This window comes from Schistocerca cancellata, chromosome 2 (genome assembly GCF_023864275.1).
Source record: "Schistocerca cancellata isolate TAMUIC-IGC-003103 chromosome 2, iqSchCanc2.1, whole genome shotgun sequence".
Lineage (NCBI taxonomy): Eukaryota > Metazoa > Arthropoda > Insecta > Orthoptera > Acrididae > Schistocerca > Schistocerca cancellata.
The window spans coordinates 209,806,191-209,928,086 of NC_064627.1; the positions used below are offsets into that span (position 1 = coordinate 209,806,191).

The 121,896-nt window shown below is 42.6% G+C and overlaps 1 protein-coding gene across 1 annotated transcript; it reads left to right on the top strand.

The window, feature by feature from the left end:
• The first annotated feature begins 42,821 nt into the window (after positions 1–42,821).
• Positions 42,822–102,279, top strand: LOC126144568 (dehydrogenase/reductase SDR family member 11-like). The gene is made up of 6 exons (XM_049915499.1): positions 42,822–42,959; positions 62,022–62,184; positions 63,755–63,884; positions 75,007–75,136; positions 93,017–93,169; positions 101,707–102,279. Exons 1-6 carry the CDS (start codon positions 42,828–42,830, stop codon positions 101,749–101,751), a joined length of 753 nt encoding a protein of 250 aa, XP_049771456.1. The 5' UTR covers positions 42,822–42,827; the 3' UTR covers positions 101,752–102,279.
• The last annotated feature ends 19,617 nt before the right edge of the window (positions 102,280–121,896 follow it).

Below are 121,896 nucleotides of genomic sequence, written 5' to 3' on the forward strand. Positions count from 1 at the left end.
GTTGACTCTCTTTCAAATTCTAAAGGTGGCAGGGGTAAAATACAGGGAGCGAAAGGCTATTTACAATTTGTACAGAAACCAGATGGCAGTTATAAGAGTCGAGGGACATGAAAGGGAAGCAGTGGTTGGGAAGGGAGTAAGACAGGGTTGTAGCCTCTCCCCTTGTTATTCAATCTATATATTGAGCAAGCAGTAAAGGAAACAAAAGAAAAATTCGGAGTAGGTATTAAAATCCATGGAGAAGAAATAAAAACTTTGAGGTTCGCCGATGACATTGTAATTCTGTCAGAGACAGCAATGGACTTGGAAAAGCAGTTGAACGGAAAGGACAGTGTCTTGAAAGGAGGATATAAGATGAACATCAATAAAAGCAAAACAAGAATAATGAAATGTAGTCGAATTAACTTGGGTGATGCTGAGGAAATTAGATTAGGAAATGAGACACTTAAAGTAGTAAAGGAGTTTTGCTATTTGGGGAGCAAAATAACTGACGATGGTCGAAGTAGGGAGGATATAAAATGTAGACTAGCAATGGGAAGGAAAGCGTTACTGAAGAAGAGAAATTTGTTAACAATGAGTATAGATTTAAGTGTCAGAAAGTTGTTTCTGAAAGTATTTGTATGGAGTGTAGCCATGTATGGAAGTGAAACATGGACGATAAATAGTTTGGAAAAGAAGAGAATAGAAGCTTTCGAAATGTGGTGCTACAGAAGAATGCTGAAGATTAGATGGGTAGATCACATAACTAATGAGGAAGTATTGAATAGGATTGGGGAGAAGAGAAGTTTGTGGCACAACTTGACCAGAAGAAGGGATCGGTTGGTAGGACATGTTCTGAGGCATCAAGGAATCACCAATTTAGTATTGGAGGGCATCGTGGAGGGTAAAAGTCGTAGAGGGAGACCAAGAGATGAATACACTAAGCAGATTCATAAGGATGTAGGTTGCAGTAGGTACTGGGAGATGAAGAAGCTTGCACAGGATAGAGTAGCATGGAGAGCTGCATCAAACCAGTCTCAGGACTGAAGACCACAACAACAACATAGTGCGACCAAATTTTGTTATTATCTTTTCATGACTTTGTATCGATTTAAGGATAATGTTTCAATCTCGATACCTTATTTTGCAGAATTGAGACAAATGACTAGGAAATTATTGTTTAAGTAGGTGACTAGTGACTGTATGTATTATACTATTCTATTGCTCCCAAATCAAATGGCTCTGAGCACTATGGGACTCAACTGCTGAGGTCATTAGTCCCCTAGAACTTAGAACTAGTTAAACCTAACTAACCTAAGGACATCACAAACATCCATGCCCGAGGCAGGATTCGAACCTGCGACCGTAGCGGTCTTGCGGTTCCAGACTGCAGCGCCTTTAACAGCACGGCCACTTCGGCCGGCTACTGCTCCCAAAAGGTAACAACACCATGGTAGCAATATTCATACTTTTTTATGTATATAAAGTATATGGGTATTTCAACATGTTAACTCATAACTAAAAGTCAAAGAAGGCAACATGAATGTTTTTTCTTATGAATGAGAATTATTTCTTGAAGGTTATGAGAGATTAAACAGTCAATCTAGAATGTCTACTTCTGGTCACCCTACAGAAAACTGCAAATTCAGCTCAAGAATTAGACGGGGTTGAAGGAAGTTACTTGTCCGAATTCTATATTTTGCGAGATCATTGCTAACGTATTCTGTGCCCAGTAATCGATGTCTGCCCTATTGAGAGTCTTTGTTGAGTCGTGAAGGGTAGCCATAGCGACGTACTTTCACGACCAGTCTCAGACAATTGGAGCTCAGTGCGGCCTCATACTGCTAAGTTTTGAACTGCGGTCAAATGAGACAAAAAGTGGATGTGAGAGAGATTTGTTTGGTGATACTTCCTGTTCGGTACTGGAGGTATGCTGTTTTTGTGTGTAGGGGTGTGCTGATATGTTCTTAGCGGAGAAAACAGATGTGCAAACTTGTCATGAGACTGCTTTCTGACTATTCTTGTTATGTTGAGGTAAAGCCTATCCCTGCACAGTTTATCACTACAGTGCAACGACTGCAGATCTATAATTAGCCGTTACGAGTGATAGGATTGTTAGGCTTTAATATTCTTTGTGCTGTGGATTCTCACTCACGACATATGTGATCCAGTAATCAGTTAACTTATAATACATAATATCCTAGACCGCTAAATTCAATCAATTATTGTTCACAGTGATGTAAGAGTCTTGATAAATTTGTGAGTTAATTTCTTGTTATTCCATAACAGTTAAGTTATACACTACTGGCCATTAAAATTGCTACACCACGAAGATGACGTGCTACAGACGCGAAATTTAGCCGACAGGATGATGCTGTGACATGCAAATGATTAGCTTTACAGAGCATTCACACAAGGTTGGCGCCGGTGGCGACACCTACAACGTGCTGACATGAGGAAAGTTTCCAACCGAGTTCTCATACACAAACAGTGCTGCCTGGTGAAACGTTGTTGTGATGCCTCGTGTAAGGAGGAGGAATGCGTACCATCACGTCTCCGACTTTGATAAGGTCGGATTGTAGCCTATCGCGAATCCGGTTTATCGTATCGCGAGATTGCTGCTCATGTTGGTCGAGACCCAATGACTGTTAGCAGCGTATTGAATCGGTGGGTTCGGGAGGGTAATACGGAACGCCGTGCTGGATCCCAACGGCCTCGTATCACTAGTAGTCGAGATGACAGGCATCTTATCCGCATGGCTGTAACGGATCGTGCAGCCATGTCACGATCCCTAAGTCAAAAGATGGGGACGTTTGTAAGACAACAACCATCTGCACGAACAGTTCGACGACGTTTGCAGCAGCATGGACTATCAGGTCGGAGACCACGGCTGCTGTTACCCTTGACGCTGTATCACAGATAGGAGCGCCTGCGATGGTGTACTCAACGACGAACCTGGGTGCACGAATGGCAAAACGTCATTTTTTTCGGATGAATCCAGGTTCTGTTTACAGCATCATGATGGTTACATCCGTGTTTGGCGACATCGCGGGTAGCACACATTGGAAGCGTGTATTCGTCATCGCCACACTGGCGTATCAGCCGGCGTGATTGTATGGGGCGCCATTGATTACACGTCTCGGTCACTTCTTGTTCGCATTGACGGCACTTTGAACAGTACACGTTACATTTCAGATGTGTTACGACCCGTGGCTATACCTTTCGTTCGATCCCTGCGAAACCCTACATTTCTGCAGGATAATGCACGGCCGCATGTTACGGGTCCTGTACGGGCCTTTTTGGATACAGAAAATGTTCAACTGCTGCCCTGGCCAGCACATTCTCCAGATCTCTCACCAATTGAAAACGTCTGGTCAATGGTGGCCGAGCAGCTGACTCGTCACAATACGCCAGTCACTACTCTTGATGAACTGTGATATCCTGTTGAAGCTGCATGGGCAGCTGTACCTGTACACGCCATCCAAGCTCTGTTTGATTCAATACCCAGGCGTATCAATTCCGTTATTACGGCCAGAGTTGGTTGTTCTGGGTACTGATTTCTCAGGATCTATGCACCCAGATTGCGTGAAAATGTAATAACATGTCAGTTCTAGTATAATATATGTGTCCAATGAATACCTGTTTATCATTTGTATTTCTTGTTGGTGTAGCAATTTTAATGGCCATTAGTGTATTTAAGAGTGAAGGGCTTCTGAATTTTGAAGAAATATGCTAGCCGAGGTCGTGTGGCTAATGAGTATGCTACTACGTCAGATAGTACGGATCCTAAGGTATCTTATAAATTGCTTGCAATATCTCCCTAACGAATGAAGTTGATTTGCATTAAGAGTGCGTTTGCTTGAATGACTTCTGGATTTCCCAATAAACTGCTTGTGCAGTTCGTGTGACGTACCTATAACATGACCGACAGTATGCATCTTAATATACCTTGTAAATTGCTCGCAATATCTCGCTAACAAATGAAGCTATCTGCAAATATTTTCTCACAACTTTAAGAGTTCCAGAACCTGAATCTGGTGGCAGGAAGGAAGAAAAATGGTATACATCAAATGATGTACGAAGAAAAAATCGCTTTCCAGGATATCGGATATCGAACTCAGCGTTTAACCGAACCCGAAGAATGCAACGTGTGATAGATGCACATAAATTATTAAAGTATACGAATCGAGCTTAACCGAACTTTTTGAAATATTTCGTAACGGAGAAACTATTTCTTTTTAACTACGCCAACCACAATTTTTAGATAAAATGAAAGCTGTGTTAGCTATAGACATGTTTGACACATGTAGGATAATAGTTTTCTTCACTGAAGGAAAGTTCATTCAGCGGTTTACGGCAATCCAAGACTATTTGGCGCTGACCGCTTTCTGTGGCGACCGAGCCGTAAGCGGCCAGACCCCTGTGCCTTCTCCCACACCAGAAAGAAAAGGCTCCCTTCTCCGGATGAGACAAAAAGGTTTTACCGCTTAGTTGGACATCGGCATTTACTCTGCACTTCAAATCTGTTAGTTATATACTGACTTCAAGGAAATTTAATTATTTGTGAACATTCTGTAGTTAATAGCGAGCCAGGGTGTGAATCGGATATTCAAAGTAGCTACGATCCACCTTGAAAATGTCTTCCGCAGTTGCAGACGAAACGCTGGGTTTTAAGGTGAAATCCATTCGACCACGACTAACATCCCGCAACATTTTATTAATTGTGAATACTTACTAAATTCTACACGAGCAGTGTCGGCTGTCTACGCTGAATTATTTCACAGACTACCGAATTAAGTACTAGGCGTGCTTTAACATCATACTGATCCACAACGTTATTAACACTCAACAATTTTTCATTTTTATTAACACTCACTGTTTTGGAGTCTCTGGTCGTGTATTTTAGGAATCTTGCCCAGGTGCATCTGACACAAAATAAAAAATTCATTATTGTTTGTTGATTGCAATGAGATATTTCTAATTATCTTCAACAAAATTTCAAACATACTACACAACACTGCTATTGCGCAAATGCAATAAATGTTTTAAATTTGTCGCAAAAGTGGTGAATAACCAAAGAAAATTTTGCGGTCTTCTACCTTAAACGTCCGAACGCCAGTTCTTAGTCCCAAAATTATGGGTACAATCATCGAGAGTTTATGCATTCTTTTCTGTTTAATACGCTTTGCTAGCTAATGTGGCAATACTGAGGAAAAGAAAAGAACTTTTAGCAAGTTTTATTGCATCAGAGCTACAGATCCTGTCACTGGTAGCCAGTGTACAATGTTATGATAAAAATGTTATTAAATTATAACATAATAGTAATAAAGAGATGTTATTTAATTATATAAATGAGAGTATACGTCTATATATAAATGTGTTGAACTGGGACTTGTGATACCTATGGAAACAGTCCTACAATACCATCATTTACTTCCCAATCACAGCGTAATTAAACTAGCTTCCCATAGATTTTCTTTTAATAAAGACTGTTTCTCTATTCTTATAAATTCTGCAAATCAGTTATAACTGTACCTTGTATCTCTTTTTCTGTCTAAGAGGTGATGGCGCATGAATTGTTCGTCGGATCCTGTGTAGAACTTCGGTAACCGTGCAGTTATGTGGACTTTGTTTGTCAGTTGCAGAATTCTTTTTCTGTTTGTTTTGGGACACAGCTCGAAATAATTTACGATAAACATTTTTCTCTTCACTAACTCATTATTTCACTTCATGGAACTACACACTTTTAACATTAACTTCAGACAGAGCGCACAATTGCACCCACACATAATACGAGTGATCGGTGCCTCCCATCTCCATACTGCCCCGCTAACTGACAACTCACGACTGGCAGTCCGTGATGTCTGCTTGGGCTCAACAACCACAACAAGTAGAGCTCAGCTTAGCGATACACCGTCTTATCCAAAGACTACTCGTGTTGGAGTTCTCATGCACAAGTTAAATATAAAGTATATAAATACTATTGCAGATTATTCATTGACAACATAAAAGTATATAATGGAAGAATTTGTTAGATAATCTGTCCTTCAGGTCTACATACTTACACTACTGGCCATTAAAATTGCTACACCACGAAAATGACGTGCTACAGACGCGAAATTTAACCGACAGGATGAGGATACTGTGATATGCAAATAATTAGCTTTTCAGAGCATTCACACAAGGTTGACGCCAGTGGCGACACATAAAACATGCTGACATGAGAAAAGTTTCCAACCGATTTCTCACACACAAACAGCAGTTGACCGGCGTTGCCTACTGAAACGTTGTTGTGATGCCTCGTGTATGGAGGAGAAAAGCTTACCATCACGTTTCCGACTTTGATAAAGGTCGGATTGTAGCCTGCCGCGATTGCGGTTTATCGTATCGCGACATTGCTGCTCGCGTTGGTCGAGATCCAATGAATGTTAGCAGAATATGGAATCGGAGGGTTCAGGAGGGTAATACGGAACGCCGTGCTGGATCCCAACGGCCTCGTATCACTAGCAGTCGAGATGTCAGGCATCTTATCCGCATGGCTGTAACGGATCGTGCAGCCATGTCTCGATCCCTAAGTCAACAGATGGGGACGTTTGCAAGACAACAACCATCTGCACGAACAGTTGTACGACGCTTGCAGCAGCATGGACTATCAGCTTGAAGACCATGGCTGCGGTTACCCTTGACGCTGCATCACAGACAGGAGCGCCTGCGATGGTGTACTCAACGACGAACCTGGGTGCACGAATGGCAAAACGTTACTTTTTTCGGATGAATCCAGGTTGTGTTTATAGCATTGTGATGGTCGCATGCGTGTTTGGCGACATCGCGGTGAACGCACATTGGAAGCGTGTTTTCGTCATCGCCATACTGGCGTATCAGCCGGCGTGATGGTATGGGGTGCCATTGGTTACACGTCTCGGTCACCTCTTGTTCGCATTGACGGCACTTTGAACAGTGGACGATACATTTCAAATGTTTTACGACCCGTGGCTATACTCTTCATTCGATCCCTGCGAAACCGTACATTTCAGCAGGATAATGTACGACCACATGTTGCAGGTCCTGTACGGGCCTTTCCGGATACAGAAAATGTTCGACTGCTGCCCTGGCCAGCACATTCTCCAGATCTCTCACCAATTGAAAACGTCTGGTCAACGGTGGCCGATCAATTGGCTCGTCACAATAGGCCAGTCACTACTCTTGATGAACTGTGGTATCATGTTGAAGCTGCATGGGCAGCTGTACCTGTACACGCCATCCAAGCTCTGTTTGACTCAATGCCCAGAAGCATCAAGGCTGTTATTACGGCCAGAGATGGTTGTTCTGGGTACTGTTTTCTCAGGATCTATGTACGCAAATTGCGTGAAAATGTAATCGCATGTCAGTTCTAGCGCAATATATTTGTCCAATGAATACCCGTTTATCATCTGCATTACTTCTTGGTGTAGCAGTTTTAATGGCCGGTAGTGTATATCTTATCATTGCGACCTAGAGTCCCGTTTCAATTTGGACAGCTGCGGAACCTGCAGGAAGACAGTCAGTGAAGTTGGGGAATATACCAACAGGGATGTGGAGCCATGCTGACTCAATTTCTGTGGCCAGCTGCACTTGGTTTCTTAGTTAAGGAGTCATGAAGCGCCCGCCAGTGTGGCCGAGCGGTTCTAGGCGCTTCAGTCTGGAACCGCGTGACAGCTACGGTCGCAGTTTCGGATCCTGCCTCGGGCATGAATGTGTGTGATGTCCTTAGGTTAGTTAGGATTAAGTAGTTCTAATTTCTAGGGGACTGATGACCTCAGTCCCATAGTGCTCTGAGCTACTTGAGCCATTTAGTCACGAAACAAATAGCCCGCTCCAGGTGGTCCCATTGATTCACGATTGAGTTTAAATCTGGGGAGTTTGATGGCCAGAGGAGCACAGTAAACTTATCCTGGTCCTCTCAGAACTACGCACATACACTGCTGGCATTGTGACATGTTGCATTGTCCTGCTGGAAGATGAAAGCGTGCCGAGGCAAAACAATCTGTTTGTGTTGATCCATTGTGCCTTCCTGAATGATTTCAGCAAGGAAATGGCAAGAAGGTTTTCCTCAGACCGTAATGCTCCTTCCTCCAGCCTGGACGATTGTTGCAGTGTGTTTGCTTTCAGATATTTCATGCTGTACATGCCAATGGTCATCTGTCAGCCCGAGCATAGAACGTGGTTCACCTGATAAGGCCACCTATCACCACTCAGCGGACATCCAGTTGTATTTGACGCCAGTCAACAGCAGTCAGCATAGGTACATAAACCCGTTACCCGATGCGGTGACCCCATACAGCAACGTTCGCTGAACAGTCGTTGTGGAGACACTGTTGGTAGCCCCTAGCTTCACCTTGGCGATCAACAGCTCCACTGTTGCACGTATGTTTGCCCATATACATCTCTGCAGTCATCATTCACCCCTGTCATTTGTGGACTGTGGTGCACCACAGTTGACAGTTGCCACAGCTGCGCTTATGGGTAGCACCAATTTGGCATGAACGGTATACTTTAATCACGGGTGCGTGCGATCAGTTTACAAAATTAGCCATGGTATACTTTAACCTCTGTAGCACGAGAACAATTTACAAAATTAGCCATTTCTAAAATGCTTCCACCCTTGGCCTGGAAACCAGAGTCTAGTGTTGGCAATTGCCGTCTGTTAGAGCTTGATGCACAAAGACGTCGAACAGGTGATGACATTAATGTGACTGGATCCTGTATAATTTCAGCGTAATTGCGCAGGGTGGGCTGGGGTACTATTGCCTCCGATATGTCTAGTATTTTTCTCATTCAGAAAGTAAATGTCGATGTCAGCTGGTTGTGAATAAGAGTAAGTAGGCTAAAAGTCTACCAACAGGGGTAGGAATCCGACAGCAGCATAGTCACTGTTAATCGAGACTGCGATTTAAAGTTCTGGGATGTTGATGGTCACATTGGTCTGGATCCCACCACACCATGTGGAAACGTACAACCACCTCGAGTACCTTCAATGAGAAAAGGAGCTTGACTTGAGCATCATAAATATCGACACAGACTGTGTAACGACGTCTAAAAGTCCAAAGACAGGGAGAATGGCAACCATTCTTGGGCTTTCTTTCATGTGGTAGCTCACAGAGAGGTCAAAACACTGGCGCATACACCAACCACAGTGGACATGGAGTTGTATCGCATCTTTTTTTTTCTAATGTGTTCCAGTTCTGCGACCAGCACGACGATGGATGCATCGATGAGTCAAGGGATCGAAGAGAATGATCGCTGCCAGCCAACATTCATCATCATCATACAGTCCCAGTATCTGGCGTGTTGGTAAAAGGGTACACAACCTTTGAATAGCTAGTGATTATGACAGCAGCCGTTCCAATCATGACGTTTTGGGGCTAGTTGGTGTGTTTTATCTTAAAGGCCTCCGTGATGTTATCTTTCACCCTATAATGTGGTGGTCTACCTAGGTACAGAGGATTTTTGGATGTTGATTTATGCAGCATTCTCTCCAGATATCTCATTCATTGATAAAATTCGATCATAGCTATAAGGCCTCTGCTTGCCAACCACTAGGATTAATGGTGGGGTAAAGGAGAACCAGCGTGGAATGACGTACAGCTATTTCGTGACTATGGAAAACATGTGACTCAGTACCACATCTACACTTACAGTCAAAGGTGTGATGATATGAAACTGGTGACTCTACTGATGATTTGTTTTTTGTATGGAGGATACAGAATGTCAACATGGATTGAGAGTCATCATGAGATGGAGAAGTAACTTCGAGTGTGCCCCAATAAACTGTGTTGGGATCCTTGTTCTTCATCTTGTATATTAACATTGCAAGCATTATTAACAGTAACAGACCTTTCTTAGATGATACAGTTATCTATAATGAAGTTATATCTCAAAGAAGTTGCATAAATATTCAGTCAGGTCTTGATAGGATTTCAAAATAGTGCAAAGATTGGCCAAGTGCATTAAATGTTGAGAAATGTAAAACTATGCACTTCACAAACAAAAAGACGTAGTGTACTATGACTATGGTGTCAATGAGTCACATCTGGAATCAGTAACCCCGCAATAATACCTAGGTGTGTCACTGCATAGGAATTGGAAATAGAATGATCACAAATGCAGGCTTTCAAAATGACTACGCACCCTCGGACTCAGAGTTGCAATATTAAAAGCTCAGGTACTCCCGGCATAGACATCTCCTTCATCGACACAAAGCACCGACCTCGTCACAGCGGAATTCCCGGCCACAAGGCTGGACCATGTGCTGGGGCTACTTCTCTCGTCCGGCTAACGTTTGGGACCACATGCTTGCTGCCGGGCCCCGGCTGTGACTAGCGTCCTGTGGGGCTGCCCAAATTCCGAACGTATAATATTTTCAGGGCGTCACAACTCTCCCGTTACCTCACACACAGACTCAATCATGCATGAAGTTGGTGGTAGATTTCGTTTTATTGATACAATACTAGGGAAAATGCACTCAGTCTACAGAGGAGACAAATGCACTCAGTCTACAGAGGAGATTGCTTACAAATCACTCATATGACACATTTTACGATATTGCTCAAGTGTGAGGGAGCCATAGCAAACAGGACTAATAGGGGATACTGAATGTATACAGAGAAGGGCAGTACGAATGGTCACTGGTTTGTTTGACCAGTGTCACAAACAGCCTAAATAAACTTAACTTCCAGGCTCTTGAAGATAGACGTAAACCATTCCGAGGAAGCATACTTATAAAGTTTAAATAGTCCGAATTAAATGATGACTCTAAGAATATACTACAGCCCTCTAGGTATCGATCAAATATGGATCGCGAGGAAAAGATTACATTAATTACAACACCCACAGAAGCATTTAAACAAGCACTCTTCCCGTGTTCCTAGGTGAATGGAATGGGAATAATAACTAGTACAATGGGATGTACCCCCTGCCACGCACTTCACAGTGATTTGCATGATATAGATGTAGACGTAAGTATATATGTCATCCAAGCTCAATTCGACTCGATGTCCAGATGGGTTAGGGTAATTACTGTTGATGCCAGGTATACCAAATCTCTGAATCAAATATCGCTCCCTATGTGACGCCAAACCACTTACAGATGTAATCAAGAATTGTTCTTAAAACACTAAGTACTCATAATAAATTCTTTATTTGCTATCCTTACCGCAGTTGCATGGAACATGGACCTTGCCATTGACAGGGTGGCTTGCGTGCTTCAGCGACGCAGTTAGCAGTACTACAGGTGCAACCACAGTAGAGTGGTAACCGCTGAGAATCCACAAAAACATGCGGTTCTTGAAAAGGGGCAGCAGCTTTCTCAGTAGTTACAGTGGCAATAGTCTGGATGAGACTGATCTGGATTTTTAACATCAAAGAAAACGGCCTTTTGTGGTCATTCTATGAATGGCTCAAAGAAAAGGGAACAACAGCCGTAATATTTCTCGAGGGCATCCACATCTGCTATATACATGGAGAGCTGCATCAAACCAGTCTTTGGACTGAAGACCACAACGACAAATGGAATTGCAATATAAATTTCTAGCCGTGTAGAATAGCAGATGATAAGGATGTACCACACTGTTTGTCTCCTGTCTCCGTGATGGATTAATTTGATATTAATTTACTTATTTATCCTCACATTGGATTCATTAGCTTAGTTACGAAGGTGAATAATCTAGAAGGATAAAATTTTGCTGTCGCGTAAATGAAGGGATTCTTATTGTGTCCATTACAGATATTACAGCAACGTAAGAACTTCGTTGGAGAGTAGAACGAATTTTTTATCAGCAGCGTGAACACTGAAGAGTATTCATTAACGAGACGACCTTCGAGGAGTAATTTGATTATCATCCAATACAGAAAGTGTGAAAGCATCGATAGAAATAAAGAGGATGTAACACCTGTACCATTAAAGTTTTTAAGATCTACTTGACGTCTGTCCCATTACCGGATGACGGTCGATTTTCATCACGCATGGCTAATATTGCTGCTATCCGTCAATAGGACGTGAACAACGTGACCTTCAGTTGTTTGTATAACAGAGATGCTACAGAATCTTCGCTCAGCTTCTGTCTGCCGACGCGCACAGTTATGGCCGCTCCTGGACGGCGTACAGACCTGGCCATGAGTCTGCAACCACTGCTGATGCTTTCCTTGGCGTTCAGAGTCTGTCTGCTACCCACTGAGGTTGTGTTTGCCGCATCTGCTCCTACGGTTACAGCCTGCCTGTGTTGTTTGTAGCTCTGTATCTCAGTTACAGCGTAGTGTGGGACACACTGGTGTTTATTACTGACTGTTGGTTTTTCTGTTGGTGCATGGCAGGAATCTGCGCCTGTATAGAGACTACTGCTATGAACGCTACTTTCGTTCTGCTGGACAGTCGCGGGAAGAGAGTCGCAGGCATTGTTGTGGATGTTCGACGTTTAGACACAATGACGAAATGCAGTTATCAGTAGGCTGATAGTAACTTCAGATATCTCTTGGTCATTAATCTTTCCGTTTTTTGATTTTTGTCGTTATCCGCTCTTATTAATACAAGTAAATTAAAGTGCTTTTTACACAGCGTCATTAGCCGGTAATTTCGAATCAGTTTTGGTCTTGCTCCATTTTATAACTCTTTGCTCCAGTCTCGTCTAAAGATTCAGATTGAACAACAATTCCTCCCAGGCGGAATTCAGCTACAGATCTCAAAAGCTTGCAAAACAAGATATACAATTTACAACACTTTTCTCCAATCTTGTCTAAAGAGGCAGATTTATCAATAATGCTTCCCAGGTGGAATTCAGCTACTGATCTCAAAAGCTTGCAAAGCTAGATATATTAACAGTTCTTGAGAGACCAGCCCTTCCTATTAATGCCCCAGATTGCCAGTCACGCTTGATGTAGAACGTTTTACGAGCGTCTGGCAACCGAATGATGGCATTGTAAGTTTTCTACGTGAAATCTGCGAATCTGGCTGCACTCGTGAATGAAACGTACTATGTGGACATAGTTATGCCTCTAGCGATGATTATTTTGCCCAGTATACGAGTTCTATTCACTGTGATTCTCGGGAAATATATGGCGACATATAAGAACAGTGACGTACCTATTTTATCATAATCCATTCCTCGCAGAAATCTCATCGCTAAGAATCTCATGTCAGTCTACATTTGTTGAAGCAAATCCCATGAAAACAGTCACTGGGGAAGTTCTACTGTGCAGTGATACTGGAGAGTAACTTTGTCACCTAACTGCTAATCCTTTTGGGTTTTATGTAAAACCATACATACATATCTATTACTTTCATACCAGTAGAAGAGTGGGTAGCCTTTGCTACACACCTGACTCATTATCTTCTTTATAGGTGTACTGACTTGTTGAGCAGCTGCCCATTCTCAGCAGAAATGTAAAGTAATGCGTTTCGCTTAGCACAAAAGAGCAGCACATCCTAATCTGTCCAGAAAGATATCAGAATGCTTCTTCAGTAAAGAGCCAGAAGTACTATTTCCAAGCTTTTGCCGGTACTTGTAGTTTGCAATTAGATAGCCTCCCCTGGAAACCTATTTCATTCTCAGCAGAAATGTAAAGTAATGCGTTTCGCTTAGCACAAAAGAGCAGCACATCCTAATCTGTCCAGAAAGATTTCAGAATGCTTCTTCAGTAAAGAGTCAGAAGTACTATTTCCAAGCTTTTGCCGGTACTTGTAGTTTGCAATTAGATAGCCTCCCCTGGAAACCTATTTCGTATTAATCTCAGTTAATAATAACGAAGCGAATACCCTTGAGTGTGACCTTTCCAATTAATAACATATGAAAGGATTAGCTGTACAAATGTAAGGCCTATAAACAGGACATCAAAATCACTCAATTTGTAAAAAAATATATGTCTCTTTTGTACCACACTAAACTAACTGCAGTTGCTAAACACAACAATTATCCTGAAACAAATCATATATAATTACACACCATAAGACAAAATCAAAAGTTGCCTATTGGGTTAGTGATTATCTCAGGTCTGCTTAACTAGATTCTGCTTATTACACTCAGAGAAACAGAAAACTGGCAGCACTTTTATTAGAGTTCTTCACTGTTCTTCATTAACAGCCTCCGATATGTCTTAAGCTAGCATGACCATTATGTGGCGTCATGTTGCTTTCTTCGGAGAGAGACAACGATGGCCGATATTATGTGTATTGTGGCGCCTGGACCAGGCTAGATAGGGCATCTACAGCTGTAACGTTCTCATATGTTTTCTGCTGATGCGCAGAATTCACCTTTACTGTACTGAGACGAAGATGAATGAGGGCACTGCATGAACAGTGAATAAGATCCTTGACGCTGTGTTCAATTTTATCTGTGGTTGACTTGCTAGTCAATAAGCCGTGCAGCGCTGGGACATTCTTACTGAAGGAATAGCAGAGAGCAGTTGAGTCTTTCGGAGAAAGAGATCTGTTATCTGTGTATCTGGGAGAAGCTATCTGGATTGATTTATTATGAAGATGGATTTACAATAATTCATTGTTTTTTTATACTGCTGGCAAGGGTTTTAAAGGTATGCTTTCAGTTCCTTTCTAGTGAGAGAACATTGTAAATGTTAGGGTCTTCTTATGTTGTGCAGCCTTTTTGTTAATAATCAGGGTTTGATTTGTCAAAAACTATTTTCCTTAAAGTAAAACCCAACTCCATCATTCATATTAAAGTTTTAAATATTCTGTCCGGTGTGCATTGCACCTTACGTCACACAAAGCAACAGACTGTTTCTGTCAAAAGAAAAAAAATTCAGAGTAGATTATATATCTTTAGGTGCTGCATCTGCTGCTTTGTATTTGCTGTCGAGACCGTCAGTACTCCAGACACAAAAACAGCATGCTGAGCAAGAGATAAGTCCCTTTAATTTCGGAGCAGATCTCTCCTCGCAGTCTTGAGGAAACAATGTGTAGTTGGGATTGTCAGCCGTCGTGCTAGCAAGCAAATTAATTTTCAGTGAACAGTGTTGATAATTGCAGACAGTTATTTTCTTCAGTGTACAGTAGTAATTAGTTTTTGTGAATGTTCCAAGTCCAACACTGACCTTGATATCACGCTACGTTCGTAATGTGATTCGGTACTTAATTTTAGTTTACTAGTTTTCGTTGAGCGCACATTTAGTTTCTATCGATATTTAATTAGTTTCATTTTCGTTATTCCAAATTCTGCATTTCATAAAGTTTAAGGTTTCATTCACGACGCTGTCCTCAAGCACAACATAGGGTCAACCAACAGTCACTTTTGCTCAGCAATTGAACGTGGTATCTAAAGAACACGTTACATGAGGAGAAAGTTTCTGAAAATAATGTATTCAGTTTTCTCAGTTACAGACAATCCTTTTGTAGAAAGCTTACACTGAGAATGACTAATTTACGGTCATCGTTTCCAAGCACAACAAGTCAAAACGCACTTTTCTCACGCGGCATTAATGCAAAGCCATTAATGAAAGTAATCAAATAGCCGTAATATTTCTCCTCTTAAGAAAAACATTTGACTCAGTACCGCGAGTAAGCTTAGAGCCGAAAATACAGTCGTACAGGGTATCAAACTAAATTTATCACTGGGTTGAGAATTTTGTGGGAGGGACGACGCAGTATGTTGTCTTAGATGGAGAGTCGTCTACAGATGTAGAGGTTAATTTAGGTGCGACCCAAGAACGTTTGTGGGGATCCTCGCCGTCCGTGTTGTTTATCAACAGCCGTGCAGACAATATTAGCAGCAACCTCAGACTTTTCAAAGATGATGCAGTGGCCTATAATGAAGTACAATCTGAAGAATGCTGCATAGATTTTCAGTCAGTTCTTACTTGATATGATTTCATATGTGTGCAAATTTTTACAACTTGTTTTAAATGTTCATATATCTAAAACTGTTCTCTTCGAAATAGTCTGCAAATCATGGTCTTGCGGAAGCGTTCTCGCTTATGAGGTCCCTGGTTCGATTCCCGGCGGGGTCAGGGATTTTTCCTGCCTCGAGATGACTGGGTGGTGTTGTGTAGTCTTCATCATCATCATTCACCCCCATGACGTTCGGAGGAAGGCAGTGCAAACCACCTCCGCTAGGACCTTGCCTAGTACAGTAGTGCCGGTCTCCCGCATCGTCCTCTACGCTCCTCGTAGTATGGGACCTCATCATCATCATTTTCAAAATACGAAATAACGTAGCAGTCTCAGGATACAATATCAGGGAATCACGACTGCAGTCGACCAACTCAGTCAACTACTTGAGCATAACAATTTCTAGGGAACATGTAATGCTATAATCACAAAGGTTCGCTCACCAGTAAAATAGATGGGACACTTCGATTCGGTGGTAGAATACTAGGAAATGCAGTCATTCTACGAAAGAGAGTGCTTAAGAATCATTATTGCGAACTGTCACGAGCATTTTACAAGAGGCACATACACCAAATAGAAATAATAGGGTGTATTAACAATATACAAATGAGTAGCGATTCAACTACATTTTGCTCCTCTGGGTATCTTGAGGAGAAGACTGATTAAATACGCCGCTCAAAGGCATTCCAACAGCCACTCTTCTTGCGCTCCATACGTATCTGGAACTGGAAGAAACCGTGATAACTGGTCCAAACGGAAGTACCGTCTGCAACGCAATTCACGGTAGTTTGGCGAGTACGGACGTGGATGAAGATGTAGATACACGGTCGAGTATCATTATCTGACCTCCGCCTATGTTCAAAGTCGATGAGCAATAACCACCAAGAGACGACAGGTGGCAGCACAAGCAGTGGGCGGTATTTAAAGTGTGTCGGGGGAAATGCGCTATACAGTGCAGCCGTTGTCGTAATGCGGAAATGGAGCGATTCTCTTCTGTTCTGGTTTATCCACAGTCCATGTTTCACTAAGATCCAGTGCTATGCTGCAAATGTACATTCTCACAAATTTCCTCCTCAGTTTAAGGCTTATGTTTGGTACTAATCGCCTTCTCTTGGTCAGGAATGATCTTTTTCCCTCAGTTTAAGGATTATGTTTGATACTAGTCGACTTCTCTAGGCCAGGAATGATCTTTTTACCAAGTGCGAGTCTGAATTTTATTTGCTTCCTACTCCGTCCGTCGTGGGTTATTTTGCTGCCTAGGTAGTAGAATTCCTTAACTTCATCTACTTCATGAACACCAATCCAGATGCTAAGTTTCTCGCTGTCCTTATTTCTGCTACCTCTCATTACTTTCGTCTTTCTACGGTTCACTCCCAATCAAAATGCTGTTTTCAGTAGACTGTCCGTTCCATTCAGTAGATCATGTAATTATTCTTCACTTTCACTGAGGACAGCAATGTCATCAGCGAAAGGTATCAGTGATGTCCTTTCACCTTGAATTTTAATTCCTTTTCTCAACCCTTCGGTTTTCTATCGTTGCTTCTTCGATGTGCAGATTGAACAGTAGGGGCGAAAGACTACACCTTTTTAATCCGAGCACTTCGTTCTTGGCAGTCTGCTCTTATTAATCCCTCTTGGCTCTTGTACATATTGTGTATTACCCACCTCTCCCAATTTTTCTCAGACTTTCGAACACCTTGCGCCATTTTACATTGTAGAATGCTTTTCCCCAGGTCTACAAACCCTAAGAAATTACAAATGAAATGAACACCCCTGGATGCATACACAGGTTGATATAAGTCAACGGGGACAGTTAGAAATGTGTGTCCCGACTTGGACTCTAACCCGGGATCTCCAGCTTACATGGCAGATGCTCTTTTCATCTGAGCCACCGTGGACACAGAGGATAGTGCGACTGCAGGGATTTATCTCTGGCACGCCTCCCGTGAGACCTACATTCGCAACTTATTGTCCCTCACTATATTCATAGTGCCCCTGCCCATTATACTCATTACTCGCGGCTTTACTGCCGATTCCCGTAAGAGTTCGGGCACTGTTTGTGCATCTGCCCAGAAGAAGATGGTCAAATGGCCGATGAAACGTAACTATATATATATGTATATATATTCTGACATGTCCGAAAGAAAAGATACCATCTTCTTATATAAATCCTATGAACTTGTCTCGATTTTTCTCTAGTCGTTCTTCCATTATCAACTACGTCAGAATTGCCTGTGCGGTACCTTTACCTTTCTTAATGCCAAAATGATGGTCATCTAACTCATTCTCAATTTTCTTTTCCATTCTTCCGTATATTGCTCTTGTTAGCAACTTGGATGCATGGGCGGTTAATCTGACTGTGCGATAATTCTAGCCCTTATCAGCTCTTGCAGTCTTCGGAATTGTGTGGATGATATTTTTACGAAAGTCAGACAGTATACCGCCGCACACATACATTCTACACACAAACAAAAATAGTCGTTTTGTTGCCTCTTCCCCAATGATTGTGATGGTATGCTATCTATCACTTCCTCCTTGTTTGATCTTAAGTCTTCCACAGTTCTTTTAAATTCTGATTCTAGCACTTGATTCTCTATAGGTTTTACATCAACTCACGTCTCTTCTTCTACCACAGTAGACCAATCTTACCCCTCACAGAGGCCTTCAACGTACTGTTTGCACCCATCCGCACTCTCCTCTGCATTCAACTGTGAGGTTCCCATTGCACTTTTAATGTTAGCATCTATTTTCTTAATTTCACCGAGGGTTGCTTTGACTTTTCTATATGCTGAGTAAGTTCTTTCGACAGTCATTACTTTTCAGAATTCTCAGATTTTTTACCCATCTATTTTGCCTTAGTTTCCCTGCACTTCCTATTTATTTTATTCTTCAGCGACTTGTACTTCTGTATTCCTGAATTTCTCTGAATATTTTTGTAGTTCCTACTTTCATTGATCAACTGAAGTATTTCTGCTGTTACCCATGGTTTCTTTGTAGTTCTACGTACGTAGGTTGGGCCGGCCGCTGGTGGCCGAGCGGTTCTAGGCGCTTCAGTCTGGAACCGCGTGACCGCTACGGTCGCAGGTTCGAATCCTGCCTCGGGCGTGGATGTGTGTGATGTCCTTAGGTTAGTTAGGTTTAAGTAGTTCTAAGTTCTAGGGGACTGATGACCTCAGAAGTTAAATCCTAGTGCTCAGAGCCATTTGAGCCATTTTGTACGTATGTTTTTCTTTCCAATTTCTGTGGTTGCCTTTTCAGAGACGTCCATTCCTCTCCAACTCTACTGCCAACTGAGCTATTGCTAAAAGCAGTATCTATACCTTTAGAGAACTTCAAGTGTATTTCGTTATTCTTCAGTATCCACTTCTTTACGTTTTAATTCTTCCTGACTAATCTCTTAAACTACATCCTACACTTAATCACTGCTACGTTGTGATCTGAGTCTGTATCTGCTCCTGTTTACGCCTTACTATCCAGTATCTGATTTCGGAATCTCTGTTTGACTATGATGTAATCTAACTCAAATTTTCACGTATCCCCCTGCCTTTTCTATCTTTTGCTCTTATGATTCTTGAACTGTGTATTCACTGTTACTTCTTGAAATTTGTCGATGAACTCTCTCATTCCTAGTACCAATCTCACGTAACCCTTTGGTCTACTCCTTCTCCTACAACCGTATTCCAGTCCACCATGACTACAAGATTCTCATCTCCCTTTGTGTACTGCATTATACGTTCAGGATCCTCATATACTTTCTCCGTCTCTTGTTGTCCAGCTTGCGACGTCTGGATACATACTTAAATTATCGTTTTCGGTGCCAGTTTTCTCTCAGTTCTGATGAAAACATCCCTAGCACCGAACTGTTCACAGTATCTTGTCTTTGCCCTACCTTCCTATTCATAAGGACTCCTACTCCCGCTGTACCACTTCCTGTTGCTGTTGACATTATCCCGACCAGATATCGTCTTCTTTCCATTTCGCTTCACTGATCCCCACTATACCTGGACGGAGCTTTTGGATCTCCCTTTTCTGTTTTTGTAGCTTCCCTATCACACAGAAACTTCCGACATTCCACATCCTGACTCTGAGGACATTCTCCTTTCATTGGTTATTCAGTCTTTTTCTCAAGGTCACCATCCCCTTGGCAGTCCCCTTCCACAAATCTTAGTAACTGATCGCGCTTTTAGGACTAACATCTCGTTCTGATTATTTAAGAAACGAGTAAAAGGGCTCTCTCCTCGCTCACTGCTTTCATTGCCGCTGGTGCTTTGTTTCTGTGTCCGCCACGGGCGGTCGGCCAGAGGTATGGCAGCTGCACCACCGGGCCATTGTCTAAATCGCGAGCTCCCTCTGCTCGCTAGACGGCGATCTGCTGATGACGATATTGGCAACACTGCCGTGACATGAGAGATATGCATCAAATGGCACATGTGCTTTCTGTAGCCGACAACAGGAGGTCAGTTGAAGTAGTGCAGCCATGTGTATGTTTGAGTCAGTTGCGACGAGTATTGTCTGAAAGAGTGGGGTTCAGTTCAGGCGCCCTAACAGTAAGATTAGACTGATGTTCTACTTTCTCAGAGAGCACAACAATGTTTTTAGGGACTGCGTGGTGATTCAGTATGGGCATTTGGCATGGTGGCTAGATGGGTGTAGGCACTTTGAGATACCAGAGATGTTATTCAAAATAGGCTCTATTTTGTAAGGAGCCCCACAGACAGTATGACAATTATTGAGCTCCTTGCTTCCCTGTTAGAAGTGGATCGCCAGTGGACTGGGCGTAAGTTACCAACAGAGTTTGGCATGTGCCACAAACAGTGAGCCACGTTTTGCACCACATTCTTGGGTTCCGCAAAACTGCAGCACATTGGTACCACATTCAATGACCGAGGTACAACAGTGGTAAGGTCATGCACTCGTAGGGAATTGATTAATCACTGCCACCTGGAGGGTGAAGACTGATGAGAGGCTCGTCACTGTGGACAAAATCTGCGCTTGGTCAAACATAACATGATAACAGCGGCAATCTAATGAAGGGAAATATTTTAGCTCTCCTCGTTCACAGAACGTGCGCCATGAACCAGCTGGCACCAAGGTGATGGTTATTGTGTATTATGATACTCATTGGTTAATCCTGCTTCATGTTGTTCACAGGGGCAGACGGTCACTGCAGCCTACTACTGCAGTTTCTCGTGACATGACCTTCGGACTGCACGAAGGAGAAAACAGTAGAAACTTCTGGGTCTGCCTCTCGTCATCTTCCATGACAATGCACAATGCCGCACAGTGGACCCGTGCTGGAGCACCTGCGTCCATGATGGTGGAAGTTACTGGACTATCCAATAGAAGACATGGAAGACTTTTCTATGCCATACGACGATCCTTGCTAGGCATCGAACAAAAGGTTGTGCTGACGACATACGAAACCTGTCACCTGTGAAGGGGAACGTGACCCAGATGTGGGGCGATTATACTGAGGACATCCAACAGAAAGTGTTAAGAAAATCTAGAATGAATTATAACAGTGATGCCACTACTTTTTATCCAACCCATGTATACAGAGCGAGGCAGCCCAGTCAAGTAACGAAAAGTTCCATACAGAATGATGTGTGATTATTGCTGTGTTATAAGGCCAAATGTGGGTGGTTTTCTGACATATGCTACGTTTGTAGATGCCAAATTACGACGCCGACACAACGTGGGTGAAACGTAATCAGATAGCACAAGATAACACCACGAACTACTGTCCTGCAGTCAGTAAAAAAAGTCCCAAAACGTACAAACTACTATACCATCTGCATCCGCATCTAGATCTGCATCTCTGCTCTGCAAGTTATTGTGAGGTGTATGACACAGGTTACGTCCCCTTATACCTCTTATCAGGGCTTCTTCCCTTTCAACTGAAAAATGCGATGTGCAAAGAGTGATGACTTAAACACTTGTTTGAACAGTAAATAGTATAATCTCCTCTTTTTGATACTTATGGGTACGTGGCATAGACAGTTACTATATATTCCTAGATTCCTCACTCACAGCTGCTTCTTGAGACTCTATAATCAGATTTTCAATGCATACTTTGTGTCTTTTTTAGGTACATGCTAGTTTACGTTTTTCAGCATTTCGTTTCTGGTAAACCCTGAGCCGACCAACCTCGTGACTACTTGTGCTGTGATCTTTATATCCAAGATTCCTTGATAGTTCTATTTTATACGGGTCCAAAACGCTTGATAAATTTTCTAGGACGGTCAGTTTGAGTGTTTCGTAAGCAACTACCTTTCAAGAGTGCATTTTGTCATTAATCAACCAATGAACCGAAATGTGTCATCTGCGTTATCTATGACTATACCTACGTGATTATTTCTTTGATATCCCTACAAACTCCCCAGGGAGTAGCGTGATTCGTGTTCTTACTCACTGATATTGTAGCTAAAGCTATTGCATTTTTTCGTTTTGTGAAGAGTCATTTTTACATTGTTGAACATTTAAAGCAAGTTATCATTCTTTTCACTAATTTGAAATCCTGTCTGAGCAGTGGGGTGATCCATATCCAGTTGGGTCAAGATGATCTTTGATCGGTGAATGGCAGGTTGTTTGCGCGGCGGTCCTCGCAAGAGTGGAGACTCGCGAGACCAAGTTGAAGATCAGGAGCGTGCGTGCAGGAAGTGCAGTGAAGGAAGTGGGCTGCTGCGGCGAGTGGTGGGATGGCTGCCTGTGTATTGCAGTTGGTTCGGTGATGGAGAGCTAGTATAGGGAAAGACAGAGAGAGAGGCAGAGAGAGAGCGAAGTAGTTTCTGGATCAGTGAGAAGTGCAGGGGTTGCTGGCTGCTTGAAAGCAATTGACTCCAGAGCCCTAAAGAAGACAGAAAGGGAACTGCGAGGGTTCGCTTCAGAAAGTAAGCGGGCGTTTGACTTCGGGCGTGGCGTCTTGGGATTAAACGTTGCAGTTCTTTGGACGGGTACTTGGACGTGTACTGAATCCCACTCTACTCTCTCTCAAGGCTGAGAAAACTTGGAAATCAGCCGCAGATGTGATGGACACAGTGCGGATTTATCTAATTTCGTGACCGCTTACCTTCTGACAGCTGTGAAGTAGGGAACTTAGTCAGCAAAAGTAGAGCTCTTACTCACCTCCACACAGATTTTCAAAGTACATTCTGAATTATCTAACTTTACGCTTTATGCTGGGACTTTGTATTTTGAGCGTAATCTAAACCTCACACCAATGTCAGTTAAGGCAACATACAAAGATGTAGATGTGTATTTCTTAAAAACACGTTTGTCTTTGGAAGTTGTTATCAGCAGACTAGGGCCCATGAAGGGAACCAGTACATAGAAAATTTTTCAACACTTGTGTGGCGGAATCTGTTGTGACGTTAAGGTGTCGTCGAATGATAATTAGAAAATTCGAGGATTTCTCTTTTATTAAAGTTGGTGCGGCTAGAATTATGATCACAGTCAATTGTACGTCTTGAACAATTGGTCCATTAAGGCAACCTTGATTGGTACTTATTAACTCTGGGACTCGTTCGCCTTATTCATTAACAGTAAAATTTGCTGTTCGTTTCGGATTAAAAATTTAAACCATGCACGAGTCATTTTAGTTCATCTGTTCATTTTATACTTTAGTGCTTAAGCAGTTTTTATGTTCTGCGTATTATGTGATTTTGCTAGTCAGTAGGTGGTATGTGGAGGCCGTGATCGAGCAAGGGTGTGCCTAATTGGCGGTTGTGTTGGACCACAATGTAACTGATGTTTAATTAATGGGATTATTTAGAATGTTGTCCTTTGGAAGGTGTTTGTATATGATTGTATTATGGAACTTATGTTTTGAAATTTTTAGGAATTTTTAAGAACTGTATTCCATTTAAATCACTCAAAATTTTTAAAAAAAATAGAAGTTTAATTTTTTTCACGTGAAGAAAAGATAAAAGGCAAACCAGGTTTTACTAAATTATTGTTTGAGGAAGTTTCTCGGGAAATGTCAGATAGTATTCCGAGTCAGGTCAGTAAATATGTTTGGCCATTTCCAGAGCTGAATGAATATTCTGCAAGGTTTATCATGCTATATTCTAAACATAAATCCATCATTCGTGGAAAGTCTGAGTTCACTATTAATATTGTGTGCCAAGTAACTATTATATAACATAAAAAGCAAAGGACCCAGTAGTCTTAAATGGGCACCCTCAATGTACCGTGTACACCTGTCTAGGACTCTCCATCCCAGTTAACACGCTGCAGTTAATATTGTCTGGAAGTTGATTAATATATAATATAAACAGGAAGAGACCCAACACCCTTTCCTGGTCACTCCAGATGCCACATCTACATCTGTCTGTCACTCCTCGTTCAAGGGAAAATCCTGCGTCTCCCTGTCAAGAAAGCCTCAATACAAATTTCGTTCGATATCGCCTCATTACCATGATCTCATTAATAAACATGGATGTGGTATGGAACAAAATGCTTTCTGGAAGTCAAGAAATACTTCCTTATTGCCTTGGTCCACTGCTTTCAGGATGTCATGTGAGATAGGTGCCGCTTGTTTTTGCATGATCGATGTTTTCTCAATGGTATGGATGAATTCTTTTATTTGATGATACGCATTCTGGCGGGCAACAGTTCATACCCTCGTCCGACGATCCACATTTACTTTTCATATGATCCCCGTAAATAGCCTCAGGCAAATGTTGGAATGGTTCCTTTAAAGGGCATGGCCGGTTCTTTGCACATCCTCCCTAAATTCGAAGCTTATGCTCTGTCTGTCGATGGGATATTAAACGCTAATCTCCCTTCTTTCTATTTATGATACCTCATTGCATTTGAGCTCAAAATAATCCCAACATCCTACAACAGACTTACGTCAAAGATATTGCACGGTAGTTTTTCAGATAACTTTTGCTGCTCTTCTCCAACTAACCAACACAACTTTTTTCTTGGACAGACCTGGGATGATAGCAGAGGTAAACACTGCTGCAAATTCTGTACAGAATGCAACAGGAATTCCGTCAGGTGCCGAAAGCTTTGTTCAGTTTTAACGATATCAGTCATTTCTCAACACCAGTAACAATAACATCTCTACCACTCATCTTCGCAGTGTTGTGAGAACTAGACTGGGACAGTACACTTGGATTTTCATTTGCACTTGGATATTTAAAGACAGATTGCAGCATACCTGTATTTTCTTTGTTACCCTCAATTTTAATTCCGGTGTCATCCATGAGTCTCAGGACGCTTTCCTTGGCACTACTTACAGGCTTTACAGATGATCAGAATTTATATAAATCTTATGTGAGGTTTTTCGATAAAATTTGGCTAAAGTACAGCTTGAAGGCTTCATGTATAGCCCTCTGGAAGCCAAATCCTTTTCTTTTAGCATTTCCTTATCTGTGCCACTACGCTCTGTTTTACACCAACTGTGCGATTCTCGCTGTTTTTTCACAAGTGTTTTTACAGAGACTGTACCATGGACAGACCCTCAGGTCACAAACTGTTCAGCTAGCTGCCTATGTAACCAGTACTTAAGCCACAGATCTCCTACCTGCTCCTGCCCAAAGCTGAAAGTTTCAAATTCCCCATTGAGATATGACAGTTCTGCTGTTCTATCTAATATAATGAAAGTATGTTCTTTACATGTTGGATGGTTAAAAATAAGGAAGAGTTGGGAGAATTTTAAAGTCATTTAGTTCTGTACTTCAGCACCAATAAAATTCGAGGCAAACTGTCCACTGCAGGAGTCACTGACCTACTGTACCAGTCTGTCAGTTTAAATGGTCTTTCTACACACAGGCAAAGATGTCCGTTTAATTAGAATTAAAGAGATAGAGAAATTAGCTCGCTCCAGTAGATAACACGTTAATATGGAATAATAAGTTGGCATCAGACGAAGTAACTACTATGCTTGAATAGAAAACAAAGAAAATAATTCAAATATCAAAAGCATTCAGGGGGACGCCACAAAGCAAGAGAATAGCTGTTATTAACTAACCATGAGAATTAGAGAGATTCGTTGGAAGGGACAACATACTTCGCAGCTCTTAACCAATTTATCAAAAGGATATAGAGGGGTTCAACATACACTACTGGCCATTAAAATTGCTACACCACGTGCTACAGACGCGAAATTTAACCGACAGGAAGAAGATGCTGTCATACATAAATGATTAGCTTTTCAGAGCATTCACACAAGGTTGGCGCCGGTGGCGACACCTACAACGTGCTCACATGAGGAAAGTTTCCAACCGATTTCTCATACACAAACAGCAGTTGACCGGCATGGCCGGGTGAAATATTGTTGTGATGCCTCGTGTAAGGAGGAGAAATGCGCACCATCACGTTTCGCGACTTTGATAAAGGTCGGATTGTAGCCTATCGCGACATTGCTGCTCGCGTTGGTCGAAATCCAATGACTGTTAGCAGAATATGGAATCAGTAGGTTCAGGAGGGTAAGACGGAACGCCGTGCTGGATCCCAACGGCATCGTATCACTAGCAGTCGGGATGACAGGCATCTTATCAGCATGGCTGTACCGGACTGTGCAGCCATGTCTCGATCCCTAAGTCAACAGATGGGGACGTTTGCAAGACAACGACCATCTGCACGAACAGTTCGACGACGTTTGCAGCAGCATGGACTATCAGCTCGGAGACCATGGCTGTGGTTACCCTTGACGCTGCATAACAGACATGAGCGCCTGCGATGGTTTACTCAACGACGATCCTGGGTGCACGAATGGCAAAACGTCATTTTTTCGGATGAATCCAGGTTCTGTTTACAGCATCATGAAGGTCGCATCCGTGTTTGGCGACATCGCGGTGAACGCACATTGGAAGCGAGTATTCGTCATCGCCATACTGGCGTATCACCCAGCGTGATGGTATGGGGTGCCATTGGTTACACGTCTCGGTCACCTCTTGTTCGCATTGACGGCACTATGAACTGTGGACGTTACATTTCAGATGTATTATGACCCTTGGCTGTACCCTTCATTCGATCCCTGCGAAACCCTACATTTCGGCAGGATAATGCACGACCGCATGTTGCAGTTCCTGTACGGGCCTTTCTGGATACAGAAAATGTTCTGTTGCTGCCCTGGCCAGCACATTCTCCAGATCTCTCACCAATTGAAAACGTCTGGTCAATGGTGGCCGAGCAACTGACTCGTCACAATACGCCAGTCACTACCCTTGATGAACTGTGGTATCGTGTTGAAGCTGCATGGGCAGCTGTACCTGTATACTCCATCAAAGCTCCGTTTGACTCAATGCCCAGGCGTATCAAGGCCGTTATTACTGCCAGAGGTGGGTACTGGCTCTGAAAACTATGGGACTTAACATCTGAGGTCATCAGTCCCCTAGAACTTAGAACTACGTAAACCTAAGGACATCACACACATTCATGCCCGAGGCAGGATTCGAACCTGTGACCGTAGCGGTCGCGCTGTTCCAGGCTGAAGCGCCTAGAACCATTCGGCCACATCGGCCGGCTCTGGGTACTGATTTATCAGGATCTATGCACCGAAATTGCGTGAAAATGTAATCACATATCACTTCTAGTATAATATATTTGTCCATTGAATAACCTTTTATCATCTGCATTTGTTCTTGGTGAAGCAATTTTAATGGCCAGTATTGTATACACTCCTGGAAAATGAAATAAGAACACCGTGAATTCATTGTCCCAGGAAGGGGAAACTTTATTGACACATTCCTGGGGTCAGATACATCACATGATCACACTGACAGAACCACAGGCACATAGACACAGGCAACAGAGCATGCACAAAGTCAGCACTAGTACAGTGTATATCCACCTTTCGCAGCAATGCAGGCTGCTATTCTCCCATGGAGACGATCGTAGAGATGCTGGATGTAGTCCTGTGGAACGGCTTGCCATGCCATTTCCACCTGGCGCCTCAGTTGGACCAGCGTTCGTGCTGGACGTGCAGACCGCGTGAGACGACGCTTCATCCAGTCCCAAACATGCTCAATGGGGGACAGATCCGGAGATCTTGCTGGCCAGGGTAGTTGACTTACACCTTCTAGAGCACGTTGGGTGGCACGGGATACATGCGGACGTGAATTGTCCTGTTGGAACAGCAATTTCCCTTGCCGGTCTAGGAATGGTAGAACGATGGGTTCGATGACGGTTTGGATGTACCGTGCACTATTCAGTGTCCCCTCGACGATCACCAGTGGTGTACGGCCAGTGTAGGAGATCGCTCCCCACACCATGATGCCGGGTGTTGGCCCTGTGTGCCTCGGTCGTATGCAGTCCTGAAATTGGCGCTCACCTGCACGGCGCCAAACACGCATACGACCATCATTGGCACCAAGGCAGAAGCGACTCTCATCGCTGAAGACGACACGTCTCCATTCGTCCCTCCATTCACGCCTGTCGCGACACCACTGGAGGCGGGCTGCACGATGTTGGGGCGTGAGCGGAAGACGGCCTAACGGTGTGCGGGACCGTAGCCCAGCTTCATGGAGACGGTTGCGGTCCCCTACGGCACTGCGTAGGATCCTACGGTCTTGGCGTGCATCCGTGCGTCGCTGCGGTCCGGTCCCAGGTCGACGGGCACTTGCACCTTCCGCCGACCACTGGCGACAACATCGATGTACTGTGGAGACCTCACGCCGCACGTGTTGAGCAATTCGGCGGTACGTCCACCCGGCCTCCCGCATGCCCACTATACGCCCTCGCTCAAAGTCCGTCAACTGCACATACGGTTCACGTCCACGCTGTCGCGGCATGCTACCAGTGTTAAAGACTGCGATGGAGCTCCGTATGCCACGGCAAACTGGCTGACACTGACGGCGGCGGTGCACAAATGCTGCGCAGCTAGCGCCATTCGACGGCCAACACCGCGGTTCCTGGTGTGTCCGCTGTGCCGTGCGTGTGATCATTGTACAGCCCTCTCGCAGTGTCGGAGCAAGTATGGTGGGTCTGACACACCGGTGTCAATGTGTTCTTTTTTCCATTTCCGGGAGTGTATATGGATAAACCATGCCTAAAACGGTGTAAGAAATCCGTTGGCATTCAAAACAGCTTTTCTCATTCAGGAGTGCGTAAATATAGGTCGTGTATAATTTTAAAGTGGATTTTGTGCCATTCTTCCCTAAAATAATGACTAGTTCAAGTAACAATGATGGAAGTGAATAGTAATCACGCAACATTCTCTCCAAAATTAGGCGGAAATGGCTCAACAATATTGGGATCTGGTGCCTCCGGTGCCTAGTGGAGATGTGGCAGTTCATACTAGTGCTATGAAAACCAATCCGGGACGTTGCGAGATGTACGACCAGGGGTGCTGTCTTTTAGAATACGACGTCAGCACTGGGAAACAAACACTGCACCATGGGATGGACAGGATCAGCCATAATGCTCAAATAGTCCTTGACAGTAATGCTATCTTTCAGGTTAACCATTAAGTTGATGAAAAGCTACGATATGGCTGCACAAATCATCACAGAACGCCCGCCATGTTTCACCCTTGGGACGTAAACTTTGCCAGAAGCTAGAACTAGTGTGAAACAATCCTCATCTGACCAACTTACTGTCCTCGATTGCTTCGTAGCCTAGGTATTATTGCTGTTACGGTCATTCGCATCACTGATGGCTGGTTCTGGAATTCTAACTCGCCTTTCAATACCCTCATTGCGGAGCTCCCTTCACGTTGTTTACGTTCTGACAGGGTTTGCGAGTACGACAATGAGTTTTGCGGCAACTTTTTCAGTTTTCGACCTCTTATGTTTCCTCAGAATCCTCTTCAATTACTGCCCGTCGTGATCATTCAAAATACAATTTCGTTCATGTTGTGACTTAACAGACGACGTTTATCCATTATCCCATTACAAATCTACGATACGGTACCGCTTGAATCCTTGAACGTTTCGACTACGTCGGTCACAGAAACACCAACAATTTGCCCCCTTTCGAATTGAGCTGATGTTTACTCAGGTGAATAAGCAAGCTTTGACTCATGTACACTAAGATACGTGCTAAGTGACGTTAGCATTGACAAAAGGTTTGTCACGATCGGCATTGTGTCCGTCTCCACCAACTATTATACAAATACAAATTCATGTTCTTTTTATTTAACAAAAAAAAATATCATGTACTCTTCATTTAAGACAGTTCATCACTATACCTTGACTTGAATACACCCATTATGTGTATCAGTGTAACCACGTTATGTAGCATGACGGTCGATATGCACTAACGTATAATGGAATGTTGGACTGAAAAGGTATAGAACTGTGCTGCGAACTATTTCTATGTTAATGAAAGTGATGAATTGTTCTACGCAAACACATCTTCAGAAAGAGAAGCATGACTGATATTTCAACTGAAGCATACTACATCGAAATATGTCATATCTTCGAAAAATAATAGCTACGTGGACTGAAAATTTGTGTGCAATGTTATGCTGTTTGTGAAGGATAACATAAGAAATATTGAATTTAATTGATGAAAGGAGAAAATATGAAAAATACAGTAAATGAAGCACGCAAAAAGGAACACAAACGTCTCAAAAATGAGATCGACAGGGAGTGGTTCAAAAATGGCTCTGAGCACTATGGGACTCAACATCTGAGGTCATCAGTCCCCTAGAACTTAGAACCACTGAAACCTAACTAACCTAAGGACATCACACACATCCATGCCCGAGGCCGGATTCGAACCTGCGACCGTAGCGGTCACGCGGTTCCAAACTGAAGCGCCTAGAACCGCATGGCGATCGACAGGAAGTGCAAAATGGCTAAGCGGGGATGGTTAGAGGACAAATGTAAGGATGTAGAGGCTCATCTCAGTAGGGGTAAGATATATACTGCCTACAGGAAAATTAGAGAGACCTTTCGAGAAAAGAGAACCACTTGTACGAATATCAAGAGCTCAGATGGAAACCCAGTTCTGAGCAAATAAAGGAAAGGAGAAAGGTGGAAGGCGTATATACAGGGTCTATATCAGGGAGGTGTACTTGAGGACAAGATTATGGAAATTGAAGAGGATGTAGATGAAGATGATATGAAAGATATGATACTGCGTGAGGAGTTTCACAGAGTACTGAAAGACCTGAGTCGGAACAAGGCTCCGGGAGTAGACAACATTCCATTAGAACTACTGACAGCCAAGGGAGAGCCAGTCCTGACAAAACTCTACAATTTGGTGAGCAAGATGTATGAGACAGGCGAAGTACCCCCAGACTTTAAGAAGAATATAATAATTCCACTCTCAAAGAAAGCAATAATATTTCCAATCCCAAAGAAAGCAGGTATTGACAGGTGTGAAAATTACCGAACTATCAGTTTAATAAGTCACGGCCGCAAAATACTAACGCGATTTCTTTACAGACGAATGGAAAAATTGGTAGAAGCCGACCTCGGGGAACATCAGTTTAGATTCCGTAGAAATACTGGAACACGTGAGGCAATACTGACCCTACGACTTATCTTAGAAGATAGATTAAGGAAAGGCTAATTTACGTTTCTAGCATTTGTAGACTTAGAGAAAGCTTTTGACAATGTTGACTGGAATACTCTCTTTCAAAATTTTGAACGTGACAGGGATAAAATATTGGGAGCGAAAGCCTATTTACAATTTGTACAGAAACCAGACGGCAGTTACAAGAGTCGAGGGACATGGTTGGGAAGGGAGTGGGACAGGGTTGTAGCCTCTCCCTGATGCTATTCAATCTGTATATTGAGCAAGCAGTAAAGGAAACAAAAGAAAAATTTGGAGCTGGAATTAAAATCCATGGAGAAGAAATAAAAACTTTGATGTTCACCGATGACACTGTAATTCTGTCACAGACAGCAAAGGACTTGGATGAGCAGTTGAACGGAATGGACGGTGTCCTGAAAGGAGGATATAAGATGAACATCAACAAAAGCAAAATGAGGATAATGGAATGTAGTCGAATTAAATCAGGTGATGCAGAGAGAATTAGATTAGTAAATGAGACACTTAAAGTAGTAAAGGAGTTTTGCTATTTGGGGAACAAAATAACTGATGATGGTCGAAGTAGAGAGCATATAAAATGTAGACTGGCAATAGCAAGGAAAGCGTTTCTGAAGAAGAGAAATTTGTTAACTTCGAGTACAGATTTAAGCGTCAGGAAGTCGTTTCTGAAAGTATTTGTATGGAGTGTAGGAATGTATGGAAGTGAAACATGGACGATAAATAGTTTGGACAAGAAGAGAATACAAGCTTTCGAAATATGGTGCTACAGAAGAATGCTGAAGATTAGGTGGGTAGATCACGTAACTAATGAGGAGGTATTGAATGGGATTGGGGAGAGGAGGATTTAGTGGCACAACTTGACTAGAAGAAGGGATCGGTTGGTTGGACATGTTTTGAGTCATCAGTGGATCACCAATTTAGTATTGGAGGGCAGCATGGAGAGTAAAAATCGTAGAGGGAGAGCTAGAGATGAATTCACTAAGCAGATTCAGAAGGATGTAGGTTGCAGTAGGTACTGGGAGATGAAGAAGCTTGCACAGGATAGAGTAGCATGGAGAGCTACATCAAACCAGTCTCAGCACTGAAGACCACAACAACAAAACTTATTGCAATGTTCTTTCAATTTATTATTTTATGCTAAAACTTAACCCTGAATGGCGCAATTTTCATATTCTTTATATTCATGACTGCAGGCGATCCCCTCACATTTATGTCACCACCTGCCAAAAGTCTGAACATTCACCTTTCGTAGCGCGGACGTAGAGGTAGAGAGTCAATGAAGCTCAGCAAATTACCGGCAAGGTTGTGGAATCACGCTGACTGCGGTCCTGCGGCTAGCTGTGCTATGTTCCTCGATTGAGAATCCAATGCGTGAACAGCCTGTTCGAGATGGTCCCATGGGTTGCGATTGGGCTTAAATACGGAGAGTTTATTGACTTGGGGGGGGGGGGGAGGGGAGTACGGTAAACTCATCCTGGTGCTCTTCGAACCTCACGTGTACGCTGCGAGCTGTGCGAAACATTCCATTTTCCTGCTGTAGACGCAGTCGCTTCGAGGAAAAAGGTAACTGCATGTAGAAGTGGGCATGGCCCAAAGGATAGATGCGTACCTATGTTGGTCCATTCTGCGTTCGAAAATAGTGTCACCCAGGGAATGCCACAAAAATATTCCCAGACCATAACGCTGGCTCCTCCAAGCTCAACACTTTCGACACTAGTTCCAGGGCAGGACGCGCCAACGACCATCTGTGCGATGAAGCACAAAATGTGATTCATCTGAAAAGGCTACCTGCCGGCACTCGGTGGACGTTCAGTTGCGTTTTCAAATGGTTCAAATGGCTCTGAGCACTATGGGACCTAACTTCTGAGGTCATCAGTCCCCTAGAACTTAGAACTACTTAAACCTAACTAACCTAAGGACATCACACACATCCATGCATGAAGCAGGATTCTAACCTGCGACCGTAGCGGTCGCGCGGTTCCAGACTCTAGCGCCTAGAACCGCTTGGCCACCCAGGCCGGCGTGGCGGTTTCGTCGTCGTGCAAATTCCAGCCCCCGTCCCCGATGAACAGCAGTCAGCTTGTCTGCATGAACCACGAGCCTGCTGCGGAGGCCCATACGCAGCAACAAAAAACACGTTGGTAAGTTTCTTGCAAATTTGAACATTAAAAACGGTGTGCATGTGATTTGAAATTTGAAAAAATAAAGCGTAAGAATTATGAGACATCCCCTTAGAAAAATTTATACACGTGACTGTGCTTAAACTGACACACAATGTTTTTAGCGCAACGCAATCTGACTTTCAAAAATCCCTAAAAAAGAATGGCCCTGACTAACATTAACCTATACGTTTCACAAATCTCTTACCTCACAAAAATCTTGGTCACTCGAACTACTACAATACAGCGAGCGCCACTACTGCCAGCTAAATAAAAGATTCAAACTACGGAAGGCACTAACTACTGATAGGCATAGTTAGCAAATGAAAGATTTTGAAAGAGAACAAACAATGTATTTACCTTAATAGTGTTGAAAAATCATAATATACATAGCAGTTCATGACATCCAGTCTTACAAATTTCAAAACTCCGCCATTCCTCTCCCCACATCCACCACTGCTGGCACCTTAATAGTGTTCAAAAGTCGTAATATATATATATCAGTTCATGACATCCAGTCTTACAAATTTACTGTCTCTTATGGACACACGTCCAGATCATCCGCTCTCAAAACTCCGCCATCTCTCTCCCCACATCCACCACTGCTGGCGGCTCACCTCCAACTGCGCAACGCTACGCGCTGTTAACAGCCAACTGCCCAATAATACAATAGCCAACAACAATGCAAACCAGCCACAGACTGCACACAGCACAGCCAGTGATTTTCATACAGAGAGATACGTAACGTTGCCAAAAGGAAACATAAACAGCCTACTTACAGAACCAGTACCGGTAAGATAACAAGCACTGTAACAACTACTACGACTTCTGACATCAAATGTAACTGGGTTTTCTCTTTTGATGCTGTCAATTGTCAGGATGAGCATTCTCAAGCATTCTGCCAGGGTGAAAATATTAAATAAATAAACTTTTCTCTCTTACAAAATGTGGGCAGGGTGGGTTCTTCCTTGGCTCGGGTATGAGGTCGAATGAAACATCATTTTATACATAAGATAACTTTTATTGAAAGTTTCGTACAACTGTTATCTTACTGGACGTTCTGGTTCGGAGAGCGGCAGCCGTGTCGTTTGCGTAGGCTTCTGCTGCGGCAGCGGCGGCGGCGGCGGCGGCGGCGTCTGATTACGCGTAGCGGTGTGTATCTCGTGTCGCCGTCTCGCCCAGCTGACCGGAGACGCGCAGCGCGAGGTGGCCTGTTTAATTATTGCGAGCGGCGTCGTGCATCGGATGGTGATACCTTGAATGTGGCGTCCCAGTGTTTCTCTTCTCTAAGCGGCCGCGTGTGTTGTGCGTCGTCCAGCAGAGCGGTGCGGCGGGGGAAGGCCAGTGTCCCGGACTCGAACCACGGACTCCCGCTTGCCAGTCTTCGGCTGTCAGGTCTTTATCCCAGCTCACAGGTGACTGCTGAAGTGAGGCCGTCTCCTTCCCGTCCTCACGAGTCACCCGGGTATGTAAAATCAGACTTCAACATACCTTTTAACTTCTTCTTCTGGCACTGAGGCTGCTGCTTGCTATTCTATTACAGCGGCGGACTTGGTGCGTCTGTGCATGATGTAGTCTCTTCTTGCATGACGGTCTTCAGCACCGAAACTAACTTAAAACAACTGCTACGCTTCTTCACTTCTTCGTCTTCTTCGTCGCTCGTCTCCGTCTTCGTCTCCGTCTTCGCCTTCGTCTTCCTCTCGTCTTCATCTACATCTCTCGGGCCCACTGCGTCTCGCGTATTTATTCACTTCAGTTTACTGGAGGTGAACGACTTCACGGCCATTGCCTCTTCTGTCACGTTGAAAAGATTCTCGAAGATTCTTCTTAACGTCGGTCATTGGCTCTTGGAATGTAGGCGAGGGCCTTTGCTCACATACGACAACTGAGAAACACGTGAGCCGGTCATTGCCTCTTCTGTCACGTTGAAAAGCTTCTCGAAGAATCTTCTTAACGTCGGTCATTGGCTCTTGGGATGTAGGTGAGGGCCTTTTGCTCACATGCGACCACTGAGAAACACGTGAGCCGGTCGGGCGATGCTCTGACGGCTGAATCGACAGCGCCCGCTTATGTGGAACTTGCTGACTTCACGGTCATTGTCTCTGCTGTTCCGCTGTTCGGCTCGCTGAATGCCAGTATGTAACTCTCTAACTAAACCAAGTTTTCCATTTATATTCTAATTTCTAGTTCACTTTGATTTCACTAATTTATTTACTTAAGTACCACTCAACAGCACTGTTTTCGGTGTTCTACCTTCAAGAATCATAAAAGAAGGTTGTATACCTGGAAGAATCCTGGAGATACTAGTAGGTATCAGATAGATTATATAATGGTAAGACAGAGATTTAGGAACCAGGTTTTAAATTGTAAGACATTTCCTGGGGCAGATGTGGATTCTGACCACAATCTATTGGTTATGAACTGCAGATTGAAACTGAAGAAACTGCAAAAAGGTGGGAATTTAAGGAGATGGGACCTGGATAAACTGAAAGAACCAGAGGTTGTACAGAGTTTCAGGGAGAGCATAAGGGAACAATTGACAGGAATGGGGGAAAGAAATACAGTAGAAAAAGAATGGGTAGCTCTGAGGGATGAAGTAGTGAAGGCAGCAGAGGATCAAGTAGGTAAAAAGACGAGGGCTAATAGAAATCCTTGGGTAACAGAAGAAATATTGAATTTAATTGATGAAAGGAGAAAATACAAAAATGCAGTAAATGAAGCAGGCAAAAAGGAATACAGACGTCTCAAAAATGATATCGACAGGAAGTGCAAAATGGCTAAGCAGGGATGGCTAGAGGACAAATGTAAGGATGTAGAGGCTTGTCTCACTAGGGGTAAGATAGATACTGCCTACAGGAAAATTAAAGAGACATTTGGAGAGAAGAGAACCACTTGTATGAATATCAAGAGCTCAGATGGCAACCCAGTTCTAAGCAAAGAAGGGAAGGCAGAAAGGTGGAAGGAGTATATAGAGGGTTTATACAAGGGCGATGTACTTGAGGACAATATTATGGAAATGGAAGAGGATGTAGATGAAGACGAAATGGGAGATAAAATACTGCGTGAAGAGTTTGACAGAGCACTGAAAGACCTGAGTCGAAACAAGGCCCCGGGAGTAGACAACATTCCATTTGAACTACTGATGGCCTCGGGAGAGCCAGTCATGACAAAACTCTACCATCTGGTGAGCACGATGTATGAGACAGGCGAAATACCCTCAGACTTCAAGAAGAATATAATAATTCCAATCCCAAAGAAAGCAGGTGTTGACAGATGTGAAAATTACCGAACTATCAGTTTAATAAGTCACAGCTGCAAAATACTAACACGAATTCTTTACAGACGAATGGAAAAACTGGTAGAAGCCGACCTCGGGGAAGATCAGTTTGGATTCCGTAGAAATGTTGGAACACGTGAGGCAATACTGACCTTACGACTTATCTTAGAAGAAAGATTAAGAAAAGGCAAACCTACGTTTCTAGCATTTGTAGACTTAGAGAAAGCTTTTGACAATGTTAACTGGAATACTCTCTTTCAAATTCTGAAGGTGGCAGGGGTAAAATACAGGGAGCGAAAGGCTATTTACAGTTTGTACAGAAACCAGATGGCAGTTATAAGAGTCGAGGGGCATGAAAGGGAAGCAGTGGTTGGGAAAGGAGTAAGACAGGGTTGTAGCCTCTCCCCGATGTTATTCAATCTGTATATTGAGCAAGCAGTAAAGGAAACAAAAGAAAAATTCGGAGTAGGTATTAAAATTCATGGAGAAGAAGTAAAAACTTTGAGGTTTGCCGATGACATTGTAATTCTGTCAGAGACAGCAAAGGACTTGGAAGAGCAGTTGAACGGAATGGACAGTGTCTTGAAAGGAGGATATAAGATGAACATCAACAAAAGCAAAACGAGGATAATGGAATGTAGTCAAATTAAGTCGGGTGATGCTGAGGGAATTAGATTAGGAAATGAGACACTTAAAGTAGTAATGGAGTTTTGCTATTTAGGGAGTAAAATAACCGATGATGGTCGAAGTAGAGAGGATATAAAATGTAGACTGGCAATGGCAAGGAAAGTGTTTCTCAAGAAGAGGAATTTGTTAACATCGAGTATAGATTTAAGTGTCAGGAAGTCATTTCTGAAAGTATTTGTATGGAGTGTAGCCATGTATGGAAGTGAAACATGGACGATAACTAGTTTGGACAAGAAGAGAATAGAAGCTTTCGAAATGTGGTGCTACAGAAGAATGCTGAAGATAAGGTGGGTAGATCACGTAACTAATGAGGAGGTATTAAATAGGATTGGGGAGAAGAGAAGTTTGTGGCACAACTTGACTAGAAGAAGGGATCGGTTGGTAGGACATGTTTTGAGGCATCAAGGGATCACAAATTTAGCATTGGAGGGCAGTGTGGAGGGTAAAAATCGTAGAGGGAGACCAAGAGATGAATACACTAAGCAGATTCAGAAGGATGTAGGTTGCAGTAGATACTGGGAGATGAAGAAGCTTGCACAGGATAGAGTAGCATGGAGAGCTGCATCAAACCAGTCTCAGGACTGAAGACCACAACAACAACAACCTTCATCAGCTATCATCGCCAATACGGTCAAAGACCATATAAATGCATTACGAAAACAGTCTTCTGATATCATGCGCTTCTCTTCTTTGCTGTCTCAAATGTAGAAACAAAGACGAAATTATACTCATGACAGTAAATCCACTATGTATTTCATACCAGAAAATCGTTTGAAAGTAGCTCCCTGACAAGATGTTCGCATCATGAGCATTGTAATATTTATTATTTAAAACAACTGTCACAAGTACGCGACAGAAATTACGAACAAAAAACAACGTTGCCTAAACCTACGTTATAATGTCCACGTGTGGAAAAACGGGAAACGACAAGAAAGAAGAAGAAAAGTACACAGAGATTAATATTTAAACCATCTGCTTCTAGTGTCCCGTGAGGAACGGTTAAGATTCAGGGATATTGTGAATTATCTATGTTTATGAGGTTTGTGCGGTGCACAACCAAAAAGTGAATACGTGAGATGAAGTGCTTGGTCGCATCATAGACGCTGTTGCTATCATCACAGAATGTACAGAGGCACTCGGACAACCAACACAAGATATCCTCCCAAGAGTGCTCATATGCAATGTAGCTGACCGTGGGATATAAAAAAATTTACTGTCAACTTCACAATATCCTAATGTAAATCTCTTAAAAATACGTATTTTTCAATTCATACTCTGAAAAAATCATGTTGTAATGTTTAATACTGTGGTATATGTGTGCATTTGTAGACCCGACAATGTATTGAATAATACAGAAGCTGCATAACACTCTACATGAAATTTTTATATCTCGGAATAGCGCTTATCTCCATATGAAGTTTTTGGACTCAAATGATACTTCCTCCCGTATCCCTGAAAAGTGACCATTACTCCTGGGGTATCCTGTATACAGGGTGGTCCATTGATCGTGACCGCGCCAAATATCTCACGAAATAAGCGTCAAATGAAAAAACTACAAAGAACGAAACTTGTCTACCTTGAAGGGGGAAACTAGATGACGCTAGATTGCGCTGCCATACGTCAAACGGATATCAACTGCGTTTTTTAAAATAGGAACCCCCATTTTTATTACATATTCGTGTAGTACGTAAAGAAATATGAATGTTTTAGGTGGACCACTTTTTTCGCTTTGTGATAGATGGCGCTGTAATAGTCGCAAACATATGGCTCACAATTTTAGACGAACAGTTGGTAACAGATACGTTTTTTAAATTAAAATACAGAATGTAGGTACATATGAAAATTTTATTTCGGTTGTTCCAATGTGATACATGTACCTTTGTGAACTTATCATTTCTGAAAACGCATACCGTTACAGCGTGATTACCTGTAAATACCACATTAATGCAATAAACGCTCAAAATGATGTCCGTCAACCTCATTGCATTTTGCAATACGTGTAACGACATTCCTCTGAACAGCCAACAGCAAGTAGTTCGCCTTCCGTAATTTTCGTACATGTATTGACAATGCGCTGACGCAAGTTGTCAGGCGCTGTCGGTGGATCACGATAGCAAATATCCTTCAAGTTTCCCCACAGAAAGAAATCCGGGGACGGCAGATCCGGTGCTTCCGGTATAGTGCCTCGACGACCAATCCACATGTCATGAAATATGCTATTCAGTACTGCTTCAACCGCACGCGAGCTATGTGCCGGACATCCATCACGTTGGAAGTACATCGCCATTCTGTCATGCAGTGAAGCACCTTGTAGTATCATCGGTAGAACATTACGTAGGAAATTAGCATACATTGCACCATTTAGATTGCCATCGATAATGCCGCACCATATATTAACGGGCCAAGGTCGCTGACATTCCACTTGTCGCAGCCATCGTGGATTTTCCGTTGCCCAATAGTGCATATTATGCCGGTTTACGTTACCGCTGTTGGTGAATGACGCTTCGTCGCTAAATAGAACGCGTCCAAAAAATCTGTCATCGGCCCGTAATTTCTCTTGTTCCCAGTGGCAGAACTGTACACGTCGTTCAAAGTCGTCGCCATGCAATTCTTGGAGCATAGAAATATGGTACGGCTGCAATCGATGTTGATGTAGAATTCTCAACACCAACGTTTTTGAGATTCCCGATTCTAGAGAAAATTTTCCTCTACTGATGTGCGGATTACCCGCGACAGCAGCTAAAACACCTACTCGGGCATCATCATTTGTTGCAGGACGTGGTTGATTTTTCTCATGTGGCTGAACACTTCCTGTTTCCTTAAATAACGTAATTATCCGCGAACGGTCCGGACACTTGGATTATGTCGTCCAGCATACCGAGCAGCATACATAGCACACGCCCGTTGGGCATTTGGATCACAATAGCCATACATCAACACGATATCGACCTTTCCACAATTGGTAAACGGTCCGTTCTAACACGGGTAATGTATCACGAAGCAAATATCGTCCGCACTGGCGGAATGTTACGTGATACCACGTACTTATACGTTTGAGACGATTAGAGTGCCATCTATCTCAAAGCGAAGAAAGTGGTCCAACATAACCATTCTTATTTCTTTACGTATTACACGATTATGTAATAAGAAATGTGGGTTCTTGTTTAAAAAAACGTAGTTGATATCTGTTTAACCTGTGGCAGCGCCATCTAGCGGGCCAAGTATAGAGCCATCTGGTTTCCCCCTTCAAGCTAGACGAGTGTCGTTCTTTGTAATTTTATCGTTTGATGCTTAATTCGTGAGATATTTGGCCCGGTCACTATCATTGGACCACCCTGTATAAAGGGACTGCAGTTTAATTTGTTTCGTGTTTTTACATTTGGTACTTGGTTTTGTGGTCCAATGCCTAAACTTGTTTCAAATGAAACCATAATACGAGGGACGTTCAATATGTAAACGCAACACATTTTTTCTGAAAGCAGGTTGTATTCATGCAGGATTCTAGTAGATCATAACATTCCCCTCTCTTTTGGCTACAAAACTCTATTTTTTATCATAATCTCCGTAAAATGGAAGGGCCTTACGGGTCGTTACTAGAAGAGCCTATACGCCGACATCGTACCACATACTGGTCGACGGCGGAGTCAACATCTTTATGCATCTATAACCTCCCTCCTCATCCCCCCCCCCCACTCCCAATCATCAACTTACAGCTTCCTTGTAACTGCATTATTCATTGGACCAAAAAGATGCAAGTCGAAAAGTGCGAGATCTGAGCTATAGGACGGAGGAGGAAGAGCAGTCCCATGAAGTTTTGTGAGTTTCTCTTGGGTGTGCAGACTTGCGTGAGGCCTTGTGTCCTCCTGGAGAACGAGAATTTAGTTTGCATTTTTTGGTAACGAACGCGCTGAAATCGTTCCTTCTACTTCCTGAAGGTGTGTGCGGGGAGCCGGCACGCCGGAGATCGGGAAGGTTTCCTCCTTCTTGTTGTGATGATGACACACGCCTCGCCCAACAACTCAACGTCCATTTTTTCACTGTCAGGTCTCCATAGATATTTTGCAAGCGTCTATGAGTATCTGCGATGCTCTGGTTTTCCGCCAAAAGAAACTCAGTGACTAGTCTCTGCTTGGAAGATACCTCCGTTACAGACGACGTTCGAATGATACGTATAACGCCGCCACATATCGGAACTTCATGAAACTTTATAAGCTGAAGCGGGAATATTCCAAGTTGTCCCACAACAAATTTCTCATTATTTCAATCAATACGGAGCGAGGGAAAAAATGTGTAGCGTTACTTATTGAACGTCCTGCGTAGAACGATGCCTTTGTAAGTTGGCTGTTTAGGTTTTTATGTTGGTAACGCCACGTAGCGCTCTGTACGAAAATCACTGGCTGTGCTGTGTGCAGTCTGTGGCTGGTTTTCATTGTTGTTTGCTATTGTAGTGTTGGGCAATTGGCTGTTAACAGCACGTAGCGTTGCGCAGTTGGAAGTGAGCCGCCAGCAGTGGTGGATGTGGGGAGAGAGATGGCGGAGTTTTCAGAGCGGATGATCTGGACGTGTGTCCATAAGAGACAGTAAATTTGTAAGACTGGATGTCATGAACTGATATATATATATATATATATATATATATATATATATATATATATATATATATATTACGACTTTTGAACACCATTAAGGTAAATACATTGTTTGTTCTCTATCAAAATCTTTCATTTGCTGACTATGCCTATCAGTAGTTACTGCCTTCAGTAGTTAGAATCTTTTATTTAGCTGGCAGTAGTGGCGCTCGCTGTATTGCAGTAGTTCGAGTAATGAAGATTTTTGTGAGGTAAGTGATTCATGAAGGGTATAGGTTATTGTTAGTCAGGGCCATTCTTTTGTAGGGATTATTGAAAGTCAGATTGCGTTGCGCTAAAAATATTGTGTGTCAGTTTAAGCACAATCATTTATAATTTTTCTAATGGGACGTTTCACCTTGACTTCGGATGGAGTTTACTCCGTCGACGTTTTGTAGCTTTACGACAGTAGTTAATACGAAAAGCTTCTCAAATTCTTTGGAATAAATGATGACACGTATTTATTTATTTACATACAGTTTCTGTCAAGTTTAAGGTCCTTATGAATAAAACAAAAACTTCTCCTCTACTTGGTCCAGCTTCTAGAAGCTCCTCCTTAAAGATGAGACCTATCAGAGCACTAATGTGTCTCTCCGTATCGTTTCACTGAAGACGCCCATCGGATAATAGGTCCTGTTTACGCGCCGACGGAGAGACATGTGGGCTGCGACTGGGCGATAACGAGCTGCCCAGGCGGCCCTACGCGGGCAGCCTGCCCTCTGCAGGCAAACATCCGCCGCGCTAGTGGCCGCGCCGCGCCACTTGTTGTCGGGATGGAGCGGTACGCAGGTCGGGTCGCCCTGGTGACCGGAGCCAGCTCTGGGATCGGTGCCGCCATCGCACAGGCGCTGCTGAGGCGCGGGCTCAAGGTCGTCGGCCTCGCCAGGAGGGTCGACATGGTCAAGGTAATTAATTAACCAGCAGCCTCGTCACATTATCTGAGAACCGTACAGTCACAATAACTGTGGCGTTGCTTCTGTTTGTAGTGTAGTTTACCTGACTGTAACAGAAGTACCACGGTTGTCAGAGCCACAGAGAAATGCTATATTAAGAGTAAGGTATTATTCTTCCATTTTTGAACCTATCAGTTTTTTATGATACAATGATAACCGGGTTCGGCCTTCAAAGACCATCTTCAGGTGCTACACCAGAAAACAGAAAAGCTTAAAATTATGACCTGAAACAAGTGCAATTCCTTTCACTAGATCTACCTGTGAATTTAATAAAGTACTATTACAAATATGAATGATATATATGGGCAGCATTTCATAAACAAATGTTCATCACCGTCTCTGCAAATGGAATGTCGCTTTTTTCTTCCAGAATGTATTAACACTTTTTGCTGCTAAGAACTGACCCCAACTGTAAGACTAAACACATATAAAAGTATTGTCTGAACTTGTCCATATACGCACAGAGATTCAAAACACGCGGTCTCACGTCGGCAAGCAAAGAAACGAGCAAATTCCTTAGTGTTGCATGTGGCGTACACAGCCACTCTTTGATGCTCTACCGTAGTATTCGAGACAAAACGTTAGGATGTGTGAACAGACTGTAGTGCTGACTGTAGTGTAACTCGAGGTCTAGTTTTGATTGGTATGAGGTAGCTGGATTCTGAGTTCAACAATCCGTCTCGAACCAAAGCTGTTTTGTAATGTGAAGTTCTACAACCAGACACATATTCCGCACGTCACCATACGGTGCACGGCAGATAGTATTTTGTACTATTATCCGTCTTTTCCTTTCATATTCCACTCGCAGATAGAACGAGGCAAGAACGATTGCCTATACACCTCAAAAAGAGCCCTACTTTCTCTTACCTTAACTTGGTGGCCCCTAGGTGTAATAGACATTCGCAGCAGTAGAATCGTTCTCAGTTGTGTTTAACGAAAGGAACAACGTGTTCCCTCCAGGGATTCCCATTTACATTCACGAAGTATCTCTGTTTCACTTGCCTATTGTTCGACTCTATAGTAAGAAACGCGGCAGACGTCTCTGAATTGTTTCCTTGTCTTTCTTTAATCCGACTTGTTGGAGCAGTACTCGAAAATGGGCAGCACCAGTGTTCTGTACGTGGTCTCCTTCATAGATCAGCTACATTTTCACTAGAACTATCCCAATAAATTCATGTCAGCCAATCACCTCCCCTATTGTCTACATTACATACTCATTTCATTTCATTTACATGAAGATATTTAATCGAAGTGACTGTGTCAAGTAGCACAGCACTGAAACTCTATTCGAACATCACATAATTGCTTTTTCTACTCTCCTGCATCAACTGACGTTTCTCTAAATGTAGAACAAGCTGTCATTCATCACATCAGATTTAAACTATCTCCTGTTCATCCTGTATTCTGCAACACACTCAACGAGAACACTTTACCGTACACTGCATTGTTGTCAGCGAATAGTCCCCCTATCCGTCACATGGTTTATTCATATAAAGAGAATAAGATTGGTCCTATCACTCGTCCCGGGAAACCTACTGGGTTCTATTACTTAAAAAGTCTTATAGCCACTTACATATCTGAGATCCTATTCGGTATTACCGGACCGTCATTAGGTCTACAGTTGTACACTGTGCGGAGTCCACACTGGAAATCTAGGAAAACAGAATCTGACTGTGGCCTTTCATCCATGGTTCGCAGGATATCGTGCGAGAAACAATCTGACTTTCGCACGAGCCATTGTTTTTAAATCTGTGCTGTTCTGCGGACAGAAGCTTTTGTCCAAAGGAAGTTTGTTACTTCGAACTCAGTATATGGTTAACATTTCTGCAGTGAACCAATGTTAACATTACTGATCCGTAACACCGCGAATCCGTTAATTTACCCTTCATATACGCAGGAGTCACCTACCATTTTTTCAAGTCACTTGGGACCTCACTGTGGGCGATAGATTATGCAAATTAAGTAAGGAGCCAGTGCCGAAGAGAGCTCCCTATAAAATAGAACTGAAATTTCATTCGGACATGACAACTTATTTGGTGATGAGTGGCTGGATCGAAGCCTTCGACTCAGTTACTGATTATACGTAAGACCCGAATTTTCTCCAGGTATCGTCCTCTGCCAACGGATGGCGGTCGAAATTCTATTCTTCTCGTGCCTTTTTGTACACGGACGAATTTCTACTAATTTTTGCCTGACAACTGTTGCGTTTCCTTTTTAGAACCTAGCAAAAGAAAATCTCTGCTTTCTCAGCATTTTCAGAATTTGATTATTAAACCTCCGGGGTCTTTTCGGTCCTTAATCCACTTACTCGGCGGATAGCGCTGACAGACTGATCTGTAGCGTTCCCCGAGGCCGTCGTTAGTATTTTAAGGTGACAGAGGGAGGCAACGTTCAAAAACTTTGACGTGTGACGCTACGCGTTGCGTAATTGGTCTCCTCGACGTTTTTATTTGTAAGACTCAACTGTAGTTGACGTTCGTGTGGTTTGTTAATAATGTGTCCTTTCGTTCTAGCGGATGAGGCTTCGATTGTGTTGCTACATCGACGATGCCATTCACATGGAATAGTTTGGAGTCTCACGACATAGCCAATGAACGTCGGAAAGTCGTCGCTAATGCGAAAAACATTTAAAGAACAAAATATGAGAAACGGAATCATCACATTAATAAACAGCCCGTTGCATTAACTAATCCTTGTTGCTTCTTGGTAGAGCAACATAACACATGAGAAACACAGTATTGCGTATATTGTACAGCAGAGTAGGGAAATAGTGACCCCCCTTGCCACTTGCGGACGGCTAAGAATTTTTGTGTGGCCCACCAAGCCAGTCAGAAAAGTCCGCCTTGAACCGAGACTTATTTCCTGGACGTGACACAGGGTTTCCAGTAGGATGGCCTCATCAGACCGCATGCTCTACGCAGTGTAGATACTGACTTCAGAAACAAAGTTGCCAATCGGCTTATTGGAGCAACCATAAAGGCATTTTCCATTTACTTATTGGTGTGCCGTCAAATCACACGTGAAAGATATGTTTAATGCTAGGACATTAATTGGCTTTTAAAATCTTTGTCTGCTGAAAAGTATCGACGTGTGAAGAAATTTACTGGTAAGATATTCTCTTTAATTGGGTCTATAAAAGTATGTGAGCAAAGTTTCAGTGTCTTGAAGAACAATAGTAAACGTAGGTCCCTAGATGCTCTTTGACAGACATTAACTTGAAGGCTATGATGAGGATCTCAACAGCAATTTCACTGATGATTTTTTTAAAAAAAAGTAGAAAACGGTAAACTTGCTTGCAGCTTTAAATGATGTCAAATCAGCACAATAAATAAACTGACTGAGACTGCGACTAATATATATATATATATATATATATATATATATATATATATATATACAGGGCTATTACAAATGATTGAAGCCATTTCATAAATTCACTGTTCTCCATTCATTGACATATGGTCACGACAAACTACAGATACGTAGAAAAACTCATAAAGTTTTGTTCGGCTGAAGCCGCACTTCAAGTTTCTGCCGCCAGAGCGCTCGAGATCGCAGTGAGACAAAATGGCGACAGGAGCCGAGAAAGCGTGTTTCGTGCTTGAAATGCACTCACGTCAGTCAGTCATAACAGTGCAACGACACTTCAGGACGAAGTTCAACAAAGATCCACCAACTGCTAACTCCATTTTGTGCAATCTCACGGTTTAAAGTTTATGGCCCCTTTTTCTTCTGCGAAAAAAGCGTTACAGGACACGTGTATCTGGACATGCTGGAAAATTGGCTCATGCCACAACTGGAGACCGACAGCGCCGACTTCATCTTTCAACAGGATGGTCGTGGTGGAGATCATGATCAGCAATTCATGTCATGGCCTCCACGCTCTCCCGACTTAACCCCATGCGATTTCTTTCTGTGGGGTTATGTGAAAGATTCAGTGTTTAAACCTCCTCTACCAAGAAACGTGCCAGAACTGCGAGCTCGCATCAACGATGCTTTCGAACTCATTGATGGGGACATGCTGCGCCGAGTGTGGGAGGAACTTGATTATCGGCTTGATGTCTGCCGAATCACTAAAGGGGCACATATCGAACATTTGTGAATGCCTAAAAAAACTTTTTCAGTTTTTGTAAGTGTGTGCAAGGCATTGTGAGAATATCTCAAATAATAAAGTTATTGTAGAGCTGTGAAATCGCTTCAATCATTTGTAATAACCCTGTATATATATATATATATATATATATATATATATATATATATTCCTGGAAATGGAAAAAAGAACACATTGACACCGGTGTGTCAGATCCACCATACTTGCTCCGGTCACTGCGAGAGGGCTGTACAAGCAATGATCACACGCACGGCACAGCGGACACACCAGGAACCGCGGTGTTGGCCGTCGAATGGCGCTGGCTGCGCAGCATTTGAGCACCGCCGCCGTCAGTGTCAGCCAGTTTGCCGTGGCATACGGAGCTCCATCGCAGTCTTTAACACTGGTAGCATGCCGCGACAGCGTGGACGTGAACCGTATGTGCAGGTGACGGACTTTGAGCGAGGGCGTATAGTGGGCATGCGGGAGGCCGGGTGGACGTACCGCCGAATTGCTCAACACGTGGGGCGTGAGGTCTCCACAGTACATCGATGTTGTCGCCAGTGGTCGGCGGAAGGTGCACGTGCCCGTCGACCTGGGACCGGACCACAGCGACGCACGGATGCACGCCAAGACCGTAGGATCCTACGCAGTGGCGTAGGGGACCGCAGCGCCACTTCCCAGCAAATTAGGGACACTGTTGCTCCTGGGGTATCGGCGAGGACCATTCGCAACCGTCTCCATGAAGCTGGGCTACGGTCCCGCACACCGTTAGGCCGTCTTCCGCTCACGCCCCAACATCGTGCAGCCCGCCTCCAGTGGTGTCGCGACAGGCGTGAATGGAGGGACGAATGGAGACGTGTCGTCTTCAGCGATGAGAGTCGCTTCTGCCTTGGTGCCAATGATGATCGTATGCGTGTTTGGCGCCGTGCAGGTGAGCGCCACAATCAGGACTGCATACGACCGAGGCACACAGGGCCAACACCCGGCATCATGGTGTGGGGAGCGATCTCCTACACTGGCCGTACACCACTGGTGATCGTCGAGGGGACACTGAATAGTGCACGGTACATCCAAACCGTCATCGAACCCATCGTTCTACCATTCCTAGACCGGCAAGGGAACTTGCTGTTCCAACAGGACAATGCACGTCCGCATGTATCCCGTGCCACCCAACGTGCTCTAGAAGGTGTAAGTCAACTACCCTGGCCTGCAAGATCTCCGGATCTGTCCCCCATTGAGCATGTTTGGGACTGGATGAAGCGTCGTCTCACGCGGTCTGCACGTCCAGCACGAACGCTGGTCCAACTGAGGCGCCAGGTGGAAATAGCATGGCAAGCCGTTCCACAGGACTACATCCAGCATCTCTACGATCGTCTCCATGGGAGAATAGCAGCCTGCATTGCTACGAAAGGTGGATATACACTGTACTAGTGCCGACATTGTGCATGCTCTGTTGCCTGTGTCTATGTGCCTGTGGTTCTGTCAGTGTGATCATGTGATGTATCTGACCCCAGGAATGTGTCAATAAAGTTTCCCCTTCCTGGGACAATGAATTCACGGTGTTCTTATTTCAATTTCCAGGAGTATATATATATATATATATATATATATATATATATATATATATATATACGCACTGAAGAGCCAAAGAAACTGATATACCCGCCTAATATCATGTGGCGTCCCCGTGAACACGTAGAAGTGCCGCAACACGACGTAGCGCGTGCTCGACTGATGTCTGGAGTAATGCTGGAGAGAAATGACACCATGAATCCTACGGAACTGTCCACAAATCAGTAGGAGTACAAGGGGGCGGAGATCTCTTTTGAACATCACTTTGCACGGTATCTCAGACATGCACAATAATGTTCATGTCTGGCAAGTTTGGTGACCATCAGAAGTGTTAAAACTCAGAGGACTGTTCCTGGAGCCACTCTGTAGCAATTCTGGATGTGTCTCATTGTCGTGCTGGAATTGCCCAAGTCGGTCGGAATTCACAATGGACATGAATGGATGAGGGTGATCAGAGCGGATGCTTACGTACGTGTGACTGTCAGAGTGGTATCTAGACATATCAAGAATCCCACATCACTCTAACTGCACATTGCTACAACATGAAAGAGCCTCCACCAGGTTGAACAGTCCCCTGCTGACATCCAGTGTCCAGAGATTCATGGGGTTGTCGCCATACATAGATACGTCCATTCGCTTGATACAATTTCAAACGAGACTCATCCGACCAGGCAACATGTTTCCACTCATCAACAGTCCATTGTCAATTCTGACGGGTCCAGGCAAGGCATAAAGCTTTGTGTCGTTCAGTCATAAAAGGTGCACGAGTGGGCCTTTGCGTTCAAAAGCTCATGCTAATGATGTTTCGTTGTATGGTTTGCTCGCTAAACTTTTTGATGGTCCATCATTGAAATCAGCAGCAATTTCCGGTAGAATTGCACTTCTGTAACGCTGAACGATTCTCTTCAGTCGTCGTTGGTTCCATTGTTGCAGGTTCATTTTCCGGCTGCAGCGATGTCGGTGATTTGATGTAGGTGTTGCCGACTGCAGCGTCGTATTCTGCCTATTTACATGTCTCTGTATTTGAGTACGCAATCCTACATCAGTTTCTTTTCGCTTCAAAAGATATATATATATATATATATATATATATATATATATATATATATATATATATACATAAGGTGAGTCACCTAACGTTACCGCTGGATATATTTCGTAAACCACATCAAATACTGACGAACCGATTCCACAGACCGAACGTGAGGAGAGGGGCTAGTGTAATTATTTAACACAAACCATACAAAAATGCACGGAAGTATGTTTTTAACACAAACCTACGTTATTTTAAATGGAACCCCGTTAGTTTTGTCAGCACATCTGAACATATAAACAAATACGTAATCAGTGCCGTTTGTTACATTGTGAAATGTTAATTACATCCGCAGATATTGAAGCCTAAAGTTGACGCTTGAGTACCACTCCTCCACTGTTCGATCGTGTGTATCGGAGAGCACTGCAAAATACATCGCGTTTCTACAGAATGATCTGCCAACGTTGCTCGAAAATGTCCCACTGGAAACGCGTCGACGTATCTGGTATCAGCATGATGGTGCACCTGCACATTCCGCAATTAACACTAGGCTGACCCTTGGCAGGATGTTCGATGGGCGTTTCATAGGACGTGGAGGACGCATAAATTGACCAGCCCGTTCTCCTGATCTTACACCTCTGGACTTCTTTCTGTGGGGTACGTTAAAGGAGAATGTGTACCGTGATGTGCCTACAAACCCAGAGGATATGAAACAACGTATTGTGGCAGCCTGCGGCGACATTACACCAGATGTACTGCGGCGTGTACGACATTCATTACGCCAGAGACTGCAATTGTGTGCAGCAAATGTGGCCACCACATTGAACATCTATTGGCGTGCCATGTCGGGACACACTCTATCCCACTCCGTAATTGAAAACGGAAACCACGTGTGTACGTGTACCTCACCCCTCATGGTAATGTACATGTGCGTCAGTGAAAAAGGCCAATAAAAAGGTGTTAGCATGTGGACGTAATGTGCTGTTCCAGTCTCTTCTGTATCTAAGGTCCATCATCGTTCCCTTTGGATCCCTACGTATTTCGGTGCTCTCCGATACACACGATCGAACAGCGGAGGAGTGGTACTCAAGCGTCAACTTTAGGTTACAATATCTCCGGATGTAATTAACATTTTACAATGCAACAAACGGCTCTGATTACGTATTTGTTTATATGTTCAGATGTGCTAACAAAACTAACGGGCTTCCATTTAGAAAAACGTAGGTTTGTGTTAAAAAACATACTTCCGTGCATTTTTTTATGGTTTGTATTAACCAAATACACTAGCCCCTCTCCTCACGTTCGGTCGGTGGAATCGGTTCGTCAGTATTTGATGTGGTTTACGATATATATCTAGCGGTAACGTTAGGTGACTCACCCTGTATATGGTAAAATTCTGAAATTAAATGTTAACTAATGAATGCAATCACTTCAGGAGGCGCTAGTCTTCGCTAACCTCCGCTTCCTAAGCAGAAACAATTGCCCACCCCCATTTTACAGGATTGATTAATTTATTTAAGTGGCTTTCGGGTAGAAGTCCATCATCAGACTTTAAATAATTATCATCGTCAAAGAAATTACAATATTTGTAAATAACATAGGAAAAGATTTTACTCCTATAGGCCGGCCGAAATATTGTGTCCTGTGCATACTCATACCAGGCTGTTCACCCGAGATTTATTTCGTCATAAAATGCGCCTGGAAAAATTGAAGAATCACATTACTATCAGAGTGTTTGGGATTCCCACCGGGTCGGATTAATGGAAGACATCGAAGTAATTCACAGTAAACAAACAGTCGTTTTTCCCTCGTTACATATGCGAGTGGAACTGGAAAGGGAACGTCTGTCAGTGGTATAGAGCATCTTCCACTATGTACCGTATGGTCGCTTATGGAGTGCATGTGTAGATATAATAGAAGCATGTGGGTTCAGCATATAGCTGGGTGTTCCCAGTCAGCTTACACGCCCCGACACGTTCTTCGGATTCCAGCATGTGGCGTATCGGTTTTAGTCATCTAGCCTGATGATTTGGCTCCAAAGCTACAAAACCGATCGTTAAATAAATTACTCTGAAGAGCAACCAAACAGCTATAATTAAAATGAGTAAAAATACAACTGACCCCTAGACGGCAGTACTGCAACTGCTTACTGCAGTCTGTGTGCGATGGAGAAGCTTGAAATGCTCACATTTTTCTGATGAATTGTGGATGTAGTTATCAGAGCACGTGAACTCTAACAGCAGCGACCTCAGAAGTTCTGGAAAATGCTGATCAGGTATATCAAGGCCCTCTGCATGACGTGAAAACAAGACTGTGCTGTGCAGTTACCGCAACTTGAATTACTGGATCGATCATTTCCCCCAGACCAAAAATTATTACACGTAGGGTCTGCCGGCCGTGGTAACCAAGCGGTTAAAGGCGCTACAGTCTGGAACCGCGCTGCCGCTACGGTCGCAGATTCGAATCCTGCCTCGGGCATGGCTGTGTGTGATGTCCTTAGGTTAGTTAGGTTTAAGTAGTTCTACGTTCTAGGGGACTGATGACCTTAGAAGTTAAGTCCCATTGTGCTCAGAGCCATTTGTACCTCGTAGGGTCTATGTCAACTTTATACAGCAACTTTCCTCTAGAGCTAACATCTAACAAAAAGACCTGCCGTTATTTCGTGTAAGACAATGCGCTGCCAATAAGTCTGCGACAGTGTTAAGAGATATTTGTACCTTAGCGAGAGTGTAACAACATTCAGTTTGCAGTAGTTTTCTGAATTTAGGTTTACTATTTAAGCAAGACAGGTCATCGTCCTCTTTTTATTACCCACATAGAGATTTAATAGTGGGTCTGAACATTAGTGACAACTCGTCTACGCTTCTTGAATTATGAGTAAATGTTCTGTTGAGTCTTTTACGTAGGACAGTCTATCGGTTCCATCATTCGTGAACGATTCTCTTGCGTTCTTTACAAATATTTTCTTCTTGGTGACCAGCATTGGTAACCATGGTCACCAGTCACTTACTGTCGATGGTCTCAAGATCATATTGAGTTCTTGATGTCGGCACCCCTAAAGCTTCTCTGTCACATAATGGCTGTCGAACTAATTTCTCGAAGCAGTTATCTGATGATGGATTTAATATTACTTTACAAGATTGTCTCTTCTTACTGTCGATAGCGTAAGCGAACATGTCCTAGTTTGTAGTAGCCGAATGAAAGTAGTCCCTTTCTGCTGACGTACGGTTGAACTACATCCGTGTAATTCAATTTAGGCTATGTTGAATGACTGTACGACAGGCGAGTATAATTCTGGCATCTTTTGCAAGCATGCAGTTATCAAACTAACCCGACCATCGTTAGTTACTTTCGTTTGTATGTACTCGTACTGGCGTTTAATTTGCACTTCGCGTGACCTAACAGTTTTGCTTGGCCAATCCCAAATTTGCGATATACATTCCCCTTACTGGTGAACTGTGTTTTTAGTATTATGTGAGAGTTACTTGAAACTCGCGCTACGGCAGTTAACAACAAACAGCTGAAGCGTCTCACGTCCCGAACTTTATATTACATCTGTTTCAATAACTGAGTTTTCAGATTGCGAATTTTTGTCGGGAGAATTTGGGGAATTTAGCTTAACACTCACAAATGTACTCTGCTACCCCTGTAGCCGCTTCTGGCCTATAGTGAACACTTGGGCAGCTTTACTCGTCTTCACAGGTGATGCAGACTTGAGGTGCGCCCTGCGCCGTACAGGCGAGGCCTCTGCTCTACACAGCCCACTTGGCTGCAGTCCATAGGAAATGTTGGAAATCGGCTACTGTGGCTATGCACGAGTTACTCATACAGTATTCCAGTGCACGTTCGTGGAATATACACTGAAGGACAAAAACTGCGACACCAACATATAATTAATGTACAGTGATGAAATTGTAGGAATATATTTCTCTGGGTAACATCTTTAAGTGCAATATCACAAGTGAGTATAAGCTTGCGATTAGCCATTACAAATGTGAAATGCTGGTACATTACTAACTGGTTTGACCACCAGAATGCTGAATAGAAGCATGCAAATGTGCATGCATTGTGTTGTACGTGTACCGGACATTACCTTGTGGGATGGAATTCCAAGCCTGTTGCATTGGTCTGTCAATAAAGGGGCGGTTAATGCTCTTTGTGGACGACGCTGGAGTTGTCCGTTTGAAACGTCCCCTTAGAGAATTGTATACGAGACTGTGCTTAAACTGACACACAATATTTTTAGCGCAACGCAATCTGACTTTCAAAAATCCCTACAAAAGAATGGCCCTGACTAACATTAACCTATACCTTTCACAAATCACTTACCTCACAAAAATCTTGGTTACTCGAACTACTGCAATACAGCGAGCGCCACTACTGCCAGCTAAATAAAAGATTCAAACTACTGAAGGTACTAACTACTGATAGGCATAGTTAGCAAATGAAAGATTTTAATGGAGAACAAACAATGTATTTACCTTAATATCATCACAAGTCATAATATATGTAATTTCAAAACTCCGCCATCTCTCTCCTCACATCCACCACTGCTGGCGGCTCACCTCTAACTGCGCAATGCTACGCGCTGTTCACATCCAGCTGCCGCTGCCCAACACTATAATGGCAGACAACAATGCAAACTAGCCACAGACTGCACACAGCACAGCCAGTGATTGTCATACAGAGCGCTACGTAACGTTGCCAATAAGAAAACAAAACTTGACGTCTAATATGTGCTACACTGGAGACAAATCTGGTGATCGAGCATTCTAAGGCAACATGTCGAGACAGTTGGTAGTAATTGACGGAACGTCATTGAGTAAAACAGAAGTGATTTCTAGCGTTCCCCGAGGTAGTGTTATAGGCCCTTTGCTGTTCCTTATCTATATAAACGATTTGGGAGACAATCTGAGCAGCCGTCTTAGGTTGTTTGCAGATGACGCTGTCGTTTATCGACTAATAAAGTCATCAGAAGATCAAAACAAACTGCAAAACGATTTAGAAAAAATATCTGAATGGTAAGAGAAGTGGCAGTTGACCCTAAATAACGAAAAGTGTGAGGTCATCCACATGAGTGCTAAAAGGAACTCGTTAAACTTGTTACACGATAAATCAGTCTAATCTAAAAGCCATAAATTCATCTAAATACGTAGATATTACAATTATGAACAACTTAAATTGGAAGGAACACACACATAAGACTGCGTTTTATTGGCAGGACACTTAGAAAATGTAACAGACCTACTAAGGAGACTGCCTACACTACGCTTGTCCGTCCTCTTTTAGAATACTGCTGCGCCTTGTGGGATCCTTACTAGATAGGACTGACGGAGTACATCGAAAAAGTTCAAAGAAAGGCAGCACGTTTTGTATTATCACGAAATATGGGAGAGAGTGTCACAGAAATGATACAGGATTTGGGCTGGACATCATTCAGAGAAAGGCGTTTTTCGTTGCGACGGAATCTTCTCACGAAATTCCAGCCACTAACTTTCTCCTCCGAATGCGAAAATATTTTGTTGACGCCGACCTACATAGGGAGGAAAGATCACCACGATAAAATAACGAAAATCAGAGCTTGCACGGAAAGATATAGGTGTTGATTCTTTCCCCGCGCTATACGAGATTGGAATAATGGAGTTGATTCTTTCCCCGCGCTATACGAGATTGGAATAATAGAGAACTGTAAAGGTGGTTCGATGAACCCTCTGCCAGGCACTTAAATGTGATTTGCAGACTATCCATGTAGATGTGGGTGTAGACACTTTGTAGAGCACGTTCCGTTACAAGAACAGAAGAACAGTGCAACAGGTCGAATCAGCAGATGTACAAATTTGCAGTCAGGATGTGTGGGGTAACCAAGAGTGTGCTCCTGCTGTCATGCGAAATCGCACTCCAGACTAAAACTCCAGGTGTAGTTCCAGCGTCCAGCGTCCAGCTTCCTTCTGACCAACACACGGCCATCAGTGGCATCGAGTCAGAACCAGTTTTCATCAGAAAACACAACGGACCTTCACCCTGACATCCAATGAGCTTTTGTTTGACACCACTGAAGTTGCAAATGACAGTGGTTTGGGACCAATGAAGTGCACGCTACATTACGAGTGGCTCGGAGCTGTCCTTGTAGTAACCGATTGGTAACAGCTCGTTGTGTCACTGCGGTGTCAACGGCTGGTCATATAGCTGCCGCAGATGCAGTACGATGCGTCAGAGCCATAAGCCGAAGGTCTTCTCTCCTGTTAGTGCAACTTGGCTGTCTGGAGCCCGGTCTTCTCGCAACTGTACATTCACGTGACCACAGCAGCCAGCAATTATGTGCAGTGGCTGCGTTCGTGATAAGTCTTTCTGCATTATCGAGGAAGGAACACCCAACTTTCCGTGACCCTCAGTGAAGTGTTGGCAATGGTGTCTTTGTTGTCTTAAAGGCGTTCTTGACTAATATGAAATCAGCATGTTCAGTCTGAATTGTAAGTAACGCTTGCGACTATAACAGCGTGTATTTGAAGCAAACCTGATTTGCATCCTCAGAGTGACGCTAGTAGCGTCTGTCTTACGCGATTGGAGCGAAACTTTAATAGACATCATCTTTCAGATGTAGAAACACGCTTACCAACTGTCGTTTATGTCGCACAACGCCTTCTTCGTGCTACGATGTTTTTTCATCTGTGAACTTTGTCCATTGTCAATATTCTCCGAACTGTGGAAATGTGGTATCAAGTAATTCGCGTTCACTATTCAGTACAAGATAATGAAATTACAAAGCGGCAATATCGTCGAGTCACTTGGGGGCTCAACATAAAATAAATGATACAGTTCACAGCAAAAAGTTATTTACAGGTGGCTCGAACACACCAGGCATCGTTGCAGAAGCTATAAGACAGATATCAGTAAATTCGATTTTGTCGACATGGCCGCTTCTGTTCGCTGTCCATATAAAACAGCGTGCTAATGGCTAAACTACTTTCTGACAGGTCACACAGTACGAAACAAGTCGACGGACTCTTCTTGTGTACCGATCCCATGAGCACACAGTTGCCTGCTGCAATAGCTGCTTCGAGGAAAACTGCAAACAATCTAGCACTGGGTTGGGGTTGAGTTGTTAGGGGAAGGAGACCAGACAGCGAGGTCATCCGTCTCATCGGATTAGGGAAGGACGGGGAAGGAAGTCGGTCGTGCCCTTTGGAAGGAACCACCCCGGCGTTTTCCTGGAGCGATTTAGGGAAATCACGGAAAACCTAAATCAGGATGGCCAGACGCGGGATTGAACCGTCGTCCTCTCGAATGCGAGTCCAGTGTCTAACCACTGCGCCACCTCGCTCGGTACTATCTAGCGCTGAACGTCCTAAGATATCTTGCTACATCGTAAGAACTCCATAAATCGATGTTACTGGCGACAGTAAAGTAAGAGGCAATGGTCGCATCAGTTTGCCAAACAGGAGCAACATCTGACACATACTTCAGTATCCCTTCTTCAACATGACAACTACCAACTGCTTGAGCCGAGACAGTGGCAGAGTTGTCAACGTTATGTTGCGACATTAACTCCAGGGAAATTGGGAACTGAGAAAACTAACAGTTTCCAGTCTCAAGCAGAAGATTTTCACCATTAATGGGTGGAGAGCACTCATTTCCATTGCAATAAAATGCCACAATGGATATACACTGTCGTTTGTGAAAAGTGCAACACCGAGAAGGAATTACCCGAAAAGCGCCACGCTTCGTGGATGTGGCGACGGGTGTGCAAGCAATACTCGATACGCTTTGCAGCGAGACGGGGTACACGAGGCCGAGCAGAGCCCTCTCGTGTCGGTCCGACAGGATCGGTGTTGCGCCAAGTGTAGTCGGTGCAGAGCTGTCACACAAAGTGGAAACAATACAGTGAGTGCCAATATGCCTCGTCGACGATAAAAGTGAGCCACATCGGCATGTGAGCGAGTTTGAACGGGGCAGAGTGGTCGGTCTCCGGGAAACGGGGTTGTCATGCCGTGACAGTTCGGCTCACACAGGACATGATATTACAACAAAGATGCGTGTGTAGAAGCAGTGGGTAGAGGAAGGTCGTACGCAGTGACTAGCGGGAACTGGACCACGGAACATGACCACAGCACGAGATGGCCGTCAATTTGTCCGCATGACCATTACGGATCGTACAGCGTCATCCACATTGTTGGTTCGTCACTGGAGCAATGCAACAGGTGTGAACTTGTGTGCATCGATGGTTCATCGCCGTCTGCTGCAGGCTGGACTGGTTGCACGCATACCATTACGTCGGCTTCTATTGTGCAGGAAGCACAAGCTCCTCCGACTGCACTGGGCACATGAACACCGTCACCGAGTTTCTGAGTGGCAACATGTAATCTTTTCTGATGAGTCCCGCTTCAACGTGTCCTACAGTGACGGCCGCATACGTGACCGGCAGTACCGTGGTGAGCCCAACCTGGAGGGCTACGTTATGGAGCGGCACAGCGGACAAACACCATTTGTGATGATTTGGGGTGCCATTGATTACAACAACCGTTTTCGCCTCGTACGTGTTGTGGACACTTTGAACAGCAACAAGTACCTAACGGGGGTTGTGGAGCCTGATGTACTCCCTCTGACTCAGGCAGCTGCACAAGCCACATTTTAACAGGACAATGCCCGGTCATATATTGCGAGGAAGGTACAGGTCTTCTTCGAAGAGCGACAGGTATCATTGCTTCCATGACCTGCACGTTCGCCAGACATGTCGCCCATGGAACGTGTCTGGGATATGGTTGGTCGGCACCTGGTGTATTACGGTCCTCCAGTAACTTGTGTCACGGATTTGTGGGCTCGGATACAAACTGCATGGAGGGAAATCCCTCAGGAACGTATTCAGATCCTTATTGATTCAATGCCACTGCGTACAGCAGCTCTAATTGCAGTGCATGGTGGCCACACGACATACTGAATAGTAGGGCTCAAAGGACATGTACAGATTTGAAAAGGTAATCATTTGTTACTTGCCATGTACCTAATCTGTGGTATTAATTTAATTGAATTCATACGTTTCCTTCTTGGTGTTGCAATTTCCACATACGGTAGAGTAGTTAATACCCTACGCAAATTGCGGTTATTGGTCAGATGAAAAGGTGGTGTTACAGGCTGACGCAAATAAATCACAACACCGAGAACAAGTTTCGTGACACGATAGTTGGTAGGCGTGTGTCGACATATGAAAGATGATGTCGACTCAAATTTCGCTTAAGAGTGGCACTAACAGCACTACGACGATGCAAACAGGTTTTCTTCAGATACACGCTTAACAGTCGTAATCGTTAGTTAACTTTGCGGTTCGACGTGTTGAGTTGATGTTAGTCAAGAATGCCTTTAAAGCGACAAAGACGCCGTTATCAATATCAAACTGAGTTTGAACGAGGTCGTGTAATAGGGCTATGTGATGCTGGATGTTACTTCTGCAATACTGCAGAAAGACTAGCAGGAACATAGCCACTGTAAATGATGGCTGGCAGCGGTGGTCCTAGAAGTGTACTGTCGCAAGAAGATGGGCCTCCGGACGGCCACGTGGCACAACCGAGAGGGTAGACCAGCTTTTTCAGCGTATGGCTCCTGCACGTCGTCCCTCATGCAACAGTTGGCACCACAATCACACAGTGAAGTTACAAATCTGTTACATCAAGGACAGCTCCGAACCAGACACCCTGTAGCATGATTTGCACTGACTCCAAACTACCACCGCTTGGGACTTTAGTGGTGTCAAGCAAGAGCTCGTTGTAGGGCTGGGTGCAGATCTGTTGTGTTTTCTGATGAAAGCTGGTGCTGCTTCGGGGTGTCGGTTAGAAGGAGGCCAGTTTAGGGCCAGCAACCATCCTGTCTGCATGCTGGACACAAAGACTTACAACTGGAGTTGTGCTGTAAGGTGCGACTTCGCATATTAGAGCAGGAGCCCTCTCGTGGTTATCCCACGCACCCTGATTACAAATTTGTACGTCAGTCTGGTGAATCTACCCGTTGCTCCCATTCATGAATAGCATTACAAGGCATGTTTTCCAACAGGATAACGCTCGTCCACATATTTTTGTAATCCTGTATGTTCTACAAAGTGTCGTCATGTTACCTTCGCCTGTTCGATCAGTAGATCTTCCTGCAATTAAGTACATACGGACATCATCGGCTGACAATTCCAGCGTCATGCACAAACGGCATTAACCGTCCCTCCAATGACCGACCAAGTGTAACAGCCATGGAACTAAAGCCTGCAAGGTGTCCTACAGCACCTGCACGATACAATACATGCACTTTTGAATGCTTACATTCAACAGTCTAGCGGTTACACGGTTTATTAATGTTCCAGAATTTCACATTTAGAATGGCTTATCTCGAGCTTACATTAACCTGTGATCCCACGGTGTTACTCAGTTAAATATTATTGATTGGCGACTCCATAGACTGCTGTGTGCACAACGACCACATGATAAATAAAACTACAAGGAAGTTCAGCATTGGCTGTAATTTTGTTGATTTATTAACAGCAAAATCGATTTTCGATCACATAATGATCATCTTCAGTGCTGGAAGTTTAACATTTCACATAGCGATCAGTGAATAAGAAACAAAAGACCACAAGTACACCTGAGTATAAACCAGCTGTTGGTAAGAACATACCTTTAGCGTACAAATTAAAACTCGTAGGCACTTGTGTCTAGTTATTAGCAGTAACAGAAGCTATGAAACAATCACAGTAAACAGCGGCTTCACCAGGAGAGTATGCCAGCCCAGAGTGGTACAACTCAGTACATGCAAAGCAGGTTGATATAGCCTTAAAAGACAGCTGTAGGATTGTTACAGGCTGCCTAAAGCCAACCCTCATAGACAAAGTTCAATGACTCGTTGGGATTGCTCCACGTGACATCAGAAGAGAGGTCGCCGCTAACATCGAGAGGCATAAATCACATACAGTGACCTCACACCCACATCAGCCTGCCAAGCCAAGACTGAAGTCTGGGAAGAGATTCCTAACAACTTCACAGCCCTTAGAAGGATCAGCTGCGGCTACCCGACTCACCAATTGGAGAGAAAGATGCCAACACCTGTCAAACTGCCGCCGGGACATGTGGAGAAGTGGGTCATCTGGCAGTCCTTGAACAGACTACGGACCGAAGTCGCAAGATAGAGGGACAATCTCCTTAAATGGAACTTCCAACTGCCAACTGCCAACACAACACTGTGCGAATTGAACTGCAGACAACCCGGCATCTCTTAAAATATAACTCATGCTCAACCAGCGGTAGCACGAAGGACTTGGCGTCTGCAGCACCCAATGCTATCAAAGTTACCCAATTCTGGGCGAATACTGTATAGTTTTCTTTGTATGTATTCTATATGTGTTCATTTTAGTGTACCTGTGACACGAATAAAGAAAGATAGCTTCTATTACCATGTCTAGTTACACCAGTGCCCACGAGCTTTAATTTCTACGCTAAAGTTATGTTCTTACCAACAGCTGGTTTATACTCAGGTGTATTTGTGGTCTTTTCCTATTCACTGATCGCTATGTGAAATGTTGAACTTCCAGCACTGAAGATGATCATTATGTGATCAAAAATCGATTTTGCTGTTAATAGATCATCAAAATTACGGCCAAATCTGACCTTCCTTCTAATTTTATTTTCAGTTAAATATGTTACCTAGACTAACGTATTTCGGAAGTTTCAGTGCTCTACTTCTACCATTTTTTTGGTGCTGCGATTTTTTTCCGTGACTGTAGTTTCTGGTGCACTAGGTAAGGTATAACAGCTAGCAGAACACTAAGTGATGTTCTCAAAATTGTTGACTTCTCATTTTGATTAGCTCTAAGTTGTTTGAAGAATTCTGAAAATGTAAATTTTTGAATCTTACCTGATTGGTACTTTAACCCGATTAGTTAGTGGTAAAAGCTTAACAGTGAATGGCTACGTTCAGTTTCTTTATATACGTGATAAAATTAAATGATTCATGTACTTCGCCATTCTCGGGAAAGATACAGATGAAAACTTCCTGGCAGATTAAAACTGTGTGCCCGACCGAGACTCGAACTCGGGCACACAGTTTTAATCTGCCAGGAAGTTTCATATCAGCGCACACTCCGCTGCAGAGTGAAAATTTCATTCAAGATACAGATGTATTTTCACCCTTAGAGGCAACGGCTTCTTTGTTCCTGTACTGATGACACTCACTTGTGTAGACTGGAAGTTAGTTAAATGACAATCGTGATCTTTCTCCTGATGGCAAAGTAGATCTTCCTCCTGCTATCCTGTGCAGATTCTACTAACCTGTCATTTATTTCTTGCAGGCTCTAGAACTGAAGGATGCTCCGGGTACGCTGTATCCATTACAGGGTGACGTTAGCAGCGAGGAGAGTATTCTATGCGCCTTCAAATGGATCAAAGAGAATTTAGGAGGAGTCGATGTCCTTATCAACAACGCCGGCGTTTGCAGAGAGAGTCTTCCGTCAAGTAAGTGAGCCACAGTTCGCTTCCATTCAAGCAAGAACCACGACACGTCATGTTACGACAAAGAACATGGAAAGAGGTTTGAGGTTTATGTGGACAGGTAGTAAAGCACGGACAGATATTGTGCTGAAAAGACTTCTTATAAGCTTTCTGTTTCTCTCTTGCCACGGCTGAATGTCTTATTCATCTCGTGTAATACAAACTGCATGTAGCATAAGAAGCAAAGCTCCCACAAAATATTGACACACTTTTTGATAAAGAATTGTTCAGTTCACAGACTGTAAAATGCTCAGTTAATGTCGAAAGAGGAAAAGAGGCAGCAGGTGCAACAGTTAAAGGGATCGTAAGGTGCCTTGAAAAAATTGCGAAAGCAAGCAACTAGTCTAACATGTTCACAGGTGGCAGATGAGGCAGTGCGATGACGAAATAACACAGACAGTACATAGTGATAAGCCAGATCGTGAGGCCAGTTGCACATCACATAACCAAAGCAAATCAATAGCCTTGGGTGTGCACAGGCTGGCAATTGAGGCAGTGCCATTTTGATACAGAAACACGCTGCTGAGACAAGCGATAGGACACGTAGCTATTGTTCAGAGCTCGCGGAATTTGAACGAAAAGTAAGCACGAGGAATTCCGCAGTTGGCACACAGACACACACAAGCGACGTAATAATTGGACATGGGACGGTGGTAAAGATCGAACCAAAGCCGGAGACAGGGCAGTCCCATAAGCTGTCATCTATGCTATAACAACTGACAATGAATGTATCTGGCAGCCCGCTTGAATATGCGGGATCAACGGCCTGCTCGGCTAACTTCAAAGCTTATTATTTTGGAGACAGCGCAAAGCATTGTATCCGTTTCATAACACCCTTGAAAGCTTTTCAGACTGTTTCTGACTACTCTGTATCCCGTATTCATGATGCAGAATGAAATAAAAGTCCAGGTACTAGTGACTTAGCTCCTGCCGAATACTAATTAAGTGCAAACGGCAGCCAGCTCAAAAAAATTCATTGTGACTACTTCTGGAACGAAAAGGTTGTAGTTCTTGATTTTTTGTAACGCCGCTGTTAATAAATAGCTAGAATTATATTTACCTTTAACAATCATAAAGACATCAAAGAAGGAGGAGATTACATAAGAACACGAAACGATCCAATTTCACAGTGGTAATGCCCAACTGCAAGAATCTTTGGCAGCGAATCTGCCACCTTCTTGGAAAGGATCAAGATCCCTTACCCATCGCACAGTCCACATGTGACCTCCTTCATCTTTTACACGTTATAACCCATGAAAGACAGTTCCCAGCGTCCGCGATTTGATAACATTTTGAGTTGAAGAAGTAGATACAACAATTTTTCCGAATTCTTTCAACGAGGATTACGGAATAAGCTTCAACAATGATGCTCAGTCACTACAATTTAAATTATGACTGTGCTGAGTAGCTTCATTATGTACAGGGCCTTTGATGCATAAGCATTTCGAAAGATGAGTCAGTTAACACGGTTTTAATACAGTCCTCGTCCTTCGGTTTGTTGCTGACTGATCGTGGTGGCATACTCTGTTCCCAGCTGGACAGACAGCCGAGTGGAAGCGCATACTGGACGTCAACGTGCTGGGGCTGTCCATCTGCACCAGGGAGGCCGTCCAGAGCATGCTGGACAGGGGTGTTGACGACGGCTTCATCATCCACATATGCAGGTGCGCTTCAAAGCGTTTATAGCGATACTTTTCTTGAGACTGTATATAGGTGTTCTTCAGAATACAGCCATTCAGCACGTGACAGTCAGTGAAGATGTTGTATTAGGCTTCTGGGAATCCGATAAACATCGACATCCGTTACTTCATTAGAATGATTGTGTCTGGTGACCTGAAGACTACCCCACGCTTGAATTCTGCATTCAAACCTGCGGAAGCTCTGACATGGAGACTTTACGGAGAAAGTAATAAGGTTCTTGATCCTTCTTGGATTACAGTATTCTTCTTCATCGTGTACCGAATATATGTTTCAATGTACAACAATGAGTTTGGTTCGGAATTCTTCTGCGCCGTGCCCACTAAATACACTGATGGCCAAAAGAGACACTCTTTTCAATTTATTCTATGTTCTTTATTTATCGAAGAAGGTAAGGGTCGTACTAGATACACAGGCAATTCTCAGGGACTGGTGGAGCTTTTTGTAAGTTATGGTTTTCGTGGCTGGTCCATTGAATTAGGATTCCTCCAGCGAATTACATACCAAAATTTATCTCTTCCGCAACTAGCATCATGTGATAATTTCACCATAGATCGCTTGGGACACACAGTCATACACTGATCAGCCAAAACATTATGACAATTGTCCACCGTGACGTTCTATGCCGCCAGGTTGCTTTACGGGCGCATGACACGGTAACAAATGTATTGGGGATCAACATAGCGAAGATATGGGCTGCAGATGGGGAAATCCATTGAGATAAGCGACTTTGGAAAAGGGCAGATTATTATTACGCAGAGTTTGTAAACGAGTATCTCGAGAACGGTGAAGCGGCTGAAATGTTCACACGCTGTTGTCGTCAGCATCTACAGAAAGAGGCGGAAGGACAGTGAGTCTACCACTAGGCACTAAATGGTTGGGCGCCGACGATTCTTCACAGAACTTAGGGTTCGGAGGCTTGTCTGCTCTGTAAAATAGAATAGATGGTGACCTGTAGCATCTCTGCGGAAAGAGCACGATTCGGGTGCACGCACATGTTCACCGTATATTGTCGAACATGGAGCTCCGCAGCAAACCACCCATTCATGTTCACATGTTGACGCTACGTCATCGTCAGTTACGATTGCAGTGGGCACGGAACTATAGTGGTTTGAGCGTGGATCAATGGAAACGTATAGCATTGGTGGCCGGGAGACCCCTCACGGGGCGGTACGGCCGCCGCTCCTCAAGTTCCTTAACGCCACTACGGTGACTTGCGAGTGAATGAGGATGAAATGATGATCAAAGACACATAACAGCCAGTCATCTCGAGGCAGAGAAAATCCCTGACCCCGCCGGGAATAGAACCCGGGACCCCGTGCGCGGGAAGCGAGAACGCTACCGCAAACCACGAGCCGCGGACGGTTCTTCAGATGAATCTCATTTTTGCTACACTAGCTCGCTGTTCATCTGCCCAAACGCCACCTTCGATGTGAACGGCGGATCGAAACGTGCAGCGCGACACGGACGCAGGCTGGTGGGAACAACATTGTGCTATGGGAAACATTCTCCTGCGCTGCGCGCTGACAGCAGCAAACCACTTGCATCCCTTCATGCTTGATGTCTTCCCCAGTCAACTTCTATCAGTAAAATAACCCGTGTCTGGGGGCCGGATCCGTGTTGGTTTGAGGAGCACTGTACTCAGTTCACGTTAATGTCTCGGCGACCAAATTCGCCTGATGTAAATCATGTGGAGCCCATCTGGGTCACTATTGGGCGCTATCACCGCGTACGCAAATCACCGACGCGTTATTTACTCGAATTACAGGTCCTGTGCGTAAACAAGCTACTAAGCAGGAGGTCATAACGTTTTGACTCATCAGTGTATATACCAAGGGACGAAGGCGTAATGGTGGATGGCTGTATGGCGAAGTCGAAATGCTAGTCCGACTAATTATTCTTGAGTGCTTCTTCAGTGGCTGCGATCAACAAGTTGGCATTATAGAAGACACTGAATGTCTTCAGGCAAGCGCTGTTACGATATAACAGGTATTCGTATCGGTGGCTGCTTCATTTAGATCACTTGATCCCAATGACGATGTTACATATAATAATAAGTTGAAACATTCTTGTTTTGCTTTATGTTCCTTCATGATGTCACGTTATGTAGTTTCGTCATCCGTTAAGCGCAGTGACCTCCTTTCACGTCATTAAGAGAAATGACTCATTACTTCCTGATTTTCTAAACTGACCAGATTTCTCTGATTTCTGAATGATTTATTTATTTCTGAAATATGTCTTGTTACTGCGGCATGTAAACAAATACATTCTGTGTTTACACACTGCATGCCAGAACTGATGCAAAGTAAGCATAGGGCATTTGTTGTGAAATAAATCTCCAGGATTGTTGAAGTCTATCTTTAAGACAATGATGTTCTCGGTGTGAACCAACGTTTTATTTTGATGATATCTTTTCAAAATCAATAACGAACCTTATTTTGTATAGTGGTGGTAATATTTTTAGGATTCTCAAGGAATAATCTTCATAGATTACTTGGAAAAAGGTAGAAACGTAACCGGACCCTGTTATGCTTCAGTATTGGATCGTTTGAAACTTCTGATGGCTGCAAAAAGACCTAGGTTCGCACACAATAGTGCAAACGGAAGTGTTAGTTCTGCAAGTTTCGCAGGAGAGCTTCTGTGATTTGGAAGGTAGGAGACGAGGTACTGCCCGATGTAAAGCTGTAAGACGGAGCGTGAATCATGCTAGCGTTGCTCAGTTGGTAGAGAACTTGCCCGCGAAAGGTCAAGGACTCGAGTTCGAGCCTCGGTTCGGCACACAGTTTCAATCTGCCAGGAAGTTTCACAACAGCGCACACTCGGTTGCTGAATGGAAATCTCATTCTGGACGCAAAAAGTGCTGTTTCAGCAGAATAATGTGCCATCCCACACATCAGCGGTAACTATGGCAACAGAGAGTGAATTTATATCTGAATTAGTTCATCATTCACCTTATTCACCAGGCTTAATCCCCAAGTTACTTCTTCTTGTTCCCTAACTTGAAACTTTGGCTCACTGGAGGAAATTCTCATCAAATGGAGGAGTGATAGTTGCATTTAATGAGTGTTTCGCAGAGTTTGACAGAACTTATTTCTGTGATGGGATGAAAAGGCTGGAAGATCGCTGGAGCAAGCGTGTATCCTCCACAGTACAAAATGTCGACAAGTAAGTTGAGTTGTTTAAGAAGCACACTTTTTCCTTTTTTTTACGAGAGTTATTAAAACATCCTCATATTACAAAACAGTTTAAAATCTATTGTGGCACAAATCCTAATTTGACTCTAACATAATGTGCACTGGGTTAAAATTACACTTGAAAATTTGCAATTAATTTTTCTTTGTTGAATTTACATCTGTCATTTTCACTTAATGATTAACACCAGCTGTAATCATTATCGGTAATTTGCCGCTGTTATTGTCGTTGTTGGAGGTGGTGGCGGCGGCGGGGGTTGCGGCGCCGGTGGTAGGAGTGTGTGTATGCGTGTGTGTGTGTGTGTGTGTGTGTGTGTGTGTGTGTGTGTGTGTGTGTGTCGTGTGAACCGTAGCTTTATTTGTATTTAATGGAAAGTGTAACAACTGCGCAGTTTATAAAAGATCCGCTGCGATAATATTTTGTTATTACTGGGCGTTTTCGTTACTCGAATTCCATTCAACGTTTCATGTTTGGAAAACTTCTAGAAGTTCTTGTACTTGTGCGTGTATTACGGAAGACTGTTTTATTTAACCAAAAGTTAGCTTTCGGTTAGTTTTACTAACGAACATGAAAACTGACCCTTGGTTCGACAGTCTACATAAGACAATTTACAGCAAGAAAAAAAATTTGGTGCATTATATCCTGTTTTCCCCAATGAAGGAATAGTTACAACGGAATCACTTCCGCTTCCTTTTAAAATACAGCGTCTGTGAAAGTAACTTTGTGTCACCACATACAATTCTCATACATCTACAGAAGCAGGAAAGTCCGTATTGCCCGAGACGGCGTTGTGGATAAAGATGCCGGAGGTGTGGATTTCAGACCGCCGACCACCGATCTCCATGAAAATATCCTGTGGTTTGTTGGTTTACTTTAAGTACCAAGCCAGAATGATTCCTTCAAACTCACCGCTGATTTCATAACACAGTCCTTGTTAAATTGAACTAGTGTTCTCTCCCTTGTAACAGCGATGTCTATGGGACATTAAAACTTCTTTCTTTTAGAAAGGTGTCATCTGACGCATGACAGATGGTTTCATGTCCATTACATAGAGAAAACTCTCATCCCAGACACCTTCACAGCCGGCCGGAGTGGCCGTGCGGTTCTAGGCTCTACAGTCTGGAGCGGAATGACCGCTACGTTCGCAGGTTCGAATCCTGCCTCGGGCATGGATGTGTGTGATGTCCTTAGGTTAGTTCGGTTTAATTAGTTCTAAGTTCTAGGCGACTGATGACCTCAGAAGTTAAGTCGCATAGTGCTCAGAGCCATTTGAACCATTTTGAACACCTTCATTGTTCTGTTTAGGAATATTTACCTTAAAAATCAAGGAATTCAATTTTCTTGTGTTCACTCGAACTATAGAAACGAAGGTGCAAAATTATTGTAACCTACAGATCTTCATTACCTTCTCTCTGTATAGCGCCAAGCACTTTGTCATATCTGTATACTAACATGATGTTCACCAAAACCATCGCCCAGTAGTGCTAAAAACTATGATTTCCTCACTGTTATGACTAACAATATGCTGAAGAGCTGAAACTAACTTTCGTAAGATTCAGCAACAAAATACTCCACTGAGGAACTCAATCTACAGCACATCTGGTGTGACATTTCCTGCGTGAGAATCTACAGGATGAAGCGAAATTCGCGCACTCGGGCTTCGCAGTGCGACTCCTTACATGCCAGCTATAGAAAAACGTCTCTTGCAAAATTTTGTCCGGTGAGTACAACCAGCAGAAAAAGGACGTTAAAGAGTATCAATCTGGCAACACTGTAACCACATGAATAGTAATTACCTCTGTCAGCACATTTTACTTCTGCTGTACAGTTGGTGCGGTGGATATAGTTTTGGGTTAGCATGCAGGAAGTCAATGGTTCGATACTGGTTTGAGGCATACTTTTTTAATTTGGTAAATTTAGTGCAGGTGGTACGGTACCTGGCATCTTAATCGTTAACGACTGCAGCGGGTCCTTTACAATCGTAGAAATGGAAGATTGGTCAGCTTTCAAAGCAGCCCTTGCCACTTCGTGGGGGTGAATTTATTTGCTAGATTCGAAAACCTGTTTTCTTTGTATCCTTCTCCAATGGTACCATAAATTAGTATCAAGTATTATTCTTGCCTCGTTCAGGTCCATTACGTTTGGTTAGGGCCATACGTTACCAGTAGAACTAGCAACGTGCTTTGTGAATACTGTGAATGGTTCCAACAAGAACAGGAAGCCAACGACGGCTTCGTGAACACCGTAATATGGCCGGATGAAGCAGCATTCACTCTTGAGGGTGTCTTCAATATGCACAATGCCTACCATTGGTGTGAAGTTAACCTGTACGTCACCTGCGACCGTGGGTATCAAGTTCAATTTGTTATCAGCGACTGGGCTCTGAGCACTGTGGGACAATTTCTGAGGTCATCAGTCCCCTAGAACTTAGAACTACTTAAACCTAAGTAACCTAAGGACATCACACACATCCATGCCCGAGGCAGGATTCGAACCTGCGACCGTAGCGGTCGCGCGGTTCCAGACTGGAGCGCATAGAACCGCTCGGCCACTCCGGCCGGCCTATCAGCGACTGGGCCGGAATTTTGGGCGACAGGTGTTTAGGTCCATACACATTGCCTGACCAGCTGACTGCACGGAGGTATCATGCATTCCTCAAACGATATGCCCGATGCTCTGGAAGATGTTTCACTACACGTTTGGCAGAGGATATGGTTCTAACATGATCATACACCTCCACATTCTGGAATTAATGTGAGACAGTATTTGGACAGAACAGACACAGCGTTCACCTGACCTAAATCGCCTGGTTTTCTTCCTGTGGGGTCACCTGAAGGAGCACATGTACGTTACTCCCCCGACGAATATGGAAGAATTGGTAGTGCGTGTTGATGCTGCTCTTTTTACTGTGGATGCAGATTTTCTGCGAAGGATCCAGAGCTGCATGACACGGCGGGTTGCGCAGCGTTTGGACGTTCAGGGAGGTCGCTTTGAGCATCTATTGTTCCGAGGACAAAGTATTCTGTTGTGAAGGTCATGCGGTCATTAATTTGGACATTATTATTGTCACTGGTTGCTAATGTGCGACATCTGAGCGCTCATATTACATGTAGTGTAAATGATAAGCATATGTTGTGTTATTGTATTGTGCTATCATCTTTAGCATTTTGTAGTTATTCTGTCTTATGACAGGTCAGTTGTTTGAACTGTCAATTTCTTATTTGTCTAACCACGTATTTGTTACGTTCAAGGTTACAAAATGTTGTAAATTTAGGATACGTGTGGCCTAAGAAACGGTGTATGTTACAGTATGAAATGCCAGAATGAAATTAGGAAATTAAAAAAAATCCGCCCAAACTCAGGTTCGAATCCTCGATCTCCTGCATGCTAACCCAAAACTCTCTCCATTGCACCAACTGTAAGACACGATTAATATATGCTGTTAGAGGTTGTTACCATACGGAAGAATTCTACGACATGTTGAGTATCACACTGAAGTTTTTGTGTTTCAGGAATAGAAAGTAATGATTATTACAGACCTGTACTCATATAGGTGCTGTCATTTCGTTTCCAACACTACCCCCTCTAACTGCGCTCGTTTATTTGTGATGACCGTCAATGTCGTGATCGCAGCGGTCTGTTCACACATAAAAGGTGAATTAAATGGTTCAAATGGTTCAAATGGCTCTGAGCACTATGGGACTCAACATATTAGGTCATAAGTCCCTTAGAACTTAGAACTACTTAAACCTAACTAACCTAAGGACGTCACACACACCCATGCCCGAGGCAGGATTCGAACCTGCGACCGTAGCAGTCCCGCGGTTCCGGACTGCAGCGCCAGAACCGCTAGACCACCGCGCGGTGAATTAAATTAGCCCTGCCATTGACAATCTGCAACCGCGGGTGACGTGTAGGTTACCTCCCAAGATTGTGACAATACTCCACTGTTTAACTTAATCAAGGTCTGTATTTGAAATCTAATTCTAATCTACTGGATGCTGATGACATGTTTGCCGGCCGGAGTGGCCGAGCGGTTCTAGGCGCTACAGTTAGGAATCGCGCGACCGCTACTGTCGCAGATTCGAATCCTGCCTCGAGCATGGATGTGTGTGATGTCCTTAGGTTAGTTAGGTTAAAGTAGTTCTTAGTTCTAAGGGACTGATGACCACAGCAGTTTAGTCCCATAGTGCTCAGAGCCATTTGAACCATTTCTGACAAGTCTTCTATAAAAACAACTCTCAAACAAACAATGCAAAGTGAACGCGTATAGACATAAAACGGTAACTACTACTCATTAATCTAAATTTGATATTGGCAAAACGCGTATGATGTGACTCGAAATCACGCCATCGTTTATAAGACGCAAAGAGTTATGTGGTTGATATTAATTAACATCGAATTTAAGAAAGCCTCTACCCTTGCTGGTACTAGCAGCAAGGGCTCTGCGATGAAACAAATGGTACTTAACATATTTGCTATTAAAGAAGAGCAGCTCCGCAGCGGTGATATGGGCGCTGCTACCAGTGGTGGTTCAGACGAAGTGCTTTGCGCAGCTAAAGATTCTGACTACAAGGGGGCGTCAAATGGCGTCTGCATATTCCTTAGGTAGAAGTCACATCCGTACAGTGCCTGACACGAGTCAAGATCCGTGCTTGCTCATAGGCCAGGAGCAGAGCCTTAAGTGTGCGATAGTAAGGAGTACTTCGTACTGCCTCCATCTCCACAAAGAAGCACAGGGTCGAATCTCTGCTCACAGACTGACGAGTGATGCCACTTTCGAATGCTGAGACTGTACTTCCGTCACCTTGCCAGCAGTGTATCGAAACGCTGTCCAGTGAAGTTATGTCCTACTGACACCTTGCCAGCAATGTCTCTAAATGCTATCTAGTGAAGTGCGTCCTACGGACACGCGCCAGAGATCTCTCAAAGTCGCTATACAGCCAGCCATGTCCTATTGACATCCGCCAGACTGTCCGCTCTCCACGAGGAGACCAGTTTAGAGCAAACTTGTGAGGTGAAAGGCTGTGGGGGGGGGGGGGGGCGGATGTGAAGACCGCAGTTTCTGTAGTAATACTCGCGGCAAAGTGGCAGTCGCGAATCTGGCGTGTTTACATCTAAGATGGGTGTGTGTCAGCCGTCTTGACAGGAGCAGAATCTTCCTAGTTTCGGCACTGACCGACAGATGGCACTTTAAAATGAGTACGGTCAGTTTGGCTTCCAGCCACGTGATGGGGAAACTCAACGGCCGGCACGCTGGCTCATGGCGGGCTTTCTCCGAGCCGCTTTTAACATAGAGGTAAAGTGAATGCATGATGTAGAAATAAATAAAAACTGATCCCAATGTGGCACAAAGGAGCTTGTAGCCTCATTTTAAAGCAGAAAATTAGCCGGATGTGCTCATATAAACGCGCCTCCACTTGCCCTGGTAGTTTTTGAATTGTAATGAATTAAATATTTTAATAACTAAGTAAGATTGTAAATTGGACATCTTGAAGACCCTTTGGCAAAATTTTACGAACAAGGTGTCAAATAAAAGGTCCGAATGAGTTGTATTAAGATATCTATGTAACTTTTTTTACATGTTTCACAAATTCAGATGAGGCGCTGGAATGCTGTTTTCGTTATTATAAATGCAGAATTTTGATATATAAAAAATAGGAACTATAATGATAGCGGCAGTACGGAAAAGTAGACATAAAGAAATAGGTAATACAATAATAATATCTGTTATTTATGCATTTAAAGTTTTTAAACAATGAATAGTTCTATATGAAGAAGACCTGAATTTTAAATAATATGAGAATAAGATCTCGTACACAAATTCTGATGAAGAATCTGAATGCAGCTCAAAATTTCCGTCTGAATGGAAGTGTTACATGCATTTTATTGTATCTATATTAAGTGTAAGAGTAAATTTTATGTGCAAACAAACTTGACTTCAGAGTGTTCAAACCGACGGCTTTTAAGGACGACCAGTTTCTGTGGTAAGGTGCTGTCATTCAGTTGAGTTGAAAGGGGTAGCACATGTGACTCGCAAAAATCCGTGCACGAATTGGACTTACAATATTTTCGGACCGCGGAGTCGCCTGAACTTGTGATTTTCAGCAGTTGGGTGCTGCTGGACTTTGAAAAATCTCTGTGGTGGGTTTGTGAGACTTGTGAAAATTTCGCGCAAGAGTTGAATTTCGTACCACGAAGTCGTGTCGTACTTCAACTCTGAACAACCGCTGTGGGACATAGTGATTTCAGCTTGCGGTTGGACTTCGAATTTGGTTTATTATTATTTTTCGAGAAATATTCTCAAATGGTTCAAATGGCTCTGGGCACTAAGGGACTTGACTATCTGAGATCATCAGTCCCCTAGAACTTAGAACTACTTAAACCTAACTAACCTAAGGACATCACACACATCAATGTCCGAGGCAGGATTCGAACGTGCGATCGTAGCGGTCGCGCGGTTCCAGACTGAAGCGCCTAGAACCGCTCGGCCACACCGGCCGGAGAAATATTCTCCGCTCGGAACTTTATTCATCTTGGGATTTCAGATATTTTAAAAGAAACATTAAGTGAATAATTGCTGAATAATTGTGATTAATATTTGAGTGGCGCTGTTGAACTAACTCGGTAAATATGTGAGGTCAAATCAAGAACACTAAGCAGTATTTCAGTCAAATCTGTTCTGAACAAGTTAAAATAAACTCCAATTATTTATAATTGTGTTGTGTTCACCAAAAATTATTCCTGTCTGCTAAAATTGGTTTTTATAAACTTCATATTAATTTAAAATTACTGGGTAAAGTGCAGCGGATGTGGTTGGCACCCCTAAGACCTAACGTAGCCAATTCAGTTAGTAAGTCCAACCACATTTTACGGAACCCCAAGCGGATGGTATGTAGGTGCTTGGGTGATATCTGTCTTTCGTTTTTCATGCAGAAGCACCTGAGGGCTCGAGCCATCTAGTTTTACGAGGCTTTGAACTAAAATTATTGTGATCACCCGGTGCAACCAGTGTGTTTCTCCCGATCTCGCGCATAGAGAGAAACCGTAGCACGTCGCAGATGGTTTTCTCGACCCAGCGAAGCTCGGAAATGAGTATTTATCGTCCGTAGTAGCTCGCACTCTTCATACAGCCAATCACCAGCCCAATTGCAAATGGAACACCTACCACTCCAGAGATCAAGAAGCTATCAGAGAACCTCGTGTAGCTCATACTCAGTTCAGTAGAAACTTCTAGAACAAACTGCGATCCATCCTCCATTTATAGTTCAGCCAACCAGATACGTTTCTCCGTCTTTTGTCTTTTGTCAAGAATACACCCAGATACCTGGCTTCAGAACTTTCTGCGGCCATTAGCCCGCATTTGAGGCAGGCATTTCATGTGCAATCCTCGTGTTAAGAAAGGCAAGTCGCAGTACTTGTAACATCGTATCACGACGGACTTACGGTTTCACCATCATCTCACCCTCAGATCCTTAGCGATCACAAGTCCATAACGAGAAGCCCCTTTCTACTAGCCTCACGGCATTATTAGGCCGTAAACGCTCGGCATCCTCTTTTCAGAGCTGTAAAATTTACCTACGTGCAGCATGTGTTCTATGTTGATCACGGAGACCGTGAAGGCCCACGTTCGCCCCGCTGTCAGAGCCAGCGCGAAATTACACTCAAAGCATGCACCTCTACAGAATTGTTAGTACAAGGCTACTCAGTATCAACCAATAAATGCTTAATAATTCGATAACCTCAGCTAAAAAGTGCTATCCCTTACAAGTAAATGAAGTATGAATTGTCAAAATTATTCTCGTATGGTGGCTAAATTTTGTCGACATACACAGTATAAAATCTGTATCTATATAGTGCAGACAGTAGAAATTTGCTTCTTTCTCTTGTTTCCAGTGTATTTGGTCACATTATGCCACTTGATCCATTGTACTCTATGTACCATGCCAGTAAGCATGCTGTCAAGACCCTGCTTGAAGGGCTGAGGAAAGACCTGGTTGCCAGGAAGAGCAAGATACGGTGTGGGGTAAGTTTCAGACGCATTATGTTATTACATTTGAAAGGCTCTGAGCAGAAATGGAGCTGTTGATTCTGTGGTTAAGTAAATATACTTCTCAATTATGCAGATTTTTCTAAGCAAGTAAATGTGTATGGAAACTACAGAAAAGGAATATTAGTGCTGTTAAATAATGGAAATAGTCATGGAAACTCCAAAAATCTGATTTATATCCAGACGGCATATTACTCTGTAGATAACACAGCGTTAAAAAAGACATTATAGGGATTCAGGCTTCAAGACAAAAGTAAGAGGTTAATTAATAGAATCATTACTAACACAATCTCACAGACGACAATTCCACTTTGTAGCAGACTGTATGCCCAACTAAGACTTTCTGTCTGTCTGATGCAATGCTCAGAGTTTCGTCTCGAACCTGAAACCTTGACTTCGGCAACAGAACTCATACTGGCTGAGTTACCCACGCAAAGACCGTCTTCTTATTTCCATCCTACCACTAACTCCCTCCTGTGTTCCAACTCTCTCTTGCATTCCAAAATTCTTAACAGGTCCCTAGAGGTACCTTGCTTCATTGAACTCCCTGAAAGAATGAATATTCCCAAGAAATGTAATGAAATAACCTCCGGTCGGGAGACAATATTTAGTAAATAAAATTATCAAACAGTAAATACGTGTAACACTAATTCTTTATTCCCTGCTAGTATTCCAGACATAATAGAAATTCTCAAGACTGGTATGACGTATACATTGTTCAGCAATTACACTTGTAGCGGGGAACTGACCATTTTATCTCCCATAATGAAATCACTCAGAACAGCTTAACCTGCGTTCTGACGCTGTTCCCTCCATAATTTGTCTGCAGGTAAAACCGTAACTTGACAGCTACCCCAGATCTGTTGTTTCATCCACACTGGCCATCTGCTGTCACTTATGGCTCATGTGGTGTCTTTTACCAGCAGTAACTTAACTGCAAAGGTGGAATCTGTGTTATATTTTCAAGTGTAGGTCAGGTAGCAGGAACAAAATCGGAACATTGGGCTGAAAGAGAAACCATCGGACATGGAATGGAGTCTGACGCTGTCAGAAAATGACAGTAGACCTTGGGGTGAATACAAGGCTCAACTGAACAGAAGACAGACTGAAATGCCTGAAGAATGCCAAATCAGGATGCCCACCCCAAAATGGAATCACCTCATCACTTATAATGCACTCATATCAACCAAACCCAATATCTGGAAGGCCCGTGTTCAGGAGTTTCCATATCCTTCCCCCCAATCCTGTTCTAGATGATGTTGAGTTTCCCATAGTATCATCTTGCCATTGGTGGCTCAGTTTCCAATGTATCACAACGAACAGTCGAAATTACGTATCCCCACTGTGTCAATCGAGGTTGCAGGCTTCGACTCCTTTTAGAGAATTCCCCAGCAGCGACCAGTATGGATATAAGAATCCAAACTGTGCTCCCGAGGAAGTCTCACACAAGGCACCTCTCACTGTCTGCACCCACCATAATTTCCCTACCAAAAGTTTACAAGGATAAGATCCCATTAAGACCCATCATTAACTTCCGAAATGCTCCATCCTACCACCTAGCCCAACAAACATACACACTACTGAAAAAACTGTACACAATTGATAACAACAGGAATATGGAAAACGCAAAAGAGTTAATCGACAGAATCAAGAACATACACATACCGGACACAGCAGCCCTCATATCATTCGACGTCACATCAACGTACACATGTATTCCAATAAATGAAACAACCAACATCATCACACTTAAAACAAGGGAACACACCAGACACACACATCAATAAAGTAACTACCATACTCATGACAATAGCACCACAAAATTATTTTGTATTCAACAAAGAATTTTATTCTCGACATGAGGGACTGCCAATGGGATCACGAATCAGTGGCCTCCTAGCTAGCATATTCATGAACAACCGGGAAAACATGATCTTCAGACACATAATAAAGCCAAAAAACTACAAAGTTATATACTAGTACCGCTATGTTGATGACATAATATGCCTGATTGATGAATCACATACACGCATAGAACAGCTACACAATGAAATAAAAAAAATTACGCCCAAAAATCAACTACACATTACAAACAGAAACTAACAACACACTACACTTTCTAGATCTCACAGTACATACAAACAACACACACAACTTCACAATATTCAGGAAACCGACAACCACAAGCACCATCATTCAGAACCTATCAAACCACCCACTGACACATAACATGCAAACTTCAGATTCATAATATACAGATTAAACAGAACACCCAAGAACAAACAGAACTACACACAACAACTAAACACAATAAAACAAGTAGCAGTAGAAAATGGTTATACTACCCATAAGGTACACAAGTTAAATAAAAGAAATATGCGAACAATACAAAAATGAACATACCACACACACACACAAATCCTCACCCAGCACAGAACAACACAAAACACAAACAATGACGACACACACGACACAGAAGAGCAACAACACACGCACAAAACGAAATGCCACATACTCACCTACAATTAAAAGGTTGTTCATAGAATAGGCAACATATTAAAGAAACAGGGACTCCAAATAGGATACAGGACAGAGAACATAACACAGAAAAAGATCAGAACACAAGAAACACCCATTGATAAATTTGACAGATCAAGAATATATGAACTCACATGCAACACTTGCCAGTCAGCGTACATAGCCGGCCGGTGTGACCGAGCGGTTCTAGGCGCTACAGTCTGGAACCACGCGACCGCTACGGTCGCAGGTTCGAATCCTGCCTCGGGCATGGATGTGTGTGACGTCCTTAGGTTAGTTAGGTTTAAGTAGTTCTAAGTTCTAGGGGACTGATGACCTCAGCTGTTAAGTCCAAAGTGCTCAGAGCCATTTGAACCAGTGTACATGGACAAACATCCAAAAACTTGAAAACCAGACATTCGGAACATCTCAGAGCTTTAAAAAGCAACAGCTCCCATAGCACATTTGCTGATCACCTTGTAGCCAACAATCACCACCCAACCACAATAGAAACAGACTTAAGAATACTAAAACCCAGCCATATCCCATACAGAAAACTGACCATTGAGGAAAACTTCCATTTACAGGAGGCAATAGCAGAAGGAAAACAGGTCTTAAACGAATACAATACACTTTACAAGGAAACACTATTTAACACATTACAGGAATTTTACAAATAAAACAGCACAAACAGATAAAGTCTACACACATACACTCCGCCACGCACACACAGTCACGTACACACACACACACACACACACACACACACACACACACACACGCAAACACAAAGATAAAATGCAAATAAAATTCAAATTTAGCGCAGAACTCTCTGGTGAATAAATGAACACTGACTGGGTTGGAACACACAACAAACCACAATAACACTGTATTTTGGTGAATTGAAAAGTGTTTTACTTCGGTATTTGTCGATAATACTTGTTATAGTTACGTGTGCATAACACTCCAGCATGACGCGGAGAATGGAAGTTCTTGCCACACGAAAACCTAAGTAAAAACGAATATGGGCGCCAAAACATCGCGACAAACTAAATTACATTGTAGAAGATAGGTAAACTCCTAGCAAAAAACTTTCTCGTCAACATCATTTGGTTGCAGATGACAAGCTACCTGTAGTAATTAACACACAAGGGGTCCAGAAAATTCATGCACACCAAATGTAAAGGTATTTACAAAAAGAAACGATCTGTTGGTTAAACTAAAGATGCACATAGTTTATAATTATTTAACAAAAATGTTCACATTGCAGAATAAATGAAAACGAAAACCCACTGATGATGGCACAGTGGTGCCGTAACATGTTTAGGTACTGACAAAAAACGGTGTTTCGCATAACTGGCGGATCTCACATTCAACAATTCATGTTTATGACTTTGGCATATGAGTGTTCATTAAATATTGTTATGTCTTTGGTCTTAAGCTCTATAAATGGTTCTTATGGTGCTAGATGCACAACAACCCGTCCAGGACAACCTTAGATACCATGTAACCATCATTTTTAAGCAGATCCAGATAGAATGGGGCGTTATAAATATGTTTTTAGTGTGTACTTTAAGGTAGTAAAGTGCTCCAAACCATCATTTTCGGCCAGGACTCCAACATATGGCCACATTTACAGTGCTATTAACAGTAAATTAAGATGTTTTACTTTACCCCGTGGTAACCAGATCTCGCCACACATTGTGTTTAAAGCTATGTGTCAGCCTTCCTGCACATTTACAGTAGCTTCTTCTTTTTGCAATTGCAGTTCTTATTGTTGCTTTACGGCAGTTGCATTCGGCATACACTCCAGTTTTCGATTTTTGTTTTAAATGTCTCCCATTTCCAATTTTGTTTTCGTACACACAACGTAGTAACTGCACTAAAAGGTGAAATTTCGTTAATTGGTGTGGTTTGAGAGTGTGTAAGACTTTTTTTCTTAGGACGTGTCGAATAACATTATTTCTGGGTACCAGTCCTAATTCGGTGATCTCTATACCCAACGACGTGGTGGAGGACAGTGTCCTAGATTGAGGGAATTACGTTTCTCTTCCTTTAATGTAGCACTTCTGCGTTGTACTTATGTTGTCTGTGTTGGGGTCAGTGTTCAGAATCTCTGCACAGTTTACACATACATAATTAAGGCCATATGCAGACAGAGCATAACCATAAGATTTTCTCGGTCTTGAGAGTATGGCAGACTTACCTGAACACCAGTCAGTTTTCGGTTATATTTATTACCCCAGTGGACAAACTAAAGAATATTGTTATACACCACACAGAAGATAATATGTAAATTATTAGTTAACTGACACTACATGGGTGTAATTGGCACAGAAGACAGTGGATCACATTGTAAATAGTGTTTGTTATATTTAACAGTTTTACACAGAGTCAAATACACGATACATTCTGTACTAATAAATTGTTCCTTCCAGTCTGGCAATACCTTGTTCCCTAGGCCAAGGAAGACGTAAAACTTTCCTGTAGTCACTTGTCTGAACGCTTCACAAAATATGTAAGGAAGTGTCTCTGATTACTGATCAAAACGTCCTAATTCCTGGCTTAGAAACACGCTACCGCTGATGTTTTCATTAATGATCGGCATTGGCGGCGAACAAGTCCAGCATATGAAGTCACCCTCATTCTGCCAGCGGCCTTGGCAAAGAGGGATGACGAACGGACAGAGGTTCAGGGGACTCTCTTGTCGTAGGGGTGGGAAACTGCCCATAAGGCAGAAGAATCAGTAGTGATCAACGGCATGAAGATGCAGAAGGCAACGTAAGCCATTACATTAAAGAGACGTAACGTGTAACCACAGTATATGTAGCCTGTAATGGGAAAAGTGTCATGATGATCTCTCCACATGCAAAACATTCCGGAATAGTTCGTATTCCGATCTGGAGAGGTGACTGCTAATGGGAAGGTGACCATGAGAAAAGGTTGAATAACCAACGAAAGGATAACATTCTATGGGTTGAGGCGTGAAATGCCAGAAACGTGAACATGGTATGGAAGCTAGAAGAACTGGGAAGTGAAATGCAAAAGTCAGTCTAGATATAATAGGGGTCAGTGAAGTGAAATAGAAATAAGAAGAGGATTTCTGGTCAGAAGAGTATAGGGTAATAGCAACAGCAACAGAAAATGGTGTAACAGGAGAAGAATTCTTTATGAATAGGAAGGTAGGACAGAGAGTGCGTTACTGTGAACAGGTTAGTGATAGGGTTGTTCATATCAGAATCGACAGCAAACCACACCGACAACGACAGTTCACATATACGTACGTGCCGACGTCACAAGCTGAAGATGAAGAGAGAGAGAAAGCATATGAGGGTATTCAAAGGTAATACAGTATGTAAAGGGAGATGAAAATCTAATCATTATGGGGAACGAATGCTGCTGTAGGAGAAGAAGTCGAATACATATTTACAGGGGAATATGGGCTTGGGACAAGGAACGAGAGAGGAGAATGTCTAATTGAGTTCTGCAGTAAATTTCAGATAGTAATAGCGGATACTCTGTTCAAGAATCACAAGAGAAAGAGGTATACTTGGAAAAGGACGGGTAGTACGGGAAGATTTCAGTTAGATTACATCATTGTTAGACAGGGATTCCAAAATCAGATTCTGGATTATAAGACATACCTGGAGCAGATATAGACTCAGATCACAATGTAGTAGTGATGAAGAGTAGGCTCATGTTTAAGAGATTAGTTAGGAAGAATCAATACGCAAGGAATTGTGATATAGAATTACTAAGGAAGGACGAGATACGCTTGAAGTTTTCTAAGGCTTTACAAATAGCTCAGTAGGCTGTATAGTTGAAGAGGAATTGACATCTCTAAAAGGGCAATTGTAGAAGATGGAAAGAAAAAACATAGGAACTAAGATAGTAACTGCAAAGGAAATATGGGTAATAGAAGAAGTACTTCAGATAATCGATGAAAGAAGGAATTGCAAAAATGTTCAGGGAAATTCAGAAATACAGGAATACGAGTCACTTAGGAATGAAATAAACAGGAAGTGTAGGGAAGCTGAGATGTGAAAAATGTTAAGAAATCGAAAATAAATGATTGTCAGACGTACAGACTCAGCGTATATGAAAGTTGAAACAACCTTCGGTGAAATTAAAAGCAATGGTGCTAAAATTAAGAGAGCAACGCCAATTCCAGTGCCAAGTGCAGAGGAGGGAGGGGATAGGTGGAGAGAGTACTTCGAAGGCCTCTCTGAGGGGGGATGAGTTGTCTGATGTGATAGAAGAAGAAACAGTGGTCAATTTAGAAGAGATAGCGAATCCAGTATTAGAATGTCGAAGATTGGAGAGCGCAAGATCAAATAAGGGAGAACAGGTAGATAAAATTCGATCAGAATTTCTAAAATCACTGGGGGAAGTGCAAAGAAAACGCCTATTCACATTGGTGTGTAAAAATGCATAGGTCTGGCGACGTACCATCTGACTTTCGGAAAAATATCGTCCACACAATTCCGAAGATTTCAAGAGCTGACAGGAGCGATAATTATCGCTAAATCAGCTTAGCAGCTCATGCGTCCAAGTTATTGACAAAAATAATATATGAAAGAATGGAAACGAAAATTGAGGATGAGTCAGAGGGCGATCAGTTTGAGTTTAGGAAAGGTAAAGGAACCGGAGAGTCAGTTCTGACATTGGTTGATAATGGAAGCAAGACTAAAGACGTAGTAGCCCTTAATTTAAGGAATAAATGTATGAGAGTGTACATTTTGAGCACAGCATTCTATGGTAGTGAAAAATGGAGTGTGGGAAACCAAAACAGAAGAGACTCGAAGCTTTTCAGATATGGTACTACAGACAAACGTTTAAAATTAGGTGGAGTGATAAGGTAAGGAATGAGGAAGTTCTGGACAGAATTGGAGAGGAAAGGAGTATGAGGAAAACATTGACAAGGGGAAGGGACAGTATGATAGAACATCTTTTAAGAGTTCAGGGAATGACTTCCATGGTACTACAGACAGCTGTAGAGGGCAGAAACTGTAGAGGAAGACAGAGGAGTTTACCCAGCAATTAATTGCGGACGTAGGTTGCAAGTGCTTCTGTGTGATGAAGAGGTTGGCATATGCGGTCCGCATCAAACCTGTCAGAAGACTGGTGACTCAGAGAATTAAAGTGGTGGTCACTGATAATTTTGTTCACAACAGGGTTTCTGATTTGACATTTAAATATACCCTACCATTGGAAGTCATCCACGTTAAACAGTCTATTACAACTGCCTTAATGCTGTCCACAATCACACCGATGTTTTGCTGTAGTATTCTTCCATGCAAAAGTCGTGGATTGATTTTAGGTAGTCGTTCATCTCGATTTTATTAAAGCTTCCGGCGAAATCTTACGTTATGTCTTAAACCAGAAGGCAATAGTCGTCTACACGTAGCTGCTACAATATTGAAGACAGGCCTTCCAGTAGAACAGCCATTTTTATGCCAGCTAATTCCACTTTATATGACATAGCTACAGGATTTTTACAGTTCTTCGAAATGGTTTTCAGTGTTTTCTTACAGATTTTATCCAATATTCCTCTTGCGGTTACACTGCGATTCTCGAGCAGGAGCAATGGTGGCTTCGCCTTGACACCGTCTTGGAGCGACGACAGTGGTGAATTTACTAAGTAGCTAATAGTTAAATTAGACACACCCCTCTTTCTTTAACATGTTATCTGAAAAAAAAACTAAACTCCACCCGAACAGGCCATGGAGGCCCAACGTTACCGACCGACCGCCGTGTCATCCTCAACCCACTGGATGCGGGTAGGGAGTTTCATGTGGTCAGCACACCACTCTCCCGACCGTATGTTAGTTTACGGGACCGCTGCTTCTCAAGTAGTTCCTCAGTTTGCTTCACAACAGCTGATGTCACCACACTTGCCAACAGTGCTCGGCAGACCGGATGGTCAGCCATCAAAGTGCTAGCCCAGCCCGGCAGCGCTCAACTTCGTTCATCTGACGGGAACTGGTGCTGCCACTACCTCAAGGCCGTTGGCTCTGAAGGGAGTAAGGACATTTAAATTCTTCTTGCTAACAAGCGTACCATTTTCGGTGTAATTTATCTTTCCAGTGTCGGAAACATTATTTTAGAGGTTCACCAGTAATAACCATAGACCGAAGCGTTCGTCAGTTGGTCTAGTCCTCTTCCCCAATAGCTGAGGCATGTTGAGCGCTTCGACTACCACAGAAGAATGATCGGTTGAGGCTGTCAACGTTCCTTTTAGACTCGTTATAAACAAAGATGGCGCACTTCTGATCGCGTAATCTTTCGGGCATAGTTTCCGAGTTTGGTTGTACTTTGCAATCCAATTGTAAACGGCTAGTGAAATTGCTCTATTTTGTGGCAAGGTTTCCGTAGAAAGGAGGGAGACTATCCCAGCGAGTGGACAAAACAGTGTAATGCTGCATCCGAGCGTGATGGTTGGATTGTGCAGCGCGGGGGTAGGGTGGTACCCATGTATTTACAGCAGGATAACGTCAACAGACTGCCTGAAATAGCGATCTATGTGTGTGTGTGTGTGTTTCATTCTTCGTTTTGGCCATTAGCATTGCCATTTGGATGAATAGGTGGATACCCTACTTGGATAGAGTCTGTATTAGTGTTGGATGGCACAGATAGAAATAGCAAACTACAGCTGGTTATGTAAGCAATATGAGCATATCTATAATTGCATATTAACATATGAACTGGATAAATATTGAAAAATGACATTCTTTATCTAAAGCATCCCCAACTCTTTACTCGTCAATCAAACCCCAAACCGCATGGGTATCGTGGTAATAAAATATGTCACAGATAGAGCCTTACAAACTACAGACCATGTCATCATTAAATCGACATTACTGAGGTGGCTCTGCCTCCCTGGAGTGACAAGGATGCCTTGCCTCTCTACTTGTTTTACATCTATGTTGCTCTACGATTGGTTATAACGTATTGTACCTGCAAGCCGGAATGAGGAGTTTCCTTACTGTCTACCATTAACAGAACGGAGATTCGGATCCTAACACCTGATGCGTGACACCTCACACCTGATTCCTGATGCATCACGACCAATGCCTAACACCAGACAGCAGTTTTTTTTTTTTTTTTAAATGGACTTGTAGTCCGGGGTGATATGTTACAATACAGCATCACCGGTCTATTGCGGTCTAACTGTGTTGGTGAGGCGGTAAATTTCCACAGGGCAGTGACTGCGTCACTGCAATTCACTTTGGAGGTGTGGCGGTGGGACTTGTAGTCCCGTACCACCCTCTGACGGTGATAGTACTACATGAGTCAGGCAGTAAATTTTGCCTAACATGGGCAGGTGAGGGTGTGGCGGTGGGACTGGTAGTCCCATACCGAGGGTGATGAGACAGCCCTAAAAGAAATAGACACACTTGTACACACGATAGTACAATTCAGCTAGGAGTTTACAATTAGACTGCAAGTACGAGCAAATTTAGAATGAATGAGTGGAAAATAATGTGATCAGAAATACATCCCTCTTTGATCTTTAGAGTGTAAAACGAGGATTGTGTGGTAGTGGAAAGTCCTCTTCTAATGTTCCAAACGTGCCTCACCTATTAGTGAGGGGAAGAGACCAACTGATGAAAGTTTTGGTTTGTGGTTATTACTGGAAAACATGGACAATCTTATTACTGATATCGGCAGTATAAATTACTCATCCATGAATAAATATTTTTTGTGTACACGACAATTATTTATTTGGTCGCTTCCTGTTTTGCACCTTCTCATTCACAGAATTCAGGTAAGTATTGAGCACATGTCACATCATCTGTCCTTCTCTTGAAGAATTGGAGAAATAATTCTGGAGACTTCGTTAGTACGACGATCAAAGCACAAGTGGTCGATGGGCACCTGCATCCACTGTTCCTTCAGAGCCTCTGTGTATGTGGTAAAATCGCATTCCTCCAATGCGTAAATTAATGTGTACGCAGGGTCCAGGGTCCGGAAAATCAACTCACTTCCTGGCATTCATGTCTCCAGTAAGCACGGCACAGCTGTTGCTGTCAAGTGGGATATCTGCCTGTTCTCTAGTTGCAGCAGCAGGTCGCAGCAGCCACGGTGCCTAGCTATCGGTTCTTTGTTTCTCAACCTTTGTTGATACCGAGAAAAGTCTTTTGGACCTGACCTGTCTCTCAGGTTGCATCAGCAGGTCGCAGCGTGCATGGCACTGCTGTGTTCAGTCATCAGTTCTCCAGTTCCTCTAAAGCCGCACGTGGTGCAGCAGTTGGCATTGTGATTACAGTTCACGGTAGCTGCAGATCGATAATGGTCATTAAACCATAAGGGAATTTATATGCGTGTAGGAGGTAATATGTGCAGAATGGAAGTACGTCCAAATTCCTTTGCAGAACCAACGCCTCAATACAGTTCTGCTGAAATAATGCAGGGAACATTGTTGCTTAAATACAGGACATAGGACGCTAAATTAGCAACATACGACGAGTTGCCTCTTGTTGCTAAATAGCAGTTGGATGAGCTAAGTGAAGAGGAACAAATTTACACTGGTTGTGGCGATGAAATTGTGTGTTTTCATAGTGGCGGTGTTTGGAATCATTGGCATGAAAAGGATTCTCCTTGGACAACAGACACTGTGTGGTTCTCCAAATGTTTGTTTCTAATTCGTGTAAAGGACACTGACTCCGTGGCTACTAACTGTCGAACGAAAAATGAGACAACTACTGCAAACGAAGTGTTACATATTAAACTTCAGGCAGATATCCTGAACAAAGCAATGAGGATACTCGTCTGTCCAATATTTTCTTCCAGGACGAGGTGGGCGCGTTGTTGCACTCACGTGAACACATGACAACCTGTGTTAAACGTGCAGTCTCCATTTTCTCATGTGTTGCATATTACGCGCCTATACTATCTATAGTTATTCATTTAGTATTCAATTCATTCAACGTAAACAAGACAGCACAAGCAGAAAGGTTTTTTTTCACCAAATTAATATGTAACTGTTGTGAAGCACAATAAACGTCTTTTTTTTTGTAAAGAAGTTGACGTATGCTATCATAACCATATCCACGAAATAAATGACGTATTTACATACGTCTATTAAAAAGTGCTACACAGAGTGTCTCGATTATATGCAACAACGCTAAGACAATGAGAAATTTTTGTGGCACATTTGTTTGTATTACGATAGCCATGCACATTAAAGAAAATTTAGGTGCGCAATATTTAATTTGTGCTTGGAAAGTGTGAGACGTCTCGCAATAAATTATGGTCCACAGCTGTTTCTCGAGATATCAACTCTGATGTTGTCCTTGGAAATGTCACATATGCCAGTACTACGTTCTATCATTGTGTGTGTACAAGCTGTACGTGTTCTTCTGTTCTCTAAGTAATATTTTTCGTAATAAAAAACACCTTATTCTTTCCTTCATTTCTTTGTAAGACAGTTGTGTTATGCACGTGTTTGTGCTGTTGTAGTTGGCTACTGGTTCCTATTTTCGCAAGACATGTTTTGCAGAATGCAACTGCACGGATAGAATACTCACAGTAAGTATTCAACAACGTGACCAACACTGCTTGTAACCTCCCCCTCACTTATCGACCTTAATGACAGTGAAAAATTAAACCGCGTGTACCTAATGGAAATTTGGGAAAAAGCAATCGTCACCGAAGTTAATCTGTCGGTAAAGAGGGAGGAAAGGGTTACATCTAAATGAAAGAAAAAATGCAAATGAAATTGGTGGAAATTAATTTTGAGGAAAGGGTAAAGTAAATGTGCTGTCGTCACGTTAACAATTAATTGGCGTTAATTAGATATTTGAGATCTGGGGAAAATTACGGTCGCCAGTCCTATGGACAACTACTATAATAACTGAAAAAGAAAGGTTATTGTACATATAATTAACACTAAAAGCGTGGCAACTGAAGGTTGACACGTGTTGTGTGAAAACTGAAAGTTTGTCAGAAGTAATAAATTTCGCTACACTCTGATTTAATTTAGCAAAAGAATTAATGAAACCGGAAAATTGAAAGTTAATTTAGTGACTGAAATTAATAGTGAGATTTGTTTCTGAAGCACTACGAAATTCAGTAAAATAAGGTTAGTCTTGGGCTACCTCAACAATCATTTCAAAAGCTACTTGAATCTACGCAATTTAGAAATAAGAGATTTAACTTTGAACTTGAATTAAACGATTCTGAACAATTAACAATAGTAACATTTACTACGTACCAAGCCGAGCTGCAGTCACAGGTAAGCTAAAATATGGTAACAAAACTCTCACTCTTAATTTCTGCTTGCGTAATCTAAATATTGTAGCCAGCTATGAATACTTTAACTGAACTTTGAAATTAAAGCAGTGAAATGGAATGATATTACGTTAATACTGACGTTTGAATTTCAACGACACTCGGGTTCATCCCAGAAAAGGAAGGGACCCTGCTTGGTAATGCAATTGGGACAATGAGCAACAAAGGTTCATGCTAAGTTGCTGTATTTTTGTAATGCAACAGTTTTAAAAGCTGAGGTCTGCCATACAGTTCTAAAACTTTACGTGCTTCCAGTCTTCCTTGTTGGTTGATTGAAGGTTTGAAGTCGTCGATCGAGGAGGTGGCGACAGTCACTCATTGTCGGCCGTCGCTGTTGCAGAAGCTGGATGTTGGCGCGCCTTCTTCTCGACACGGTCACCAGGCGAAACGGGCTCTTGATGTGCGCCAGCTAATGCTTGCCGTCCGCGACACCGTGTCAGAAACTATCATAGCAAGTCGAGCGCAATTACATGCTGCCCAACCCCGAAAGCGCGGCAAATCACGGGAGCGTCACTTAGCACACGTGCTCCACCGCCCTCCTCCAGCCAGACTCTCTCTGCCCGCGCTCCATGCGGCAGAGTTAACACTCCCAAAATTCCTAAACACTTTGGTTCTCCACACGACCTATCGATGTAGTCGTTCGATAGCATAGTTTTCCCTAGGCAAGACCCAGCGTAAAAATACAAATAATATTTACAAAATAAACCAATTATACATCGACATAAATGCATATATATATATATATATATATATATATATATATATATATATACACAAATTGTAAAACAATTGCAATATATAAAGGCACAGAAATGTCATATCTTCAGGTAACAAATAAAGGAAAAGAATTTATAGTACAATAGACGGAAATAGGAGGATATTCATTTCCGGCGTTACATGCTGATGTAGTTTTTAACAAAGCTTTTAGAGATCCTTATAACTGCAAACTGCAGTTATTTACATAGAATTTAGCAGGCCAGGGCTAATTGTAATAACAGCAATAACGGCCAGTGGAAAGCATGGTTTATACTTTTTGCTATAGAATAAAACGATGCATTATCACTGTCCCCTATTAAATCTATGCTTGAAAACTGTTTACAAATGATGAAATATATACTTTGAGCCTGTGTTGTGAGTAGTTAGATTCAGTCTGTCTATTTGAATGCTTAGCTAACACAAATTTTTCTACAGTTATATAGTGAGGGTAATTTTCCGATGCTGATTTTTGGCGTAAGCCTGGTCAGGATAGTTTTACGACATCGGATTTAAGGCCCAATTTCTACGAATGTCAATTGGTGAACTCTACCACTGGCCCACATAATTCAGAAATTTGGCCACTAATTTAAGGACTACCTGTACCTTTGTAAATTAACCTATGCTTTCTTCTACCCTACAGAACTTTTTTTTATTTTAGCAATATTGTGACAGCGTTTCTCATGTATTAACTTCAGATAGTAATATTAACATTGTGCTTCTTGTACTTTCTCAGAAATATTTCGTTAGACTATATGTTGTGGGTAGTTACATTCAGTCTGCCTGCTTAGCTGGTTCGATGCTTGCAGACACTTCAGAATGTATGCCAAACTTTAAATGCAAAAAATAATTAATTTGCAATCAGTTGGAGGTTCAGATTGCTATTTGAGCCATCTGTTGTGTAGTACAATGATCGAACAATGGGCTTGATTTTACAGTGCAGCCATCTGCGAGTGACACGAGCAAGTAGGATGTCAGAGTGGGCTTGCTTATATTTACATTTTCAGAGTTTGTGGGAAAGTGATTATGATAAAACACGTCTATTCAGTGAATAATAATTCCAATTTTGTTACTTATACTTCATGTCAAATGTTGGTCTTTAATCGTTTATAGAGAAATATGCAATTTACCCGTTCCCATATTAAACGGCGGGTAATATACATCTTCAAATCAAAGTTACCTCTCTGAGGACTGGTGAACCAGTGCTTAAAAGAAATTTTGGAAGGAAGTCACGCAAAAAATAGCTGCAGAGTGGAAGCACGAGGTGCGCGGGAGCATGGGGCTGTGGCTGGGGTGGGGTGTTCTTAATGCAAAATTTGCAGAACTGTTGAGGGGTGGGTGGATGTTCTGTTTTCTGCGAAATATGGCATGCGGGCGAACTGCAGTCACTTCTCCCTCCCACGAATTCATTGAAGGGGGAGGGGGGAGGTGCTTAATGTAGAATTTGCACAAGGACAGTGGTTGTGAAGAGGCCCTCCAATTCTTGACCTTGGGACATGTTAGAATAACATAAATCCTCAAATGAGTGGAGATAAGGAAATGCTGATGACATCAGCAAAATAAGACATGTACAATTGCATGAGATTTTCCTGAATGATCTCTACGTTGGAATCGTAGGTCTCTCTTCTCTCCTTGCCTTACTACTTCCAGAAAAGACCAACTTAGTGTTGTAATATTTTTGAACTTGGATTTAAGAACCCAACTAGAAATTAATTTGAAATGAAGAAATGGTTTCTTAGGATTTCGTGAGGTAAGGGGCTATGATTGTGAGAGTTTTAAAAAGTAAATAATAAAATTAGTTAGAGGAGATGAAAATACAGCTGGATAGATGCAGTGGTCAAAGATACGACCATGCTGTATTTGTAAGAGGCAAACACTAATGTTTGCAGTCAACAAATAGACCATTGATCCCAAATATGAAATTATACATTGATTATTACACAAAAAAATTTGCTACTAAATGATTCCATACTGAATATATTGGAACTGCAACAGTTTTACACAAAAACCATGCATTTAAGCGTTCATCAGTGATGCTGTGGTTCAGTGGCAACAAATAAAATAAAATATTGAACTGTAAGGCGTGTTAGACTCTAAAGAAACTGTACCCAACTAGGTGGTCTTCCAGATTTGATTCATTGTCAGCAAGCAGAATTTCATACAAATTTTGCTGTGCCTGTTCCGTATAATTTTGAAGAGTAAAGGAAACAGAGTGAGATGAAGCTTGCAATTTCATAATACGAGTATATGGAAACTTCTGATTTTTTCATGCCTCCTCATTAATATTTTGAAAAGTACTGACCTACTTTCTATTCAACTCCATTCTACCACTGTTGATGTTTCAGGACACAGGTTCCTATGCTAGAGCTGTTTCTCAACACACATTCTGCAACCCCCTGAAGTTGGTCGCATTATTCGTGGGACACTGTGTTTCTGCTTGTGTGTGAGCGTGTGTGTGTGTGTGTATGTAAATGTGTGTGTGTGTGTGTGTGTGTGTGTGTGTGTGTACACACGGGTATATGAAGCTCTGGTCCTTCGTGTCCATCTCACGTTTTTGCCAGATCAACTATCCCAAAGACGCACGTACAAATTTTCTCTATGTTTCAGGGGAAGATAAATCAAATCGTTACCTTCAATTTACCGAGCGAGGTGGCGCAGTGGTTAGACACTGGACTCGCATTCGGAAGGACGACGGTTCAATCCCGCGTCCGGCCATCCTGATTTAGGTTTTCCGTGATTTCCCTAAATCACTCCAGGCAAATGCCGGGATGGTTCCTCTGAAAGGGCACGGCCGACTTCCTTCCCCATCCTTCCCTAATCTGATGAGACCGATGACCACGCTGTCTGGTCTCCTTCCCCAAACCAACCAACCTTCAATTTAACAGAACGTAATGGAAAACTGACCGTGAAAGTTTAACTGCCAAAAAGTAGCAAAATGAGGATTTATGTACTTTTACTTACGTAACACAACTACTGGGTACGGATTTCTGAAGACTTTTGACTGAGTAATGTATGTATAAGTTGTTCCACTAACTAGGACCACACGCCATTCTATGGATACATTACACAGTTACTGGGAAGCATCTGTCTCGTAACACTGACGTACGATTAGACAAATAGTAGGCTCGTTAATATGGCTGAGTGAGACTAGGCTTCAATTGTAGAGTTCATATGACAAACATACGTGACTCTTAGGACGGTCAAAGAAGTATTCACACGATATGCCAATCAAATTCATCCAAGGAATTCTCTAGACTGACACCATCACCCACATGAAGACATTTACTGAAGTCAACAGCATACATTCGATGGCGTCTAACGTAAGACGTTTAAGGAACACTAATTGAATTACATCACAGAAATTGTTATTGATTTACGATTTTCACATTATTTGAACAGTGAAAATTATTGAAAACTTTGCGCTATATCTTCTAGACTGTACAAGTCATGTAACTTAGCTGTAAAACCTATACTCCTCATTGTATGAGGACTATTAAGAAAGAAAGGAACAATTGGTCGCAAAATGGAAACCGCAGTGAGAATCCGATGAAACGTGGCTCAGATGTGTTGCGCAGTTTATCTTGTCCGCCTGTAGATAGTGTCACGTCGCTCCTTTCAGTTCTGCGCGTGCACAGAAAGTGCAAAATGCCTAGAAAATAGTGTATCTCGCATTATGTGAGTGCCTGTCTGGAGCTTTCGCCTGATTTAATGCAATTCCACATAAAGTAACCGCCACGCATTTCCTTCTTCATGACAATTCTCGGTCGCACATTGCAGGGGTGGCGAAGACGCTCCTGCAGCGTTTCCGATGGGAAGTGTCTGATCAGCCACCATACAGCTTGGTCTTTGCTCCCTCTGTTTTTCATCTATGCCCAAATGAACCGCCGGTTATGAAGACAAAATTTTAGCACAGACAACGAGCTGCAGTCCATCATGGAAAAATACGGAAATCTTAGGAGGCAGCCTTCCTTGAAGAGGGTATTGTAGAGTTGTTACAACATTACGACAGATTTGTAACTCGGAGCTGTGCTATGTAGAAAAGTAGCTGGAATATGTAGCTAACTGTTACAAATGTAACACTTTTTGGTTTCACAGTTGTTTCCGTTTATTGATCGATTGTTCCTCACTTGCCAAATAACCTTCTTATATGTAATATACTTGAACTAGTGTAATAAGTTCAAGAATCACACAAATATCCATAGATAAATAGTTAATATGAAGGGGCAAAAAAAAAAACAGATTGGAAAATGTAACACAATCTTCTGTTTTCTTAACGTTAGATCTTTGTTTTAGGAAATATCACCAGGACTTGTGAAAACAGAATTATTCGATGCCTTAAAAAAGAATTCGCTTGAAGTACTCGAAAATATGAGTATGCCTCTCATGGAATCTGAGGACATTGCGGATGCAGTTATCTATATGTTATCGCAACCTCCACGTGTTCAAGTACGTACTCATAATGGTCATTTAACTAGACAATTCTTCTTCCTAGAAAAATTACGGACATGTATTCTATGACAGGTAATCCTGTATCTTGCACAGTCTACATTAAAACGATAGGTATTAAAAGTCTAAATTGTTACACTATTATTAATGTTAATAAATAAAACATTGGTGGTTACAAACGTACACAGCCAATCTTAGAGAACCATTTAATCTATATTAAGGGTTAATAATAATAATAATAGTTATAACTGAATTACAACTTTGAGGTACGATAGTAAGGTTTACAATATTGTCAGTTTAGCAGTGGGCATGAAGAATTTATGCGACACAGACGAAGCTGAGGTTATCGGAAACAAGTGATTGGATAAGAAATAAAACTATCAAATTTAGTTCAGTTAATTCAAAAGAAATAACGGAGGTTATAGCAAGTATGAGAACAGAAAGATATGAGAATTCTCTTCTGTTTAGCTGTGAAAAAAATACTTTAGGCATTATTTTGACAACATTACCACGCTCAATGTATATATATACCGCTGTTCGAGCACAAAAAGGCGAATATGCTCTTCTTTAAGAGACTTTAGCAGAAAAGTGACGAAACAACTACCTCAAAAATTTTGACACGTTGTGAACTATTCGTACTCTTTTAATACTGAACATTCTATTTCCCTTTTTCTCAATCTCTCTTTGTACCGAGATGATTATACCCATTATCCCATTCTCACTGTTACTGTCTGTATATGTATATCTCTTTCCCAATATCTACTCCGTATCCCATTGGACTTTCTCCTGTCTGTCTCTCCCACTGTTATTGTCTTCATGCCTTTCTCTTGCTCTTCCTTATTGCTGTCTCCTTCTGTCACTTTTACTGTCTCTCTTTGTCCCAAATCCATTGACTTCTTCCCATTCTTTTTCTCTTCCACGTCAATATCTCTTTCTTTCTAGCTTACAATATGCTATCCTTTTCATCAGCCATCATTTTCTCCTCTCCACACTTGTCCTTTGGGATGGTTGCCTTGGGGCTTTGACGTCTAGGCTAGGAAGCTTTAGCACGTGCGTGGGTTGGGGGAAGCAGCCAAACTTTTTCATGTCTTAGGCTGGGAGGGGGGGTGAGGGGCGGAGAGAAGGAGAGTGGCTTCCAGACCCCAAGCCTATGTACAGTTCCACTCATCTCTCTCTTTCCTTTGCACTGTCTCTTGTCTCTTTGGTTCCAGATGTTATTACCTTCATCCATCACTTTCTCTTTCAGTGCCACTTCTCCCCTCTCTCCCTCTATCTTCCAGTCTCTGTCTCCGTCCCTCCCTCTGTCTCTCTCTCTCTCTCTCTCTCTCTCTCCTTCCCTCACTCCCTCTGTGTCTCTCTTCTACCGTAACTGTCTCTCAGCTACTCTATTACAGCACGAAAAGGCTATAGTATGTTCGCATACCAAAAATTTATGGTGAGGGAGGTTGAATGGGTATTCAGGCAGCTGCTTACCCACTTTTCTCTGGATTTTTTACAGAGTAGTGCAATCGTCTTTTATTGTGCTGTGACAGGAGCATTTCTAAGCTGGTTCCCTTCCTTCCCCTGTTACAGTAGGGTGTGGCGCTTATACAAAACGAATTCTATAGGTCAGTAAAGTTCAAAGCGTGCTGCTAGATTTGTTACCCGTAGCTTCGATCAGCACGCAATTGTTACGGAACTAAAACTGGAATCCCTGGAGGGAAGAAGATGCCCTTTCCGCCTTCTGCAGATGGATTCTACTGTCGCCAAACTACATTTTGCGTCAGGACCACGAAGATAAAATGAGAGAAGTTAGGGGTCGCAAAGAGGCTTATAGGCTGTTCCCTCGCTCTGCATGCGACTCGAACAGGAAAGGAAATGATTGGTAGCGATACTTCGTACCCCTCGCCATGCACGGTACGGGGGCTTCCGGAGTTCGGACGTGGATGCAGAAAGTGGTTGACGGACGGCGGGTTTAAGTGGGTCACAACGTTGTGTGCCTCCACCCCTCGTCACAGAACGTGAAATCAGAGAGGCTTGCCCACACCGTGAAGCAGACTAGGCGGCAATTTGTGGCAATTGTGACGACAGAGTACAGTGGTGGTGCACGCACAACTGTTGCAGAATGCAAAGCACGAGCCTCAGAAGCAGACGACTCCAACGTGGTCCCACGCCGACCGAATAATTACGATTGCTGTGGGTACTGGATAATCGAGATTGGACGGCAGATCAGTGGAAAAGTGTGACCTGGTCGGATGAATCGCATTTTTTGCATCACCAGGTTATTGATTGTGACGAATTGTTCGCCATGGATTGAGGCCGGTTGGCTGAGTATTGTGCTATGACGGACATTTATCTAGGGTTACACAGGAACTGTGGAAGTAATCGGAGTCACCTTCACTTCTGTGAAGTACGTGAACATTATTATGTCATAGTGGACCTCCTACATCTCTTCTTGTAGCTCTGACGCCTTCCAGTAGGATAACGGTCCGTGTCACAAGTCGGGAAGTTATCTGGCGGGCGTTACAATGAATTCACCTAACTGTTTTGATCACCAGTTTCGTCTGGTGTGAACCAGATAGAACACATCAGGAATGCTATCGGGTGCCAGCTCCGTTCCCAGAAACCGCAAGTTCGTGATTTGTAGTATCTGTTCGTTCTAGTCTGACGCCACATAGCTCAGGAAACCTACCAAGAACTTCACCATTCCATACCACGCAGAACGGCTGCTGTATTTTGCTTCAAAGGATGACCAATACGCAGTTAAGCAGCTGGTTCTGATGTTATGTCTCTTCAGTGTAGGTATTTCTGTGTACGCTGTTGGGGTTTTACGGTAATTACATAAATCTTTGGGTTCCTCTCAGTCCATTCTTGATTATTCTCGTTCTCTCTTCCACAAGCCTTCAAGTCTTAGAAAGTGCTGCGTGAGGAGAACAGATGGAGATGCATTTCATTCTCAGTATCAAAAAAGGAAAGGGCCGCGTCATATAGGTGCACTACTAGCTGCAGATTTACTGCAGTTGTTATACTTCTTTGTTAGTAGGTATTAAAATAAAGTTCTTGAGATTTGGATTCTGTGCATTGAAGTGAGTCTGAGTAGGGCAGGGGTGTAGTTGAAAGCGTGCCGTACTTCTGTCACATCAGAACCACTGCACTTATTCTCAGCAGCTGCCTGTCTGGAGGCCGGAAGGTGGGCGAGGATGGTCGTTCGCGAACGGCAGCAACACACAACGATGCTCTATGGATGACTAGCCCCGAGTGTGCGCCAAATACTGGCCCAGCAAATAGACACAGGTACTTAGTCATACAGCAACATTTTAAAGATGGCAAGAAATGATAGCTTGAGATAGATGTTCACTGGAAAAATAAAAGAGGAATTTAACAGTAGCATATACTGAAAGATAATATCAAAAGTACACTGCGTAAGAGGATGGCTGTACAACAAATCTTTTGATACACATGCTGGTGAATTCTTGTTATTAATTAAATAATCATGAAGGAATATGACAGTGTTCTTATTGTTGTTGTTGTGGTCTTCAGTCCTGAGGCTGGCTTGACGCAGCTCTCCATGCTACCCTGTCCTATGCAACGTTCTTCATCTCCAAGTAACTACTGCACCCTACATCCTCCTGAATCTGCTTAGTGTATTCATCTCTTGGTCTCCCTCTACTATTTTTACTTTCCACGCTGACCCCCAGTACTAAATTGGTGATTCCTTGATGCCTCAGAACATGTCCTAACAACCGATCCCTCCTTCTAGTCAAGTTGTGCCACAAATTCCTCTTCTTCCCAACTCTATTCAGCACCTCCTCAGTAGTTACGTGATCTACCCATATAATCTTCAGCAACGTGATAATAACAATGTAACAATGTTAAATCGTATTCCCACTTGTGGACTGCCAGATAATGGTTACTATTACTATTTCAGTTTAAGTGTAGTTGTAATATCTGTCCTATTCTGAAAGCTGTTTCTTCAAAGGCACACACTGTTCACAATCTATTGGGGTACATAGACAGGAACCACTTTCACGGCCAAACCATACATCTATATCAGTCACTTCTTCGTAAGCATTATTAGTTTCCTCCTTCTTTCATAGTCAGTTACATTGCTTGACAAAATATGTGAAACATCCAGAATATACTGTCGGATTTCAGCTTAATTTCGTAGATGTACACTTCATCATTGGGTATGTGTATGCTCAGACTTGTAATTTCCTTTAAGTGATAGAGTGGGTATCGGAATGCATTAGTGTCGGTCATGTCCAGTGTCATAACCAGTCCTCACAGAGTATACGAGGGGCATGAACTGTGTCAGGTGTTGACTGACGACTATGAAGGACACGTAGATACCATGGCCACGAGTGAAACAGCATTACCTTCACTTGACAAAAATACACTCCTGGAAATTGAAATAAGAACACCGTGAATTCATTGTCCCAGGAAGGGGAAACTTTATTGACACATTCCTGGGGTCAGATACATCACATGATCACACTGACAGAACCACGGGCACATAGACACAGGCAACAGAGCATGCACAATGTCGGCACTAGTACAGTGTATATCCACCTTTCGCAGCAATGCAGGCTGCTATTCTCCCATGGAGACGATCGTAGAGATGCTGGATGTAGTCCTGTGGAACGGCTTGCCATGCCATTTCCACCTGGCGCCTCAGTTGGACCAGCGTTCATGCTGGACGTGCAGACCGCGTGAGACGACGCTTCATCCAGTCCCAAACATGCTCAATGGGGGACAGATCCGGAGATCTTGCTGGCCAGGGTAGTTGACTTACACCTTCTAGAGCACGTTGGGTGACACGGGATACACGCGGACGTGCATTGTCCCGTTGCAACAGCAAGTTCCCTTGCCGGTCTAGGAATGGTAGAACGATGGGTTCGATGACGGTTTGGATGTACCGTGCACTATTCAGTGTCCCCTCGACGATCACCAGTGGTGTACGGCCAGTGTAGGAGATCGCTCCCCACACCATGATGCCGGGTGTTGGCCCTGTGTGCCTCGGTCGTATGCAGTCCTGATTGTGGCGCTCACCTGCACGGCGCCAAACACGCATACGACCATCATTGGCACCAAGGCAGAAGCGACTCTCATCGCTGAAGACGACACGTCTCCATTCGTCCCTCCATTCACGCCTGTCGCGACACCACTGGAGGCGGGCTGCACGATGTTGGGGCGTGAGCGGAAGACGGCCTAACGGTGTGCGGGACCGTAGCCCAGCTTCATGGAGACGGTTGCGAATGGTCCTCGCCGATACCCCAGGAGCAACAGTGTCCCTAATTTGCTGGGAAGTGGCGGTGCGGTCCCCTACGGCACTGCGTAGGATCCTACGGTCTTGGCGTGCATCCGTGCGTCGCTGCGGTCCGGTCCCAGGTCGACGGGCACGTGCACCTTCCGCCGACCACTGGCGACAACATCGATGTACTGTGGAGACCTCACGCCCCACGTGTTGAGCAATTCGGCGGTACGTCCACCCGGCCTCCCGCATGCCTACTATACGCCCTCGCTCAAAGTCCGTCAACTGCACATACGGTTCACGTCCACGCTGTCGCGGCATGCTACCAGTGTTAAAGACTGCGATGGAGCTCCGTATGCCACGGCAAACTGGCTGACACTGACGGCGGCGGTGCACAAATGCTGCGCAGCTAGCGCCATTCGACGGCCAACACCGCGGTTCCTGGTGTGTCCGCTGTGCCGTGCGTGTGATCATTGCTTGTACAGCCCTCTCGCAGTGTCCGGAGCAAGTATGGTGGGTCTGACACACCGGTGTCAATGTGTTCTTTTTTCCATTTCCAGGAGTGTACGTGAGTTCTTCATCTGCCCGCTAGGTCGAATCGTGCAATATCCAGATTTGCGACGTGGCCTTATTCTAGACTGCATGGGAATGTGTGGGCAAGCATACTTGTACTCAAGATTCCGGTTCTCTACATCTGACCGCGAAGAGGGAGAATCACTCAATTGTGCGCCAATGTGCATATTACCTCTTCATACCTGCGTCTCTCATCCGAGAAAATTTATTCAACAATCTGTCTAATACCGCGCCATTGGTCAGAGACTACCAGCAGGTAGTCTAAGGAATTACCGTCCCCTGCGTAGCATGACGTCACCAGCACGACAGAGATAGGTGCGTTTCGACTGGCGCTGTGACTAGAGAGCGCGGCCTGTTGATGAATGGTGTTAAACTGCGCTGTGCGGCGAAACGTATCTGTGCATGACCCCGGATGACCATCGTCAGCGAATATGGCGGCGACCTGGGGAGAGGTCCTGTTCTTTCAGCGATTCAGAGAGGAATAGTTCTTTTACATCTGACCTCTTGGTGTGACAAGCCATCAGATTTGAGTTCAGGTCAAATCACTGAGGATCCTATGACCGCAGAGCGATACGTAAGAGATGTCGCGCGCCTGGAAGGGTTTCCTCTCATGCATCAGGATCGTTATGCCATTTTTCAATGCGACACTGCACTTCGACACATGACACGTGTCCTTGAAGTGTCTGGATATACACAGTTAGTCTTGTGGCCTGCAAGATCGCTAGATCTCTCCCGGACAGAACATGTGTTGGACCAGCTCAGTCGTAAACTCTGCCTCAATGCGAGTTTCTATGGTATCGCGGACGCGTTACAACAGTTGTTGGTCTGCTTGCATCAGGGGAGGATACATTTTTATGACACACTTCCTATGCGAAACTGTGAACGCATCCATGTCAGGGGAAGTGAGGCTATTATTAAGGTCGTAGGAAGCGTTACCCGATATGGGCGAGAATCATCATGTCTTCTGCGGGAGGGAGTGCTAGAGAATAAAACCGATGTTTTGGCCGAGGCTGCAGCAACCTACCCCTGGGTATACGGCATCAGTGGGGGAAACATCGGATTTAGTCACCTAGTGACAGTTTACAACAATAAGTGCCTTTATACCTTGAAAATTTATACAACTGACAACAGATACACTCTTAAATCAGATGTGTTCACAAAATTTAAAATGTTTTTAGGTACCTGTGTTCGTACTACAACATATACAGGGTGTTACAAAAAGATACGGCCAAACTATCAGGAAACATTCCTCACACACAAATAAAGAAAAGATGTTATGTGGACATGTGTCCCGAAACGCTTAATTTCCATGTTAGTACTCATTTTAGTTTCGTCAGTATGTAATGTACTTCCTCGATTCACCGCCATGATTTCAAACGGGATACTGTACCTGTGCTGCTAGAATATGTGCCTTTACAAGTACGATACAACATGTGTTTCATGCACGATGGAGCTCCTGCACATTTCAGTCGAAGTGTTCGTACGCTTCTCAACAACAGATTCGGTGACCGATGGATTGGTAGAGGCGGACCAATTCCATGGCCTCCACGCTCTCCTGACCTCAACCCTCTTGACTTTCATTTATGGGGGCATTTGAAAGCTCTTGTCTACGCAACCCCGGTACCAAATGTAGAGACTCTTCGTGCTCGTATTGTGGACGGCTGTGATACAATACGCCATTCTCCGGGGCTGCATCAGCGCATCAGGGATTCCATGCGACGGAGGGTGGATGCACGTATCCTCGCTAACGGAGGACATTTTGAACATTTCCTGTAGCAAAGTGTTTGAAGTCACGCTGGTACGTTCTGTTGCTGTGTGTTTCCATTCCATGAGTAATGTGATTTGAAGAGAAGTAATAAAATGAGCTCTAACATTGAAAGTAAGCGTTTCCGGACACATGTCCACATAACATATTTTCTTTCTTTGTGTGTGAGGAATGTTTCCTGAAGGTTTGGCCGTACCTTTTTGTAACACCCTGTACTTACTACCAACACAGCATTTTAAATCATTGTCTGTTGATTGTTTACTATCTGTGACGTGTATTTTATAGTTACAGTATTTACTATATCTACGTATTTATTAGCTTGCTGATGTATACTCCACAAATGTAAAAAAAATTAAAATTTATAACCGACAATAAACATTCCAATACTGTCAGCAGATTTTTCGTGCAGTGTACAGTTGTACCAACCAGCGCAATGAATGCATTTTATTACTGTCACACATTAAAGAAATTACTACATACTATACCGCTGCAACGATATTAACTTATTGACATGCGGTATGACATAACATAACCTGCCATGCTATGACTGACTCAGGTCGTTACCTAATTAGAAGTAATCTTATACTAAGATTTTAACTTTCCACACACACACAATATACAAGACACATAACTGGCAGACAACAGGGTAGAATGATCAAATACAGAACCAGGCGCTTAAGTTGAAGAAACAGGAGGCTACTGATGGCGGACTCACAGTATCCGAAATACATTGCGAGTTAGTAAAATACCTGTAGTGAGATTAGACAGTATTTATTTGCAAATGGACGCAATGACTTAAATGTACACACTGCTGGTACACTTGGTGAGCATAACACACCAAAATGATTTTAATAAAATCTCGATTTACATCTTTATTTTGACTCCCTTAGATATCTCAGTGATTTAGGTGTGTTTGTTCTCGTCTGCCTGCTTGTATAGTTGCAAATAATTAACCATTTTCTGTTGCAGGTCTGCGATATTATCCTTCGTCCAACCGGAGATTTGTTGATCTGATGAAAAATTAAAGTGCTGCATAAAGTTTGCGAAGGAAACTACGATTCTCTTAAAGTAGGCGTACTTGCATATGCGACGCTAAACGTAGTAGAAAATCCAAATACAAGTGTAAACAACCATGAAAATAATTCATCGGTATAGTCTTTGGTAATGGAATTCTATAGATTGTAGCTTGTTTTTAAACGTTAATCTTCCATCAGTAGGTATGGTCAAATTGGAAAAAGCTCAGCTAGCCTAAGAGCGGAAAACTGCATCTGTTGTATTACCAGTACCACAGTAAAAGAATAAACATTGAGAAATAAATTTGGCAAACAACGTATCACAGAGAAACAGAATCAGTCTATTCGTCTGAAGCAATCCAGTGAATTTTCTGAGGTTCATGGGCTAATTACTCAGATGTGTGTCAACAAACTTTATTAACACAAGTATTCTGTTGTGGAGTGGATGATCGTAAGGTTCCTGTGTCACAGTGAGAGATTAAAAATTAAGATGTGAGTGAATGACAACTTATGAAACAATTCACGTAATTGGATGGGGTTAACAATTTCAGTTGTATTCAAGACCAGACAAAGAAATATATACAGAGAGTGGAAATGGTCTACGTTCTAAGCCCATTCTGTTTTTCAAAAGCCTGTTTTCAGTGTTTTTAAGTGTCAAATCATGGAGAAAATATTAGAAACATTCATTGCTAAAAGGTACATGGTCTTTGTGCGTAGCAGTACTTACCTCAGCGGTTCCATCAGCTAAAGCTCTCGAACCCGTTTCATACGATTCATATTAACACAACTCCATTCTCTGAATTTGAAGACGCTGTTGAAGCGTTGTTGTCAGTGGAGGCAGTAAGATACCAAATACAGTATCATCGAGGTGACTCATACTCTCGTATATGAAGCTCTATTAAAAATTCTTACTCTGATACAGAAGGATGGAAAAGTGTCACTGATTTCAAACGAAGAATGGAAAAATGTCCCTGATTTCAAACGAAGAATGGAAAAGTGTCACTGATTTCAAAAGAAGAAGGAAAATAACAGATCCATGCTATGCCATACTTTATCTGAAAGACCAGCCAAGTTTATCAGTTGCACAATAAAAATACCTGCTGACTATGTTGCCATTTATTCCTCAAAAACATAGGGAGTTTGGTTGTAAAAGTTCGCAGTGACTGAAGCAACAGAAGTCAGTACCGAGGGACTTTTTCACTAACTTAATTTTCTTATTCCCTTGTAAAAAAAGGAAGAGAGAGAGAAATGGCTTTTGTTGACTACAAATCGCCTAGTTACACTATTATTGTTACATTTCGGTAGTGGTAGTGCCACAAATAAAGCGGGTAGTATCTTTCTCAAATAACTTACGGGTTTGCTGCCGGGTGACGTCGTCGACCACCGCCGATATTTCGACAGGAGCACACCCTGCCATTCTCAATGCAAAAATGCAAGAAGGAAGAAATGTGCAGGAAAATTTAATATCTCGGTTCACAGAGGAGAAACAAGGAAGATACCACACACAGAACAAGTGTTAACACAAATAAAGATAACCAACATCAGAAATATCGATAGTGACTATTAATCAACAGGTGAGGTAGCACTAATTCTGTTCCTCTGTTTTTTGTTGAGAGACAGAGCCGGATTCCAAGCAGCATTTAAACAAAACCCACCATCTCTGTTAATAAGGTTGCTTGATAGTTTTATTTCAACAGCTTCCTTAATAACACTATCCCAATAGCTGGATGTGCAAGCCAGAATCTCCGTGTTGTTGTATTCCATAGGATGACCGGTGTCAAGGCAATGTTCTGCAGTAGCAGATTTGCTCGGCTGTTGTAAGCGTGTGTGACGCTTATGTTCAATACACCGGTATTCCACAGACCTGATTGTCTGACCAATATATGACCTGACACAACTGCAAGGAATACGATAGACCCCCGCCTTACGCAAGCCAAGATCATCTTTTACGGACGCCAACAGGGCCTTAATCTTAGAAGGTGGTCGAGAAACACATTTCACATCATATTTCCGCAAAATACGGCCAATCCTGTTGGAAATGCTTCCTGCGTAAGGCAAAAAGGCCGTAGACTTAGGTGCCACTTCGTTGCTGTCGTCACTCACCCGTTGCACAGAAGGCTGATAGCGCAATGCACGTTTAATCTGCCTCTCACTATAACCATTCTGACGAAAGGTGACTTCGGGATGTGATAGCTCAGCTGCCAAACTCTCAGCGTCTGAGATAACGTGGGCCCCGTGCACCAAGGTACGAAGTACTCCTTCACGCGGAGCTGGATGGAACAAATATCAGCTCGCAGATACAAGTCAGGCTGAGTAGGCTTCCTATAAACAGAATGTCTCAACCTACCATCAGTCTTCCTTTTGACCAACACATCAAGGAAGTGAAGGCATCCATTCTCTTCCACCTCCATAGTAAACTGAATATTCGGGTGGATTGAATTCAGGTGTTCCAAAAACTGGTTTAAATTCTCACTACCTTGAGGCCAAACAACAAAAGTATCGTCTACATATCTGAAAAAAAACACGCAGGTTTCAAGATCGCTGACTCCAATGCTCGTTCCTCAAAGTCCTCCATAAACAAATTGGCCACAATAGGTGACAACGGGCTTCCCATTGCAACCCCATCAGTCTGTTCATAGTGCTGACCATTGAATAAAAAGTAAGTGGAAGTCGGCACATGTCGAAACAGATTTGTTAACTCGCCACCAAACTTAACCTCAATTAGCTGCAACGAATCAGAGAGAGGAACGCGAGTGAAAAGAGAAACCACATCAAAACTGACTAAAATATCAGAGTAATTTAAACGCAATCCCTCCACTATCGAGGGTAATGTCTTCGCTTCTTTTTGTCTCATTCCACAAACAGGTCAGTGCCCTTCTAAAAAGTAACATCTGCAGCGAGTTGCCTGAATGCGACTCTTCTTCGCCAGAACCTAGCTACAAATCCCATAACACACATCTACTGTCCCACTTACACCAACGTCGCAAGATTGATAAAATTGCTATCCGAGCTATTACAAGCAATAAAGTTGGAGATATTGACATATTATTTCATGATAAATACAGAAAAATTCTCAGGATCGTTTCTTACCCAGGGCTGCTGCTATCACTCTCAGTCCAGTTAAGAGCTGGATGCTTATCTACGCTGTTCGCCTATTTATCCACAACTGTCGAAGAACGATTTTTATGCACTGTAGAACGGACACAAAAATTAAACATTTACATACACATAAAAACTCAAAACTTATTTCGTATGAAGTTATCGCTAATTGTGCATATAAGATTAGTATAATCTTACATGAAGGTATTTCAGATGCAATCCAGTCATTAAATATATCTCCTTACAATAAAGGGCAGCTAGGTTTTGTCTGGAAACATATTGTGTTGAAGTAAATCTGTTGTGTGAAGGAAAATGAGGTAAGGGTTATATTAAACAAGAGTGACACACGTTTTGTTAAATGCACTGGTTGCTGTGTTCGCAGGCTTTGGCCATAGACGTCGTCAGCGACACTTGCGTCGGTTTATAGTGTATATCAGAGTGGTACACCTACCTTGTCACAGTGTTTCGTCATTAAGCTTTCTTTCACTTAGGAAAGCAGGGAGATACAGGATACCACAACCATAAGCTACAGATAATTGTCTTAGAACTTCTTCCAAATAACTTCATTTCCGCCTGAAACTAGAAAAGTGAACCTGCAGGCAGTGCTGGTTCTTGGACAAAGTAATTTCCTGATGTCACTGATAGCGTTATCGGATTTCCCGAACCCTCTCCCTCCACCCATCTGATCAAGTTGAATTGTCCTATGTATAAAATGGCAAGATATTAAAAAATTGTACTTTTACCATATGTTTTCTGCATTTATAAATAATTAATCTATCCTGTACATTGACAAAGATGTTCGATCGCACCGCACGAGCAGTGAATAACATTCTTGACTTTGTCTTTACGTTCACCTGTTGTCCGCTTGATGATCTATCAATTGTGTAGCGCCGAGGCTTTCTTATTTGAAGCATAGTAGCGAGCAATTGAGTTTTGTAGAGAAGGTGGCTTGATATTTGTGAATCTGACAGAAATGACCTGGGATACTTTGTTATGAAGATGAAAACTTGTTATTGACTGTACTCAAAGAAAAGATTTTGGGAGAAATTTTTCAAGGTAACCAATGGATGCATAGGAATGAAATTTTTGTTTGTCAGAACTATTGATTCAAGGAAATTTTTGTCCCTTAGGTAATTAATAACATTCGTGATTAATGTAATTTGATCTCTTTATTTTCATTATGTCACAAATAACGCAATTGGTTTAAATGTTATAATTTTTGCAAGGAGAGAATTACGTAGTTATTAGAGTCTCCTTATTGTATACAGACTATTTTTGTCAATAATCGAGTTTAATTTTTCCATGAACGATTTTCTTTAAAGCGACACCCACCTCCATCTTTCTCGGTAGAGTTGTTGAATGTTGTGTTGTGTGCGCATTGCACCTTACATCACATGAAGCCAAAGATCGTTTCTGACAAGCAAAAACTAAATTTTATAGTGAGTAGTTTCTTTGTTCTTTAGCTGCTACATCTGCTGATTTCAGTTTAATTTCCAGAACGTAACTACATCAGACATAAAATATCATGCTAAGCAAGAGAGAATTTACTTTCCTTTCAGGCCACATCTCATTTCACATTCTTATGCAGCTTTACTGTATGGTTAAATGATGACGGTGTCTTCTTGGGTAAAATATTCCTGAGGTAAAATAGTCCCCCATTCGGATCTCCGGGCGCGGACTACTCAAGAGGACGTCGTTATCAAGAGAAAGAAAACTGGCGTTCTACGGATAGGAGCGTGGAATGTCAGATCCCTTAATCGTGCAGGTAGGTTAGAGAATTTAAGAAGGGAAATGGATAGGTTAAAGCTAGATGTAGTGGGAATTAGTGTAGTTCGGTGGCAGGAGAAACAGGACTTTTGGTCAGGTGAATACAGGGTTGTAAATACAAAATCAAATAGTGGTAATGCAGGAGTAGGTTTAATAATGAATAAAAAAATAGGAGCGTGGGTAAGCTACTACAAACAGCTTAGTGAACGCATTATTGTGACTAAGATAGACACGAAGCCCACCCCTACTACAGTAGTACAAGTTTATATGCCAACTAGCTCTGCAGATGACGAAGAAATTGAAGAAGCGTATGATGACACAAAAGAAACTATTCAGATAGTGTAGGGAGACGAAAATTTAATAGTCATGGGTGACTGGAATTCGGTAGTAGCAAAAGGGAAAGAAGGAAACGTTGTAGGTGAATATCGATTGGGGATAAGAAATGAAAGAGGAAGTTGCCTGGTAGAATTTTCCACAGAGCACAACTTGATCATAGCTAACACTTGGTTCAACAAACATAAAAGAAGGTTGTTTACATGGAAGAAGCCTGGAGATACTGACAGGTTTCAGATAGATTATATAATGGTAAGACAGAGATTTAGGAACCAGGTTTTAAATTGTAAGACATTTCCAGGGGCAGATGTGGACTCTGACCACAATCTATTGGTTATGAACAGTAGATTAAAACTGAAGAAACTGCAAAGAGGTGGGAATTAAAGGAGATGGGACCTGGATAATCTGATTAAACCAGAGGTTGTACAGAGTTTTAAGGAGAGCATAAGGGAACAATTGACAGGAATGGGAGAAAGAAATACAGTAGACGAAGAATGGGTTGCTTTGAGAGATGAAGTAGTGAAGGAAGCAGAGGATCAAGTAGGTAAAAAGACGAGGACTAGTAGAAATCCTTGGGTAACAGAAGAAATATTGAATTTAATTGATGAAAGGAGAAAATATAAAAATGCACTAAATGAAGCAGGCAAAAAGGAATACAAACGTCTCAAAAATGAGATCGACAGGAAGTGCAAAATGGCTAAGCAACGATGGCTAGTGGACAAATGTAAGGATGTAAAGGCTAGAGGGTCTATACAAGGGCGATGTACTTGAGGACAATATTATGGAAATAGAAGAGGATGTAAATGAAGATGAAATGAGAGATGTGATACTGCGTGAAGAGTTTGACAGAGCACTGAAAGACCTGAGTCGAAACAAGGCCCCGGGAGTAGACAACATTCTATTACAACTACTGACAGCCTTGGGAGAGCCAGTCCTGACAAAACTTCACCATTTGGTGAGTAAGATGTATGAGACAGGCGAAATACCCTCAGACGTCAAGAAGAATATAATAGCTCCAACACCAAAGAAAACAGGTGTTGACAGATGTGAAAATTACCGAACTATCAGTTTAATTAGCCACGGCTGCAAAATACTAACACGAATTCTTTACAGACGAGTAGAAGCCAACCTCGGGGAAGATCAGTTTGGATTCCGCAGAAATACTGGAACACATGAGGCAATACTGACCCTACGACGTATCTTAGAAAATAGATTAAGGAAAGGCAAACCTACATTTCTAGCATTTGTAGACTTAGAGAAAGCTTTTGACAATGTTGACTGGAATACTCTCTTTCAAATTCTGAAGGTGGCAGGGGTAAAATAAACGGAGCGAAAGGTTATTTACAATTTGTACAGAAACCAGATGGCAGTTATAAGAGTCGAGGGACATGAAAGGGAAGCAGTGGTTGGGAAGGGAGTGAGACAGGGTTGTAGTCTCTCCCCGATGTTATTCAATCTGTATATTGAGCAAGCAGTGAAGGAAACAAAAGAAAAATTCGGAGTAGGTATTAAAATCATGGAGAATAAATAAAAGCTTTGAGGTTCGCCGATGATATCGTAATTCTGTCAGAGACAGCAAAGGACTTGGAAGAGTAGTTGAACGGAATGGATAGCGTCTTGAAAGGAGGATATAAGATGAACATCAACAACAGCAAAACCAGGATAATGGAATGTAGTCGAATTATGTCGGATGCTGAGGGAATTAGATTAGGAAATGAGACACTTAAAGTAGTAAATGAGTTTTGCTATTTGGAGAGCAAAATAACTGATGATGATCGAAGTAGAGAGGTTATAAAATGTAGATTGGCAAAGGCAAGGAAAGCGTTTGTGAAGAAGAGAAATTTGTTAACACCTAGTCTAGATTTAACTGTCAGGAAGTCATTTCTGAATGTATTTGTATGGAGTGTAGACATGTATGGAAGTGAAACAAGGACGATAAATAGTTTGGACAAGAAAATAATAGAAGCTTTCGAAATGTGGTGCTACAGAAGAATGCTGAAGATTACATGGGTAGATCACATAACTAATGAGGAGGTATTGAATAGGATTGGGGAGAAGAGAAGTTTGTAGCACAACTTGACTAGAAGAAGGGATCGGTTTGGTAGGACATGTTCTGAGGCATCACTGTGTCACCAATTTAGTATTGGAGGGCAGCGTGAAGGGTAAAAATCGTAGAGAGAGACCAAGAGATGAATACCCTAAGCAGATTCAGAAGGATGTAGGTTGCAGTAGGTACTGGGAGATGAAGAAGCTTGCACAGGAAGAGTAGCATGGAGAGCTGCATCAAACCAGTCTCAAGACTGAAGACCAGAACAACAACATGAGGAAAAAGGTCATAGTCAGAATTATCAGGTTTTGAGCTAAGCACACAGATTAATTTACAGTGGACTGTGCAGGTAAATTAAAACAGTTATTTTTGTTCTGAATACAGTAATATTTTTTGGAAATTTTAAGTCAGAAATTTTACCAGGTGTCATGCGACTTTGATAATGCAGTTCAATATTGAGTTTCAGTTAAAAACGTTGCACTGAATACACACTTAGTTGCTTTTGGCATTTAGTTAGATTACTTTTTGTTATTTCAAATTCAGTATTTCACTAAGTTGAAAGTTTTGTTTCAAACACTGTTCAAACGCACAACACAGAGCCAACCAACAGCAAGTATTTCCCAGCAGCAGAAAAACAAAATGTGATTCATACGCTACACCAGGAGAAAGTTTTTGAAAAAAGAATGTTCAACATTTTCATTTACAGCTACATTTCATAGGACGCTTATAAAATTAGCAGGAAATTCAAAAAGAAATGGATGTTCCCCTCAATCCTATGATGTCATGGTGAAAGAAGGGTTATTGTCCACCATAAATTGGCAGGATTTTCAAAAATAAGATATGGTACACTGTCATACTAGTGGAAGTAGGTCTCTAGTACTAAATGTAGGCTTCAAGATGGGCACTGGGTTTTCCTCTGAGGTCACTGTCGATCAAGGTTTTTTGTCCTAAGTATAGAACCCTCTGGGATGCTGGTGCAATATTTATGGTGTCAGAATCTAAGATGATAGGAAAAATTGAAACTACACGGCTGGTCACTTTTTTCTAATGATGGGTTTCCATACAGCCTCGACAATTCTTACTGGTGCTTCTCAGGGTCTGTAGTCCAGCCTATTGCCGAAAACTGCCGACTGCGGACTGTTTCGAACCGTTACTGAGTGGAGATTCTACGGTGTTGAACACGCAGCACCACTCGATTTAGTAGTTTGGATGAAAAACTTTGGTTTTTCTTAAGCTTCTGCATTTCACAGTTTTTTTTTTTCTTTAGATAAAATGAGACGAAAGTCACGAAATCACAGACAGTGTGACACAGTTTTTGCAGTCAGCACGGTACTTGCATACTATAACAATCCCATGATTTTTCGATAACGTTTAAGTGCGATAGTATCTTGGTTGGGTAGTAGTTTCTCACTGCTTTCCGCATCACTGTGAGGTAGCGATGTATCTGTATATGGAATATTCTGTGTTAAAACTGCCTTCTTTTCCGTGCCTCCACCAACATTGTCTCTATTTTTTCGTATTTCTATTCATTTATGTGGCTTTCTCGCACAGCGCTTGCACTTGTTTTGTGTTTAAAACGCACCAGATTATTTTCAATTTTTTGTCTAGATATTGTTACTGCACGTTTTTATGGAGAGGATAATTTATCCGGGAATGCTATCTGTCTTGATTCTTTCTTTTCGAACCACATGTACAGCCTCCCTCGCTGAAACCATGAGAAAAAATTACTGATGAGTTTGATAACGTATTTGGTGTGAAGTTTTGTCGAGAAATTACTCGTGACCATGTTCGTCTAAGGTCATTATCAACCAGAAATCCGTGGTGACGTATGTCACTAGCTTTTTCATTTTAATTCTCAAAGATCGTCACACAGCAGTAAGGGACCGGCACTATGTAACTCAGAAACGTAGTATCAACGTAATTTAAGTGCAAATATTCAGCATTATCTGCAACACACAACCGCAGTACGAATTCAAGGACTACAACAATATTTTCACCTTGATATGGTGTCTCTATTGCTTACCTTGGTTAAATGATGACTGCAGATTGAGGAAAGTCTTGAAACATAACAAATCCAGCAAATCGTATACAGTAAAAATTCGACAGACAAATATTTATGGGATCATGAAAACGATATTGTTATAACAGGGTTATTGTTATAATAATGGTTTTGTTAATAGTGACTACTACAGCACTGTAGCTTAAAAATCGCTATATGCAGTAAAGAAGCACCTATCTGATGAGAAATAATGTGAAAATAAAAATAATGGAATATATACAGTTCACTCCACTTATCAGTGCAATACCTTACTTCTGCAAACAGAAAAATTCATTTATTTCCATGGGTTTCTTTTTATTATAAATTCTCTTGAAAATATTGGGTTTATCTCCGCTAAGGCAAGCAATGTTCCACTGCAACACGGGATTGAAGATTCTACTTGCTGAATATTTTCCAATTGACCTATCAGCTGCGTCAGAGGAGATGGATTCACGCTTATCACATCACTGTATATTACCCTTTAACTCTTCGATGTTAGATTCGTCGATGTATGCTACAAACACCAAAGCCTCATCGTCCAAGGTTACTCAACTACTGATACAGCCATCATGGTTTTATCAGTTACTGCCTGTTCCAGAAACTAGCAATCATATCACAGACCTGCTTCACATTAAACTGTAGCGATTGTCCATTTTTCTTTCAATTTCTGCCATCACGTCTTGAACTAGACGTGAACGGTATTACGTCTTGAAGTTCTGTCCAGCGGCTGAAGGATGAAAGTACAGTTATCCACAAGTAATTGAATTTTCTTATTTTTCTTTACATCTCGTTATCAAGCGAAACCAAGCTACTCACTAAAGGAAGCAAACGTCATCCATGCTTTTCGATGTGCCTTTTAATTGACTGCAATAAAATAAATGATATTTATAACAACGAAAAAATATAAAATTACTCCGCTAAAATAGTGTACTGTTTATAATCTGCATGCATACGCACGGTATTAGAAGTGAAGGTATTGAATCTACTTATAAATTAAAGAAAGGTAAATTAAAATGTATGTACTCTTGCCTGGTAAGCTTCCTACGAATTTTAAGCACAAGGAATTTGTCGATCGTCTGGAATCTAGTGGTATCACCTTACGTGTCGCTGACGAGTTGCTGCAGAGCGGAAGTAAGACGTACTTTAGATTGCTTCCCTCTTTCTCACTTTTCACCTCAAAAGGCCATCGTCTAATCTGGCACCAGCTGGTTAAAAAAAAATCCCTTCTGCATTGTACGTGTATTCAAGGCTTTTTGACATATCAACTGGCCATTAATTGGTAGTTCTCTGCATACAACTCATTAAACCACACCAGTAGAGCAGTGTACACTCGTCAACATCATCCGCTTAATTTTCTTGAAGCGCTACAATTGCCACCTAGAAAATTTTCTTCAATTTCTTTTCTTTTTAAGGAATGAAGCTAACGTTGAATGTGCTATTCCATACCTTCCTCGACACGTCTAGGTGTTTTGTTCGTTTGGCGATGGCTTTGAAAACCTGTATTTCAGTCTCTAACCTTATGTGTCTCCGAGTCCCAGCCAGTGTCCAAGCCTTACTAGCCAAACCAAAAGCGTATCTGCAACAACTTTAAAAACATTCACACATTGCAAAAGTCACCGAAATAAACTGCATGTGAGCTCCACACAACATTCACGATTGTAACTCAAGCTCAGGAATGTACAGATCTAAACCTTTACCAGTGGATCAGATACAGCAGCTCTATGACTCTTTGTATTTGAAGCTCAGCACAGCTCGCCAGCGGCTATACGCTGTTCACTACCTGCTTACCGTCAGCGAAGCACCGAGCGAGGTGGCGCAGTGGTTAGCACACTGGACTCGCATTCGGGAGGACGACGGTTCAATCCCGCGTCCGGCCATCCTGATTTAGGTTTTCCGTGGTTTCCCTAAATCGCTTCAGGCAAATGCCGGGATGGTTCCTTAGAAAGGGCACTGTAATCTCCTCTCCTCCTCAGCGAAGCTTCCGAAAATACAGCGCCGAAGGTCGAGACGTTTAACAAAAAATACCTAACCTTACAGAAAATTCTTAGAAGCCGAAAATAGTAAGATCCCAGAAACTTCGACTCGTTATAACGAGGTGGCGGTAAAATTACTTCATTTTTAAAATGAGAAATAATTAACACGGCAAAGCAGGAAATAGCCGAGACCGTATGAAATTATCTCTGTAGTCTGGTTTATCACTGCATCGGTATTAGTTGTATATTGGTTTGACCATACACTACCATTCGCATCCTACAAAAGCAAATCTGATTTTGAAATTAACAATTCCACAACACTGGAACGCCTAGTAAACCGTCTGCGTGTAGCGCCACGTGCAGAAAAATTTGTAAACTCCACCGACACGCTCACCCTCATTCGAATTCGGGAAGTGCAGCGGCTGTTAGAGCATAACAGTGTCCTACTGCTAAACGGTACCCGTCTGACATTAAACTTTAAACAACCCACAAACTCAGTTCATCACTCCGATATTACAGTTTAAAAAATTGAATCCCCCACACACCAACTACCTTAAGTTACAAAATAAAGATCTCACATCTCCTAATTTGAAAATGACGGAAAAATTCACAACATCGACGTCTTGTATGGTTAAAAAGGAGACAAATTCAAAATCTTTGCCCTGTAATGTCAGAGATGTGGGAAGCCCACTGATTATTACATAGCAGCATTTGAGGGAAACCTCACTGGGTGTCAGAACTATGTATAACTCATTCATGCAGCCTGTATGGTTGTCAAACACAAGTGACCATCGTGTGTAGTGGAGGAAAAGGAACAGGGGAGGTATTTGTTGTGTTGGCAGTAGAGTCAACACCGTGTTACTAATGGAGGCCGGAATGCATGCGTTTTAGCTCACGCAGGCTGGCGTGAGGAGGGAAGAACTATACTGACGTGAGGTCTGGAACATGACAAGGAATTAGAATTCAGAAAGCGGACGTAATTAGTTTGATACTTAACTTTAATCCATTAATGATGATCGTCGCTCTTGACGGTACATGATTCACGACATTATTTGTTCAGAATAGTAACTGAATATGGCGCCTTGCTAGGTCTTAGCAAATGACTTAGCTGAAGGCTAAACTGTCGTCTCGGCAAATGAGAGCGTATGTAGACAGTGAACCATCGCTAGCAAAGTCGGCTGTACAACTGGGGCGAGTGCTAGGGAGTCTTTCTAGACTAGATCTGCCGTGTGGCGGCGCTCGGTCTGCAATCACTGATAGTGGCGACACGCGGGTCCGACGTATACTAACGGACCGCGGCCGATTTAAAGGCTACCACCTAGCAAGTGTGGTGTCTGGCGGTGACACCACAGTTTTCACTTGGGTCTTTATTCAAACACTGCAGCCCCCACGCCGTGCAGCACTGTGAGCGATGATCGCGGACCCAGGCCGCACCAACACAGCCACACTGGCAGTGCCGCGTCACGCCGCAGGCCTTGGATAGTTCCACCGCACACTCCGTACTCGTAACCGATCCGTTAGACGCTCCAGCGCCCATTTTGTCTCCTGTAACCAACTGCTTCCACCTACCCAGTATGAGTCTGAAGTGGCCGGCGCCAGGTCATTTCGGAATGGAGGAAGATGTTTGCCCGTCCACTATTTTTCAATACAGTCTGGATACCTCAAAATGTTCTCTTCATTATTTCGCATTTAAGAACTGTATGGAGTACTACTGTGCTTCACGACCATTAAGAGCCACAGGCTATGACGATGAATGAGGTTAGTGCTTCGTGCACCCGCCTCTTCCCATATTCAGAAACGAACAGTACATTCACAATCTATTTATCTTTTATGTGGTGGAGTATTCAGTACATTCCAATAGAGTAGACCACGAAGCAGGCACTTAAACAGAGGCTTCTGTAAGGTCATAAACACGCCTCAATTTAGAAATTTCACAGTAGCTTACGACGTCGAAGAACATCGAAAATGCTCAGACAAGAGCCAAAAGAAGAATAAGCTCCTCTCCAGGTGTAGTCTTATGCTTTCTACAACGTATAATATAATAACAACACTGTATTTCGGTTGAAAACAACGAATATGGTACCGAAGTCAGTTCAATTAATAGCCACTGTTAATAACAATGTACTGCTTGCTAGAAACTCCTCAATCCAGTCATAAACCCGACATGATATTGCTTATGTTGCTCATGCGGTGAGATCTCGAAGCTGTGTTGAACAACAGCCAGAAGTCGGGCTGTTGTTTTTGACTTAATCATCGAAGAGTGTCTTAAGAGATATCTGCCATAGATTGGGTCTCTCCATAGCAATCCATATTGCAGCGCAGGTTCGACGCTCTTGGCAGAGAACACCAACACCTAATGCACAAGGGCTCCTAATCGTTCTTCCATTGTTCCATTTGTCAGTGGAAAAGGAAAGGAAATGACTAACAGTGATGTAAGATATACTCCACAATGTGTTGTATGACGGTTTGCAGAACCTACATAAGCGCTTTTTTTAAGGTTCGTAGCTTGAGAGATATGCTCCTAACACGGCTTCTGCGATTTCGTTCGATATCTGTCATGCACTCTACAGCTTATTGTACTACGTTACATTCGCAGTGCGTTGTAATGTACCTTGTTACATCTTTCAACAGGGCATGTATCTGTAGAACAAGAGCAGGAATCATGCTGCGTTGGATTGAGGCTCTATATACACTATGTGATCAAAAGTATCCGGGCACCCAGAAAAACATAGGTTTTTCATATTAGGTGCATTGTGCTGCCTCCTACTACTAGGTAGTCCATATCGGCGACCTCAACAGTCATTAGACATCGTGAGAGAGCAGAATGGGGCGCTCCGAGGAACTCACGGACTTCGAACGTGGTCAGGTGACTGGGTGTCACTCGTGTCATACGTCTGTACGCGAGATTTCCACACTCCTAAACATCCCTAGGTCCGCTGTTTCCCATATGATAGTGAAGTGGAAACGTGAAGGGATACGTACAGCACAAACGCCTACACGCCGACCTCGTCTGTTGACTTACAGAGACCGCCGATAGTTGAAGAGAGTCGCAATGTGTAATAGGCAGACATCTATCCAGACCATCACACAGGAATTCAGAACAGTGACCTTCTTGCTTCCCACTGTTAAAGAGCAATTCGGCAATGACGATTGCTCCTTTCAACACGATCGAGCACCTGTTCATAATGTACGCCCGATGTAGGAGTGGTTACACGACAGTAACATCCCTGTAATAGAATGGCCTCCACAGAGTCCTGACCAGAATCCTATAGAAAACCTCTGTGGTGCTTTGGAACGCCGACTTCGTGCCAGGCCTCACCAACCGACATCGATACCTCTCCTCAGTGCAGCACTCTCCAAGAAACCTTCCAGCACCTGATTGAACGTATGCCTGCGAGAGTGGAAGCTTTCATCAAGGCTAAGGATTGGCTAACATCACATTAAATTCCAGCATTACTGATGGAGGGCGCCACGAAATTGTGAGTCATTTGTGGCCAGGTGTCCGGATACTTTTGATCACATAGTGTACTTCACTGCGATGGTAGTATAATGCGTACAGCCGCGACATTTCTATCACCTGCTACGTTAACTCTGTGATATTTGGTGAAGTTTCAGTTACATGGAGATGAACTGAATGGGATGCCGTACTGTGAAAGACCATATCAAACTTTTAAACATTGATTCTAAGTAAGTGTCAGGAACTGGTGAGACTCTGACGGCAGAATGAACACATTTCTCTAACCATGTGCTTGACAGTTATTATGAGAAAGAAATTGAGGTAAGCTAGCATCCTCTTCCGTTCGTGATGTTACTAGAACGTCGGTAGCATACTGTTAAGGTCAAACCACAAACGTTTTTCTCCTGTATATGTCTATATCAGCCAGGGAATTCCCTTTCATTTCAGTGGTCAGTGAGATGCTTATTCAAATGGTTCAAATGGCTCTGAGCACTATTGGACTTAACATCTGAGATTATTAGTCCCTTAAAACTTAGAACTACTTAAACCTAACTAACCTAAGGACATCACAACATCCATGCCCGAGGCAGGATTCGAACCTGCGACAGTAGTGGTCGCGCGGTTCCAGACTGAAGCGCCTAGAACCGCTCGGCCACACCGGACGGCAGATGCTTATTCATAAAAGCAGTTTTTATAAGAGCAACTGGCAATGGACTGTAACACAAGGGTAAGAAGATAGCGTACCACTTTCGCATTAATGTTTTGTGAAAAGGAAGTTCACACGTCTCTGAATTGTTTCGCTGCCTTCCGGTCGTCCTACTGTATCGTTAGAAACTAACGCTGTATTTATATTATAGATGATGGTGAAACTATCATACTTGACGTCACATTTTCCGAAAACTGTCATTGTAAAAATATAGTGACAAATCATTAGCCGGCCGCGGTGGCCGTGCGGTTCTGGCGCTGCAGTCCGGAAACGCGAGGCTGCTACGGTCGCAGGTTCGAATCCTGCCTCGGGCATGGATGTTTGTGATGTCCTTAGGTTAGTTAGGTTTAAGTAAATCTAAGTTCTAGGGGACTTATGACCTAAGATGTTGAGTCCCATAGTGCTCAGAGCCATTTGAACAAATCATTAAATTACTGTCGTCCTTTCAAATTTTTCATTGGTTATAGGTACTGAGAACGAACAGTGTGTTTTTTTTTTAATGTAACAAACTGTGCAATGGTGGCAAATTATTGCAGCCACAACGTCTAGAACATTTTTAACGTCGAGTGCAAGTATTCGTATATTGAATTACATTCCAAGTCTACTGTCAAGTAGCTCCGTCTACGTTGCGAGGAAAAACGTCAGATATCTGTACAGCACTCACAAATGGGTGTACAGTTAACGCCAATGCTCGTCAAAAATATATATGAAACATTCAGTTTCAGAGTTGTAGCGGTTTTGAGCCTGTGATAAGAGTGTGTGTACTTAAGGTGATAATTTAATGGATAGTACTACCACATGCCAGAACTACACTTACAAATTTCCACATGTTCTGCAAGTCGAAGTTATAGGAGAAATGTACTGCAAGGCATTAAGTATGAAATCCGTGAACACTGTGTATATCATTCTTGGGGCTGCCAGAGAAGGTGTACCAGCAATACGTAAACATAGTGTGCTCGAGAGATTTAGTAGCGCTAAATGTGCGAAATTATGTGAAATATATCATGAAAACCTGTAACAGTTAGACTTGAGTTATCCTTTGGATCATAAAGTGTAGGAGAAGGGGATTTGCGACCCAGATTTCTTGTAAACATTAACAAGCTATTGTATCACTAGCACCAGTATATTCGAAAATATGTGTGGAACTCTCAGTTATCTTGCTGTTGTGGTTTTGAGTCTGAAGCAGAAATTTTTATCGTGATAATTCAGTGGCTAGTACCGCCACAAGATAGAACTACGCATCTCTAACAAATTACTTAAGAGTTAACGTCTGAGTAAGAAACCGTACTGATCTAGTGTTATGTTCTGTTCTTGTCAAGACATTGGTGAGGGCGTCTGTTTAAGTTCAGTTGTCAGATGTCGCTGTGCTGCACACGTCTATTTCTGTGAAAGCACTCGCTTTCATTGCGTTGCTTTTATACCTCGTGGAATAACAACATTTAACGATAGTTCATTTGGTTTATAGTGACTAACTCGAATCGTTGTTTGACTTCGTAAAGTATAAGACAAATGGATGGAGGACTTAGATGTGCTGGAAATGACATGTCGTGTGAAGGAAAAATGGTACATAGGAATGTAGAACAATTAGTTGTAGAGTGCATGACAGATATCGAACGTAATCACAGATGCTGTGTTACGCCACGTCGTACGTAAGCGACAGAAGCGACCGACAGCACGCGACAGCTTCAGAAGACGAAATACCACTGCAGGTATGGTTACGGAAGCGTCTTACGTGGGCGACGTCCATGGCGCTGCCTGTCCTCTGCTACTACTACCGGCGTTTGAATTAAAACCTGTTTGAATCTGGTCGCTGCAGCATGCGCAACAGTGAAATCACGCGTCTTCTCGGCAAAGGAAAGGAGCGAGAGCGCCGGCAGTTATGACATACTTACTGTCCGTTTTGAAGAAAACTATTCAGTGAAAAAATTAGATTCTTCCGCATCTTATAGCCTGATATCTCTGCTCGATAAAGGTCTGGATTTATTTTCGCTATTCGTCATAGTTTCTGTGCTGTACGATACTGAGGACATATCTACACGAAATTTTTAACAGAGTGCTGAGGTAAAATCACATTGCCTACACTTTCCGTATAGTACATTTTCGACCATACATAAATGTGTATGAAACGTAACAAATGTATCTAAATCGTGTTTAAGTTGAGAACGGAATGACATATCTTTTCATTCTTGAGATATTGGTTGTAATATGCGCGGACGGGTCGCTGGCGGCGGGTCCGAATCCTACCCTGCGCTTCGGCAATCAAGTGGCCGTAAAAATCGTCGTATCTGTTAAACGGTTCAAGATATCGAAACTACGTTTTTTGGAAATGGTAGCACGCAAAATGGACTATCTTATCGTATAATTAACTCTTGATACGTTTTTGTCAAACGTGTGAGCAGAGCGAACACAAAACTCCCTATAAATTACACCATAAGGTTTGTCTGAATTTTCATAGCCAAACAATGAGAAAGAAACAGGAAAATGGGACAACAAAGTTACCAGAGTGAGGTCTAGTTTGACATAAAAATATTTTTATGCTTGAAAGTAATGAGGATAATAAAAGAAAACTTAATTACAGACTTAAGGAAAAATTTAAATATTTCACTAAAATCTTCTGCAAACCTATGTAAATAAGTGTCAAAAAATTCAACTGTTCTAGACCTAGCTATTTTACACATAAAAAGATACATTGTTGCGGTATTCAAATGTCAAAAAGGCTTCCTTAGAATCAAGTAACAAAGTTACGATTTTCGAGACTAGAAGACTTTAGGAAGGAAAATGAGGTGTCAGTGAGATCTTGCTTCCCCTGAATAAAATTTGAAAATAAAAAGAAAAAATTTGAAAAAATTTGAAAAAAAAGAAATCGGTCAAATATTTTGTGAAACGGTTTGTGTACAAGAAAGAAATAGATCAGAGAAACATTTTACGTGCCTTTGACTGATGCTCGAAATCATGAACAGAAAATGAGGTGCATCAAATGTTTCTGTAACATTTTTTATTTCATACGTTTAGATAAATCATTTCACAAAATGATTGACGTACTTTTCAAAAATTTTTATGCAGTAATTTTACAATTAGTTATATTAACAGGGATTAACAATGACTGATGAATTACGTTCCCAACACCAAATATCAGTAAAATTTCATGGTTGTTCACAGCATTTTATTAGAAATTTAATGTGTGTGATGTATTGGGATGCGTGTGTATACATTTAAAGATCAAATACGTTGCCAAGACCTTAAAAATATTCTTAACGATGAAGTGTGAACAGCGTACGTAAACTTAGTATACAGAATTGTAGATGAGTCAGTTAAAATATAAGAAGCAGCCAGGACCGAACAGAGTCCCTTGCACTATCTCCAATTTTAAAGAGGGAGTGCTATCGTTGCACAAAACTAGTTCTCGGAGGATACGCTCATTCTTTGGTATTTAAGATAGCCATCTTCAGCATTTATCGACTGTCAAAAGTGCTTGATCATGTAAAAAAACATTCGTCTTTAATTTATTGATGAGATAGTCGAATGCTCTTCTGCTCATTCATGTGTATTCGAAGAATTTGTCTGCTAGTCTTCGTAGCTGATGATCTAAATTATGAATTTCTCCATGAAGTTCCCCTTCCCCCCTCTCCGTTTTTAAGTTTCGTGCAAAGCATTCCTTTTCGTTTCATTTTCCTGAGGAAAGCTAATTTTGCAGCTTTACTCTCCAGCTACAGCATTTTACAGTTTAGGGGCGCCGTTTTATAGAAGCAGCTGGTCGGTTCTTTTGCCATCTTGTAGCGCGACATGGTCGCTCCCACGCAGAGCACCCGAACTTTTCGCCCGATGCTGCTGCTTGTTGTTAAGTGTCGCGTATCCAGACGTCGCTAATTGTCGGTCGCTTCCGACAGGACACGGCCTAATTAGTGTGTCTGCCAGGATATAAAACTTAAAAAAGCGATTATGCAGGCTCTGCAGGCCATCATACAACACATTGTGGACTACATCCTACATCACAGTCAGTTATTTCCCTTCCTATTCCACTCACATATGTAGCAACGGGAGAAAGATCAAGTGTCCTTGTGTATTAGGTGTTGGTGTTCTCTGGCAAGTTACTTTAAAGCATACTAGTGCGTTGAACTAGCGCTGGAATATTGATCACCGGGCAAAATACCTCAAGAAATAAACTTCAAACGAAAAAACTACAAAGAACGAAACTCGTCTGGCTTGAGGGGGAAACCTGATGGCGCTATGGTTGCCCTGCTAGATGGCTCTGCAATAGGTCAATCGGATATCAACCGCGGTCTTTTAAATAGGAACCCTTATTTTTATTGCATATTCGTGTAGTACGTAAAGAAATATGAATGTTTTAGTTGAACCACTTTTTTCGCTTTGTGATATATGGCGCTGTAATAGTCACAAACGTATAAGTACGTGGTATCACGTAACATTCCGCCAGTGCGGACGGTATTTGCTTCGTGATGAACTACCCACGTTAAAATGGACCGCTTACCAATTGCGGAAAAGGCCGATATCGTGTTGATGTATGGCTATTGTGATCAAAATGCCCAACGGGAGTGTGCTGTGTACGTTGCTCGGTATCCTAGACGACATAATCCAAGTGTCCGGACCGTTCGCCGGATAGTTAAGTTATTTAAGGCAACAGGAAGTGTTCAGGCACATGTGAAACGTCAACCAAGACCTGCGTCAAAGATGCCCAAGTAGGTGTTTTAGCTGCTGTCGCGGCTAA

What these genes read in the sequence shown, in the direction of transcription:
- LOC126144568 (XM_049915499.1), top strand. Translation starts at nt 42,828, where the DNA reads ATGGAGCGGTACGCAGGTCGGGTCGCCCTGGTGACCGGAGCCAGCTCT. An exon ending in GGAGGGTCGACATGGTCAAG is followed by an intron (nt 42,960 to 62,021) that starts GTAATTAATTAA and finishes TATTTCTTGCAG; the next exon opens with GCTCTAGAACTGAAGGATGC. An exon ending in CGCAACCTCCACGTGTTCAA is followed by an intron (nt 93,170 to 101,706) that starts GTACGTACTCAT and finishes TTTCTGTTGCAG; the next exon opens with GTCTGCGATATTATCCTTCG.